Here is a 121,896-nt window from a genome sequence, read left to right on the forward strand (position 1 = left end):
TGCAACCTTCTCCCATCTGAGTCCCCCTTACCCCTCCCCCCATCTGAGAACCCTCACCCTGCAACCTTCTCCCATCCGAGTCCCCCTTACCCCCTCCCCCATCTGAGAACCCCCACCCTGCAACCTTCTCCCATCTGTCCCCCTTACCCCCTTCCCCCAACTGAGAACCCCCATCCCACACCCTTCTCCCATCTGAGTCCCCCTTACCCCCTCCCCCCAACTGAGAACCCCCATCCAACACCCTTCTCCCATCTGAGTCCCCCCCCGACCCGACCCACCTACCAACTCCTGCTGCACCCACTAATAGCCTATTACCTCAGAGGAGGGCGGGACTTAATGCGGGAAGAGCCTATTACCTCAGAGGAGGGCGGGACTTAATGCGGGAAGGCCGGCCCAACGACATGCAGGAGATTTTTACTAGCAGGGCAGACGCGAGGCGCTGCCTGCTACTCGGCGCTTCTCAAATTTTTTTCAGAACAGCGATCGATCGTCGGGGGGGGGGGGGAGCGGCGGGCAGGGCGACCCCAGGCGCGCCGCGCGGGGGCCCCTTGAGTACGGGGCCCTATGCAGCCGCCTCGGTCGCCTCGCCCTAAGACCGGCCCTGTCTGTGTGGGCCTCTGTACAGCTGTGTGACTTAAAGGTCCCCACTGTTTCCTTTAAACCTGGGGTTGGGGGGCTCAGCACACAAGGTAAGGGAGCTATGCTCCTGGGAGCTTTTTCTGAAGTCCACTGCAGTGCCCCTAGGGTGCCCGGTTGGTGTCCTGGCATGTGAGGAGGAGCAGTGCACTATGAATGCTGGTTCCTCCCATGACCAAATGGCTTGGATTTGGTCGTTTCTGAGATGGGCATCCTCGGTTTCCATTATTGCCGAAAATCGGGGACGACCATCTCTAAGGTCGACCTAAGTGTTGAGATTTGGGCGTCCCCGACCGGATTATCGAAACGAAAGATGGCCGCCCATCTTGTTTTGATAATACGGTTTTCCCTGCCCCTTCGCGGGGATGTCCTACGAGGACGCCCTCAGGAAAACTTGGGCGCCCTGTTCGATTATGCCCCTCTTTGTGTCATCGACAAATTTAATTACCTCACTAGTTATTCCCATCCCTAGATCATGTTAAAAAGCCGCGGTCCCAGCATAGACCCCTAGGGAGCCCCACTATCTACCCTTCTCCATTGGAAATACTGACCATTTAAACCTATTCTCTGTTATCCTTTAGATTGTAAGCTCTTTGAGCAGGGACTGTCCTTCTATGTTAAATTGTACAGCGCTGCGTAACCCTAGTAGCACTTCAGAAATGTTAAGTAGTAGTAGTAGTAGTTATCTCTTTTAACCAGTTTTGAATCCACAATAAGACACTACCTCCTATCCCATGACTTTCTACATGTCTCAGGAGTCTTTCATAAGGTACATTGTCAAACACCTTATGAAAATCCAGAATCACAATATCAACCGACTGGGCCGCTGAGGGGGGAGCAAGATTCCCCCAGGCCTGGCCTCCAAGGGGGCCTGGCGCCAGGGTCTGTCTCTCTTCTACTCCTGATGGGACGCAGGTGATCACATTAATGCAATCACCCGGGTCCTGACAGGAGCAGGAGATAGGCGCCAGGCCCCCCTTAGAGGCTGGGGAGGAGCAGACACAAGAGTGGTGTAGCCACAGGTGGGCCTGGGTGGGCCAGGGCCCACCCACTTAGGGCTCAGGCCCACCCAACAGTAGCACATGTTTGGTGGTAGCTGGTGGGGATCCCAAGCTCTGCCTACTGAAGACTTCCCCCTGATGGTAACAAAAACGCTACTCTCCATGATACTGGCACCTGCACATTCTCAGTTTTTAGCGCATGCTTGCTACAGACTGCCAAGGTGGAAAGAAGTGTTATCCCACCAGCTGAGATATTTTTTTTGGTGGTGGGGGAGGGGGGAGAACCCTTGGTGCCCACCCACTTCTTGGCTAGACCCACCCAAAATCTGTTGTCTGGCTATGCCTCTGAGACACAGGATTCCAAATTGGGTTTGACTTTGGGGCCTCTAATTTGGCTGGAGGGGGTCCTCAAGCCCTGCGAGCAGAAGCCTTCCTCCAGTGCAGTTCTCTGCCACATTGCCTGCTTCCCCTCACATCGCGCTTGCTCGGTTTTGATGAAATTGAGCATGCGCGACGTGAAGGAAAGCAGCCTCAGGGCAGACAATGTGGCTGAGGATAGCGCTGGAGAAAGGCTTTTTCTGGTGGGGCTTGGGGACTCCCACCAGTCAAAGTATGTGGAGTTGCGGGGGGGGGGGGGGGGCAGGGAGGCGGGGCAAAATGTGCCCCCCACACACACTTTGGGCTTTGGCCCCCCAATTTTTGAAGTCTGGCTATGCAGTGTCTTACGTGGGGGCAGCAGCAACAGTCCTGCCCGGGGGGGGGGGGGGGGATAGCAGCACTAGTCCTGCCCCAACTCAGTCTCTCGGCTCCCTGCTGCCAGCAGCAAGACTAAAGTGCCACTCAGCAAAAACAGAGTGGCAAAAATGCTGCTGCTGCAGCTGCCAACTCTGGACTGGGGCGGCTCTGTCAGAGGGCCAGCGATTGGCACCAGTGCTGGGGGACAGACAGCTAAGCTCAGGCTCCCTCCCAAGATGGCACTTCGTGAATCGTGGCAGCCACATGCTGAGGTCTTAGGTTGCACGCCAGCACAACCTCGCATGTGTGGGCCACAGGGGCAGGCATCACTGTCTTGATCTGGAAGCAACTGAGCCGACCTCAGATAGAGCCGGAAGACAGACAGGTACAGCCAGAGTAAAACAGCTGCTGCACCCAATGCCCTCAGCACAGTCAGCATCAGCAAACAGATGCCTAAAAATCAGGCACCTGACTGGCCATTAGACTTGGAGGGGCCTGGGTCCCTGAGGCCCCCTGCAGCTATGCCTCTGCTCTTAACTTAGCAATGAATGGTCAGGAAGCAGTGTCTGGTGCCTAAAAGGGTGCTCCTAATTGGCCAGGACTCAGAGCAGAAGATTGTTTGTCTGACTCCACCAAGTGCATGCTGCACACCAACTGCTGCGCTGGAGTATGTGCAAAAGCAAGGTTAGAGCCAAAGGAACATTGCGTGGGGAGAGGGGATCCATGCCCATTTATGAGACTGAGCATGGTGAGACATGCCGGGGCTGCAAGGCCCCTGGAAGTGCAAATCCTGTGCAACCACCCCTGTTGCCCCTGCCTAAGACTGGCCCTGCCTGCCATTCTAGGTGAGCCCAGACTTAACATGGGTGAGCCTTTCCAAACTCTCCTCCTCTTTGTCCTGCATCTGTCTCCCTCCTCTCCATCCATGGTCCAGCAAATCCCCCTTTCTCAACCCCCCCCCCCCCTTCCATGTTCTACCTCAGAACTACATAGTAACATAGTAGATGACGGCAGATAAATACCTGTACAGTCCATCTAGTCTGCCCAACAAGGTAAACTCATTACACATAGTATGTGATACTTCACATGTATACCTTACCTTACCTTGATTTGTCCTTGCCATTTTCAGGGTACAGACCGTAGAAGTCTGCCCAGCACTAGCTTTGCTTCCCAATTACCGGTGCTGCCACCCAATCTCCACTAAGCTTCTGTGGATCCATTCCTTCTAAATAGGATTCCTTTGTGTTTATCCCACACATTTTTTAATTCCATTACTGTTTTCATCTCCACCACCACCACCAGCAGCACACTCCAAGCATCCACCACCCTCATTGTGAAAAAATACTTCCTAACATTATTCCTGAGTCTGCCTTCAGCGTGCCTGTGAAAAAGGCCTCTCTTTTTTTGCCGAAAATGGATGTGCGGCAAAATCAAAATTGTCACGTGTCCATTTTGGGTCCGAGACCTTACTGCCAGCCATTGACCTAGCAGTAAAGAATCTGGGCGGTAATGACCTACCCATGTCAAATGCCACTTGGCGCGCTTCCGTTACGCGCAGCCAAAAATAAAAAAATATTTTTCAGATGCGGGTATCGGATGTGCGCCAAAAATGAAATTACCGCAAGAGCCACGCAGTAGGCAGTAACTCCATTTTGGTGCGTGTTGGGCGCACGTAGACGCTTACGCAGCTTAGTAAAAGGGTCCCAAATTATTTAAAGGGAGGTTTCTTACTTTTTCTCATGCATGTTTGAAGTATTGATGAGTATACAGAGGATACTGATAGCAAACGGGAACAATATACTACTGTTACAATTCGACATGTCAAGCGCATTTGATATGGTTGACTATGGAATTTTACTACACATCCTCGAATACTTCGGCATCGGATGCAACGTTCTCAACTGGTTTAAGGGGTTCCTAACTACACGCTCTTATCTAGTGACATCAAATTCGGCTACATCAGCTACATGGCCACCCGAATGTGGTGTTCCACAGGGATCCCCTCTCTCACTGACCATATTCAACCTAATGATGACACCCTTGGCCAGACTATTATCGAATCAGAACTTGAACCCACACATATATGCTGATGATGTAACGATCTTTATCAGGCTCCCTCCCAAGATGGCACTTCGTGAATCGTGGCAGCCACATGCTGAGGTCCTAGGTTGCACGCCAGCACAACCTCGCAAACAAGATCTAAGGGAAATCTCCAACGAAATCAAGCATAGCCTACACATTATGAACTCCTGGGCAGACGCATTTCAGCTGAAACGTAACGCAGAAAAAATCCAATGTCTTGTACTTACTTTGCAATACAATAAGAATAAATTCACCACCATCAACACACCTAACCTAAACCTACCAGTTTCGGACACCCTAAAAATTCTTGGAGTCACCATTGATCGACACCTAACACTTGAGAATCATACTACAAACATAACCAAGAAGATGTTTCACTCAATGTGGAAACTAAAAATAATCAAACCGTTTTTTCCAAGGTCCGTCTTCCGCAATCTGGTACAATCACTAGTACTCAGTCATCTGGACTATTGTAATTCACTATACGCTGGTTGCAAAGAGCAAATACTTAAAAAACTCCAGACAGCCCAGAACACAGCAGCCAGATTAATATTCGGCAAATCAAAATATGAATGCGTGACACCACTACGAGAAAAACTACACTGGCTCCCACTTAAAGAACGCATAACGTTCAAACTTTGTACCTTAGTCCACAAGATCATCCATGGAGATGCCCCAGCTTACATGTCAGACCTAATAGAACTACCACACAGGAACGCAATAAAATCTTCTCGCACATTCCTCAATCTTCACCCTCCCAATTGTAAAGGTCTGAAATACAAATTGTTGCATGCATCTACCTTTTCCTATATGAGTACACAGCTATGGAACGCACTACCACGCAACCTGAAAACAGCCAATGAACTGGCCAATTTCCGCAAACTACTAAAAACTTATCTCTTTGAGAAGATATATCACAAAGATCAACATGTGTAACTGCACAATCTTTAATATACATAAGAATGTCTTATAACATCTTTTGCTGTAATACAACCATGTACTTACCACCATGTAACCCAAACCCTCTATAAACCAAATGTATATTCTTTTCTATTTCCAATATTCACGATGAATTGTAAGCCACATTTAGCCTGCAAAGAGGTGAGATAATGTGAGATACAAATGCAATAAATAAAATACAACTTCCTTTTTACTCATTTTCTGATCTGATGAAGAAGGGTTACCTTTGAAAGCTAATCAAAAAATGTATTAAGTTAGTCCAATAAAAAAGGTATCATCTTATTTTCTTTTCTATGTATTATTTTCTTTTATTTCTATTACCTTTTTACTCAGAAAGAGGTAGAAGTCCTATTTATATTCTCCTAACACTTGCCTTAGAAAACAGCCCTCATTATGCACACTTGGAGTATTTTTTTACTGTATAATGACAGCTGTACAGCCTACATAACAAAAAGCGTGTGTGTACACTGAAGTGGGAGCATTGTTAATTACGCATCATTTACTGTGTTATAATATATTATCTCAGGGGGAAGGGAAATGAATGCGAATTCTGCATCTTTGTCCCTCCTTCTAATTTTTCTAGATAATGTACCAATGCTTTTCTGTACAGACAGAGCTTGCCTATGCAGGGTAACTCATGCTTCTCTCTCTGCACCAGGCTTTTGCATAATGCATTGGGTGACACCAACGGTCCCTTTAAAGCATCTCTGGTGTGTTACATGAGCCCCGTGGAGTCAGTTGGGGTTGTCAGGGAGCTGAGGAGAGGAGGGGGAGCTGTTGGTTATTCAAAGCTGCCACTGGCAAGGAAAGACAAACCAGTCCCGAACGGAGTATAAAAATCCTCTTGATGCCGTTAACGGTGTGCTAGGATTGCTAAGACCAAGCATTTCTGCAGAGCTATCACAGAAATGGATGTGATCACTTACTCTGTGCAGTTGTTGGAAACTTACCTTCCAAGGAGACCTTTCTTGCAGCCTCTGTGGGACCATCTGCGTTTACATTACTCTACAGCCCTGAGGTCTCCCCTCTTTCCAGTAGTCCTTACTGTTTCTGCCTACATCCTTTTCTGCATTCCATACCTGATCTTCAATCTGATGGGAAGGAGATGGCCTTTCATCCACAAGTATAAAATTCAGCAGAACAGGAATCCCACCACTGATATGATCCTGCATTGTCTTGTGGTCACCCTTACCAACCACCTGTTCTTCATCTTTCCTGCTGCGGTGGCTCAGTGGTACTGGAGACCACCCATTCCTCTCCCTGAGGAACCCCCAAGTGTATCAGAAGTGGTTGCAGGGGTGACAGGCTGCCTACTATTATTTGATTTCCAATATTTCATCTGGCATATGATTCACCACAAGAATAGGTGGCTTTACAAGACTTTCCATGCCATCCATCATGACTACATGGCTCCTTTCTCTTTGGCTACCCAGTGCCTTGGGGGATGGGAACTGATTACAGTAGGGTTTTGGACTACAGCAAACCCCATCATTCTAAAGTGTCATCTTCTGACCACGTGGATTTTCATGGTGTTTCACGTGTACGTATCAGTGGAAGATCACTGTGGTTATGACTTTCCGTGGTCAACATCACGCCTCATCCCATTTGGGATCTTTGGTGGTACTGTAAAACATGATGTGCACCATCAGAAACCCATGAGCAACTATGCCCCTCATTTCACCCACTGGGACAAAATCTTTGGAACTCATGCTGATTTCTGTCCCTCTAAGGGCTACCTGGAGCCCATTACTCCCAATGAAACCTGCCGTGCCAGCAAACACATGGACGCTTTGTATGATGAGAGCGTACCTCCAATACTACGAACAGCAGAGGAGAAGAATGAATAAAGGACAGTCTAAAGAAATATTCTCTTCTCTCTAAGAAATGAATACAGAAAGCTGCAGTTATCACATGGAAATAGTGTTACTCTAGTAACAATAATAGAGATGAAGTTGATGGAGCTTTACTTGAACAATTTGTGTTGGTATCGCTGTTAGGCGCAAATTTTCTCATTATACCGTGTCTGTAAAGTTTCTAATTTTCATGGTTATTTGGGAACATTGTGCACTTACTCCGTCGATGCACATTTCTACAGGGCCAAATGAATCATATGAGCCCTGTGGCAAATAATGCACATTGATAGCATTTGCACACACTGTTAGTAAATGCTCTCCTTTATGCTTTTGTGCACATCTCCCAAAACTTTGCACAGGGATTGCAATATATAGTGCACATTGTGTATCAGGTCAATTTGACTTGCATTATAATGTGCACACATCAGTAAGGGGAAATGATACTATATCATCATGTGCACATATGTAACAAGGGCACTGGTACTGTACTGAGTGTACAAATCAGATAGCTAGACAAGTTCCATATTGTTCTGCAGTGTGTTTACTGTATCACAGATACAAACTTTTGTTGAATTAGATTCTTCACATGCCATAAGGTGTATTAGAACCATATTATAGTGTACAGATGGGGGGTGATCACATCAGAAAGACATACTAATAACAGAATATGGGTGATGCACAGTGCTTGTATGCTATATTTTTTGGTTGCAGCTGTCTACTAGTACTGCCTTATATTACAAACATGGTGGAATCCTTTCGTATCATTTTGCAGATAGGCTGTGGATTTAGTGCAGATGTTTTGCTGTTACAGTGAAGTCCATTAGATTGATTTGAGATCTAGTGGTATCCAGTGGTGCAAAAAGACTGTAACATTCTGTTTTGGTGTTTGTTTGGGGGTTTTTTTGTGTGCATATTTTCATTGCATATTATCATTAGTATTTTTAAATGCACATATTAAACAACAGATTAAAAAATATTGCCAAAATATTGGAGTCTATTATTGGAATGATATGGAGAATGGTATCACCTGCATTTCATTGCTTATTCATTGATATAATTAACCCTATATAGGGGTTGATATATTCAAAGTGATTTAACCGGGCAGGAAGTCTCCTATGCGGGGCTATCCAGGGATATTCAGCGTTAATTAACCAGACAGTGCCACTGAGTATCCCCTTTAAGGGCCTACACCGAAACCAGCTATGTTGTGGGCAGTCCAGGGGTGGTATCAGCACTTATGTGGTTAAAAGCCTTATCTGGATAAGGTAACCAGGCAAATTGGACCACGTAAAACACAGCCCTGTCTTTTCTGGTTTCACTTATCCAGTTAAGAGCTGCACATTGGCCTTTACTGGATAAGTGTTGGCCATCTGGACATACCCAGATAGTCAATGTCGGTGCCCGGAAATAGTCTGGCAATGAATATCCAGGCCTAAAGCCGGCAGCAGCTAAAAAATTGCTCACTACTGCCAGATGAATATTTACCTCATAATGTATAAACAAATGCACTTAGGCATTCCGCGGTAGTTTGGGCAGCAGCGTTCTGCTTGCCAGCAACGTAGCAAGGGCGGGGCGGTGGGGGAGGTCTGCCCCAGCTGCACGCCACTGGAGGGGTGCAGAGAGCAGCCGCATGCCTGTCAGCTCTGCTGTTCCCATGCTCCCTCTGCCCCGGAACAAGTTACTTCCTGTTCCGGGGCAGAGGGAGCAGGGAGCCAGCGGAGCTGAGAGCTGCGCGGCTGCTCCCAGCAGCTAAGAATGCACCCGGGGGGGGGGGGGGTGTCATTGCGCCAGGGGGGGTGTCTTGCTGCACCCGGAGGGGGGGGGTGCGCATCGGCAGTCCGTCCCAGGTGGCAGCTGACCTAGGTACACCACTGCAGCTCGCTACTCTCACAGTAAAAAGAGAGTAGGCATGCCTGCGCTTATCAGGTAGTGCAGGCACATTACCGCACACTATGCAATTATCGCAAGAGTAGCACGGAAGCCTCCTAAATAGGTGGCGGTAAGGGCTCCCAATTGTAATGGCCATGTGCAAATGGGGAAATTAGCACGTAGCCATAAAAAAAAAAACGATTGCAGACATTTTTCTGCCACACTAGAAAGTGGCTGGAGCGCATGGCAAACCCACTCTCTAGAGCACCATAGTAAAAGGACCCCTTGGTGTAATAATGAAAGTCAGAGCACTGTTCATCCAGGGCAAAATATTAGAAGTGAATCTTTAGGATGCAAATGTTTATTTATTTATTACATTTGTATCCCACATTTTCCCACCTTATTTGCAGGTTCAATGTGGCTTACATAGTGCCATAAAGGCTTCCAACCACTATTTTATTTACGGGTATACAAAAAAAACTTCAGTTAAGTGACACAATTAGTTTCTGCCTGTATTCACAGAAGGAACATGCAAAATAAAACAACAAGACTTTTCTCACTAGAATTTTAATAAAATTATTCACCAACTTGAAAAGCTCAGGCATCCTTTTACAAAGGCATGCTGAAAAATGGCTTGCGGTAGTGTAGGCGCGGGTTTTGGGTGCACGCTAATCTGTTTTTCAGCACGCCTGTGAAAAAGGCCTTTTTTGCCAAAAATGGACGTGCATCAAAATCAAAATTGCCGCACGTCCATTTTGAGTCTGAGATCTTACCGCCAGCCATTGACCTAGCGGTAAGGAATCTGGGCACTTATGACCTACATGCGTCAAATGCCACTTGGCGTGCGTCTGTTACACGTGTCTGAAAATAAAAAATATTTTTCAGATGTGCATATCAGACGTGCCAAAAATGAAATTACTGCAAGAGCCACGCAGTAGTCGGGCGGTGACTCCATTTTGGCGCATGTTAGGAGCGCGTAGATGCTTACGCGGCTTAGTAAAAGGGCCCCTCAATGAATTATGTTAGCAGGAGGGTTATCAACTTTCTCCATGTTATTCGTACCGGTTGAGCCCATTTTGTTTTAACTCCCATTCAGCCCTGGATTAACCATTAAGCAAAATAAGCACGGGCTTGGGGCACCACAGAGTTTTTTTCCCCTAGCTCTCATGCCCTTAACTCTTTCACTGCCGCCTGCCACTCCCATTATCCAACATGAATTTCAGTGTTTTTCTGATCATTATAAACTACACTTATTGAGTCTTAGGGTCCTGTTTACAAAGGCGCACTAGCGTCCTTTAATGCATGCTAAAAATTAGCTCACACTAACTGTGTAGGTGCCAATAGGAATATTGTGGGTATGCGCTAATATTAGTGAGCGCTAATGAACAGTAGTGCGCCTTTGTAAACAGGGTCCTTAATGTCTTGTCAGTTAAGCAATGGAAGCACTGAGGAGCACATTGTTGTGCTGTGCTTAGGGCATCAGTTGGCTTAATCCGGCCCTGCTCCCATGACAACTATATACTTATAGGGGTTGATATTGAAAAGGCTGTTGTCTTGTTAAACCCCACTGAGCTAGTTGGCTACTGATATTTACCAATATTTAACTGAATAATGTAGTGGAATTTCTCCACTAACCAGCCAATCCCTAATACCCAATAGCTAGGTTGGGAATGGAACTTAAATGGTTAGTGGTGGTATTCAGCCATTAAGGGGCCCTTTTACAAAGCAGCAGTAGGGCTACCACACATGTAGTGTGGTAGCCAAATTGACACTACCACCTGGTTAACATGCCCACCTGGTGGTAATGTCAAATTTTTCTACTTTGTACTGTGGGGGCAATAATCAGCAGCATGGCCACATTGGCATGCACTACATATATTTATTTAGATTTTGCTCACACCTTTTTCAGTAGTAGCTCAAGGTGAATTACATTCAGGTACTCTGGATATTTCTCTGTCCCAGGAGTGCTCACAATCTAAGTTTGTACCTGAGACAATGGAGGGTTAAGTGACTTGCCCAAGATCACAAGGAGCAGCAGTGGGATTTGATCCGGCCACCTCGGGATTACAAGACTGGTGCTCTAACCACTAGGCCACTTTTCCACTAGATGAGTAGTGCACTAGGTCAATGGATGTCAGTAAAGGGCTCAGGCGGTAAATAATCACATGCTACCTTTAATTCTAGCATATGGCCATTTACTGCCCTCATTGAAAATGCCTTTTTCCCCAGCCACGGTAAAAAATAGCCCAGCGCGCACCAAAAACACACACCCACACTACCACAGGCCACTTTTTACCATGGTTTAATAAAAGGACCCCTAAGTTAGGATAGACAAAAGAAAGACTGTCTGAACTTTGGGCTCCTTCTACAAAGCCACACTAGCAATTCTTATGTGGCAAATGTGATGAAACCCATTTAATTCCCATGGGCTTTGTCACATTTGCCACAAGGGAATTGCTAGGGCAGCTTTGTGAAAGGAGTCCTTTATGCGCCAAGTTAATTGGACACTGGTCTGAATATTGGCTGATGCCCATTTAACTTCCAGGTCAGCTCCAATACCCAGATATTGAATGCCATGGGCAATACATGTCCCAGCAATGAATATATAGTATTAGGTCAGCCTATGGCTGGAAGCAGCTTATAAGACTAAAAGCCCATAGATACAACATGAAGAGTTCTGGTAGCCTTAACCTATAAGATATGATCTAATACAGGTCTTGTCTTTAGCCTTCTTTTGGTTTTTTTAAGGCATTGATATTCATTGATCTGTGGGATGAATAAGCCACACTGAGGACCTGGAAGAGTTACATGTGGTTCTTAAGTCATAGTGAATATATTTGGCCTACAGAACTCTTTCTTGAGAGTTGAAATTTAAAGCTTTGTCCCGGAAAAGCAATTAAAAAAATTCACAACTAATTGTAGTAGTCTATTGGCAATAACAAATTTTTCATTGTATCTTTTACATTATTTTCTTTTTTCCTTATCTGTTCTCCCTTCTTTGTAACCTCTCACTCTCTCTTTGTGTCTCTTTGTGAGAATCTTCACAACAAAACTCTTACCCTAATGAGTAAACGATATGCCAAGACAGCCTGCCAAGAGCGAGAAAGTGCCCTGGGGTAACCTCAAGTAACACAGGGTAACCTCTATTCTTCCTCTGATTTTCTAGCCTAGAAATCTGTGGTTGTGGTGTTATGTGCAGTAAAGCTCCAACAGGCAGCACCTCCAGTAGCCGTACAAAATCCCAAACCCTTCTGATGGCAGCCTGGCATTTGACTGCCAACACCTGCTCAATGTATCCTAGCAACCAAGACAAAATGATGAACGGCACATGAAATCTTAATCAATTACTTTTCAGTTTTGTTTTCAAAATGAACAGGTTTCATTTTGGTTAAGACACTCACAGTGTTGGTTTTTCCTTTGGTTGTTTATTCATGCCAGGGAAAAAAGCCTTTCAACTCAGAAATGCAGGCATTGTTGGTCGGGGTAGGAAGTTACTGTACCAGCCACTAATAAAGCAGAGAGCTTTTGTTCATTTTCTTTAATTACAGTATAATTACAGTACAATTAAGAAAACACAAAAGGAACATTTTATTTTAAAAAAATGTTCAAAAACGAATCAATCTAGAACTAATGATTTGTGAAATCCCAATGTGTAGTTCTCCCAGCTAGTGTTCTGAGGTTTTTTTTTAAAGCAATTGTAATCAGTCAAAGGAATTGCGATGCATGGATAGGTTGTTTTTAGTATCTCAATAGATTCGCACGGGCCCGTGAACCACCCCGTTTCCTGGTGGAGTACTTGCCAGTGGCATTGTCACAGGTGGTCCTGGGTGGGCAGAGGCCCACCCAGCAGTGGCACACCCTTATTATATAGCCCAGTGTCCAGTGGCGACCAAAAAAGCAAACAGGATGCTAGGAATTATTAGGAAAGAGATGGTAAATAAGACCAAGAATATTATAATGCCTCTGTATTGCTCCATGGTGCGACCTCGCCTTGAGTATTGCTTTCAGTTCTAGTTGCTGTATTTCAAAAAAGATATAGCAGAATTAGAAAAGATTCAAAGAAGAATGACCAAAATGATAAAGGGGATGAAACTTCTCTCATATGAGGAAAGGCTAAAGAGGTTAGGGCTCTTCAGCTTGGAAAAGAGATGACTGAGGGGGATATGATTGAGTACAAAATCCTGAGTGGTATAGAACGAATAGAAGTGAATCGAATTTTTACTCTTTCAAGAAGTACATAGACTACAGGACACTCAAGTTACATGGAAATACTTTTAAAACAAATAGGAGGAAATATTTTTTTCACTCAATGAATAGTTAAGCTCTGGAACTCTTTGCTGGAGGATGTAGTTGTAATGGTATCAGTTTATTACTGAAATATGTAGCATATTTGCTGGATTATATATACACCAATATATTTGTGCAGCTTTTACACTGCAGCAGAGAAAATAGTCTCATTCCAAGGGAACTTCTGATAGCAGGGATAGTTAAGTACAAACACTTAACAAACACAAAAGAGCTTCCTCTGCCCTCCCACCTAACAAAAGATTGACTAAGGTGGACACCTGAATAAAACAAAAGAACTCAGAGGAAGCATAAACAGGACATTTGCTTGTCAAAGGTATACCTGCCCCTCCCATCAGCTTTCAGACATGTGCAGAAAGGAAGGACTTATAATGTGGTCATGTGAACAGACTACATTAACCATAATGCCTTGCAAAATATCCAGGACATGCACACACCATGCTTCTCTGCTAACATTATAAAAGGCCTGGAAACAGCCCAGCTCGCCCTCTTGGAACCTGCCTCCTCTTGGGACCTGCCTCCTCTTGGAACCTGCCTCCTCTTGGGACCTGCTGCTCTCTTTGGGGTCTGCTGATGCCTTGCTCCTGAAACATGTGCTCATCAATCAGCTGGACCACAGCATGCTTGTAACAAGGACTTGTAAGTTAACCTACCTGCTACTTTGTTCTATTTTATGCACAGATTACCTGTAAAGATCTCTTAAAACCTACCTCTCGAGTGCAAATGTATATTAAATCAACCTTTTTGAAGCTAAATACGGTCTCTTTGTGTTCTGATACTTAATTTATTTAATTTATTGCAATTATCACCTTTGGTGATTGGTGGAGAAATTAATATCCTAAAACTTATAAATACAGCACCTGCTCTTAAATTATAAACAGTGGCGAGTTGCTCTAGAGCTATTTTCCCCAAAATAAATCATTTCTTGTAACATAGTAACAGCGGTTAAATTATCTGGGTTTAAAAAAGGTTTGAACAAGTTCCTGGAGGAAACGTCCATAGTCTGCTATTGAGTAAAACTTTGTGGGATGCCGTGAAAATGATTATTGGTGGTAGCCTGATAATATGGGCATAGAGCATCCAAGCACAGGAAAGTTAGGGAGACCACAATAAGTAAGATACATCAAGATATTCAGGCATTGGAAAGGGAGAAGTAAGTTAACCCAATTGTTCTGCCCAGCAAAGGTTAGCAATTTTGAAGGGAAAATTGTTAGCACCGAATGCAGAGGACATCAATTTTGATTTAAGAAGGGTTAAGCAAATCTTCTTTCAACTGGGGAAGTGGGGGGGGGGGGGGGGGGTGTAAATCATGCTGTCTCTCTTTTGGCTTCTGAATTCCAAGCCCAGAAGCAGAGCATACAGTACAAATTAGGATGGTAGGGGAGAAATTGTTCACAGTTCTGAAGCAATAAGAACCTGTTTCGCACAGCTTTATAAAAAGCTATATATTAGCGAATCTGGCAGAGATGCAATAATGATGTCTTCTGTTCTCCTATCCTAATTGGGAGATGAGTGTAGAACTTTGCTTTAGGCAAGGGTAACAGAAATTGAAATTTTGGCAGCAATCATGAACTTAAAATTAGAAACATCCCCAAGTATTACAATAAATTTGCTGGGATCTTGGTATCTCCTATGGTCCAGTTGTTCAGTTCAGGAATAAAATTGATACCTGAGATGGGCAAAACCCCTTGTGCTTCTAGGTCATGTAGGCCCATATCAGTCTTAAATATAGATATAAAGATCCTAGTAAGGGTTCTAGCAACTTAACTTAACCATGTTCCCTCACTATGATCATTTTAAGCTTTCTAGAAGGCAAGTGGAAGACAATGTTAGAAGACTGCTTAATGTGATCTGATAGGTCCAGAAGTCATGCATGTCAGCATTGCTATTATCAATGAATGCAGAAAAAAGGTTTGATAGGGTGGAATGGAGGTTTATATTTAAGGTTCTTGAGAAGAGTGGGTTTTGCCAGAACTTCTTTAGATGGATAAGGGCTCTCTACGTCCAACCAAAAGCTAGGGTTTGAACCAACAAGGGGTATTCATGAGATGGATGTCCATATGCTGGAAACATACAGCATGAACATTCATTTTACAAACTGGAATGTCCAAACTATGAATGGGGGAAAACAAGGAATATGGGATGTCTCTGTGGCAGCATTCTTTCAAAATGGCCATAGAGATATCCATGCAGAGCAGAGGGGCAGCCTCAGTGGCGTAGCCACAGGTGGGCTTGGGTGGGCCAGGGCCCACCCATTTATGGCTCAGGCCCACCCAACAGTAGCATATGTTTAGTGGTAACTGGTTGGAATCCCAAGCTCCGCCAGCTGAAGATTTCCCCCTGATGGTAATGAAAATGCTACTCTCCACAACACTGGCACCTGCACATGCTCAGTTTTCAGTGCATGCCTGCTACCAAGGTGGAAAGAAGTGTTTTCCCACCAGCTGAGATCATTTTTTTTTCTTTGGGGGGGGGGGGGGGGGAGAACACTTGGTGCCCACCCAATTCTTGCCTAGGCCCACCCAAAATCTGTTGTCTGGCTACGCCCCTGGGCAGCCTAGTAATAGACTATGCACCAAGGGACTCACGTTCAAATCCCACTTTAACTCTTTGGTTTTGTAATTGTTAGCCCTCCAGGAACAACATAGCCTCGCACCAAGGGCTGACACAGCGATATCCCATTTGGCGTTCACCAAATCTATACCGATTCAGAGCTTCCAGCTCTTGCAATTGTATCCTGTATGCTCACCATTCACCAGTCTTTTTAAAGGCTTGATTTGGTTTGTTTGCTCTTCAATTTCACCTGCAAGTGATCTTCACATATAGACTCCTGAGGCAATCATTGTTTGCCAAAACACGGTGCCGTGTCTAGTCTTATCTACCATTAAAGAACATTTTTACACTTCTCGTCTCCTTGGTTTTTTGGCAGTGTCTTGTTGATCACGCTACTCTCCTGCTTCTGCACTACTCCCACCCAAAACATGCCCACACCCCTTGCTATTTGGATGTAGTCACGTATTTAAACATTTGTTTTGTATCTCCCCTGACCCTCCTTTCCTCTAGGGCAGGGGTTCCCAAACTTTTTCGGTTCATGGCACCCCCTCAGCCACATGGGTCTCTGCGGCACCCCCCCCCCCCGGCCACATGGGTCTCCGCACCCCCCACATGGGTCTCCTTTTCCCTGCAGCCCCCTCCTCTCACACCAGCACACATCTGCCTCCCTGCAGCTCCCTCCTCACACCAGCACACATATGCCCCCCTGCAGCCCCCTCCTCTCACACCACCACACCTCTGCCTTCCCTAAATCCAGCATCAATTACTACTTTCCTTTCTGCAGGTCCAGGATCGCCACCGCTTCCTTCTCCTTCCCCCGCCGCCACTGCAGTACTTGCAGCTTACATTTTTGGACCGTCCGCGATTCACAGGTACTTCAAGGACTTCCCAGTTTCCCGTGTACGGCCCTCTCTGATGCAACTTCCTGTTACAAGGGCCGGACACAGCAGAGGGAAGTCCCTGCAGTGCCTGTGTGAATTGTGGTTGGCCCGAAAATGTAAGCTGCAAGCACTGCAGCGGCGGCGGGTGAAGAAGCAGGAAGCGGCAGATGCCAGACCTGCGGGAGAGGAAAGTAGGAAGCGATGCGCCATGGCACCCCTAAGAGTTCGCTGCACACACCAGGGTACTGCGGAGCACAGTTTGGAAATGACTGCTCTAGGGTATACATATTCAGGTCTTCACGTATTGTCTCATGTGTCTTTTGGCTGAAACCCCATACCTTTTTTGTCACCTTCCTCTAAACTGTTTCTTTATGTTCTTATGGCCTCCAAAATTGAATGCAATACTCCAACTGGGGTCTCAGCAATGACCTTTTCAGGGGCATTAGCTCTGATACAGTGGTACGGCTGGTGTAAGGGTACTGGGCACCCTGGGCAAAACTTAAGTCTTATAGTCGCTTCAATTAATTTTCAGGCCACTAGTGTATCCCTCACCCCCCCCCCCCCCCCCCACACACACACACACAGACACCTGAGATTTTGTAGTTCAAATCAATCATTATGATTGGACCAACAGCACCAACCCTCCCAGAACAATCCTGCAAAAATACTTAATTGGATGTCATTCTTTAGTGGATAGTATGTTGGAGTCAGCAGGGATACACAGCTGATTTGCTTAGGGCATCTAGTACCCTTTCACTGGCCCTGGAAACAGAGCATCTCACTGGTATCAAAAGGGCGAGGAAGTGAGGAGCTGCATAGAAGAGATAGGAGGGAGACAGAGAAGGCGAGGATGCAAGAGCGTGGGCCTGTAAAGTAGGTTTACTGCAAGACAATGAGGTGCAATGCAAGTCACATACTGAATCCTGGCACTACAGCCTTAACTACAAAGAATTCAGATCATAAGCACAGAATAACAAGCAGAGGTATTGTCCCAATCTTTTCTATGAAACAGTAATGACTCAAACTATACAGCTAAAAAAATTATTTCCAACTCACTGCTTGCTTTAGATAAAATATGCTGCATTAAAAAGCAGTCTAGTTTCTCACAGCTCAGATCGGCTGTCTACTTCCTCTTTGTCTCTGAAACTGAAGTCTTTGCAGCTACTGAAGGAGCATTTCAAACTCAGTGAATGACCTCTATTTAGGATAGTGCCATTATTTCTTGCTGCTTGGTTTCAACTAAAAAAAAAAAGGAAGTAGTGAACAGCTTTAATTATTAGGGAACACCAAACAACCACAGTCTATCTCCAACCAGGAATTATTTCACTAAGGTGGAAATTCCTTTTATCCACAAATGCAGGTCATCATCTCGATGTTGTTTGAAAGAAAAGACTTTTTAATTTAATTACACATTTATATTCCACTTTTACACAACCAAATCAGGTTTCAGGTGCTTTGCAAACAGCTTGCTTCAAACAATAGATAAAGGCAGTGGCGTAGGAAGGGGGGGGGGCGGTGGGGCGGTCCGCCCCGGGTGCACGCCGCTGGGGGGTGTCGGCGCCTCGCTGGTTCCTTGCTCTCTCTGCCCCAGAACAGGTTACTTCCTGTTCCGGGGCAGAGAGAGCAAGGAACCAGCGAGGCGCCGACACCCCCCCAGCGGCGTGCTCTCGGCGGATTGGCCCTCCCACCCGCCCCTCACCGCCTTCCAGGTATGTTCTCGCGGGCGGGGCGGGGGGGGGGTGTTGCGCTACGGAGGGGGGAGGGTGCATCGCGCTGCACCCGGGGGGGGGGTGCGCAGCGGCAACCCGCCCCGGGTGTCAGCTGCCCTCGCGACGCCACTGGATAAAGGGCCTGATATTCAGACCACAGGAGTTAGCCAGGCTAACTCCCATAGTCGGCGCTCATCCCCGATATTCAATGTCAGGCTATTTCCGGTGACCGACATCGAATATTTGGTTTATTTACATGAGCGTAGTTTGACTGTTTCATTTGGGGGGGGGGGGGGAAGGATAGGGCGGGGCATATTAGCATATTCATTTGCACATTGTAAGGGGTCTGGGAGAAATCCAACTGAAAGAGTGCTGGGGCAGGGATTTGAGAAGGAGGTGTTCTTAAGGAAGAGAAAGTTTCACTCTCAGGTTCCCTAGTACACATGGGATTCGCCCCCTAGTGGCCAAGAGACCGGTTAGAATATTGCATAAGGGAAGGAACTACCATTCCCAGGATCCATCACGCCCTAGGCAAGACTACTACTGCTACTACTTAACATGCAAGACTGGCAGGAGTTGGAGGGCGGAGAAGATGATTGCAAACTAATCTCTGATCAGGGTGATGAGGAGCAGCTTGGGGAAACCTAGGGGGAGGAGGCTATGGAGTATGATAAAATGGAAGCAGCTGAGGGGCAGGGGGAGGAGTGTATGGAGACCTCAGCTCTAGCAGGGATCCCAAGGGGCAAAGTAAAAGGTTTTCTGTCTGCTACATTACCCAAACTGTTTAAGACCGGGGAGAGAAGACTGATGCAGTGGGGAAGAAGCGTGTGGAGGATGTTAGCCTAATGATTTGCCTACGGGATCAGAAGGGAGTGCTATGAAGGAGAATGTTACAGGGAAGAAATTAAATGAAATTATCCTATTGAATGACCTGAGACTGTGTGAGGAAATGTACTGATGGTGTAAAGCTAAGGGAACTGACAAACTGCTGAGAAGTGAAAGCAGTGTCAGAAGAAGCTAGACACTCATTATACCTTCCTAGCGATGTGAGCTGGACTATGTAAAGTAAAGGGGAATCAATGAGAGTTGTGAACTGTGTAACTAAAGACTTTCCAAAGGACCCTGTAGGGGTAGTAGAGAGGTTCCCTTACTTTGTTAAAGAACAAGAAACGGATACCTCACTGCAATATGCATGGGAGCGAGCTGGGCGGGAGGAGGAACATATTTTCCCTCGGTTCATTATTGAGCAAGGGTTATTGTTCAGGATAACTCACCTAGGTGCAGGAGAAGAGGTTCAGAAGCAGCTAGTTATTCCCTGGGGATTTCGAGAATTGATTATACGGCTGGCCCATGATCACCCCTTGGGGGGACACAAAGGGGTTCAGGGTACACTCACACAGATGCTGCATTGGTTTTACTGGCCGGGGGTGTACAAAGGGGTAGAGCAGTTTTGTAAGTCCTGTGGTCAGTGTCAGAAGGTGTCCGAGCATGTTCCTGCACGGGTTCCCTTATGCCCACTGCCACGTATAGGAACCCCAATAGCTCGTTTGGTTATGGACATGATTGGTCCCATTGTAAAATCCAAGCGAGGTTTCTCCTACATTCTTGTGGTAGTAGACATGGCTACTAGGTACCCCTGGGCTGTGCCTCTCCGGAATACCTCAGCAAAGGTTATTGCTTCTCACCTAATGCATATCTTTTGTGAGGTAGGTTTCCTAAGAGAGGTACTTACTGACAGGGGTACCAACTTCCTCTCACGCACACTAACACAAGTATGGGAGACATTTGGGATTCATCACCTCTGGACAGCAGCGTACCACCCTCAAACAAACGGCCTGGTTGAACAATTTAATAAAACCTTGAAGATGTTATTGAGAAAGGGGTTAGGGTTGCATCATGAGGAGTGGGACTTACTGATCCCGGTCGCACTTTATGTTTGTCGGGAGAGTGTGCAGGCCTCCTTGGGTGTCTCTCCATTTGAATTAATGTATGGGAGGGCGCCCCGGGGGGTGTTGGATATTCTCAGGGAGCAGTGGGTGCTTCCAGAGGAGCAGGATAGAGGGGTGGCCAACTATCTGGTGGATTTAAAGGACCGATTGCGGAGATTGAGTAGGTATGCTCAACAGCAATTGGAGAAGAGTCAAGCTTCTCAGAAGACATACTATGATAAGAGGAGTACAGAGAGGGGGTTCAGAGTGGGGGAGAAAGTATTGTTATTAGTGTCTGACTCTCCACATAAGTTCACTAGTAACTGGAGGGGTCCGGCTATTATAGAGAAACAGCTGGGGCCAGTAACATACACAGTTAAAAATGAGAAAGGTAGGGTGCAGACGTATCACATTAATGTCTTTAAATCATGGCAGGAGAGGACGGTATTGTGGAGTCAGGAGGTGGAGGAGTTGGGGGAGGATCTGCGGCCTCAGATCATGGAGTTGCTTCAAGCCAGGGAGCCTCAAATTGACACTAACCTTAGTGAAGTCCAGCTGCAAGAACTTCAGGAACTCTTGACGGGGTTCCAGGATGTACTGACCCCCCGTCCAGGGAAAACAGACCTTATAAAGCATGACATCATATCAGAACCCGGGAGGGTGGTGAAGCAGCGGCCTTACCGTCTCTCACCCCATAAGCGGCAGGAGGTAATTAGACAAGTTAAAGAAATGTTAACATTTGGAGTGATTGAGGAGTCGTTCAGTCCTTGGTCAAGTCCAGTGGTGCTAGTGCCAAAATCCGACGGTACCTGGCGGTTCTGCATTGATTTTAAGCAGGTCAATGCCTTATCAGTTCCAGATGCGTATCCTATGCCGAGAATAGATGAACTGCTGGATCAGTTAGGAACCGCTAGATATCTGTCAACACTGGACCTGACCAAGGGATACTGGCAAATTCCACTTACAGAGGAAGCCAGGCCTAAAACCACCTTTTCTACACCTTTAGGGTTGTATCAATTTAAGAGGATGCCTTTTGGACTCAATTCTGCGGCAGCATCGTGCCAGGGACTGCTGGATAGACTCCTACGCCCACATCAAGAATATGCAGCTGCATATCTTGATGATGTGGTGATTCACAGTGAAGATTGGCCGTCTCATATATTACGAGTTAGAGAGGTACTCCAGGCATTCCGGCGGGCAGGTCTGACCTTGAACCCACAGAAATGTCACTTTGGTCAGCGGAGGGTTAAATATTTGGGATACATGGTAGGGGACGGAGACATAACACCCCTGTGTGCCAAGGTCGAGAGCATTGAAAGTTTCCTGTGCCCAGTGAATAAGAAGGGGTTAAGAAGGTTCTTGGGGATAGTGGGGTATTATCGTAGGTTCATTCCTCATTTTGTCTTCCTAGTGACTCCTTTGACCGACAGGCTGAAGAGTACTGCCCCAAATACCCTTCAGTGGGACGAGGAAGGTAGAGAGGCCTTTATCAGATTAAGATTAATGCTATGTCAAGAACCAGTGCTAAGGGCAGTGGATTTCACCAAGCCTTTTATACTGCAGGTGGATGCCTCAGGAGTGGGGTTGGGGGCAGTGTTGTCTCAGGTACATGACAGGTACAAACATCCTCTCATGTATCTGAGCCGCAAGATATTGCCTCATGAAACGTGGTACTCCACGATAGAGCGGGAGTGCTTGGCCATAAAGTAGGCTATCCAGACATGCCATTTTTATTTGGATGGCCGCCCCTTTACTTTGATGACTGACCATGCCCCATTAAAATGGTTGGGGCACATGAAAAACAGCAACGCTCGTCTCACGCGTTGGTACCGAGCTCTGCAGCCCTACAGGTTCCGGGTAGAGCATAGGGCAGGGAGATTGCTAACTAATGCTGATGTTTTATCTCGGATTACTAGTGAGGAGGTGAAGGATCCTAGCAATCGCTTAAGCAGGGGGGTATGTAAGGGGTGTAGGAGAAATCCAACCGAAAGAGTGCTGGGGCAGGGATTTGAGAAGGAGGTGTTCTTAAGGAAGAGAAAGTTTCACTCTCAGGTTCCTAGTACACATGAGATTCGCCCCCTAGTGGCCAAGAGACCGGTTAGAATATTGCATAAGGGAAGGAACTACCATTCCCAGGATCCATCATGCCCTAGGCAAGACTGGCAGGAGTTGGAGGGCGGGGAAGATGATTGCAAAATGATCTCTGATCAGGGTGATGAAGAGCAGCTTGGGGAAACCTGGGGGGAGGAAGCTATGGAGTATAATAAAATGGAAGCAGCTGAGGGGCAGGGGGAGGAGTGTATGGAGACCTCAGCTCTAGCACGGATCCCAGGGGGTAAAGGTTTTCTGTCTGCTACAATATCCAAACTGTTTCAGACCGGGGAGAGAAGGCTGATGCAGTGGGGAAGAAGCTTGTGGAGGATGTTAGCCATAGGCGTCAGGTATAAGAGGCTTGGAGAGGCTAAGCCTCCCCCCTGCTGCAGCAGAATGGATCAGCTGTGGAGTCCAGCTGCTCTGAGGGGATTAAATTGTTGATTTACCTCCATCCTCACAGCAGGAGCTGCAGTAAAAGCCCTCTAGCAGTTGTAGAAATTGGTTCATGGTTTGTTTACCTTACTGCTGGGAAAGTAGGGGGGTTGGCTGGAGGTGTCCTGGGTTGCCAGGGAGATATTTAACAAGGATGACTTCCTGACCTGCACTGAGGACAGATAGCAGCAGAATGGATACTGGGCCAGCATGATCAGAAAAAGTCACCAGACAACAAAGGTAGAAAAGATCATTTTATTTTCATTATAGTGTTTGGAATATGTCCACTTTGAGAATCAGGTGCTCAACATTAAAAGTTTATATTTATTTACTTATTTATGGCATTTTATCCCACATTAAACATGAATTAGGGTGTTTTGTGGCTCTACATGAGAATTGTGATGATATGATCCTTTGTTTCATATTGTTGACGGTCTGCATTTTCCGTATGGGTGGTATAATGGTGTATTAGGTCTGTCCAGTGTAATATTTATGGTACAGTAAGGTTCTGAGTGTGTTTTTGGACAAAGGTGTGCATAGTGTTTTGCAGTTGAGCGATTGTGGTTGGAATATGCTTTGAGCAACCACTTTATTCTTTGACATATGATACATATCTAATATCTAAATTTAATAAAAGGTATTAATTGTGACTTTTATTTTTATTTATTTATTTTTTCTGCGTGTTATCAGACAATTATGGATTTAGGCCCCACCCCTAACCTCGCCCCCTTTAGCCTCCCCAAACAGTTGGGCCACCGATCGCCTATGATGTTAGCCTAATGATTTGCCTACGGGGTCAGAAGGAGAATGTTACAGGGAAGAAATGAAATTAAATTATCCTGAGACTATGTGATGAAATGTACTGATGGTGTAAAGCTAAGGGAACTGACAAACTGCTGAGAAGTGAAAGCAGTGTCAGAAGAAGCTAGACACTCATTATACCTTCCTAGCGAAGTGAGCTGGACTATGTAAAGAAAAGGGGAATCAATGAGAGTTGTGAACTGTGTAACTAAAGATTAAGCAAAATAAAACCCTTAACCTATAAGAAGCATTGGAGTTGCTGTGCCTTCTTGGTAAAAATCTGTGGTAAAGGTACTGAAGGGTAGCAGCCATTTAAGAAGAGTGCCGGAACCAGAGAGCGTGGAGTGAGGACAGCGCCATGGTGGAAGTATTCCAGTAACGTTGAATCCGGGGAAGCTAAGCGGTATTAGCCTGGGCCGGCCTGTGGAAGGGTGACCAGCTGACAACATATATTATATATATATGCAAATGAATATGCTAATATGGAGGAAGGAAGGAAGGAAGAGAGAAAGAACTGGCTTTTCTGGGAATAACCATAATGACTATGTATCACTTTGTTATGACCTAATCACCTTTTATCCAAATCAATACTAAATATTGTTACAAACACATTACTTTATTCAAATCAAACATAATCACTGGTTAATATTTCACAAACTACTTATACACTGACTGTGTTCTATTCCATCCCCCCGATACTCAATACAGTTCTTCAAATGTTCATGACCTATTAGAAATATCAGATGACTTATCTTATCTTCGTTCCAAACGACGAAATGTTAAATGTTCCATCATAGAGTTCATAAATGAGTATCAATCACTAATCCGTTGATAAATAGAAAAAAGAATCCAAAATAGAAGTTCACAACATCTTCAGATAAGATAACATCAGAAGATAAGATAAGTCATCTGATATTTCTAATAGGTCATGAACATTTGAAGAACTATATTGAGTATCAGGGGGGATGGAATAGAACACAGTCAGTGTATAAGTAGTTTGTGAAATATTAACCAGTGATTATGTTTGATTTGAATAAAGTAATGTGTTTGTAACAATATTTAGTATTGATTTGGATAAAAGGTGATTAGGTCATAACAAAGTGATAGATAACTAGATTGACCAATAATTAAAAACATTTAACCCGTGTTAGTTTATTAACATTATTAATGACTATGTATGAGATATTTCACACATATACAGTATGGTTATTCCCAAAAAAGCCAGCTCTTCCTTCCTTCCTTCCTTCCTTCCTTCCTTCTTACCCAGCACTCCCTTTTCCTCTCCAGTAGTATTTCCCCACCCCCTTTCCCATACCATGCCAGTGTAGACCTTAGAAATGCAGAAGCTCTATATGTAGATCCTTCAAGAGGTAGTGTGTCATGATTTCGGCTCCAAAACCCTTTCTGATGTTTTGGTGCCACCTCAGTAAGGCCAACACACAATCTCTCCACTGCAAAACACTATACACAAACTTGTGCAAAAACACGCTCATAACCTTACCAAACCATAACAGCACTAATTCCAAGGACAGGTCGAGCTACAACCTTATGCGTGGAAAGGCAGAACTGTAATTACACCAGGCTCTAAAACACCAATACACTACCTAGTGAAACAAAACAAAACAAAAAGGGCTGCAAATACTACATGTTAGCAGAATACTGCATCTTGATCACACATGAAAAACACATGACACAACAGATATGAAGGCAAAATATTGAACTGGAAAGTCAGACTCAGCATGCAGCAATACTAGAAAAATTGAAACTTACATGCAAAATATCACAGATGCAAATTTCCAAAAGCTGGCATATTCCAATTAATGAATTCTGAATAAAATACTTTTTTCTACCTTTGTTGTCTGAGTATTTAGTTTTTCTATTCGCTTTGGTCCCAGTGTTTTCTGTTTTATGCCGTGTCTTCTTTCCATTTTATATTTTTTTCACTCACCATGTCCACCATCCTCCTGTGTCCTTATGCGTCCTGTCTACCATCTGTAGCCCTGTCCCTATCCTTCCTCGAGTTTCAGTATCTGCCCTCAAAGTGTTCCGATCCAGCCCTTAAATTCAGCAGTTTTCCCTCCATCTATATCCAGCATTTCTCCTCACTCCCCTCCATCCATCCATGTGCATCTACTTCCTCTGTCTTCCCTCCCCTCCATCCATGTGCATCTCCTTCCTGACTTCCCTCCCCTCCACCCACCCATGTCCAGTAATTCTCCCCTGCCCTCTCCTCCATCCACCCATATCCAGCAAATTTCCTCTCCCCTGCCCCCTCCATTCATCCATCCATCTCCAGCAATTCTCCTCTCTTCCCTGCCCTCTCTTCCGTCCACCCATATCCAGCAAAATTCCTCTCTCCCAATATGAGCTTACCACATGCTAACCACTTCCTGCGCTGGGGAAAATAGGGCTGTAATTTTTAGCACAGCTGTAATTGGGCAGCACCGCTCGTTACCTGGTTACTGCCGGGTTAGCGTAGGAGCCCTTACTGCCACCTTGATAGGTGGCAGTAAGTGCTCCCCTTCGAATGGCCACATGGTAAAAGCAATCTTACCACATGGTCAAGGCTATTTTCAGCCTTTTTTACCCGCTGAGGTGAAAAGGGCTGCAGTACATAGCAAAAATGACCCCCACTGCTAGTGTAGGACCCTTTTTACCACAGCTTGGTAAAAGGACCTAATAGTTCCAGATTTAAACTACCAGGAGGGTAAAAGCTTGGGCTGTAACTAAAACCTATATTTTGAGATGAAAAATTTGAGAAGTTAGGAATCAGGTTCTTTCAGAGTGTATTCAGTGCCACTGAGGTTCATCAAAGGACAGATATATAGCACAGTATTGTGGTACACTATTGACCTGGGAAGTTTCCAAACTCACAGAATTGCACAAAACCTTTCAATCAATCGGGCCGGGCCCTATGTCAGACTGGAAATGTGTACTTCAGCGGTATTTCCAGTAGGTGGCAGCAGAGAATGTCCAGTCCATGATAAAGCGAAGTAAGTTTAAATAAGCATTTAGGTATAAATTTTCAATAAGGCACATCGTCGGCAATTTATACGTGAACATTTTAGCTTCTACAAACCAACCTAATTTTAAAACACAAACTGCCCACACATTTTGTGTCTGAAGATCAGGCTGTTAGGTGAATAAAAAGTACATGCATACTTTTAAATTGTTTCAAATAAAGGCAAAAAGTAGATGCATTAAGCTACATGTTAATATTCTATGCATTCAAATCTACGATCAAATTTTCCCTACTCACAATGCTTTTTTAATGTAGCTAAAATTATACACATATTGTTAGTTGGCTGAAAATCCACCGTTGCATTTAACCATAAGGTCTTTTTATTTATTTATTTTCCTGATTAAGCTTTTTTAAATGTTACCCTTTTTACCAGTCTGCTCATTGAAATGCCCTAGAAATTGTGTGAAAATAATTATTGCAAAAGCACTGAGATCCATTCTCTGTGAGGGAAAAAAAACTGCACAAGAATATTGGATTTAGTTCATTTATGGAGAAAATTATTCAAAACTACACATTGCTTGGAGACCCATGCAGTGCCTCTTTGAAAATTCAGGCCCAGCCAGTACTGAGGACTAAAGACATCACTGTAAATAAAGTGCATTATCTGCCAACGCCTCCTTTCCCGGGGGGGGGGGGGGGGGGGGGGGGGGAGAAGGAGAAGCGAGAGAAAATGATTTAATAAACATGGGAGGAAGGAGTGCAGGATAAGAAAGGGAGGGTAAAAGTTTTAAAATTCAGGCCTAGCCAGTATGGCTGCTGACTAAAGACAGCACTGTAAAGAATGTGCATTGTCTGCCAACACCTCCCTTAGAGAGGGTGAGAGATAAAAACAGATCACATACAAAAGAATGGTGGCATGAAATGATGGCAGATAGAAGCAGACGAAAAGAACAGAAGAACTAACATGGAAGAGGGAAATGGAAAGTCTTAGAAATAAAAGTAATTACAAAAAAAAAAAATTTAAAACATGAGGCACCAGAAAAAGCCAGAAGATGGAAGCAAAGAAGAGAACAGTATGAGGACTCATCTTTTATTTTCAATTTAGAAATCTGATTATATGATTTTGGAAAATGTTTAATTATCTTTACCAGTTTCCACAATATTTATTTTATGCCCACCAACATTTACAGCATGATACAACATAAAAACAGATAGCATATTAATTCCAAAAGTAATAATAAACATACAAATTATAACAATGTACACTGAATTTTAATATTTGGAATCCTGGCAGAATTCTCTTAATACTGCTGATTGAAGCTGATCTAACAACAGCAACAAAAAAATCTTCACCATTTCAAGACTGATCCTCCAGTGCCAAAGCATTCAAGTCTGATTTCCTTTCTTCTCTGTGGTAGTCAGTGGTATGCTGGTTTCTTTGCCTGACTGTAGTGTGAGCATGGTCTGGGTTGCCTTCTTGGTTGGAGTACAGGAGCCAGCATCTGAAGATCCCCAAAACATCACATCATCTGTGCATCCTGGCATAACATAAGGCATTGCATCACTGTTTTATGATAGGAATGGGATGTGATATACATCCTTTCTGTAGTTACAATCAAAGTGGGTTACATATTAGATGCAGGTATTTATTTTGTACCTGGGGCAATGGAGGATTAAGTGACGACCAGAGTCACAGTGAGCTGCAGTGGGAATCGAACCCAGTTCCCCAGGCCGCTGCACTAACCACTAGGCTACTCCACCACTCATGAAGGCATGTGACAAAGTACCCCTTTGTACACCTCTTAATGCATTCTGAAGACAGTGTTCGATTTTTTCTTTCAGGTGTGGATTCACGGAATAGTTTGTGGATTATAGTTGGTACTTTTAAAGTGAGAAATGTATTTGTTCTGTTAGCAGTGAATTGTGGTGTTCTGGGCTATGTTGGGTTGGCATGAGTAGTTGAGCACATTTAGGGACTGGTAGTACTTTTCATTCTTGAGGAAAGCTCTACTCCCATAGTGTAGGCAAGGGCAGCGGCGTACCGAAGGCGGGGCAGTGGGGTCGAGCCTCCCTGGGTGCAGGAAGCAGCCGTGTGGCTGTCGGCTCCACCGGTTCCCTGCTCCCTCTGATGATACTTCCTGTTGACAACCAAGCAGTTGCTCTCAGCACCCCAGGAGGTAAGAGCAATGCACCAGGGGAGGGGTTTTTTTTTTGAGGTGATGCGTCGGAGGAGACGATGCTGCATCCGGGGGATGACACTGAACCCAGGAGGGGGGGGGGGGGGGTGCAGCAGCGATCTGCCCCAGGTGGCAGCTGAACACCATTAGGCAAGGGGAAAATATAGAAGCGCAGATTGACAAGTTTAGGTACTGACCATCTGATATGCAAAACTATTTAACCAGCCAGGAGTGGCTCCTGGCTGGTGCATAGTGGCTAACCAGCTATATCACATGATATAACCAGATAGCTGTGAATATTCAGTGTTTAGCCAGCCAAGATTAGTGGCCAAATCAGGCCACCTAAATAGCAGGCATATCTTTGACCGCTATAAACTTAACCGGCCAGTGCTGAATATTGACTTGGCCGGTTAAATTTAAGCTGGCAAAAAAAAAAACACCGGTCACAGAAATGGCCTGACATTGAATACCCAGGCTCAACGCTGATTGCAGCACTTAGGGTTCCTTTTACACAGCCACGATAGTGATTTCCATGTGGCAAATACAACAACGCCCATAGGAATTAAATGGGCTTTATTGAATTTGTCACGCCCTGGGCTGACCATTGGCCGATGAGAGTTTTTAGTTGTCCTAGGTATTCAGCAAGGCAATCTCAGGCGACTGGGCAATTTTGTGTTGAGAAATTTCCTAGCTCCATTGTTGAGGAATATATATAGAGTGTGAGAACTGTTGGCGCAGGGTTTATATTGAGATTCTGTCTAATCCTGTATATAACCCAGGCTTCACTCCACTGTTTCCTCTAAGCTGAGCTGGAGCCCTCCACTGCACTGCTGCCAGTAGGGGGGGCAGGGCTTCAATATTGTGCATTCAATCTCTTGGAACAGGCAGGTTCCCTGGAGTCCTGCAGAGCTTGCCTGTCTCTCACTCTTGAAAATGTGATAGTGAAACAGCACCCCCTGCTGGAAGGTAGAGGATTCCCACTCAGCTTAAAGGGAATATAGAAGAGTTAGTTGAGTGGTGCTAGCATTTATAAAGATAACTAGCCGTTGAGCCCGTAAAAACGGGCTGGTATAGAGGTTTTCCTCCCCCCGCGGTCACCACCGCTCCCCTCCCCCCCGCGAAGTCGCCACCGCTCCCCCCCCCCTCGAAGCCGTCGCCGCCGCCACCCCTCCACCTGGTCCGGGCCCTCTCTTCACTTCTGAACTTACAGATCCATTCGCCGAACGCAGCAACGCACATCAGCTGAGCTGCCCCTTCCTTCTCTGCCTGTGTGTGTCCAGCCCTCGCTGACGTTACGTCACAGGAGGGCGGGGCCACAGGCAAAGAAGGAAGGGCTCACTGCAGCTCAGCTGATGTGCGTTGCTGCGTTCGGCGAATGGATCTGTAAGTTCAGAAGGGAAGAGAGGGCCCGGGCCGGGTGGAGGGGTGGCAGCGGCGACTCCGAGTGGGGGGGGAGCGGTAGCAACGTCGGCGGCGCAGTTTCCCTCTCTGTCCCGCCCCCCCGTCATCACGTATTGACGCGGGGGCGGGACAGAGAGGGAAGTCTCTACTGCGCATTTGCAGTGAGTACGGTCACTCGCCGTTTATATATATTGATTGTACTGTGCAGTTGATACTGGCTGGGAAAGAGGGAGTGTTTATATAAAGAAGATCCTTGAGATCTTTGCTTCTAGTATTTTTTATAGCCAGTTTAAAAGTGGAGGGGAGAGGGCTGTGATGTAGTGGTGGGCACAGTTTGTAGAAACATCACTTTGGATTGCACCCCTCCATTGCTAGGTTATACCCTTCCCCCCCTTTGCCACCCCAAATACTTCTGCTAGAGATGCTATGGGCCTTTTAGCTTTTCCATTCCGAACCCCACCCTGACAGATCATTCAGCCCCAGTAGGGTACTGGTGTTTCCCTCAATTTAAATAAGTAAAAATTGGTAGGGGGAGGGGAGCTAATTTTGAACACCTGCCTCAGGTGCAAAAAGGATGGTACCAGTTCTGCATCCTGAATCCTCACTTATTTCCTTCTTTATTTCACACTATTGGAGTTATTTTCATTTCTGGTTTTACCTTGTTATTCTACACTGCATTGTTTTTCCTTGTTAAGGATGTAAGATGGCATAAAGCAATGTTTCCCAAGTGGGTCCTGGAGTACCCCCTGCCAGTCAGGGTTTCAGGGTATCCATAAAAAATATGCATGAAAGATTTGCATATAATGGAGGCCATGTATGCAAACCAATTTCATGCAGTTTCATTGTGGAAATTCTGAAAACCAGGACCAACTTGGAAAACATAGGAATAATAAACCCTCAAATAAACTAAACACCGCTATCTTGAGCAACCATAGGTCAGGTTGATGGCTGCAGCATGCACGCAGTCTCCATGGCACCTCCTCCCCTTCTTGGGCTTCCATATTAAGGGAAAGAGGTAAGACCACATCATCACAAGGACTACTATAAGTACACAGTGGCTCAGTCTAAAAATTCAAGCACCTCTGTGACTGCTGCTCAGGATGTGCTTTCATTCAGTTTTGTTTTGCTACTGTATGCATGTACATTTTCCACATGCGCATTGATTTTACGAGTGAATGAAATTTAAAAAAAAATGAAAAATGGAAAAGTGTGATAAAATGTTAAATGGTGAAAATATTTCCCCTGTACTCTCCTAGTGCCTGTCCAGTATGTATCTGTGAAACTGAGCAGGTGTCTTAGCAGTGGTAAAGGCCTGGAAGGAGGCATCAGCTGCTAGGGAGGGGGAGGGGGTTGAGGGAGCAAGCCATACAAGGCAGCCACAAGCCTTGCCCCAACTCTGATTTTGTTTGTACTATTTGGACAAGCCCTGCTCTGAAGATCTGTAAATCAAAGGCTGCTGAAGGTGTTTGCTTAGTGTGGTACCTATCAGTAAGTATGCTACAATGTCAACACCCTTCTTTGAATTTGCCTGGTTTTCCTTTTGTCAGGTGGACTGTATTAAGAAATGTTTTCAGACCCATATGAGTCATATAAAGACAGAACAGATATTTCCTAACCTTTAAGAATGGCTATCCATGTTTTACTTAAACCTGGTAGGCAAAATTTTCAGTCAGGTTGGCAGGGCTGGATTTAGGCATAAACTAAACAAGCTACAGCTTAGGCCTCACAAAATTTCAGAATTTTTTGGACTTTTAGAATTTTATGTGGCTTTTTTAATGTGTAGAGTCGACATCCATAGTTGAAACAATAAAATTCACAAAATTTACTTTAAATACCTTGCTATTAAATAATCAAAAGGCATTTATATTTTTCAATTTTGCTGTGGCGACCCAAGGTACTGTTTTGGTATGCACCTTTGTGAGACCTTCTGGTGTAACTTTTTAACAAGGCACCTCCAAGCTTTATATAGCTTAGGGCCTTCACCAAGTCTAAATCTGGACCTGCAGGGTGGCCACCATTTAAGGAGGGCTGCTAAATATACATATAGATGGTGACTCCTCCAGTGACTAGCCATTTAATTTAGGCCTGCTGAATAGCTAAATTAATATTGCCATTAAATAGATAGTTGCCAGCTCCTCCTCCACCCCTCCCCAAATTCTGCCTTTTACTATCCAGAAGAAATTTGATGATTGGGTGAATTAATCTGGCTCAGTTTTACCAGGATAAAAGCTAAACATGTTCATATAAATTACTTCTGTGATTGTCACCTGAACTATTTCAATCAGAAGGTGGTCTTTTAGCTCCTACTCCTTTTCAACAAAATATTTTTTGTAATTATTGTGGTGTCCTCTCTGGGGTTCTTCTGGACAGCGCTGCCTCTGATCAGAGCCTTAAGGCAGAAACTCCCACAGATCTCTCTTCCTTACAATCAGAAGGTGGTCTTGTATCTCCTACTCTTTTTCAACAGAAGGTGCTAAGGAACCAGAACTCCCCCCACCCAAAAAAAGAAGTCTATAAGTAGGTTCTCTTTCGAGTGCTTCCTTGCACTCTCAAAGTCAAGCTTAAGGGCTCCCTTTTACTTCAGGGACGGGTGTGTGGTCCTAGAATATTCTTTCTGCCCCCTCTCCTCTATGCAAAAAATACAAATATGTTATCTCCCAGTTCACATCCTTCCTTTGTCCTCTCGAGAAGGAAGAATAAAACAGAAATAACCTTCATCAAAGACTGGGAGAAGCTTTATGTAAATTAGTTTATGTTCAACTACTATCTCCAACAAAATCAGTCCAGTTCCTCATCTCATGATTCTAGGCAGTCTTAACACAGTCTTTCAGCAGTTAAACTAATCTCCTCTGGGCTTTTCTCATACTTTTGCCTTAAGAGGAGGGCATGTCAGAAGTCCAAACATTTAAGGCAAAAAAAGAAACAAAACAAAAAAAAACCCAGCAAGCCCAGACACTTCCAAATGGAAAAGTTTGAGCCCCTTTTTAATAAGCCTAGGGCTCAAACTGCTGGCAGACCCCAAAACCCTTATCAGTCATAATTAAGTAGGCTTAAGCTTCATTGTGTTACCCTCCCCATTTCTGCCAAACATAAGAACAAAGGTAAATTATCTGAAACGTCAGCGGAAGGCTGTGTTGAAATCACCCATTGAGAATAAGTTGGCTTGAAGGCGACCAAAGCAGAGAAGGGTATTGGGACGACTTCCCTATGAGGAAAGGCTAAAGCGGCTAGGCTCTTCAGCTTGGAGAAAAGGCGGCTGAGGGGAGATATGATAGAGGTCTATAAAATAATGAGTGGCGTGGAACGGGTAGATGTGAAGCGTCTGTTTACGCTTTCCAAAGTTACTAGGACTAGGGGGCATGCGATGAAGCTACAATGTAGTAAATTTAAAACGAATCGTATAAATTTTTTCTTCACTCAACGTGTAATTAAACTCTGGAATTCATTGCCAGAGAATGTGGTAAAGGCAGTTAGCTTAGCGGAGTTTAAAAAAGGTTTGGATGACTTCCTAAAGAAAAAGTCCATAGATCATTATGAAATGGACTTGGGGAAAATCCACTATTTCTGGGATAAGCAGTTTAGAATGTTTTGTACTTTTTGGGGATCTTGCCAGGTATTTGTGACCTAGATTGGCCACTGTTGGAAACAGGATGCTGGGCTTGATGGACCTTTGGTCTTTCCCAGTAAAGCAATACTTATGTAGTTATGTAACCCCTGAAGTGGTCTGATACGGAATCAGGCCCATGGGGCAATGTCCAAGAAAGAGACCTTTGTGCCCATAACTTGAACCTATTCCCATATCCCTGGACCTGGTAGGGAAAATAGAACCTGACTTGGGTTGGCATCTGTTGCTGAGGAGCAAAAGGAAGAAAGGACTTCCCAAGCCTATATGGAACATCACTCCCTGGATAAGCCAAGATTTGTGCTGGAAACAACTGGCTTTTGGTGACATTGATTACCAATCTTAAGGACTGAAGAAGGGTAGACATCTTGAATTAAATTTGCAGAGTCTCTTGATAGAGAGAGATGCAAATCAGCCAGTCATGAGGTATGGATGAGCCTGCAATCCATCCTCGCAAAGGAAAGTTGCCACTACCACCATGACCTTGAAAAATGTCTTTGGTAATGTGGAAAGGCTGAATGACATGGCCATAACTTGTTAAGGTCCCTGTGCGGGAAGGAGCACTGGGAATATTAAAGTATGTTTCCTAAAGGTACAGGGAGGCTAGAAACTCTCCCTACCAGACTGAACGATTACACACTGCAAGGCTCCCATTGTGAAAAGTTGAACCATAAACACCCTAGACTCTTATGACGTCCAAACTCAGCTGGAAGGAAGCTCCCTGGTTGGAACTACAAAGCAAAGGGAACTTCCCATTCCCCCAATTGCAACTGGGGACAGACTCGACTGTGCCTAAAGGCAGAAACATTGGCAAGGTGGCAAGAACTGCCTGATAGCATTTGAGCTTGCATGTAGACTCCAAGAAAAATCTGTAGTGAAGTCCAGATTGTAACTGTGCGATAGAAAAACTAAGACACATTGAGCTGAGGTGATCTTGGTCCACTCCTCCTGAAACTCGTAGAGGAGTCCTGCCCAAGGAGTGAACTGAGACTCCATCAACAGGAGATGCAGCAGGCATAGGTAGACCTGGAGTTCAAACTGAGCTGATTCTACCAGCAGCCAGGTGGCTTGTCGTAGTGGAAGCGGAAACCCTGAAAGTGATTTTCCTGGTCCCACAAAACCTACGACAAAACCACGAGGATTAAAAATCATCCTTAGACTCATCCCCTGGCAATCTCCAACACTTGGGAGTCTCTCAGGTCTTTACCCGACTGCCCTGGATCTTCCCCAGTCTCAAGATTACTTCCAAAAGGCAGGTTGCCGAATGTGACTTGGAAGCCACATCAGTGGTCTGATGCCTAAGCCAGCACTAACTTCTTGCAGATAGGGACAAGAATTGGCTGGTGTGACTGTGTACTAGAACTGCTGTGCATTGGAGCTAACAAATGCGGCTGAGAACAAGAGACAGATGGCATAGCAGAATATGGCTGTTGCACCATTGCGCACTACAGATAAGCTACAGCAGCACCTCTAGAGCTCTGTGCTCACTCTCAGCTAGTTGCAACAACTATTAAACTACCTCTACACTGAAGCAGTTCCTGGACAACCTCATGAAATCTAGATGCCCCATACCATGAAAAGATGCCAAAAATGCCATAGAAGCAATTAGAGGTACCAGGTATGCTGCAGATACCGGGGTAGCTGGGGCTAGTATGCAAAGGTGTGGCCAGTATCAGTGTGCAAAAAGAGAGAGGAGGGTAATCTTTAGTACAGTAGTATAGTGATATCTGTTCCAGACATGCAAGAACTGCTTGGCCAGGCAAGCAGTAAGAGCAAATGAAATAAAATATGCCCCACTGGAAATATAGCTGAGTCCACAGTTTCTAATAGAATGGATAAACCAGCCTTGAACCTGTAACTTCAGGCAGAAAGGCCAGCCACCTTCCTGAATAAAACTAATTTGATGTAAACAGTGCACACAGATCAAATGCTACCAGGGCAGCACAGAGAGTGCAGGATTACCATGGAGACCAAGAGAAACCTGAGAGGCCTGCACTAGCCTCAAAATGTAACATTTCTCACAGAAACCTGGAGTCAACAGCCCTAAGCCTGACTAACAGTGTTGCCAGGTGGGCGGTTTTACCGCCCAATTGGGCGGTTTTCTGCGACCCGCCGCAGGAAATTTTTGCCCGCGGCGGGTTGCGGTTTTTTGGGCTGTTTTTGGCCTTCAGGGCGGTTTTTTCGGCCGCGGGGGGGCGGGGTTAGTGACGTTTTTGGGTGGGGTTAATGACGTTTTGGGCGGGGTTAGTGACGTGGGAGGCGGGGCCGATGACGGGGAGGCGGGGCCGATGACGTGGGAGGCGGGGCCGATGACGGGAAGGCGGGGCCGGTGACGTGGGAGGCGGGGCCGGTGACGGCGGGGGCGGGGTTGATGACGGCGGGGGCGGGGTTGATGACGGCGGGGGTGGGGGTGTCAGGGGCGGGGTTTGTGTTTGGGCGGGTTTTGGGCTGTTTTTTGGGCTCGATTGGGCTGGGAAAAAATTTTCCACCTGGCAACCCTGCTGACTAATTAAACGGCCATCTGTATTGCCATGCTCTGAGAAAGGGAAAGAGTGAAAAACCTTGAGTAGGATCCCTAATCTTGATCCATTTCTCCCCTCCATTAATTAATTAATTTTATTTTATTTATTTATTTGGATTTTGCTCACATCTTTTTCAGTAGTAGCTCAAGGTGAGTTACATTCAGGTACACTGGATATTTCTCTGTCCCAGGAGGGCTCACAATCTAAGTTCGCACCTGAGGCAATGGAGGGTTAAGTGACTTGCCCAAGATCACATCAATTAATGATGTACACACATCCTGAACCTCCTTGAGAAGGGTCCAGAAATATTCTTAGTGCAATTTTAAGAGGGTGCATCCAAACCATAAATCACCTAGTGAGGCACAGGTATGTCCACCAGAACACTTTCAGATAATCTAGTCAGTACTTTCCAAGCTGCAGCTTAAGGCTCTCGCTGCCACAGAACAGCCACACGGGTCTACTGGGCCTCCGACCTCGCCCTTGGGAAGCTGCGGGAGACTCAAAGCTGTGGGAGACCCAAGGACTCCCACAGAAGTCAGCAAACTGCCCCAGGCCTCCTTCTCAGAAGCCCTTAAATACCAAATATGAAGAAACTGGGAGCAATCCACCCCAGTTCCCCAGTCACGTCTTCTGAAAGGCCTGCACATAAAACTGCCAGAATCGCAGGCGAAACGGGCCCCAAGGGAGCGCATGCACAGCCAAGAAAACAGCCGCCCTGCAAAAACAAGCCGGGAAGGAGCACAATGCTTCAGCACAGGAAACGGCAGCAGCCCAGCAGCTTCCATACTGGGAGCCGCTTTCGCTCTCCCCCACCGGCACAGGTAGGGTAATGACTACTCACCCCCTTGGGAATCGCTGTTACATGCCAAGGCGGTCCTCACAACCCTCGGCTGGTACTGCAAACCAGCATCAGCTCACTGTGCTGGACAAATCAGACTGAGTTTTTTTTTTTTTTTTTTTAAACAGAGCTCAAATGGCTTTTTTTTTTTTTTTGGTAAGGCAGGAGAGGATGCCAGAGCAAAAGAAACCTCAGACTCTTTTTAAAGTCAGGAGAGTGAGAACACAAACCCCCCATCAGGCAGATAGGAGGGGGCGATGGAGAAGGGAGGGACCTGGCACCACCAGGTGTGCACCCAAGTCCCAGGACTGGGCCACCTCAGACCCGAGAAGCTCAACTAGACCCAGGGGACCAGGCCAGGAGACAATCAATCCAGAGCTGCAAAGTTATGACCAGCCACCTGCTAGATAGAGAGAATACAGAAGTTAAGGTGACTGCACATGACCACATATAGTAAACCGTTGACGTTCTCTCTATCTCCACCTGCTGGTAGAGGGACATAGCCCACAAGCCTCTGGATTGATCTGTGGGACGCATTGGAAACTGTTCACTAAAAAATAGTGGATCTCCACCAGGGGCAGTCTGACCATTGCAACAATAGGGCAGTGCCCGAGGGCTCACAGCAGTAGGTGGCTCACTCTCCCCTAGCTTAATTATTTTTGATAGGTGGTTAGGAGCCCATTCCCTTATTGGCCAAGGGCCAGAACACTCTCAGTCTGCTCCTGCTCCCCACCCTGTTATAGAATTTTCCCCCACCCCCACCAGTGCCTGTGGAGCCCCAACCTGAATCTGTAAGTACTGAGGTTGCAGAACATCAGAGCCATACTCTGCAGAAAAAGATTTCTGCTGGAGGTACTCAAATCCAGTTCTCGAGGTCCACAACCCAGCCTAGTTTTATGTATGAGATCTATTTGCATTCACTGCTTTCACTGCATGCAAATAGATCTCATACATAGTCATTGTGGAAATCCTGAAAACTAGGCTGGGTTGTGGACTTCCGAGGACTGGATTTGAAGACCCCTGCTTTAATGTTTTTTGGTTCCGAAGGGGTATGTGGAGTCAGACCTAGGCTGCCCCATGCAGCTGGTACTCCTCCCCCTGGGCTATTTTGAAAACTTGATGAGGTCATCTTATCTAGGAGGACTACTTCAAAGAGGAGGAATCATTGCTGCTGAAATTTCAGGGCCAGCTAGCAAATACAGTTTAACCCAACAACTAGTTCTCTGGTTTAAAAATTATACACACAAGTTTGATTGGAAGAAGGGGTGTTCTGAGGGCATGGCTACAAGTTAACTTATCTGGATAAGTAGGATGGCACAAATATCTATCCTTTCTTACCCAGATAACTAATCCAGTTGAGTGGTGAACTGGTTGACGGACAGACAGATGCCAGAGGGTGGTGGTTAATGGAATTCACTCGAATGAGGGAAAGGTGAGTAGTGGAGTGCCTCAGGGATCGGTGCTGGGGCCGATTCTGTTCAATATATTTGTGAGAGACATTGCCGAAGGGTTAGAAGGTAAAGTTTGCCTTTTTGCGGATGATACCAAGATTTGTAACAGAGTGGACACCCTGGAGGGAGTGGAAAACATGAAAAAGGATCTGCAGAAGCTAGAAGAATGGTCTAATGTTTGGCAATTAAAATTCAATGCGAAGAAATGCAAAGTGATGCACTTAGGGAGTAGAAATCCACAGGAGACGTATGTGTTAGGCAGTGAGAGTCTGATATGTACAGGTAGGGAGAGGGATCTTGGGGTGATAGTATCTGAGGATCTGAAGGCGACGAAACAGTGTGACAATGCGGTGGCTGTAGCTAGAAGGTTGCTAGGCTGTATAGAGAGAGGTGTGACCAGCAGAAGAAAGGAGGTGTTGATGCCCCTGTACAAGTCGTTGGTGAGGCCCCACCTGGAGTATTGTGTTCAGTTTTGGAGGCCGTATCTTGCTAAGGATGTAAAAAGAATTGAAGCGGTGCAAAGCAAAGCTACAAAACTTATATGCGATTTGCGTTACAAGATGTGTGAGGAGAGACTTGCTGACCTGAACATGTATACCTTAGAGGAAAGGAGAAACAGGGTTGATATGATACAGATGTTCAAATATTTGAAAGGTATTAATCTGCAAACGAACCTTTTCCGGAGATGGGAAGGTGGTAGAACTAGAGGACATGAAATGAGGTTGAAGGGGGGCACACTCAAGAAAAATGTCAGGAAGTATTTTTTCATGGAGAGAGTGGTGAATACTTGGAATGCCCTCCTGAGGGAGGTGGTGGAGATGAAAATGGTAATGCAATTCAAAAATACATGGGATAAACATAAAGGAATCCTGTTCAGAAGAAATGGATCCTCAAAAGCTTAGCAGAGATTTGGTGGCAGCACCGGTGGTTAGGAGGTGAGGCTAGTGGTTGGAAGGCAGGGCTAGGGCTGGGCAGACTTCTACGGTCTGTGCCCTAAAAATGGCAGATACAAATCAAGGACAGGTATACATATAAAGTAGCACATATTAGTTTATCTTGTTGGGCAGACTGGATGGACCGTACAGGTCTTTTTCTGCCATCACCTACTGTGTTACTACGTTACTATCCTGCTTATAATCGAACGAAAAAAACGCCCAAGAGTCGACCTAAATCGGGAGATGGACGTTAATCTCACAAAAACGAGTAAATCCATATAATCGAAAGCAATGTTTCAGTGCGTCCGTGTCGCTCGTACGTGGACGTAAAAATGTCCAAATAAGAGGCGTGTCGGGGGCGTGTTAGGGGCGGTGATACGACGTGGACGGGTACAACGTATAACGAATAGCGAAATGGCTCTGGTTGAGCGGGAAGATGGGCGTAATATGATGGACCCGAAATAAAAGCGACCAGAGCAAGGGGGAAATCGTCTTTAGACCCATTAGCGTTTGTGTGTAGTTGGAGAGTGGCGATATTGTTGGTGGAAGAGCTGAAGTGGTGGTTGCAGAGAGAAAGCCGAGCGTGTTGAGTACCTGTGACGGTCGTCTGTGTGCCCTGCCTCTTTTTGTGTCTTACCCTTTCACCGTTCCTTACTCCTACTCCTTTGCTCCATCGCCCCCTTCCCCTCCCCCTATCCCTCCCCATTCACTCTTCCCACGTGTATACTCTATTCCCTGACCTCCGTTTGTCTCTGTGTGCCTGTACTGTTTGGCGAGTGAGTGGCCAGAGGGCGTGGTGGCTGGAAGTGACAGATCTGTGTGTGTTGCTGTTTGTTTGACTACTAGTCCTAATACTTGCACTGGTGGTGGGGATATGGATGCACTTAATGCACTTGTGGCATGCATGCTACACGAAGAGGCCACCCACCGCAGGAGGTATTCACGGCCCCGAGTGTTTAGGCCCCGCACCACCTTCCTACAACTCACTGACCAGCAGTGTCTAACAAGGTTCAGGTTTGATAGGGCCACTATTCGTCAGCTGTGCGAGCAGCTGACACCCCTCCTTCAGCCCCAGACACGTAGGAATAACCCCATCCCTGCCCACCTCAAAATCACTTCCGCTCTCTCTGTCCTGGCCACTGGCAGTTTTCAATCCGTATTAGCTGCTAACACAGGCCTCACCCAGGCTTCTATTTCACACTGTCTCACCCAGTTCCTGGATGCCTTCATGACTCACACCTCACACTACATCACTTTCCCCACCCCCCCCAGGCCCTGCACAACAACATGGCCGCCTTCTATGCTGTTGCTAGATTCCCCTCGGTCATCGGTGTGATAGATTGCACACACGTAGCCCTCAGACCCCCCCGGGCACACGAAGCCACCTACAGAAATAGGAAGGCATTTCATTCTATGAACATGCAAGTTGTATGTGATGCCCAGGGGGAGATATTAGACGTGTGTGCCAGGTACCCCGGCTCCAGCCACGATGCCTACATCCTACAGCACTCGGGCATCTTCCGCAGGTTCGAGCGAGGGGAGTTCATTGGTGGATGGCTACTATGTAAGTGCAACATGCATGTACCACCCATACTAGACTTCCTCCACTGGCCAACCCTCCGCCCTGGCTTCCTCCACCACAACCCACTATCCAAATCCCCCCGCCCCCCCTGTACCTGCTCCAAGCGATACACACTCATCTATCTCATTCTGCTTTTCTGCAAAGGTGACCGAGGCTACCCGCAGAGGACATGGCTTATGACCCCCCTGATCCACCCACAACCAGGGCCAGAAGAAACCTACAACAGGAAACATCGCAGCACCCGGGGGATCATTGAGCGCACCTTTGGTTTATTGAAAAACCGCTTCCGCTGTCTGGACCGGTCTGGAGGAGAGCTGCTCTACAGTCCAGAAAAGGTGGCCAAGATCTTTGTGGCGTGCTGTATGTTACACAATTTGGCCCAGCGCAGAGGACAGCCTCTCCCAGAGGAGCCACAGCCACCACCAGAAGAGGCCCCAGATGAGCTGGAAGAGGAGCCCCCTCCACCCCCAGCCCACAGAGCAGAGCTCAATGCCTACCAGCTTGGCGTAAGAGCAAGACAAAGACTCATTGAAACAAGTTTTAGGTGAATGTAAGTGAACATTTATTTTGTACATACAGTGCATATGTGTTTGGTCAACCCCACCACCACCACCACCACCACCCCCCTCCCACACCCACCCCCTCCCACCAACCCTCACCCTACAGCATGTCCCATCATTTTCCCCTTCCCTTCCCCCGTCCCCTCCTACCCCTCCCACGCCCTTCCTTTGCAGCTGGTGCTGCATGGGAAGTCTCTTCTGAGCTGCTGCTCCCAGTGTCCTCCTCCCTATCCCCACGGCAGCCTGCGGCTTCGGCTGCACCGTGGAAATCGGGCCACCTTCTTGCTTCTAGTGGTCTGGCCACAGGACCCAGAATGGGAGCAGATTGCGCGGGTGCTGCAGGAGTGGGTGCGGAGGCTGAGGAGCGCAATGCCCACCTCTTAGCTGGTGGTTGCTGGTGGTCAGTGGAGGAAGATGTTGATGGCAGGGGCTGCTCCAGCAGCACGGGGGCTGGAGTAGGCGCGGTGCCCTGAGGGCGCAGGTGTTGGATGCTCTGCTCCAGCCGTCTCAGTTGCTGGAGCACCTCCTGGTGGCCTTCACGGTGCGCCTGGAGGAGTTCCTGGTGTGCTCGCTGCTGTGCCTCCAGTGCTTGGCGCTGCAGCTCCAGTTTCTGCTGGCGGTACTCCTCCAAGCGCACGTTGTGGCGGAGTAGCTCCGTGGCCAGCCGCAGGAGTTGCCTCCTTTGGCCAGATGGCCTCTGGCGGGGAGCTGGGCCCTCCTCCTCCTCAACAAAGTCCTCCGGTGCTGGAGGTGCGGCCTCTGCTGGTGCAGGTGGTGGTGGTGGTGGCAGAGGCTGGACAGCTGGTGCAGGTGGTGGTGGTTGTGGCAGAGGCTGGACAGCTGGTGCAGGTGGTGGTGGTGGTGGTGGTGGCAGAGGCTGGACAGCTGGTGGTGGTAGAGGCTGGACAGCTGGTGCAGGTGGTGGTGGACGCGGAGGATGCACAGCTGGTGCAGGTGGTGGTGGCTGGACTGCTGGTGCTGCAGGCTGTGGAGGTTGAGGCTGGACGGATGGTGTAGGGCGTTGGCCTTGCAGGCCACTAGGGCCAGCCTCCTCTGAGTCTTCACCTGTATAGCACAAGAGTGAGGAATAGTGTTGGTGCAAATAACCCACTTTTGTCTTTCAGCATTCATATACATTGGTATGTCCCCCAACCTGATGACCCAGCAAAGAGATGGTGAGGAGGAATGGAATTGACACGGGTACGAAAGAGAGAGGCCCGCAGGCAGCTGGGTAGAGGTGGTGGATGAGCAGCCAAGAGAAGGACACCACTCACAACGTTGTGCTCAAGCTGTTAGTTGTATAATTGTTAAATTGAACAACATTGCAGCATGTGTTGTGTTACTACTGACTTGCTAAACTGCATAGAACTGCTTTATGACCCCCATTACAGGCTCCTTCAGTTGAATGCATGTGGCCCACACTCAGTAGAGCACAGAGGTCACAGGAGGAACTAGGCACAGTTTGGTAATGGGAAAATAGGAGGGAGTAGTAGGGAAGGACGGCCCCCAGAGTTCTGCCACAGTAGTAACCTACACACACCCATAGGAGCCAACTGGAAAGTAGTATTGGGGGTGCTAAGCCCAGTGACCAACACTCCTCCCTGCACAGCTACATGATCTTTCCTCAATATTGGGGGTGCTCACACACACACACAGCACCCACCCTGTCTGCTTGCTCCTATAACACACATGACCACTACCACTACTCAAATAGAGCTTACAATTAATTCTATACATATGGGCACACAGGACAAGTAAGAGGAAACCCAATGACAACGGTAGGGATAGGGAGTAAGAGTAGACAGCTAGTGAGTAGGGGTTACCAGGTCACAACAGCATCATAAAGGTGGCCTGTTAATATACATAAAGACAGCCAGAGATACTCCCCCCCCCCCACCTATCTCCCTCCCTCCTCCTGCCCCCCACTCCTCACCTCCCTCCCCCTGACCCCAACTTCTATAACACAAGTGTACTGCAGCACAACAGATACCCCAACTGCATAATGAAACACCTACCTGAGTCCTCAGCCTGGCCCGAGGTGTCCATGGAGCCAATCCCGTGGATGCCCTCCTGGGGTAGGAGGGAGTACACCATCAGCTCCATGGGTGTAAGGTTGGCAGTGTCATTGCCTGGGGGATTGGCCCCTGCCTTCCTCCGAACATCCCTCCTCAGCTTCCGCCACTTCCTCTTGCAGTCCTCCACGTCTCTCCCAGCATGGAAGACAGCATTCAGGCTGTCCCGTACTGCCTCCCATTCCCGCTGCTTTACTGTTGCTGCCAGCCTCTGCCCTGTGGGAGCAAACAGACTCCGGTGCCGCTGTACAATTTCTTGCACCAGGAGCTCCACCTCTGCCTCGAGAAAATTACCCTTCCGGGTCGGCGGCATGCGTGGTGGCATTGTACCAATGGGGTTTTCGAAAATACGGAGTGGGCGTTTATATAGGCGCCAAGAACGCCCATTGAGACGGGGGAATAGGCGTTTCTGATTTGGGCGCTACTTTTTCAATTATACACATAATTCCTAAGCGTGCCCAGCTGAGATAGCGATTAGGAACACATGCTTTCGATTATGAGTAGATAAGTATGGGCGTCTCCACCTGCCTTCCCTTTCTTCATAGCCATTTTACCTGCCATTTCCTGCACTTAGACCTTGCCCGATGTTCGTAATAATCAGTTACAGGGTTTTACCCTCACTTATATGAAGGTATGTGTTTAGCAATGTATGCTTGGGTACACCTGTGTATTTAGGGGGGGGGGGGGAATTATTGTTGGCCCTCAGCCACCACGCCTTCCGTTTCCTGTCTTCCACATCCCCTGATGCTCCCTTTCTTTCTCCCATTCTCTCTGCCTAGTTGTAGCAGGCAGTGTGTGGGGGCCACGAATTTAGTACAGTCGGCCCAAATCAAACACCCCTCGGTGAGGGTCATTTCAATCAGGGAGATGTGCAGCTAATGTTCCAGAAGATAAAAGGCGCACTACACAGTCTTGAAACAGACGTTCATGGTAAGCTGTCATTTGTCTGCCACCTCTTCTCTTTGTGCTCATAGTCAAGGAGTGTGCATTCACTGTATGTACAGTGGGGGAAATAAGTATTTGATCCCTTGCTGATTTTGTAAGTGTGCCCACTGACAAAGACATGAGCAGCCCATAATTGAAGGGTAGGTTATTGGTAACAGTGAGAGATAGCACATCACAAATTAAATCCGGAAAATCACATTGTGGAAAGTATATGAATTTATTTGCATTCTGCAGAGGGAAATAAGTATTTGATCCCTCTGGCAAACAAGACCTAATACTTGGTGGCAAAACCCTTGTTGGCAAGCACAGCGGTCAGACGTCTTCTGTAGTTGATGATGAGGTTTGCACACATGTCAGGAGGAATTTTGGTCCACTCCTCTTTGCAGATCATCTCTAAATCATTAAGAGTTCTGGGCTGTCGCTTGGCAACTCGCAGCTTCAGCTCCCTCCATAAGTTTTCAATGGGATTAAGGTCTGGTGACTGGCTAGGCCACTCCATGACCCTAATGTGCTTCTTCCTGAGCCACTCCTTTGTTGCCTTGGCTGTATGTTTTGGGTCATTGTCGTGCTGGAAGACCCAGCCACGACCCATTTTTAAGGCCCTGGCGGAGGGAAGGAGGTTGTCACTCAGAATTGTACGGTACATGGCCCCATCCATTCTCCCATTGATGCGGTGAAGTAGTCCTGTGCCCTTAGCAGAGAAACACCCCCAAAACATAACATTTCCACCTCCATGCTTGACAGTGGGGACGGTGTTCTTTGGGTCATAGGCAGCATTTCTCTTCCTCCAAACACGGCGAGTTGAGTTCATGCCAAAGAGCTCAATTTTTGTCTCATCTGACCACAGCACCTTCTCCCAATCACTCTCGGCATCATCCAGGTGTTCACTGGCAAACTTCAGACGGGCCGTCACATGTGCCTTCCGGAGCAGGGGGACCTTGCGGGCACTGCAGGATTGCAATCCGTTATGTCGTAATGTGTTACCAATGGTTTTCGTGGTGACAGTGGTCCCAGCTGCCTTGAGATCATTGACAAGTTCCCCCCTTGTAGTTGTAGGCTGATTTCTAACCTTCCTCATGATCAAGGATACCCCACGAGGTGAGATTTTGCGTGGAGCCCCAGATCTTTGTCGATTGACAGTCATTTTGTACTTCTTCCATTTTCTTACTATGGCACCAACAGTTGTCTCCTTCTCGCCCAGCGTCTTACTGATGGTTTTGTAGCCCATTCCAGCCTTGTGCAGGTGTATGATCTTGTCCCTGACATCCTTAGACAGCTCCTTGCTCTTGGCCATTTTGTAGAGGTTAGAGTCTGACTGATTCACTGAGTCTGTGGACAGGTGTCTTTCATACAGGTGACCATTGCCGACAGCTGTCTGTCATGCAGGTAACGAGTTGATTTGGAGCATCTACCTGGTCTGTAGGGGCCAGATCTCTTACTGGTTGGTGGGGGATCAAATACTTATTTCCCTCTGCAGAATGCAAATAAATTCATATACTTTCCACAATGTGATTTTCCGGATTTAATTTGTGATGTGCTATCTCTCACTGTTACCAATAACCTACCCTTCAATTATGGGCTGCTCATGTCTTTGTCAGTGGGCACACTTACAAAATCAGCAAGGGATCAAATACTTATTTCCCCCACTGTATGTAGTCTGGAGTCAGATGTTAGGTAGCTCTCTTTTCACCAGGTTCCTGTGCACTGTACTGTGGGGTTGGCAGGTCCTCAGTGGTGTGGGCCAGCTGTTGGAGGTGCTGTATTGGTTCCCGGTAGCTTCCATCTTCCTTGTTTATGTGGTGTACCCCAGTCCCCATTTATGAAGTGGCCACCCATTCTCAAGGTCCATAGGCGGGGGAGGGGAGAATGATTAATGCAATGGATGTGTATAGCACATTATGGAACACCTTCCTAAATTGCTCCATAGGTAGTAGGGTAGGGAACATGCACATTACATTGTTTTTAATCGGTAGCCTGGACAAAATGATCGAGGTGGCTACAGGTAGTGCCACTGAGGCCTATGACGTGGTGGTGAGGGAGAGGGGTGTGTGTACAGGTACCAACCCAAAGTAACTGGTGGTGGCTAAAACCTGTTGGCTGCTGTGGCCTAGTGGTTAGCGCACGAGCCTTATAATCATAAGGTTGCTGGTTCAAATCCCACCTAAGGCAAGTCACTTCAGAGACAAAGTTTGACACAAACCCAGAATACTTGAATGTAACCCACCTTGATCGACTACTGGAGAAAGTATCATCACAGCTGCAAATAATGAGCACCATTTTTATTTGTGCCCTTCCCTAACACAAGTATTACATTGCAACTGTGATGAAGTAACCATCCATCTATTGGGTTTCCCATTGTTTCCCTTTTGCTCCTCAGCATTATATACCATAGCTGATGTATTCAATGTGAAAATATGAGCCAGCTGTTTGTAGGTCCTTCTTGGGCCCCCCCCCCCCCCCCCCCACCAATGTGGCTTGTGGGTACGGATATGTGTCCATCAGACAGCAAACACTGTGTATGTGGTACCTGGAGTTATGTGGAAGTGTGTACCTGGCAGATCACACCTGGTACACTATTAATCTCTTATTGATGGCACTCTGTATTGTGGGTCAGTATGGTGGAGGGGAGGGAGGAAGGGAGAGAGAGATGCTGGCTGGCCATTTTTATTCATGAACACAAATATCCATCCAGCCTCCCCGGCCCAACCCCCCTGCACATATGGCCATGCAGGTTGGAATGAACAGGTGGCGTTCTGTCTGGCCAACATTCTCAGACATACATCACCTTCTCATTCACACAGCACATTTAATGCTATGCATATTGCTGCCTCCTTCCTCTCAACTCAACAGCACCATTTGGTGATATGTAATGCACAAGGGAGACAAACACACACACACACCCTGATAGTTATATTATAACAGAAACATTTATTTCCCCCCCACCCCCACCCCTACAAAATAAGCCCCAACAATGCCCTCCTCCCCCCCACAACTCCCCACACACCCCAACAATTCCCTCCCCCACCCCCCACAGAACCCCCAACATTTCCCTCCCCCCACACACACAACCCCAACATTTCCCTCCCCCCACACACACAACCCCAACAGGCCCCCCCTATTTAAATTAAGGGCGGCCACGCCCTCTTAGTAAGGCCCTCTGTAGCAGGGCAATGAGCAGCCCCAGCAGTACCCTTAGTGGGCCCTGGAGCTGCTCATTGCCCTGCCGTAGGGCTGTCACCTCCTGCAGCAGCTGGTGCTGGCCAACTATAAGTTGCTGCTGGCCAACTATAAGTTGCTGCTGGCCATCTACCAGCTGCTGCAGGAGGCGCACCACAGTGGCAGGCCCAAAGGCTGGAGGTGGGCCAGGGGACACGGAAGAAGATGGCCCAGGGGATGGAGGTGGGCCAGGGGACACGGAAGCTGGCCCAGGGGATGGAGGTGGGCCAGGGGACACGGAAGCTGGCCCAGGGGATGGAGGTGGGCCAGGCGATGGCGCTGCAGGTGGGGAGGGGTCCTCATGAATGTCCTCCTCATCTATGATGAGGACTCCCTCCTCCGAGTCCTCCGAGTCCTCCTGGTGGGCCGCCTCCTGGCCTGGCTGCTGCTCCTCCTCCTCCTCCTCCTGGTGCCCCTTCTCCTGCTCCTCCTCCTCCTGCTCCTCCTGCTCCTCCTCCTCCTCCTGCTCCTCCTCCTCCTCCTCCTGGAGGTGGTGGCCCTCCTCATCTTGGCGGTCAGCTTCCTGCTGGTGGAGCCCTGTGTATGTAAAAGGAGTGTGATTGAGATCAGTGCATACACCATGGCTTGCATAGTGCAGTAGCTGGGTGGCGTGAGGCACGGGATGGGGCAGGGTGGGGTAAGGCGTAGCCTATGCCCATGGGGAATGAGCTGCATCAGATGACATGAAACAGAACCCTGGACCCTCCTCTGACACACACCACGCAGGACATGTTGCCATACCAAATTCATTGCTGACCAGCATGTTTGCATTGTGAGATGCAACGAGGGGTTGATGGGCAGTTGTTGTAGGAGTTATTGGGGGGGGGGGGGCAGTGGGAAGGGTGTTGAGCACAATTCTTTTATGTGATTTAGGCCATAACATGCAGTAAAAGTAGGGCCTCAGGCAGCTGTACCAGGACACAGTAATCAGCCACCACAATAAGGGGAATAGTAAAGTGTGGCATATCATCTCATTCATCTCGGGGGGATGGTCGGACGTTGCAAGCACGCTCATGGGAGAACCCCTGCAACCTGCATCCTTGATCTGGGACAGATATGGTATTACTAGGTGGCTATTAGGCACATGGGAAGTGATATTGTACAACACATTTGCTTTATTCATGAAATGTATGTAGTAATCTGTACAGGTGTCCTGTTTTTGAATACTTACGGCGAGCCCTGAGGTGCCTTCGCACCGCCCGGATGACGTCGGGCCTCTCCCGCCTCACCCTGCGGAACCGCCTCCGCAGGGACTCTAGGTCCCGGTGGACTCCAAAGCGTCTGTAAGATATAAGTTTGTAGAGCAGGGGTCAGGGGTGTTGGTCCTTTTTGTCCTCTGCACACATTCATTTGCTATTCACATACCAGAGAGAGAGGGTCTACAGTGTTGGGGGGGGGGGCACCTCCATTGGTAGTGAATCATAGGAGCCACCTTTTTACCATTTTGGGGGGTAGAACACCCAGTGGAGATGACCCCTCCCTCCATACATATTTGATATTGGGGGTGGGGTGGTGAAGCACCCACAGCAGCCACCGAGTTGGTTCCTATGCAGATGATGCCAGAGAGGTGGGCATGAGGCCAGACAGTACCGTTTGTATACATTATAATGTATGCTTGTTAAACTACTTTATATGTGTTATCATGACCATGTTATAAAGTATGGTATAGGTTTCATTGGTCTCATGCTTCCACTATTCGGAGGCGTTGTAACCCACTGGCTGCAAAGAGGGGTTGGAAAATGTGGCCTTCACATAACTAACGAAATTTTCACATAACACTAATAGCATAGTCACGATACTAACCTAACGAAATACATTCTTGTAGGGATGTGGGAATGGTGGTCGTTTCAATAACATACAAATTATTAGTGATTGTGCATATTCCTATATTACTCATGATCCTTGCATGGACACTCCAGTTACTGCTGGTAACATTGATGACGGAGCTGTTATATGTGTAGGTACAGGAGGGGAGGGGGGTTGGGCCATAACCTTACCTTTCTAGCCTTTCCCGGATACGGGACCAGGCTCGCATGGCCTGCAGCCTGGGGGGCAGGTGGTGGTGTTGGATGAAAAGGCGATGCCGGTGCCTTAGGCAGAGCCGGACAAGCAGCAGGCTCTCCTCTTCTCCAAAATTTGGCTCCCTGCGTTGTGCCATTTTTCCACGTGTTGGAAAAGAAGTGCCTTATATAGACGACCTTGCGTGAGGGACGTCGTTTCATGCACAGCTCCATATATGGATGACCATTCCATATATGACCCCTATCAGCACGTGGACGCCCTCGTAAGCATAGACGTCTTTGACGTGCACATGCCTGCAGGAGTGTGAAACGTGCCTTATATAGATGAGTATGACGCACCCCACCCGACCCTTTTCACATATACACAATATGCATTTACTGCATGTTCAGTAGGTGTACAGTGCATGCAGATCCGGACATTCAGATGGGCACATATGATGAAAGTATGGGTGGAGCAGCATGATATGTCTGTAGTTGACACATATATGCGTTCCTCATATATTTCCGTACCCGGATGGCCTGAACAACATGTACTGTACTTGCGATACACCTTTGTACATTATTTTACACACCACGTGATTTGGTCATTTGCACCTGCAATAATCGACCATCTTAGGGCGCCCAATTTAGTCACGCTCATGCGCTCGTCATTTGATTGTTTTCTTACAGGGATAATCGATTATCGAAAAACGCCCACACTATTTTTCCATTATACAGGTCTATTTTTGGACGTTTTCGTAAGAACGTCCTAATTTGTACTTGGACGATCTTTCCATTATGCCCCTCTATGAGTATGGCTGGGTATTCAGTGATTCTATTTTACCTGATAAGATGACTGAAAATCTTTTTAGAGTTAAGAGGATCAAAGTGATTAATATCAGCATTCATTTTCTACAATCCACCTCTCATGGACATAAAAAGAAATCCAACTGGATGACATGCTGGTCATGGATGCCACTTTATTTATTTATTTGTTACATTTGTACCCCACATTTTCCCACCTATTTGCAGGCTCAATGTGGCTTACATAGTACCGTAGAGGCATTTGCCAATTCGGTTGATAACAAATACAAGGTTATATTGTGGTCAAATGAGGTAGGTGTGAATTAGGGTCGAAGGGAATGAAGATTGTAAATAGTCCATTACGATCACTGGTTGTGCTGTGTTGCTGGGTGTGGGGATTTACGTCGGATCAATGGGATAGGCCTTTTTGAAGAGGTTGGTTTTTAGTGATTTCCTGAAGTGTAGGTGGTCATGGATTGTTTTCACTGCTTTTGGGAGTCCATTCCATAGTTGTGCGCTTATGTAGGAGAAGCTGGATGCGTAAGTTGTTTTGTATTTAAGTCCTTTGCAATTTGGGTAATGTAGGTTTAGGTGTGATTGTGATGATCCGATTCTGTTTCTGTTTATTAATGTATTCACATCATTTGATATACTGCTTGGGGCTAATCACAACAGTTTACAATATGTTGGTTTGAAAAAGACCACAAAGTCGCCAGCCATGTAAAATAGCGAGTGTCAGTAAATAACAGACTAGTTAAAATTGACAATAAAGATACACCGAATCACAGGTTACAATATATAGATATAAATCTAGGAAACATTATAATTGGGTCATACAATTAAAACAATAGGGTTGGAGTTATTCGGAACTACCGATCTCTTCTATTTCTCCAAAGGCTTTCCAGAAGAAAAAAAGTGTTAAGATTTTATTTATTTATTTTTATTTATTTGTTGCATTTGTATCCCACCTTATCCCACCTCTTTGCAGGCTCAAAGTGGCTTACAATACATCGTGAGTAGTGGAAGAATGTTAGTAATATAGACATTTGGTATTGCATGATCTTGGTAAGCATGATGATAGAAACAGAGTAATAGTATAGAAGCAGATATTAATAAACAATTCTGAAATTAAATAGGCGAGTTGTGCATATTCACATAGGTTGATCTTTTTGATATGCTCTATCAAAGAGATGGGTCTTCAGTAATATGCGGAAGTTCGTTCTTTCTTGGGTCGATTTCAAGCTACGCGGCAGTGCATTCCATAACTGTGTGCTCAGGTAGGTGAAGTTTGATGCATGTATTAGTTTGTATTTCATTCCTTTGCAACTAGGGCAGATCAAGGAATGTGCGGGATGATCTTTTGGCATTCCTAGGTGGTAGGTCTATTAGGTCTGACATGTAAGCTGGTGCGTCTTCATGGATAATTTTATGAACTAGTGAACATATCTTGAACGTGATGCGTTCCTCATTTCAAAAACTCCAGTTGATTTTCCAATCTTAAATAATGAGGGAGGGTATTCCATAGAGCTGGTGTTAAGAAGCAGAAAGCAGAATTCTCTGGTAATATCTAGGCATACTCTGGGCAACGCAAGAATAGCAAGTCTATTTTGATTTTGGACCTGAGGGCCTGTGGTGGATGTGGTGGATGTTTAGTAGAACACCTTATGTGTGAGAAGTAATAATTTATGTTTTATACGATGTGCACAGGGCAGCCAGTGAGCTTCTTTCAAGAGTTCATTAGCATGGAATCCCAGTAAAAGAGAAGTTCCATCCACCATGCTAAATGAAAACAACTGATTGTTCTCTATTGCCATCTGGGCAATTATTTTTTTTAATTGATCTCCTTGTAACGAGCATGATAATACAAAAAATAATTCTCCCTGTGGTAATTTTCTCATGTTATGTTGGTGCTGTGCTCCCTTCAAAACGTTTCTGCATCAGGGGGAGGGAGGGGGAATAGCTAATGTCCTACTTACCATTGATTTAAATATGCTGTGTACTGATGGTCACTGTCCTGCCTATTTTCGAAGGAGAAGGGCGGCCATCTTCCGACACAAATTGGGAGATGGCTGGCCTTCTCCTAAGGCCAGCCAAATCGGTATAATCGAAAGCCGATTTTGGCTGGCTTCAACTGCTTTCCGTTGCAGGGCTGGCCAAAGTTCAAGGGGGCATGTTAGCAGTGTACCGAAGGCGGGACAGGGGCGTGCTTAAGAAATGTCTGGCCTCGGCCGATAATGGAAAAAAGAAGGCCGGCCCTGACGAGCATTTGGCCGACTTTACTTAGTCCCTTTTTGTTCACGACCAAGCCTTGAAAAGGTGCCTGAACTGACCAGATGACCACTGGAGGGAATTGGGGATCACCTCCCCTTACTCCCCCAGTGGTCACCAACCCCCTCCCACCCAAAAAAAATATATAAATTTTTTTTTTTTGCCAGCCTCTATGCCAGCCTCAAATGTCATACCCAGCTCCATCACAGCAGTATGCAGGTCCCTGGAGCAGTTTTTAGTGTGTACTGCCCACCCCCCGTACCTGTTACACTTGTGGTGGTAAATGGGATCCCTCCAAAACCCACCTGAAACCCACTGTACCCACATCTAGGTGCCCCCCGTTACCCTTTAAGGGCTATGGTAGTGGTGTACAGTTGTGGGGAGTGGGTTTTGGGGGGGGTTTGTGGGGGCTCAGCACACAAGGTAAGGGAGCTATGCACCTGGGAGCAATTTGTGAAGTCCACTGTAGTGCCCCCTAGGGTGTCGGGTTGGTGTCCTGGCATGTGAGGGGGACCAGTGCATTACAAATGCTGGCTCCTCCCACGATCAAATGGCTTGGATTTGGCCGGCATTGAGATGGCCGTCATTAGTTTCTATTATCGGCGAAAACCAATGGCGGCCATCTCTAAGGGCGGCCCAAATGTTGAGATTTGGCCGGCCCCAACCGTATTATCGAAACGAAAGATGGCCGGCCATCTTGTTTCGATAAAGGTCGGGTACGCCGCTTTACGGGGCCGTCATTAGAGATGGCTGCCCTTATAGGTGGGCGCTCCCATTTGATTATGCCCCTCCACGTGAGCTAACTCTTGCGCCTGGCTCATTCCTACATTGTAGTCCTGCTTACACCTCATGGTAAACGCATGCTGCTACCCATGGTAGTTTTCTGAATCACCCCCCCCCCCCTCACCACCACCACCACCACCAAGTGCATAGCTTCCATGAAGTTTTCACAAGGGTGGCAGAGGCTGTTCTGCCACATAGATGGTACAATTACCCTATGGTTCTTCAACCATGGAGTAAAACAAGAGAAAAACAAGGAACACAGGAATCATGTATGTGACTCTAAGTATGCAAATAAAACTCACCAGGTAACAAGATAAAATTCCCAGTTAGCACAAATACAGAAAACTTCTCTTCCTGACCCAGTGTAAGCATTTTTATTGGAAACGGATGCATTTGGCACTGCAGCAAGAGTCATTATATCACAACATAGAGGACCATAGAAACTACTCCATCTGTGTAGATTCTATTCCAGAAAATAATCTCTGGCTGAAGGTAGATATATACTATCTGAGAGAATTATAAACAATCAAAATAGCATTTGAGCTTTGGGGGAGCCTGACAGAGTATCACCTCCACAATGCACTAACTCATCTGCTGAACCCTTTTGCTCTGCTGAGAAGATTGCATCTCATAGTCTGCCATGTCTTTCATACATTCTCCCAAAGCTGTATGGGGAGGCACTTCCTCCTTTACTCAGAAAGCCAAGCTCACTTGTTTGACCAGCAGAAGTGCTATTTGTACATACCATCTCTTATATTCAAGGATCTCTAATTGTTGAAATGAGGTCTCATCCCCAAGTAGTAGAATAGCTCCACTCAACTGTCCAACTGTGTTTCTTATTGTGATGCTCGTTGATGACTAATAAAGATATATATATTTTAAAGCAGCATTTGAAGAATGGTGACATCTCCTGGGAGGGGCACAGCTGCTAGTCCAAGTCTTCACAAGTCATAAAGGTCTAGAATACTTAAAAAAAAAGCACATCCCAACCCTACACAAGTCTGATGATTCTTGTTTCTCTCCCACTTTGATTTCATCTTTTTGACTGAGTCCACGGAATAATAAAGCTGAGGTCATGTTCAAGAATTAATTGACTACAGCATTTACCCTGACTTTAGTCTTCCATCATGGTAATTTTGCACTCAGTTGTGCCTATCTGCAAGCTGTTTATATTTTCACTGCAGAGTATCTTGCACAGCTTCAAAATTAGAAATTTGTGGGTCAATATTCAAAGCAATTTAAACGTCCAGGAGATGCTCCTGGTTGGTTAAATCACTTGTGTGGATATCAGCACTAACCACTAAAGATGTAGCCAGCTATTTTGTGGGTGGTCCAGGGGTGGAGTTGGCACTTATGAGGTTAAGTGCTTATATTCAGCACTTAACTGCTTAAGGGGATCTTTTTCTAAAGATTAGTGCATGTTATCTGCAGAAGGTCCCATAAGAATAAAATAGGTCCTGTTGCAGATAACATGCACTAATCTTTAGTAAAAGACCCCCCTAAGTTGGGGGCAGGAACAAGATGGCATCAAGGACAGATGCCTGAAAGGCGCACTTTGGTTCCTGGGCCAAGGGGCAGCGCTGCTGCACCTGGTGATTCTCGATAGGGAAGCGGAAAGGAGTTACCCACGTTCAGAAGCCTCCACCTGTGGGAGCTCAGAAGTGCTCAATGTAGCCCATTTTACCTGCTTTACTCTCCTCTTTCGTTGGAGCAGCTGTCCCTTCTTCAGAGGGTGAGCCTGATGCTGCAATGAACCTCAATGCCAACCAGGTCTCGAGCCCGGAACAGTGGCTGGCTCCATATGTCCCAGAAATTCTAAAGCTTGGAGGGCAGGTGCTATGCTATGCGGTCTGGAGCAGGGCGCCACCTTAGCGAGTGGAGGTGTGGTTGGTTTGGACTGTTGGAGCACAAGTTCCAGTTGCAATGGGGGCTGTAGCCCAGGCTTCAGTGGTACCATCTTCCGGAGTACAGACCTTTTTGTTTGGGGAGTTACAAAAACCAGTCATTGTGGATATGGAAGCCTTATGGGTTGCAATCAAGACTATGGACAATTCACTTAAGACCTTATTCCTTGGAATGAGGACAGATATTGAAGCTGTGCAAACCAGGGTTCAAGTGCATGAAGAGTTGGTACAAAAGCAGGTAGAGTGGCCTAATGGTTAGTGTAGCAGGTTGCAGAGCAGTGGAACTGGGTTTGATTCTCACTGCTGCCTAATGGTCAGCAGTGGGTTGAGAAGATCCTGGGGAACCAGGTTCAATTTCCTCTGCAGCTCCATGTGACCCTGGGCAAGTCACTTATCCCCCTGTTACCCCAGGTACAACAGTAATACAATGTACTACCTAAACTGTGAGCCCAATAGGAACAGGCCCATGAAGCTGTAAACTGCTTAGGTCTAAGTGGTATATAAATACTCAAATGAAATGAAAAGCATGAAGAACTTTTCAGTTTCCAGGACCAGAAATTAAAAGAAGTGTGATCTTTGGAACTTTCTTTGATAAAGGAATGGGAAGTGTTACAGCATAAGACAGAAAAACAATTTAAGGTTTTTGAACTTCCCACGATCTCCAGTTATTGCTCTGGTGGAGACAGTCCATAAGTACTTTAGAGAGATATTTTGTGTTCCAGCTGAAAATATACCACTCATTGTAAGAGTCCAGTATTTTGCTCTAGGAGGAACTGTGGGGCTTCTACACCAACAGGAGAGGCTGGGGTATCTCCTGATTCCTTGAAATTGTCAGTGTTCTGGAAAGTTCTTTTGAGGTTGTCACCGGAAGATCAACACTCTTAGTGACCTTTGCCTTGGAGTATGATAGGAATTACATTTTGTGTCTTTACTTCTGCCACCTACATGAGCATTTTTTTTGGATTTGTGATTTGTATATTTTCTGATTTGTCTCAGATAATGCAAAGGCTCAGGAAAGATTTCTTGGCCTTTTGGCCATGAATTCTGGATCTGGGCACTACCCTTATAATTAAATTTCCTGCTAAATGTTGTTTAACTTTTCATGGTAAAAATGATCTATTTTTGATCTAAAACAATTGAAAGAACTTCTGAGGGCTAGAGAATTGGAAGGGATGGGGGCTGGATCCCATAATTAGCATGTACTGGCAGTAGGGATGTGTTAGGGAATCAACAAGACAGAGGGATAAAGCTATCTTCCTTTTTTTTTAATTTCCTGAAGGCCCTGCACCAATATTGTGGACTAAGGTCTTCTTTTACTAAGCCACACTGGTGATTCCCCCAGTGTGGCAAATGAGAGGAAGCCCATTCAATTCCTATTTAGGGCTTCTTTGACTAAACTGTGCTAGCTATTCCTGCACAGTAAATGAGAGGAAGCCCATTCAATTCCTATGGGCTTCCTCTCATTTACTGTGCAGGAATAGCTAGCACAGTTTAGTCAAAGAAGCCCTAAATGATTAACGCAGTAGTCCTGGAGGCACCCCAGCCAGTCAGGTTTTCAGGATACCCACAATAAATATTCATGAGAGATATTTGCATGCACTACCTCCCACTGCATGCAAATCTATCTCATGAATTGTGGATATACTGAAAACCTGACTGGCTGGGGTGCCTCCAGGACCAGATTTAGGAACCACTGGATTATAATGTTAATTTCCTAATTGTTGCTTTATCTTATATTGCCTTTTTCTGTATTCAAGTTGTTTGCTTGAAATGTATGTGATAAACATTCGTAAATTTAAAAAAATAAAAAAGACCCCCTAACTTAAGCAGTCAAATTGGACAGCATAAAACTCAGACCTGTCTTTATCCGGTTTCACTTATGTGGTTAAGTGCTGAATATCACACTTAACTACGTAAGAGATAGCTGGCCACACAAACCTGGATATTGAATGCCAGTGCCCGGACATGGCTCAGCATTAAATATCAGGGCACAAAGCTGGCAGCAGCTAAAAAAAAAAAAGCACTCACCGCCGCTGGCCAAATATTTACCCCTTTATTTATACAGTTTAAAATAACCAGTGTATCTACTCTTTAAATCCTTTTTATATTTCGTATCCAGCATCATCATGCAGTCAACCTGTACAACCTACAGTAATTCCCTATTTTTTATCAGATTTTGTATCTTGCATCCAAGAAGTACAATGGCCTTTTGTGGTTCAGAAAACGAATCACAGCTTAATTTAAACCCAGTTCCAACAGTGCTGTCTTTTTAATTACTAGATATCACTGTAGGAGCAGCTCTTGGTTTTATGTTCTGTGCCTACTACAAACCCTGAGAAAAGATGAATGACATCGCAGGTATCTTGAATAAACCACTTTTATTGAATGATTACATCCACACAAGTAATGAACTTGACAACAATACAGCCATACTAAAATGCCAAACTGGGGCTGTGGAGTGGAGATGAGCTGGGTGAGACAGGAAGTAAGAGGTCAAGGGCAAGGGATAACTGAGGGAGAAAAGGAATAAGGGACCATGATATGAATTGAGGCAACAGGAGGTAGGGCTGTTTGGGGGAAGAGTAAAACCGAGAGAAAATTTTGCAGCAAAACCCTAATCATGATGTAATTGTAAGCCACATTGAGACTGCAAAGAGGTGGGAAAATGTGGGATACAAATGCAATAAATAAATAAAATAAATTTTCCATCTCTTGAATAAGCTGTTTTCTATCTTTTAGAGAAAAAGTGTTACTCAAAGGCAGCTGTCATTTATTTGTTCTTATATCCCACATTATCCAAAAATTAACGTCAGTTCAATGTGGCTTACAATAAATAAATAAATACATACAATACAATACAATACATTGAATTTTGCAACAAAACAAAACAACAACCCAATTACTTGTTTTGCACAGGAATTCCCCAATTTTATTCACACAAGGCAGCAAAACAAGGTAGTACCTGCGCCCAATGAAAAATAAGCATTGAGAAAAGTCACAATTTCACAAACGCCACTTCAGCTTAACTATCCCATAGTGCCTTCCTGGGGACCTACAGCATTTCCTTTCCGCCAGTACCAAGAGGCTGCGTCTTTCGTTAGTCACGTGAGACTGTCCTGTGGTTGGAAATGGAATCAGGGAGGTGGATTTAGGGCACCTCAGCATGTGAGGAGGGCGATCTGTTTTCAGATTACGTCACTCTCGCGCGAGCCGAGGGGAGGCTGTACAGCTGGTCGTCGCGCTGGAGCGTGAGATCTACTGAAGTTGTTGTGTCAGCTGTAGTGCTCAGGGATTAAAACGCGGCCATTGTGACGTTGGCGTTAAGGGGCTGCCTGAGGCTATTGTGAGTCGGGACGTTAAAGGAAGAGTGGGAGATCATCACCGTCACTTGGAGACCGTACGCGCTGCCGCTCTAGTTCTGCAGTGAGGGATGGGGCAATGCGGAATCACCTCCTCCAAAACTGTCCTTGTGTTTCTCAACCTCATTTTCTGGGTGAGTCGGGGGGGGGGGGGGGGGGGGAGGACGGTGAAAAGAAAGCCTGGGTAACGGTGGGGGGGAGGGCGGTGTACGAAGAAGGACGAGAGAGAGGCCTAGAGACGGGTGGGGGGAGGAGAGAGCGCCAAGCTGTTGGAGTGGGGGGAGGGGTAGTGGTTGGGGGAGGATGGAAAGCTTAGTTGGGAAGGTTTTGTGAACAGATCCCGGGCAAGAAGGTCGCTGTGTGAAGAGCCTGGGAGAGTTCGAGGTCCTGGTTTAAAAATGTGAGATTGGGGCTTCAGTTATAGCAGCTCCGGGTGTCGGCTATGCTTACTATAATAACATTAGAAAATATGCATTGCTAGACAAGGTGCTGAATGCATGAAACAGCTTCATAGCTGTGGGGTGGTGAAGGCAAAAAATAAATTCTTAAGAAGTATTTAATGTGGTGGTGTCCTGGGCGGAACAGCCGCAGTAGTCTGTCACCTTTTAGCTCCTTGTACGTAGTTCCTCAGTGGAACATTATGCTTTTGTTGTTTTCTATTTGGCGTTCTCCGTTTTTATATATTACTTTATAGATTATTGGTGTTTTTAAATACTAAAACAGCGTATTGTTGTATAAGGTATACTGCACATATAATTGTGGAAGGTGAGCTTATAGAATTGCTGATTGAAACTGTATATATATATATATATATATATATAAGTAGGGATCTTACTATGAGCTCATTAATCACCAAGCAACCAAAATATGCTGAGCATGGTTTATATTTATTTAGATTTTGCTCCTTTTTCAGTAGTAGCTCAAGGTGTGAGTTACATTCAGGTACTCTGGATATTTCTCTGTCCCAGGAGGGCTCACAATCTAAGTTTGTACCTGAGGCAATGGAGGGTTAAGTGACTTACCCAAGATCACAAGGAGCAGCAGTGGGGATTTGAACCGGCCACCTCTGGATTGCAAGACCGGTGCTCTAACCACTATAAAACGTTCTAACCTTGTGAATGTTACTCATGGGGAAACTGCAAAAAAAAAAAAAAAATTGAAGACTTGCATGAATAATATTTAGATATTTTGCATAAGTCACTTGTAACTTTCTTGTGTACCATCCCATCACCTGACTTCTCCTCCTCTTGCTTGAAATCCCTCACTCCCTTCTTTTCTCTATTCAGGACCTCTCCCCTTATAGCTCCTGCTGAAGTCACAGTTCTTTCTCCTCACTCCCCCCCTCCCCAATTCTTTATCCCTTTTGACTACCAGGAAGATGTTTTTTTTTCTCCCAACAGTTGACTTCTCCCACACGTTTTCTCCTACCTTGCCTTCTTTTTCCCTGCCCCATAGACACATACCCACTTCATCTTTTCTTTCTGTCCTCACCCTTGTGTACACTGTCAGGCTTTCAGCACACCTGCCTGCCTAGTCTGTCTTCCCTCCCTGCTTCATCTAGCAAGAGGAGGAGATGGTGAATGGATGCACATCAAGCCACATCCAGTTCTGTTCACTGTAATATTTGTATTGTGCCAACAAGTTCTTGCTGGAGTTTATAAGATGCAACTTATCCAGGTGCACTTGGAAATTTTTTTGACACCCAAAACGATGGGAAATATGTCTGTGTCTTTCTGCCACGTTTTCTTGGTCTTGTATTGCATTTTCTGGTACTTGAGGATCTTCTCTTTCTATCTTTCTCACCCCCCCCCCCCCATTCACCAAGGTTGTATGGAGACCCATGTGCTTCAGATAAGAGGAGGAGTATATGACCCAGTGTGCACCATATGCAGCCACAAACCACAGGGAGAGAGGCTGTGCCATATGAACTTGATCTTACCACAACATCACCCTGTGTTTGTTCACACTGGAGCCTGCAAAGGCCTCTCCGGTACTATGTAAGCCACATTGAGCCTACAAATAGGTGGGAAAATGTGGGATACAAATGTAACAAATAAATACAGGCCAGCTGCCAGTGTTTTCACAGAATTCTGCATAGCAAATGCATAATTCTGCAACACCAAATTTGTGCAGAATTCTTCCAAACGTAGTATATATATTTTGACCTGGAGGAACATTTTTGGAGAGAGAACTAAGCATTGTGTTGGCTTGGAAAGAATAAAAGGAAACAAAGGGCCCTGTTCACTGTAATACTAGAGACACCCAGAGTATGAAAAGACACCATTAGATGTCTCTGCCAACAGATGTCTAAGATGGGATTTTACAGTTTAACTGTAGGGTGCCATTGTCCCCTGGTAACATATATTGCTATAGTTTTCAGCCACTAGTTGGTAGTATGCAGAGCAACCATTAAGAAAATACACTACTATTCCATTGTAGAATTTAAAACAAAGAAAATGAAATATTCATTAGAATGAGAGGGGGTAGGGACACATCTCATGAACTGAGAACAGCCACGCTACTTGTTAATCAAAGCCCTATAAACACTGAGTTGATTTTTCTTTGTATCCTAAAAAAATAAGTCCTATATAATAAACTAGTAAAAAAGGCCCGTTTCTGACAGAAATGAAACAGGGCGCTAGCAAGGTTTTCCTCGGAGTGTGTATGTTTGAGAGAGTGTATGTGAGAGTGACTGTGTGTGAGACAGAGAGTGAATATGCAAATGTGTGTGTGTGAGAATGAGTGTGTGCAAGTACGTATGTGAGAGACAGTGTGAGAGAGAGTGTGTGTTTCACACAGATACAGTGTGTGCGAGAGAGAGTGTGTGTGAGACACAGCCTCTCTGTGAGACTGAGTGTATGAGACCAAAAGAGTGTGAGTGACTGTGTGACACACAGAGTGAATGTGATAGTGTGAGACAGCGTGTGAGAGTGAGAGAAAGACATTGACTGTGAGAGAGAGTGTGTGTGTGACAGATACCCCCCCCCCCCCTATGGTGTCAGGCCCCCCCCTCTCTCTCTGGTGTCTGAGCAGCGTTACTGTGCAGGACGCTGTGCTTCAAGGAACTGACCAATCCTATTTAATAGAATGCACCTCCAACATTCTGAAGCCAAGAAACCTTGTGTGGTTGGTCACTTCTGATTGTGACGAACCCGGAAGTACGTGATGTCAATTCAGGAGATGGATACAGAGAGCAGGAATGCCTCAGCCATGCAGTCAGCTTCAGAATGTTGGAGATGCGTTTTATTATATAGGATAATACATTGTGAATTTAGATGTGTATATGTGTGCGTTTTCCTAACTAAACACCTAAGAATTCCAGTGGTTGATTTTCAGTGCTGTTAAATGTGTATATTTTTGGTACTGTTTCGCAGTAGTTCTATTTTTGGGTTTCAGTTTACTGTTTTTTTTTTTTTTAAAGTTTACCTCATTTACTGTATTTATGTTTGTTCTTGGTTATTTTACTATTATGCTGTTAACAAAATTGTAAGTTTTATGTTAAACTGTGCTTGCTGTACACCGCCTTGGGCGAATCTCTTCATAAAAGCAGTTAATAAATCCCAATAAAGAAATAAGAATAGAAGCTGTAGTTCTCAGTAATGCAGAACCAGTGCAATGGTATTGAGCACCTTAAGTGAATGCTCAGCCTTACCTGTGTCAGAACAAGTCTGTAAAATGCATATTTGGACATCATAAATATCAAATTCATACACAAAAGCAAGTTCCTAGGTAAGAGCTTCTTTTACAAATCCGCTCTAGCGATTTCCTTGTGGGAAATGAGAGCAAGTCTTAGAGTGGAGGAGTGGCCTAGTGGTTAGGGTGGTGGACTTTGGTCCTGGAGAACTGTGGAACTGAGTTCAATTCCCACTTCAGGCACAGGCAGCTCCTTGTGACTCTGGGCAAGTCACTTAACCCTCCATTGCCCCATGTAAGCCGCATTGAGCCTGCCATGAGTGGGAAAGTGCGGGGTACAAATGTAAAAAAAAAAAAAAGTCCATAGGAATTGAATGGAATTATTGCTAGGTGGTTTAAAAGAACCCCTAAGTGAGATATTCAGGTGCCCACCCTCCCAGCAGGCAAAAGTATGCAGTAGGGTTTTTTGTTTGTTTGTTTTGCCCCCACCCCCCCCCCCCCCCCCCCCCCCGTTTGTGTGGGTCTTAGAATCTGTTTTACTTGGACTGCAGTTTTGAATTCTATGTTTAGAAATCAGGATGTGAAAAACTAGAGGTCTGAAGACTTCTACAAGGTACTATATTTGGTGTTCTATTTAAGTAGTGTGGGGAGGGGGGAGTGTAGGAGCACTTCAAGGAGATGCTACCAGTTAGTGAATGAACAGCAAAATCTTCAAAAACACACAGACAAAAATTGTTTTCAAAGCACATGTGAGTGAAGCATTAAATACTTTTCAAATTCCAGATATTACCTTCCCTTTTCCTTCTTCTCTCTTAAGGGGTGTATATTCTGATGAACTTTTTTTTTTTTCATGTTTTGGCACTATCATTCTCCAAACTGTCATTAATCCAAAGTCTTGGACCATTATATAAAGAGTAGTTGTATTAATTGAACTCATCAGTCTGAGCCAGTTTTAAGGCTGTTAATTCAGATGACATGTAAACTTGTCGGAGAACCACTTTTAGACCACAGACTGGGATGTTCGCTCATTTCTAGAAAAGCAGCAGTAACATAAGCTACATATTTCTGTAACTATGTGATAAATCTCACCCCTCACCCTTGTCCACCATTTCCCCTCCCCCCTTTTTTTTGTGGGGGTTAGGGAGGTATCTCAGCTTATATTCATGTTTTACCGTATTCAGAAATGCATGTGATTTCCCCCACCCCCCTGTTATGAGAGTTTTATGCAGGTGAATATTTGGCTTAAGAATGATTCATATTGGGGGCAAGCTTTGCCTGTCCCAGCAATGGGAGTGATGTTGGAGTCTAGGTTATTCTGTAACAAGCATCAGCAGTTTTGCAAGGTAATGTGTTATCATTTAAGGCTGGTTTGACATCTGCACTCCTATTTGTCAGTCAGATTTGCTTACAGTGGTCCATAAGTAGGCTGGGCTACTGTAATGCAATATACACAAGTATCCCTCAGAAGGTATTGAATAGCTTTTAGCTAGTACAAAACACTGGGCCCTGTTTACTAAGTAGAGCTGTATGCGTTCTAACTTATTAGTGTGCACTAAAGACACCCATAGGAATATATGGGTGTCTCTAACAGCGTGGCTTAGTAAATGGGGCCCACTGTGGCTTGGTTGGTTGGGCTTGAATCCTTGGCCATTGGTATGCCCCCTATTCTACAAACTCCAATGGTTACTGGTGGCATTTCACATTTTAAGGCTACCTGTGGCTTGGCACTAGCTTATTCAGTGCATATACTGTCCTGCACAACCATTGAATTCTGTGCATGGTCAGCAGCATTTCTGAAAATTCCTAGAATTGTCTGCTAGGCTGGAATCAGCTAGACATAAGGTGTGGTGTTTGTGGACTCGCGTTCTGGAATGCCTTAACTAATTCAATGAGGAAGTTTTTCTGATGTTCAATTTCAAAAGAAGGTTAAGGCATGACCTTTTGCAGCTGCACTTTAATAATGCATCGGATTGTGTTGATTTTGAAGGAGTAGTGTCTTGTAATATGTTGCCTTTTCTATTTTGTGCATGGTTTTATATTATACTTGATTAAGTGCATATAATAATTCATTGTACAAGTGAACACCATTACCATAGCACTTATGGCTGAAGGGGGGCACCTAGATGTGGGTACAGTGGGTTTTGGGGGCGGTTTGGAGCGCTTCCATTTACCAGCACAAGTGTAACAGGTAGGGGGGGATGGGCCTGGGTCCACCTGGCTGAAGTCCACTGCACCCACTAACAACTGCTCCAGGGATCTGCATACTGCTGTGATGGAGCTGGGTATGATATTTGAGGCTGGCATACAGGCTGGAAAAAAAAGTTTTTAAAGTTATTTTTTTTTTGGTGGGAGGGGTTAGTGACCACTGGGGGAGTCAGGGGAGGTAATCCCCGATTCCCTCCGGTGGTCATCTGGGCAGTTGGGGCACTTTTTGGGGACTTGTTCATGAAAAAAAAGGGTAAAAAAAAAGTGACCCAAATTCTCGCTTCTGGCGCCCTTCTTTTTTCCATTATCGGCCGAGCGCGCCCATCTCTCCTTGGCCGATAAACACGCCCCCAGTCCTGCCTTCACCACGCCTCTGACACGTCCCCGTCAACTTTGTCCGTTCCCGCGACAGACTGCAGTTGGAGGTGCCCAAAATCAGCTTTCGATTATACCGATATGGGCGCCTTTCTCTTTCGAAAATAAGCCTGATTGTATCAAAGTGAGAGTATTTCTAAAACAGATTAGTTTTGAACATGAAGCATGTCCTTCATGTTGTGTATATGATATGTATTTACATAGCAGTCATCAAGCTGGGCATAAACTACCCTCTCCACTTTAGATAACAAAAGATCTATGCAAAGCTGGTCTATAACTTGTCATGTTTATGGTAGAATATTTTTTCTTTTTAAAATTTTCTGTATAGCATGCTTCTAAGAATCTATTGATCCTTAAGGCTTCTTTTACAAAGCCAGGCTAGCGATTTCATTTACTACTAGTAAAAAAAGGCCCGTTTCTGGAGCCAATGAAACGGGCGCTAGAAGGCTTTCCTCTGGCCCCCCCACCCAATGCACCTTCGTTGTTAGTGACGCCATTGTGCTGCCGTGGTTGCTGTCGATGTGTGACTCTGGCCCCCCCACCCAACGCACCTTCGTTGTCAGTGACACCATAGCGCCGCCCTGGCCGCCGTCGATGTGAGTGAATTGCTCCGCCCTCAACGTCATAACGTTTGACGCGAGGGCGGGGCCCCGAGATTGTGTTTTTCGTGGCTTCAGAGCTTCGAACTTACGAACCTTGGCTTCAGTGACGTCAGACAATAGAAAGTTGAGGGTGAGTTTTATATATTTAGATGGGCTTCCTGTCACTTGCCACACAATCACTAGCATGGCTTTGTAAAAGAAACCTTTAATTTCTAAAATTTTTCTGTGACTTTAATGGGTCATAAAGTAAAACTGATGGGTCTGGTTTCTGCGTGCACTTTATCTGGGGCTTCAATCTCTTGAAGATTCCCCAATATCCAAATAAAAATTGAGTGAAATGAATGGATGAAGCCCATACTGCTGTGAGCGCATTCGTCATTTTTTTTTTTAATAAGTATGCTTCATCAGTTCTCTTTGCCTTTTCTTTTCTCTGTTCAGAGATGCAAGTTCTTTGTCAAATGGCAGAAGTTAGTTCAAATGTCTTACACAGAGAACACTTCTAACAATTTTCTGTGGTAATTGAAATTGCAAAGGATGAGACTTGTAAGTGGTTGACTATCCAGCTTATAATCGAACGAGAAAAACGCCCAAGTTCCGACCTAAATCGGGAGATGGGCGTTTATCTCACAAAAACGAATAACGCGGTATAATCAAAAGCCGAATTTGGGTCGCTTTCAACTGCACTCCGTCGCGGATGCGGACAAAGTGGACGGGGGCGTGTCGAAGGCGTGTCGAAGGCGGAACTGGGGCGTGGTTATCACCCGAACAGAGATGGGCGCCCTTCGCCGATAATGGATGCGTTTGTAGCTAGAATTTAGGGCACTTTTCCTGGACCCTGTTTTTCACGAATAAGGCCCCAAAAAGTGCCCTAAATGACCAGATGACCACTGGAGGGAATCGGGGATGACCTCCCCTGACTCCCCCAGTGGTCACTAACCCCCTCCCACCACAAAAAAATGATGTTTCACAACTTTTTATTTTCACCCTCAAATGTCATACCCTCCTCCCAGGCAGCAGTATGCAGGTCCCTGGAGCAGTTGTTAGGGGGTGCAGTGGACGTCAGGCAGGTGGACCCAGGCCCATCCCCCTACCTGTTACAATTGTGCTGCTTAATGCTTATTAGTCGTCCAACCCCCCCAAACCCACTGTACCCACATGTAGGTGCCCCCCTTCACCCCTTAGGGCTATAGTAATGGTGTAGACTTGTGGGCAGTGGGTTTTGAGGGGGATTTGGGGGGGCTCAACACACAATGGAAGGGTGCTATGCACCTGGGAGCTCTTTTACCTGTTTTTTTGTTTTTGTAAAAGTGCCCCCTAGGGTGCCCGGTTGGTGTCCTGGCATGTGAGGGGGACCAGTGCACTACGAATCCTGGCCCCTCCCACGAACAAATGCCTTGGAGTTATTCGTTTTTGAGCTGGGCGCTTTCATTCTCCGTTATCGCTGAAAAGCAAAAACGCCCAGCTCACACATTGGCGAATAAAACATGGGCGTCTATTTTTTTCGTAAATACAGTTTGGTCCGCCCCTTCACGGACCCGTTCTCGGAGATTAACGCCCATGGAGATAGGCGTTTCTGTTCCATTATGCCCCTCCACGGGTTCCTGCTGAGAAAGGGAATAGTCTGATAGGCTGTTGTAAAAAGAATCACTTCTGTCAGTGTTAAGAATAAATGCCTAAGTAATTGAAGAAGCAATATCCCACCAGCCCTGTTATCAGGATGATCACTGCAATCAGCTAGAAAATCTGTTCCATAAAACGATGCAAAGATACTGGTAGGTTGCAGTGCCTTTCTCTCTCTCTCTTTTTTTTTTTTTTCTTTTTTCTTTTTGCAAAACCAAGTTTAAGGCAGGTTATTTTCCCTTTCCTAGAGGGCTTGTAGTATAATTTTTAGATATGAGGTAACAGAAGGTTAAGAGGGTTGCCCAGAGTCATAAGGAACACTGGTTAGAAAAGTAGAATAGGATTTGAACTCTGGCTTTTGTGGTTCAGTCCACTGCAGCCACAAAAACCATGTGCCTGATCAGCATCTAATTGTGCTTGGAAGCTCAAAAGGCCAAGAAGAAACTGTGGCAAAATATACTGTAAAGAAATCATGTATAAAGGGTCAAAATCTGCCTATTTTATCTAGAGGAAAAATAACTTCCCATAAAACAAAGGGAATATAACCTTTTTTTTTTTGGGGGGGGGGGGGGGGGGGGGGAGAGGAGACAGCTTGAAAACAGTTTGAAGATGGATTGGATCAGACCAGGGATTCTAGAGAAATAAAGATCCCTCCTTAAAAAAAAAAAAAAGGCACAGTGAATTGCTGTGGGTAAGGAGTTCAATGCCTGCAGCATAGAAACACTGATACATTTGAAACAGTTTGACTAGAAGAGTAGAGGGACAGTTCCCTAACATAAACCCATTTCCTTGTTATGTTCACTCTTAGAGGCAGATGCACTAAACGTTTTTCATCGTTAAATGAGCCCTCGGGGAAGAATTTCCGATCCTTTCCATGCACTTAAGCCTATTTTCCGACGACAGTAGCAGCTAACGAAAACGGAATGGAGATGAGCAATTAGTGTGAAAACCCCATTGAAACGACATGCACTAACCTTTTCCGATTGCCTTTACGCAGGAAAAAGGCAGGAAAACTAACGAGAGGTCTGGACCTCTCGTTAGGACAGCTCTGTGCCAGGAAAAAGTGTTAAGTGAAAAAATAAACAAACTTTGAGCCAATCCCAGCGCATTAGCAGAGCTAAAAGCGCTGTGATTGGTCCAAAGGACCTCAGAAAACACATAAAAAAATAAAACTAAAAAAGGATCGGGAGGGGGCAAGGGCGCTCATCAGGAGCGTCCTGTACGGACGGCCTTGCCCCCCCCCCCCCCGCCGCTGCTCCCCACTTTCCGCCGCTCCCCCCACCCCGAAAAAGCAAAATTGTAGCAGCCCCTGCCCCCCTCCCTTCCTCACTACTCTCAGCTCCGCCTCCCGACATCCTCCGTCTGTGCCCCGCCCCCTTTGGGGGTCGTCGCCGCCATTCCCCTTCTCCATCGGGCCCCCCTCCCTCTTACCGGGCCCGTGCAGCGCCTCTCTCCTCTGTCCGAAGGCGCTGCACGGGCAAGAAGAACGCTGAATCAGCTGATGCCTGCCTTCGCGATAGAGCGTCTTTCTCCTCCTGGGCCCGCCCCTGTCTGACGTAAGTAACTGACGTCAGACAGGGGCGGGCGCAGCAGGAGAAAGACGTGCCATCGCGAAGGCAGGCATCAGCTGATTCAGCGTTCTTGCCCGTGCAGCGCCTTCGGACAGAGGAGAGAGGCGCTGCACGGGCCCGGTAAGAGGGAGGGGGGCCCGATGGAGAAGGGGAATGGCGGCGACGACCCCCAAAGGGGGCGGGGCACAGACGGAGGATGTCGGGAGGCGGAGCTGAGGGTAGTGAGGAAGGGAGGGGGGCAGGGGCTGCTACAATTTTGCTTTTTCGGGGTGGGGGGAGGGGCGGAAAGTGGGGAGCAGCGGCGGGGGGGGGGGGGCAAGGCCGTCCGTACAGGACGCTCCTGATGAGCGCCCTTGCCCCCTCCCGATCCTTTTTTTAGTTTTATTTTTTTATGTGTCAATTCAATTTGCCATGTGCTTGTGATTTGACTGTTTGTGGCATGCGCAGAGCAGCTAACATAACGCTTGGCTGCTCTGCGCATGATTTGGGGGCCGATTAACGATGTGTATTGTGATTCTTTGATACATTCTACGTTTCAATACCGATTCCAGCATGTGTGACTTTTTTTTTTGGTGCATTTTTCGTTATTTTAAAATCGTTAGGGACTTTAACGATTTAGATTTTTTTACGTTTGGTTGCTGCATCTGCCTCTAAATCGTTAAAGTCCCTAACGATTTTAAAATAACGAAAAATGCACCAAAAAAAAAAGTCACACATGCTGGAATCGGTATTGAAACGTAGAATGTATCAAAGAATCACAATACACATCGTTAATCGGCCCCCAAATCATGCGCAGAGCAGCCAAGCGTTATGTTAGCTGCTCTGCGCATGCCACAAACAGTCAAATCACAAGCACATGGCAAATTGAATTGACACATAAAAAAATAAAACTAAAAAAAGGATCGGGAGGGGGCAAGGGCGCTCATCAGGAGCGTCCTGTACGGACGGCCTTGCCCCCCCCCCCCCCGCCGCTGCTCCCCACTTTCCGCCGCTCCCCCCACCCCGAAAAAGCAAAATTGTAGCAGCCCCTGCCCCCCTCCCTTCCTCACTACTCTCAGCTCCGCCTCCCGACATCCTCCGTCTGTGCCCCGCCCCCTTTGGGGGTCGTCGCCGCCATTCCCCTTCTCCATCGGGCCCCCCTCCCTCTTACCGGGCCCGTGCAGCGCCTCTCTCCTCTGTCCGAAGGCGCTGCACGGGCAAGAAGAACGCTGAATCAGCTGATGCCTGCCTTCGCGATAGAGCGTCTTTCTCCTCCTGGGCCCGCCCCTGTCTGACGTCAGTAACTGACGTCAGACAGGGGCGGGCGCAGCAGGAGAAAGACGTGCCATCGCGAAGGCAGGCATCAGCTGATTCAGCGTTCTTCTTGCCCGTGCAGCGCCTTCGGACAGAGGAGAGAGGCGCTGCACGGGCCCGGTAAGAGGGAGGGGGGCCCGATGGAGAAGGGGAATGGCGGCGACGACCCCCAAAGGGGGCGGGGCACAGACGGAGGATGTCGGGAGGCGGAGCTGAGAGTAGTGAGGAAGGGAGGGGGGCAGGGGCTGCTACAATTTTGCTTTTTCGGGGTGGGGGGAGCGGCGGAAAGTGGGGAGCAGCGGCGGGGGGGGGGGGCAAGGCCGTCCGTACAGGACGCTCCTGATGAGCGCCCTTGCCCCCTCCCGATACTTTTTTTAGTTTTATTTTTTTATGTGTTTTCTGAGGTCCTTTGGACCAATCACAGCGCTTTTAGCTCTGCTAATGCGCTGGGATTGGCTCAAAGTTTGTTTATTTTTTCACTTAACACTTTTTCCTGGCACAGAGCTGTCCTAACGAGAGGTCCAGACCTCTCGTTAGTTTTCCTGCCTTTTTCCTGCGTAAAGGCAATCGGAAAAGGTTAGTGCATGTCGTTTCAATGGGGTTTTCACACTAATTGCTCATCTCCATTCCGTTTTCGTTAGCTGCTACTGTCGTCGGAAAATAGGCTTAAGTGCATGGAAAGGATCGGAAATTCTTCCCCGAGGGCTCATTTAACGATGAAAAACGTTTAGTGCATCTGCCTCTTAGATTTTTTTACGTTTGGTTGCTGCATCTGCCTCTTAGTGACTCGGGCTGATGCACAAAACTTTACCATGGGTTTTACTAATTGAAAAATGCTCAAATGATTTCAGCGTTTAATTTGTGCAGAAACATTACCTCAGACTGCATTAAAATGCATGGTAATGTGGTCATTTTTGGTATTCCGTAGCCGTGCTTAAAAAATATTATTGGGCACGTGTGTGGGGAAACCTTTATTTTTTTTTCCATGAGGTCCAAGGCAGTGTAGAAGGGTTGGTTGAAAAGACTGGGTGCCTAGCGGCACCCCTTCCATTACTTTACTTCCTACTATTCCAGGACGTGTGGATGAGTCATGTCCATCGAACAGCAGGTGGAGATAAAGTAGCCCTGTACTACCAGCCCAGTTTGTCAGTAGCTTCTATCTCCAGCAGATGGATGGACAGACTACCACTGTCTCTCTGGTTCTAAGGCTCCTGGTCCCAAGTTGAGCATGGTGGGCAGTTGTAGAGTTGACATACCTGGTGGTGCTGGATCCCTGTTGTGCCTTCTGCTTAGGGTGTCCTGCACTTTCTCCCCCCCCCCCCCCCCCCCCCCCCCCCCCCACATCTATTCTTCTCTTTCTCTGTGTGGGAGCTTGTTCAGCGGCCAAATTAAAACAAAACAAAACTGCAGGCTGGTTGTTGTGTTGTGCCCTGCCGGTGCTGGGGAGTGGCTGTGGCTCTTGGAACATGGATTCGTGCCGTGAGTCCCCCCTGGTGTGTTGAGCCTTGGGGTGCTGCGCATCGGTGTTTCTAAAAAAAAAAAAAAATCACAACTACTTTTCAAGTAATCTGTGAGTAGTGCAGTGCACTGCGAGCTTCCCTGAGCAGCTAATAACATTGGTCATGGCAGACCACGCAGAGGATGTAAAATGCTGTTTGTCTTGTGGGGGTTGATGCTCCTCGGGCCACTGCATGATGTGCGGGCCGGTGGTCCCATGTAGAGGGGAGGCATGGGGCTCACGTCTGCAGGGCGTCCTCTGCCACAGCATCTGGAATCTTCAGGCTCCAGGTCTCCAGTGCAGCGTCGTGGTGCCTCGCCGGTGTGTGCAGAGATGGGGGTGTCCCCTCTGGCTCCTAAGAGATCTCGGACAGAGCTTGCGGATTATCCTGTGGAGATTTGGTCTCGGGTTTCTCTTCAGTTGGTGGTTGAGTCTCTGTTTGGTGGGGCCCTCACAGATGGAACCTTTGACAGTCATCTCTCTCTCCTTCAGTCTGTTCAAAATTCTGCTGCATGACTTATATTCCACCAGTGTTGCTATGCTCATATTATTTTATTTTATTTATTTATTGCATTTGTATCCCACATTTTCCCACCTCTTTGCAGGCTCAATGTGGCTTACAATACATTGTGAATAACGGAAATGTGTTAGAAAATACACATTTAGTATTACAGTAGGTTCTTGGGCAACATGATATTGAAGACACATTATAATAGTATAACAAGCAGATTTTGTAATACAGTTCTGAATATATATGTATGTTATATATATTCACATTTGTTAATTTAACTTTCCTCAAGTCACTTCATTGGCTCCCTATCCATTTCTGCATACAGTTCAAACTCCTCTTCCCTAGTGCCTGCAGTAGATGAATCCAGGAACTGGTGGGTTATGTCTGCCTACCTGCAGGTGGAGATAGAGATCAACAAGACTGAATGCAGTGATACCAGATGGCCAGCCCCTGCATCAGTTAGTATCTGTATCTCCAGCAGGTGGTGGACGGCTTCTCCTCAGCTCCTGGTTCAGGGTCCCTGAGGGTGCTCCTGGGCCGGGTGGCCAGTTGAGTGAGGGGGTGTTTGGCTATGGGTGCCAGCTTTGGAGGCATACTTTGGTTGCTGGGTCCCTGCCTCACCCCATTTTTCCTTTCTCCTAGGCTGAATTTGGGCTAGACTGCTCGGACTCTTCCTCCTCGCAAAAAAAATAATAAATATTGTGCAGTTTTCTGTCTGAACTCTGCCTTGTTCAGAGAGCCAGAGATCAGTGGCTGTGGTAAGTGCTTGCTACTTTCCCCGGGCAGTCCGACTTGAGGGAATGGCAATGGAGACTGTTGTTCCTGATGTGGGAAATGACGTTCTGTGTCCAGTTTGTGCAGCGTGATGTGTGCTGTATCTAGCGGGGGAGATGGTTCTCTTGCTTCATCTGGTATGCTTTCCTGTGCTGAACCACATGGTGTGCGCACCATATTTTTTCTGGCGCCGCTGAGGCAGCTCCTGCTGCAGTTTCAATTCTGGCTTCTTCCCCTCTTGACTGTGAAGTAGCTGGGGGGGGGAGGGGGGTCTGGGGCAACTGCTGGGCCTGGATTTTGGATGGTGGCAGTGCTGACAGGCTCAGTGGACTTTTTTTTTCTCCCAAGTTTGTCCTCCTTATGCACCAGGCCTATGTCTTTAAGCGAGCTCCATCTCTTGTGGCTCCTGGGATCCCCAGTGGGGATTGGGGTCTGCTGGCATCTCAGAGACTTGGTAGAAAGAGGACAATCAATGGGAAACTGTGTTAACAGTACAAATTGTATCGCAATGATAGAGGGGTTCAAATTGGAGGGGGGGTTGTGCTATATGTTAAAGACAATTGAGTCAAACATTCCACATGACAGAGAGCAGCGTGGAATCATTATGGATTCCACGCGTGAAGGGAAGGAGTATTCTTGTAGGACTGTACTACCATCTGCTTGGACAGAACGAACAGACAGATGAAGAAATGTTTAGAGAGATTAGGAAAGCTGGCAAATTGGGCAATGCCATAATAATGGGTGATTTCAATTCCCTTGATATTGACTGGATAAATGTTACATCAGGGAGTGCCAGGGAGATAAAATTTCTAGATGTAATAAATGACTGCTTCTTGGAGCAGCTGGTCCAGGAACTGACGCGAGGGGCTGCCATTTTGGATCTGGCCCTTGGTGGTGTGCAGGACACAGTGCAAGAGGTGGTGGTGTTAGGTCCCCTGGGAAACAGTGATCATAACATGATTAAGTTTGAGCTACTATCTGGGATGAACCTGCAAAAGAAATCTACTGTAGCTGTATTTAATTTTCGAAAGGACGACTATAATAAAATGAGAAAAATGGTTATAAAGAAACTGTTCAAAAAGATCCACAGTCAAGTGGAGAACTTGAACGCCCCACAGGAGAACACAGGTATAGAAGAAAGTGGGATGTTTGACCACGGAAATACAAAACCTGGAGAGATGGATCTTAAAAACACTTTGTTTATTGATGAAAAAAGACTCGACACAACCGTTGTGTTTCGGCCATTAGGCCTGCATCAGGAATCTCACTCAATGGAGACCGTCTGGTAAAACACGCAAAAATGTATGTGGCGAGGTGTTCCGTGTGGTGAAACTAAAAGGATCGGCTGCAAAGGTTAAGACAATCGTGCGTGGATGTTATTTAAAAATGCCATCTTGGAAGCCCAGTCCAGATGCATTCCACGTATTTGCAAAGGTGGAAAGAAGAGAAAACGTCAGTCAGCGTGGTTAAAAGTTGAAGTAAAAGAAGCATTCACAGCCAAAAGATTGTCCTTCAAAGAATGGAAAAGGACCCAAACGAAGAAGAAAAGAAGCAACATAAGCATTGGCAAGTCAGATGCAAAGCATTAATAAAGAAGGCTAAAAGAGAATATGAAGAGAAACTTGCCGCAAAGGCTAAAACTCACAGTAACAACTTTTTCAGATACATCAGAAGCAGAAAGCCTGTGAGGGAATCCGCGGGACCGTTAGATCACGAAGGAGCAAAAGGGGCGTTCAGGAAGGACAAGGCCATAGCAGAGAAACTGAATGAATTCTTTGCTTCAGTCTTTACGGAAGAAGATGTAAGAAGAGATCTGCCTTTACCGGAAATGGTTTTCAAGGGTAATGATGCGGCGTAATTGAAAGAAATATCGGTGAACCTGGAAGATATACTGAGCCAAATTGACAAGTGTAGTATATCACCTGGACCGTATGGTATACATCCCAAGGTACTCAAAGAACTCAAGCATGACGTGATCTGCTGTTAGTAATATGTAACCTGTCGTTAAAATCGTCCGTAGTGGAGTGGAGGAGTGGCCTAGTGGTTAGGGTGGTGGACTTTGGTCCTGGGGAACTGAGGAACTGAGTTCGATTCCCGGCACAGGCAGCTCTTTGTGACTCTGGGCAAGTCACTTAACCCTCCATTGCCTGCCACATTGAGCCTGCCATGAGTGGGAAAGTGCGGGGTACAAATGTAACAAAAAAAAAAAAGATTGGAGGGTGGGCAATGTGACGCCAATTTTTCTTTTTTTAAAGGGGTTCTGGGGATGATCTGGGAAATTAATAGACTGGTAAGCATGATATCGGTTCCGGGCAAAGTAGTGGAAACTATTATAAAGAATAAAATTATAGAACACATAGACAAACATGGTTTAGTGGGACAGTCAGCATAGGTTCATCCAAGGGAAGTCTTGCCTCACCAACTTGCTGGTGCCAACCAAAATAGCATCCACCTCTCCTCTAACCTGGACCAATCATAGGTGCTGCATATGTGCTGGAAGCTTGCAAATCGTCCTTGCCATTCCTCTTCTCAGTAACTTATTTTCATAACAGGATATACCAGGTATCTGAGTTGCCTTAGCAACATGAGACCCCATTAGAGCATGTGACCAGCCAGAAATTCCTACATGTGGCTGATAGGAAAAGAGAGATGGGGGATGGGAAATAGTGCAGTACACCTGAAATAAATCTTTATAGCTTATAGCTAAACATTATGGGATAGGAGGCAAGGTTCAGGAGTGGATTAGGAATTGGTTATTGGACAGAAAACAGGGAGTAGGGTTAAACGGTCATTTCTCTCAATGGAGGAGAGTGGAGTGCTGCAGCGATCTGTACTGGGACCGGTACTATTTAACACATTTGTAAATGATATGGAAATCGGAACAACGGGTGAGGTAATCATATTTGCAGACGATACAAAACTATTCAAGGTTGTTAAATCAATTGCAGACTGTGTAATATTGCAGGAAGACATTAGGAAATTGGAAGTGGGCATCCAAATGGCAGATGAAAATTAATGTGGACAAATGCAAGCTGATGCACATTGGAAAGAATAATCCGAATCAGTTACCTGATGCTAGGGTCCACCTTGGGGGTCAGCTCTCAAGAAAAAGATCTGGGTGTCATTGTAGATAGTACTCTGAAATCTTCTGCTCAGTGTGTGGCGGCGACCAAAAAAGCAAACAGGATGCTAGGAATTATTAGGAATGGGATGGTAAGTAAGACCGAAAATACTATAGTGCCCTTGTATCGCGCCATGGTGTGCTCGCACCTTGTGTATTGCATTCAGTTCTGGTCACCGTATCTACAAAAAGATATAGTGGAATTTAGAAAAGGTTAAAAAAAAGAGTGGTGATAAAGGGGACGGAACTCCTCTCATATGAGGAAAGGCTAAAGAGGTAGGGCTCTTCAGCTTGGAAAAGAGATGGATGAGGGGAGTTATGATTGAAGTCTACAAAATCCTGAGTGGTGTAGAATGAGTAGAAGTAAATGTATCTTTTTTTTTTGTTTTTTTTTTTTTTTTTAAACTCGTTCCAGATGTACAAAGACTAGGAGACACTTGAAGTTATATGGAAATACTTTAAAAACACATTGAGCCTGCAAATAGGTGGGAAAATATGGGGTGCAAATGCAACAAATAAACAGGAGGAAATAATTTTTCACTCAACGGATAATTGAGCTCTGGAACTCTTTGCCGGAAGATGTGGTAACGGTGGTTAGTGTATCTGGGTTAAAAAAAAAAGGTTTGGACAAATTCCTGGAGGAAAAGTCCATAGTCTGCTATTGAGACAGACATGAGAAGCAACTGCGTGTCCTGGGATTTGTAGTATGGAGTGTTGCTACGATTTGGGTTTCTGCCAGGTACTTGTGACCTAGCATGGCCACTGTTTGGATACTGGGCTAGATGGACCATTGGTCTGACCCAGTATGGCTCTCTTATGTTCTTACACCCTAGAGGAGAGGAGGAACGTGGAAGATGATACAGATGTTTAAATATTTGAAAGATATTAATATAGAAACAAATATTTTCCAGAGAAATGAAGTGGTAAAACTAGAGAACATGAATTGAGGTTACAGGTTGGTAGACTTAGGAGTAATGTCAGAAAATCCTTTTTATGGAGAGGGTGGTGAATGCCTGGAATGACCTCCCAAGGGAGGTGGTAGAAAGAAATAAAAACCGGTGGAATTCAGAAAGGCATGGGATGAACAAAGAAGCACCACTTCACATGCAAACACATGTGCAACCCTTTAAAGATTTGTTTTTTATATCATTTATTTTCTTTGTTCATCCCATGCCTTTCTGAATTCCACCGCAGTTTTTATTTCTACCACCTCGGGAGGTCATTCCAGGCATCCACCACCCATATGTGTTTGAATGTGAAGTGGTGCTTAGATGGCAACTCTGGCTGCATCGACTAAGGCCAGGTGCTGGACTTGGTTGCAAGTCCTGCTTGTGGCGTTGTGGTTTAGGGTGGGTTAGAGAGAGCTTCAACAGGAACTCCAGTGGTTTGGAATGTGAGGACAGTGTCAGGCAGACTTTTACAATCTCCCCCCCCCCCCACCCCCCTGCAAATGACAGGATGGATTTGGATAGGCTAGAGTGGGCTCAGACAGCAACTCCACTAGTTGGAACATAAGGACAGAGCCAGACGGATTTCTATGTTCTATGTCCCAGAAACACCAAAGAAAGACCATGATCAAGTAAATAATTTTGCATTCATTGTTGATTTAAATCTTGAATTGATAATGAATGTGACTGTTGGGCAGACTGGATGGACCATTGAGGTCTTTATGTGCTGTCACTTACTATGTTACTATATAAAGAGATTATAGTTATTTGGTTTCATGTTCACCAACTCAAGGGGCTGTTTGGTCCTTCCCCTCTCCAGGTCACATGCAGAGAGGTTGGGAAAAAAAAATCCCACAATCTATACTGAAAATGTTTTCCTCACTTGTTCATTTTGAGAGTTTTTTTTTTTTTTTAGAAAGTTCTAAAACAGCTTCCAGGTGGGTAGATGCAACATCTCTATTGTTGACTAGATGAGGGAAAAGGTATGTGTTGAAATCTTAATCTCATCTCATTCTTTTACTGTACATGACCAATCATGTTGCAAACTAGCAGAAGGGGTATCTATTTAAAATTTGTCCAAGTTCTTCAATTATTTGTATTTTTTGCATATGAGAAATTTTATAGTGCCAAAAAAATGATATGAATTATAGAATTAGACCTGTTTATCACATTTTATTTATGGCCAGTTGAATTTTTACAACAAATTTACAAGTTGCTCAAAGATTCTCTGGTTAGTGACTAGAAAGAAAACACCCCCCCAAAATAAAAAAAAAAACCTCGTTCCACCTCCAACTTTGTAGCATTGTAAATATGTGTAAAAAAAAAAAAAAAGAAGCAGCAAAGTACATATGCCTCTGCCCTGTACCCTCTTTGCCTCATATGCCTCCTCTTGCCATTTATTCACCTGAACCCCAAGTCTTCAGCAGAAATTATATGTGACTTTTGTCCTAGCTGTGTGCACCACTTACTGCTCACAGGTATCCCCTAGTGACTACAAGAAACTCAGCTTGGGCAAGCAGAGAACTATTGCCAAGGCTTCTAAGATGTGTGATGAAAAAGGCTTCTTTATTGAAATGAAAAACTACAGAAAGTACTTTAATGACTCGTTTATAAATGTGACAGCCAGAAGCAGACCTGCATGTATCCTGATCTGTCACCTTAATAGACAAGACATCTGACTCTGATTATAAAGATCAGCCGATATCTTTCAGTAGTAATAGAGCCAGTTTTGTCTTGTGAGGAACATTCAGAGAATGGCAAAGTCTTTATAGGCTTGATAAGTGTATGGAATTACAATTGAGGATGTCAAGGTCAAGTTACAGCTAAGTAATCTAATGAGAAGAGGGACAATGAATACTTTGTTTATTCCCATCTCGTGTTGCAGAAGATCAGCCTGAGGTAGACTAACTTGTATGTGTATATAAACTTTTATGCAAAACTAGAAAAAAAAAAGGCCCATTTCTGACAAAAATGAAACGGGCACTAGCAAGGTTTTCCTTGGAGTGTGTATGTTTGAGAGAGTGTGTGTGAGAGTGAGTCTGTGAGAGAGAGAGAGTGAATGTTCAAGTGTGTGTATGATAGAGAGAGAGAGAGTGAGACTGGGTGCGAGTGTGTGAGAATGAGAGTGCCCGCCATGGTCGTCACCTCCCTCCAAGTGTTCTTCCCGCTGCGCTACGGGCGCCTGATGAGCTGGCGGCGGGTGCGGCTCCTGATCACCGCAGCCTGGCTGCTGCCGCCTGCCCTGCTCTTTCCCATCGCCATCCCCGGCGGCGCCGTGATCCACATCTACTTGCTGCTGCTGATGGCGCTCATCTTCTTCCCTTGCTCGTCCATCGTCACCGTGACCAATGGGCGCCTTTTTTCGCGGTGACAGCCTGTGTTACGGAGCCTAGCAGACCAACTCCGAAGAAGTCACGGACACAGGCAGCAAGACGCATAGAACGTTGGAGGTGAGAATTATTATATAGGATGTGTTGGGTAGGTACTCTGGTTTAATTGTCTCGAGTCCCAGATTGGAACAGTGGTTTCTAATTGACTGAAAGATGTGGTGTGTGGTTTTGTTTTTACAACTAACGTCTTCTTATCTCATCTCTTTTGTTAAAGAAAATAAAAATGTTTTTACACACACACATGCATGCACATTCATTTCTATTCTACCTTTACCCAGCTGATTACATCAATTTGTAGTATTGTATATCATGTCCCTACATTTTTCTTGATTGAAAATAGTTTCAGAACCTTGTTCTCAAGGGTACTGCAGAAGTGCAATCTTGCAGGTTGGCAAAGCATGTGGAGCAAGGCTTGTATCTTTTTTTTGACTCGTTGGAAGAGAGAGGAGGGGGTAGCAGCTTTGTTCATAAGGTTTGAGTTGCTTTGTTTCTCTGTATCTAAATCTCTATGCTGTAGAACAATGTTTCCGAAGTTGGTCTTGGAGTACCCCTTGCCAGTCAGGTGTTCAGGATATCCACAGTGGCAGTGTATGCAAATCAATCTCATGCATATTCATTGTGGATAAACTGAAAACTTGACTGGCAAGGGGGTACTCAGGACCGAAGTGGGAAACACTGTTGTAGAAGGAACAGCTTCTCCCATAGAAATGCATTGGGGCCCCTCTTTTTAGGTAGCCTATTTCTCTGGAACCTCCAGTCCAATCTGGTCCATGTTCACGGTTCAGTTCTCTCTCCTCCCCCATGCCAAATTTGGTCCTGTTCATTAAATTTTCAGACAGCTGTTTTGCTGCTAGGCAGACAGTTTCATGTTTCCACTAAGGTGTCAATGTCTAAACAAATTTTCTATAAATAAGTTGAAGATACTCTTAATTATGCATGCAAGTGAAAACAGTAACAAGCAAGGAGAAACTTGATTTGGGAAACAGTATTTCTAGTTTAATTTCAAAATTCAATTCTGTTGACTCAGTTGATTACTGTTAAAATGAGTGATTACAAAACCTTGACTGGTAGGTTGGATGTTTGACACTGTTTGAATAAAATAAATTTGCCTCACCCCTCCCCCACACATGCATGCACACACTCTTATTTACCTGCTATGCAGTTTGGATGATTATGGTGGCAGAGAAGATTTAAAAGAAAGCTCCACCCCAGTTCATTTCTCTATAGTTAACAGTACTCCTGCGGTATGCCTGGTAAAGTAGGGGCCCTTTTACTAAGGTGCAGTACGCTTAATGTAGGCCTACCATGGAATGTGCCAAGGCATCCCACTGTAGTAGTCTGCTTAGCATGTGCTAATCCTGCACTGAAAGTGTATTTTTTTTATTTTTCAGCAAGGGAGGTGTGCCCATGGGCAGAGAGTAGGCGTGCCTGTGTTAATTGGTTTGCATGGGAGCCCTTACCGCATCCTAAATAGGTGGCGGTAATGGCCATGCCCCCAAAAATGGCTGTTTTATTGGTATGCTAAAGGTGGCCGCAATGTGTAGGGAAACCTTTTAGTGTGCCTTAGTAAAGGCCCCCTTACTGCCTAATCTTTTTCCAAGGCTTCCATTATATTCTCAGATACTCTTTGGCAGCATGTTCTTCTGCTGTGTTTTTTTTTTATTTGCATGAAGTCTTTATTGAACATTAATACAGAACAGTAGACCCTTAGGTCAAAGCATCAGTACATAAATACAAATATGTCAAGTCACACAAAAGTCACCTAATGCACTCAAATCTCTCTACTACTTATAACATCCTAAAGTCAACCTCGATTTACTTCATTAGGTTTTTAGATTTTTGTTACTTATGAAATACCCCCACCCCACCCCATCCCCCCCCCCATCTTGCCAACCCCCAGAGGATCTCTTCTGCTGTTTTAACTTCAAAAACCTGTCCTCCTGTGAGTGAATAGATTGCTATTATGAACAACCTCTTCTGTGTGTTCTGAACTTAAAGGTGGGGGGGTTGGAGTATGTTAGGTTCATTAGTTTTTAGTGCTCTGGTTATCTGGGCATCTAAAAAGAAAGTGCCAATCAGGGCTGTGGAGTTGATAAAGATGTGCTGACTGATTCCAGCTTCAAAATAAACAATTTCATCATTATAATATATGGTAATTTTTAGATCAGGGCAAAAATATATATTGAAGTGTAAAATGATAAAGTGCTAGTAAACATAAGTTACTTACTGGTACTTTAGATCCAGAGGGCAAAATTTAAAACCTAATATAAGTAGGAGTCGCAGTTGAAAAATAGAAGTCAAGTCAGAGGTTTGGTGTACCTTCTGTACAGCCCTGGTGCCAACCAAAATAGCATGTAATTGTTCTAACTCAATAGCCTTTACAGTTTTTTCAGAAGTTCTCTTAGGTTAAGTTTCATATTAACTAAGGTGAGGCTAAGCAAATGGTGTGAGGCTTCAATTTGTATTGATTTGCAGAGGAATTTTGATAACAGTTCTTATTGCAAGGTGACAAATACATGACTGACAGCTCTTGCTAGAAAATTCTGGGTTTGATATTACAGTTGAGCTTTGCAAATCTAAATTGGGTTTTTTTGTATTTAAAAATCCCGAGTATTACGAGTGATGGCTTTTGGCTGTTTGCCTTTATTTATAGATACCCAGGGGCTTCTCCCTGCTTAGCCTCTCCCCTAAACAGAGCTACAAACACTGGTGCTTGCTATAATCTAACAGTGAAATCCTGGTTAACTGGTCTCTGAGCAACAGCTGTGAGTCGTCGTCTCTCCCCCTCCCCCAGCCTCTCAGGGCTGTCTCAGCCTACCCAGCCAGCCCATAGATCAGGAGACCTGATTGGGGGGGGGGGGGGGGTGTCACTAACTTAAATGCACATATGCGCACATAATATTAAAATGAATGGTAACGAGGCCATTCGGTATTCTTCTGCAATGCACAGGAGTAAACCAGCCACTTTTTTTTTTTTTTAAAGTGTATACAATATGAAAAATTCACCATTAGGTCTGTGCACTGCAGAAGGGTTAGTTGAGAGGATTTGCTGCCAATTTTCTTTCCCTGCAACCATATATATCTTCAGTTATTAAAAGACACAACGGAAATCTCTTTACACAGCTGTTAACAGCAGTTTCACTGCATATGTTCTGCACTTAAATATTAGCCTCCAAATATGTATGTGCAAGACATGTTTTGTGCATGGCCTCACAAAATTCTGGTTCATGTGCAAATATGTGCTGGCACTGTCTTTTATAGATATGCACACAATGAAAGCGAGGAGCAGCCACAGGAGGTGGAGGAACCCTCAATTCCTACGTCAAAGTAGTGCAGCAGAAAAGGAGTAGGGTGGTCTGGTCTTTGCAATAACCCAGGGAGACGTATAAAAATTAAGTCTTTATTAAGGAGCATCAAATGACTCGACACAGCAGCTGTGTTTCGGCCCCTTGCGCCTGCCTCAGGAGTCTTAGGATGTTCCAAAGGTTTAAAAATGAATGAAAGTAAATTTTATGTGATCAGGTTATTGGATGTCACAATCCTGTACCAGAATGAACCACCAGAAAACGAAGGGAGAAATTCATCAAAGCATTATGGCTTTTAACCTGATCACATAAGAAAGATTTGCTTTCATTCATTTTTAAACCTTTGGAACATCCTAAGACTCGGAACACAGCTGCTGTGTCGAGTCATTTGATGCTCCTTAATAAAGACAATTTTTATACGTCTCCTTGGGTTATTGCAAACGCAAGACCATCCTACTCCTTTTTTGTATGCATACAATGAAGCCATTTTTTCATCGTGGTCCTGTGTCCAGCAGGCTTTCTCTGATTAGCATGCATGTTCTGCGTGCTTTGAATTAGCATCTCAATAGCTTACTGCATTACTGCAGGATATTGACTCACTAATCTCATGGTAAACCACGCAGCTTTCTGCATCGACTCCATTAGCAATTTAACTCGTTACTTAACAATGAACCATCATCATATTACATTTTAATGGCAAATTGCCCCACCTTCTCTTTCCCCCATCAATTTTCAAAGTAGTCTGCATTGGGACAAAATTATTGGGTAACTTTCATTGGCTTGTCATTAAGGGTGTCCTCCATTATTTTGGTGGTGTACTCTTTCCTCTCCCCACACTCCCATTGAAAATAACAAGTGGAGTTGAAAAATGTGTGCAGACTATATACATTTCTTTTATCAGAGGGGTGTGTGAAGTTTGAGAGAGATGGGAGGAGCACTACATCTAAATGTGAGATAAAGTACTTAGCTGCATAGAGAGGGTTTTATTAAATTGCCTATTAAAATTTTTTCCTTTTAAATTGTTCTACCAAGTAAATGGCTGTGAACATTTTTGTCCTCTGAATGCAACAGTAGTTAAGTTTCACTCATGCTTTTTAGTCAAATTTTATATATCTAAATGTAATTGTCTTTAAGAATAAATGGACGCAAAAGTGTCTTTTTTTTGTTTTGTTGTTTTTTTTTTGTTTCCAACCAAACAGAAATTTGAAGAGTATACAAAAGGAGTTAAAATGTCCTGGGGCAAAATAACATTGTGAGAACTCCTGGTATGTGTGGAAAAAACAGTAAAAAGATATGGTTTTGAAAACAGACCAGATCAGACAATGGCTTTTATTTATTAGATTTTGCTCACACCTTTTTCAGTAGTAGCTCAAGATGAGTTGCATTCAGGTACACTGGGTGTTTTTCTGTCCCTGGGGGGCTCACAATCTAAGTTTGTACCTGAGGCAATGGAGGGTTAAGTGACTTGCCCAAGGTCACAAGGATCAGCAGTGGGATTTGAACCAGCCACCGCTGGATCTCAAGACCAGTGCTCTAACCACTAGGCCACTATAGAGTGGTTATATAGAAATTCCTCTTCTTCCCCCCCCCCCCCCCCCCCCGGCAAAGAAAAAAGTCCCAATGCACAAGTTCAACTTTTGTAGTGCAGAATTGTAGATACAGTGATGCAGTAGTTGGGGAATTGCTACTTTGAAACTTGTGCTCTTGCTTACTCGCTTGTTTCCATCCTCTTTAACTAGCCCCCACCCCACAAACTGCCAGTTCTAGCTGCAGCATACAAACACTGATTTAGTACAGTCCAGTCCATTTAAGTCAGAAGCATCAGTCTGGGGGTCCAGAACTGCATGGTGTGCATTTATTTGAGAGAGAAAACAGTGCAGCAGGCATCACGCTTGAGGCCCTTCAAAGTCTGTTTCTGCTTCTCTACTGCAGGCCAGCATTTGAATCTTCAGCACTGTCTGTCTCTCACTTAACGATGGCAAAGCTGCAGCATCATGTTGAGCAAAAAACGTAGTTCATCTGCTTATCAAATTTCTTTATGGGCTGCTCCTTGAATGCTGTCTTTGACCAAAGGTATAAAGAACAGTCTGAGAAGGATTTGTCCTCATCTTCATAAACACCAGTGGTGGTTCATGATGCTGAACTGCACTGTGCTCCGATGTTGCCATGTGTTTTCAAGATCCTCTTGTTAGGACGATATGACCGAGTTCACAGAATCGAAACTCTGTTTCTGGTGGTTCTCCCCAACATCTATGGCAGCATTCCAGGAGCAGCTCACGGAGGTTTGATACGTGCCTGGACCACTTCTTTGCACAACACCATGCTGCAGCTTTGTCATTGTCTATGCTGGAAGAGATCTAGCCAGTTGTAAAGCCTCTTGCACTGCCTGCAGAATAGAAACAGAAAACCAAGATATCAAAGGGCCTTGGCATTGATATATCTGCTGCACGGCTGTCTATCCTTTGCATTGGGGAAGGAAGCTTCACAGAAACATCACAGAGATCCTATGTCGCAACACCTTCATCTAAGGCTATTTGTTAGAGACGGGTAGAACAGGTAGTTCTACCAGAGGAACTTATGTATTGATTTTTATACAGGAAATGGGTGATGCCATTCCATTTAAGTTGGAGATGAATCCAGGACCAAGACTGGGCACCCTAGAATTTCATGATCTGCCCATAGAAGCTGTTATAGTACCTATTCACAGAATCCTTGAGATAGAAATGGGGAAAGCCACTGCTTGTCCCCGGGACAAGCACTGTGGATTGAAATTCCATGTGTAAAGGGGAAAAGGATGGTGATAGGATTGTACTACCTGGCCAGAATAAACAGACGGATGCAGAAATGTTAAAGGAAATTAGGGACGCAAACAAACTGGGCAACACAATAATGGGTGCTTTCAATTACCCCGATATTGACTGGGTAAATGTAACATTGGGGCACGCTAGGTAGGTAAAATTCCTTGATGAAATCAAGGACTGCTTTATGGAGCAGCTGGTACAGGAGCCAATGAGAAAAGGAAAAATTCTAGACCTAGTCCTTAGTGGAGCGCATGATCTGGTGTGGGAGGTAACGGTGCTGGGGCTGCTTGATAAAAGTGATCATAATATGATCGGGTTTGATATTAGCTTTGAAGTAAGTATACATAGGAAATCAAATACTTTAGCGTTTAACTTAAAAAAAGGAGACTATGATAAAATGAGAAGAACGGTGAAAAAAAACTTAGAGGAGCGACTGCGAGGGTAAAAAATTTACATCAGGCGTGGATGCTGTTCAGAAACACCATCCTGGAAGCCCAGGCCAAATATATTCCGCGTATTAAAAAAGGAGGACGGAAGACCAAACGACAGCCGGCATGGTTAAAATGTGAGGTGAAGGAAGCTATTGGAGCTAAAAGAAAATCCTTCAGAAAATGGAAGAAGGAACTGACTGAAAATAATAAGAAACAGCATAAGGAATGTCAAGTCAAATGCAAAGCGCTGATAAGGAAGGCTAAGAGAGACTTCGAAAAAAAGATTGCATTGGAGTCAAAAACACATAAATGTAAAATTTTTTAGGTATATTAAAAGCAGGAAGCCGGCAAAAGAATCGGTTGGACCGCTAGATGACCGAGGAGTAAAAGGGGCGATCAGGGAAGACAAAGCCGTAGCGGAGAGGTTAAATGAATTCTTTGCTTTGGTCTTCACCGAGGAAGATTTGGGTGGGATACCGGTGCCGGAAATGGTATTCGAAGCTGACTAGTCGGAGAAACTTAATGAATTCTCTGTAAACCTGGAGGATGTAATGGGCAGTTCTACAAACTGAGGAGTAGCAAATCTTCTGGACCGGATGGTATTCATCCCAGAGTACTAATAGAACTGAAAAATGAGCTTGCAATAGCTATTGTTAGTAATATGTAATTCATCCTTAAAATCGAGCGTGGTACTGGAAGATTGGAGGGTGGCCAATTTAACACCGAGAGATCTGGGAAATTACAGACCGGTGAGTCTGATGTTGGTGCCGGGCAAAATGGTAGAGACTATTATTAAGACCAAAATTACAGAGCACATTCAAAAGCATGGATTAATGAGACAAAGTCAACATGGACTTGGTGAAGGGAAATCTTGCCTCATGGATTTAGTGAAGGGGAATCTTGCCTCACCAATCTAGTGCATTTCTTTGAAGGGGTGAGCCTGCTTGATATTGTGTATCTGGATTTTCAGAAGGCATTTGACAAAGTACCTCATGAAAGACTCCAGAGGAAATTGGAGAGTCATGGGATAGGAGGTAGTGTTCTATTGTGGATTAAAATTGGTTAAAAGATAGAAAACAAGAGAGTAAGGTTAAATGGTCAGTATTCGCAATGGAGAAGAGTAGTTAGTGGGTTTCCCCAGGGGTCTGTGCTGGGACCGCTGCTTTTTATTTATAAATGATCTAGAGATGGGAGTAACTAGTGAGGTAATTAAATTTGCTGATGACACAAAGTTATTTGAAGTCGTTAAATCGCGGGATGAAGCTACAATGTAGTAAATTTAAAACGAATCTGAGAAAATTTTTCTTCACTCAATGTGGAATTTGTTGCCAGAGAATGTGGTAAAGGCAGTTAGCTTAGCGGAGTTTTAAAAAGGTTTTGGACGGCTTCCTAAAGGAAAAATCCGTAGACCATTATTATATGGACTTGGGGGAAAATCCACTATTTCTGGGATAAGCAGTATAAAATGTTTTGTAGTTTTTTGGGACCTTGCCAGGTATTTGTAACCTAGACTTTGATCTTTCCCAGTATGGCAATACTTATGGATCAGTAGCATGAATCTTGCTACTGTTGGGATTCTGTCTGGCAGTTGTGGCCAAGGCCACTGCTAGAAGCAGGATACTGGACTAGGTGGACCATTGGTTTGACCCAGTATGGCTATTTTTATGTACAGATGAAAATATGGGAGACCTGTTTTCTTTTTACTTATCAAAAGGAATATTCTCTCCAAGAATTCAAAAGGCTCGAAGGTCTGAGAAGAAGAAAGAACAGCTTCCATACTATTTTATGATGGCCAAATCTGCTCTCAAAAAGGCCAAAAGTTCAAGATACATTCTTTTGTCACTGGGAAAAGAGGCTTGGACACTGGAGTCTTTTGGGAGGAAGATGTTTGGGTAGCTGCGCCCTTCAGTTCCTGCATAGCTTCTTACCAGTTTTTCATGGGTATATAATAGGTGAAACATTGTGCACAGTGTTAGTGTTTGCAGACTCTTTCTCTCAGAAGGCTAAGAACTCCTTTCATTTGTGAAATAAGAACCTACAATTGAAGGGGTTATGTCCAAGACTTAAGTCTATATTTGTTATATTGAACTTGGAAATAAGCCCTTCAGTTGATTATGGTTGTTTAGTGCCCAGTGATTTATAGCTCCAGGCCTCAAACCTGAAATGGTATGCAGAAAAGGCTTGCTGAGCCATGCTTTGGAGAGAATCTCTTTGGGGATATTGTTCCAGCAACAGTGATACCCCTAAGACAGTCTCTATGCTGCCTTCTGACCCAGCCTCCTTTTCTATCAGGTATTGGCATGGGGAGAGGGGCAAGGAAGTATAAGCATCCTCTTCCCTCCAGTTCTTCCCAAATGAGGCAGGATTGTTATGCTCATCCTAGAGAGCAGAGGACCTAAGAGGCCAAACCAGGGATGGAATTTTGACTGCCTCCACAAAAACATAAGTGTCCAGCATTCATACCAAAGCAAGTCCACTTTACTATTTATGCAATAACCCCAATAACATTTTCTCAGTCTCCTGGATTTCATTGGAAGAGTCTTGTTGGTCCCTTTCCAAGTCCTTTTTTTTTTTTTTTTTTTGAGTAGTGAGCTTTTCTTGTAAGTTCACACAGATAGACTCTGTAATGAGGTGTATTGTCTATCTTGACTGTTAGCTGCCCTGAATGGTCATTGAACTGCTAAAATGGTCAGTAGTCTTTATCATAAGTGTGTGGGGACAGTCTTGAAGATCTCAATATACTTTGGAAGAAAGGCAAGAGAGGGGAGATATGACATTTAAATACTTACATGGCATAAATGCACTGTAGGCAAGCCTTTCAATTGAAGGGAAGCTCTAGAACGAGGGAGCGTAGGATGAAGGTGAAAGGGGGTAGACACAAAGTGTATCTGAATTCAAGAAAGCTTGGAGCGAGTGCATAGGATCTCGTAGATGGCATAGATGGGCAAGCTAGATAAGCTATTTGGTCTTTTATTTGCCTTCATTTGTCTGTTTCTATGACTTCACAACTAGGCACCTTGCATTTTCTTGCCCATCTTTAATTTACACTTTTTGAATTGCATTTCCTTTTGATTTTTAAAGCGCTAACTTGTTGGAGAGAAACCATCTTTTTGTGATTCCAGGAGGTAAGGTATTGTAATGCAGTTTCTAATAAGTAATACAAAATTATATATTCTTCCCTTCCAATAGGCAGCAGCTGGTATTCTGTGTTATGTGGGTGCCTATGTCTTCATCACATATGACGACTATGATCACTTCTTTGAAGATGTTTACACACTCATTCCAGCAGTTGTCATCATCGCTGTGGGAACTCTTCTCTTCATTATTGGGCTGATTGGTTGCTGTGCGACAATCCGAGAAAGCCGGTGTGGACTTGCCACCGTAAGTTTTAAGTAGCATTGCCATAAACAAGCCAGTTGGCTGTTTCAGGTTTACAGTCAGTCTTGGGTGGCTTTTGTAGCCTGACTTTAAATGACTTATCAGGCATATTTTCAAAGCACTTAGCCTTACAAAGTTCCATAGGTTAATATGTAACTGTGTAAGTCTAAGTGCTTTGAAAATATGCCTCTAAATAATTTTAATTTTTTTATATTAATAGTAAGAATTGCATGTAAGCTTAAAAAAATAGTTATGATTTTTTTTTTCATTTTGCACGATTTTCTTTTTTAAACTTATTTGTGCTTCTTGATGCTGCACCACAAGTTCAACCAGGCTAACTTCAACACTATAGTGACTCAGAATCCCTAAAACAAGCCAGTTACTACTTAGACTCTGAAGTCATCTTGAAGAATTAGCACGGGTTAGAAAAGTGGTACCAGCTTGAGTTAACACATCATTTACTGACTTTTAGGCTCATGAGTGAAAGGTCTTGCCTGCCAAAGAGCCTTACTGAAAGAACCTACCTGTCTTGTCCACCAATATCTTCAGAAGATCATATAAGAACATACATAATTCAAAATAGCATAAAATTCATCAGAACAGATAACATGATTCCTGTGGCTTTGGTATTTGTCCTAATATTTGAGGCATTAATATGTTGGGAAAGCCCTACTAAGTTAAGTAGCAAGCATACTGGCAAACTGTGTGGCAGTCAAGTCATTCCATGATAATAGGTAGAAAAGTCTGCACATTCTACCAGCACTGAAGATATTTACTAGTTTGTGCAAAGACCTATGAAAGCAGCAAGGTCTTGAGATGTTGTTTAAATGCTAAGGTGTCCAAAAGGAGCCTCAACTTTCTTTTGGGAGTTTACTGCATAGATATGGACCAGTAATAGAAAAGATAGACTCTTGGGCTCTGTAAGATGAATTTTCCTAGTTCAGCATGATTCACCTTTAGACCTTTTAGCATAAAAGTATTAAGTTTTTGTAGAATTGTCTTGTAAATAACCAATTTCACCAATGGAGTTGGCCTCAAGGCAGTCACCAGTGAGCCTGCAAAGTGGTGGGAAAATGTGGGATACAAATGCTACAAATAAATAAAAACTAAGGCCATGGTGAACATATGTGATTGGTGCAATCTGTGGTTGCTGATTAGCAAAATTTCCCCAAACTACTTGCTTCTGCAAGTCTTTTTGCATCAGTTTGTAAGTTGAGGTCGATGAAATGGCTTATACTTTCTTGTAACTCAATATAGGGATTTTGAAACTTGAAATATTATCAAAATACAAAAACATTTGAAACTAAAAAGCTAATTTTGTGTCACCCCTCCTGATCCTCTGGCGTAAAGAGCAGCAGTGGATTTTTACACTTAAAACAACAGAACCATATGGTTTAAACAGAAGTATCGAATGGAATGCTTACTTCTGATTGACAGCTGGAGTATGCGTGATGCAGTTTGATGTCCTTCGTTATTGGTGGCGTCTTTTTTTTTTTTTTTTTTTTTTTGATTGGCTTGTTGGTAGCGCTGGGGATTTAAATCTCTTTGCATACAAGCCTCTGTCAACGCCATATTTGATGTCAGATAACATTGAGAGTGTGTGACTCATTTCAGGAGCAGTTTCTTTCCTGAAGCAGCCAACATATGGGCGAAACAAGGCGCTCTTGTTGAAGGAAATGGGCGCTCTAGATGGAAGAATGAATTCCTTGGACCGGTGGTGTAGAGGCGTGATGAAATATATGGACTAATGAGTGGCAAATTCCCTCCAATGGAAAATTAATGGTTGGCTAGCGTTGGCTTGTGGTGGTTTGAATCATAACTTGATCTGCAACTGTAACTTTAACCTCTACTGTAACCACATCTTGATCTGCAATTTGCATCGCAACTATAAGTATCAGCACTTTCATTTTTTTGCTTTTTGTTTATCAAATTGAGGGGGCTGGCTCTTAGTGAAGGGTTTTTGTGTGTTCCAGGTCTTCCGTACCAGTGTCATTTTTACAGGGTCTTCATAGTTGGGTAGTTTTACTTTGGGGTCGCGCTTCTTTTGCACATACAGGTTTTGTGTCATTTCCTTCCTGTCCTTCTGTCTGGGTAAAAGGTTTTTTAAACCATCTGTTTTTCTGTGTGTTAGAGTTTTTTTCGGATGTTTTTTTTTCCTTTTGTTCTTCGATAAGGACCAGTGATAGTACCTCACTCCCTGATTGGATAGGGGGGTTTGAATACTCTTAAGTACTTCCCCCTCTTGGGAGGCGTTTGAGGTTCCACTTGTTAAAAAATTCCTTAAAGATTTAAGGGGTTTAAATCTGAGGGTTTCAGGCGGGGTGACACAAAATTAGCTTTTTAGTTTCAAACTTTTTTTATATTTTGATTTTATACCTTCTTGTTTCATATGCCGGTCAGGTTACTACTACCTGATGGGCTTGTAAACACTGAAACCAATGGAACCTTGCACTTATGACGCTTTTTTCAAACATGTGTGGGATTCAAACATGCGTGGGATAAACATAAAGGAATCCTGTTCAGAAGGAATGGATCCTCAGGAGCTTAGCCGAGATTGGGTGGCTGAGCCGGTGGTGGGAGGCGGGGCTGGTGGTTCGGAGGCGGGGATAGAGCTGGGCAGACTTATACGGTCTGTGCCAGGGCTGGTGGTTGGGAGGTGGGGAAAATGCTGGGCAGACTTATACGGTCTGTGCCAGAGCTGGTGGTGGGAGGCGGGGCTGGTGGTTGGGAGGTGGGGATAGTGCTGGGCAGACTTGTACGGTCTGTGCCCTGAAGAGGACAGGTACAAATCAAGGTAGGGTATACACAAAAAGTAGCACATATGAGTTTATCTTGTTGGGCAGACTGGATGGACCGTGCAGGTCTTTTTCTGCCGTCATCTACACAGTGTCCCATTGATTGTCCTCTTTCCCCCAAGTCTCTGAGATGCCTGTTGTATCTGCCTCATCATTTAGTGCTATATATTCTGACTATCCCATATTATTTTTCAGGCTTCTAGCTTTTGTATACAGGCTCTTCAAATTGTGTTTTTTCCTTTGATCTACAAGCTGCTTAGAAGTTGAAGGGGATAATGCGCATCCTTTATCCTGCTCTCTCATTAAGCACACCTGGCTTACTTTAAGCATTGTTGAAACATCTCTACTGGGATTCCTTAAATGTCCTGTTTCAATAGTATCCTTCAAGGATACTGTACACCGACCCGTGTGCTTCTGGGCAACTGTCAGCTTTCCCCCTTCCCCCCCTCCCCATTCTAGTTTAAAAGCTGCTGTATCTCCTTTTTAAAAGTTAGTGCCAGCAGTCTGGTTCCATCCCGGTTAAGGTGGAGCCCATCTTTTCGGAACAGTCTCCCCCTTTCCCAGAATGTTGCCCTGTTCCTAACAAATCTAAATCCCTCAGTCCTGCACGTGGAATGGGGAGCATTTCTGAAAATGCGAACCTGGAGGATCTGGACTTCAGCCTTCTACCTAAGAGCCTAAGGGGTCCTTCTACAAAAGCATTCTGAAAAATGGCTTGCGGTAGTATAGGTTTTGGGTGCATGCTGATCCATTTTTTTAGCATGCCTGTACAAAAGGCCTTAAAAAAAAATTTTTGTCAGTGACATGCGGTAAAATGAAAATTGCCACGCATCCATTTTGGGTCTGAGACCTTACCGCCAGCCATTGACCTAGCAGTAAAGACTTGTGTGGTAACCGAGCGGGAATGACCTACGCGTGCCGAATGCCACTTGGCGCATGTCCATTGTGCGCATCCGAAAATAAATATTTCTCAGACGCCCGCCAAAAATGAAATTACCGCAAGAGCCACGTGGTAGTCGGGTGGTAACTCCATTTTGGCATGTGTAGACGTTTACGCGGCTTAGTAAAAGGACCCCTAAATTTGGCTTCCAGAACCTCCCTCTCAGTACCCGCTAGAAGCTATCTGTTAATGCTGTGGTACAAAGTTCAAGTTTTAAAACTAGGGGGAAAAGAGATGGAGATTAGTTAAACTAAACAGTTCCTCCTTTAAACCCCCATCTTTAAGTTCCCAAAGAACAAAGCAAATAATGTTCACTTACCAGAAAAATGTCCTCCTTCTCTCAGAACTTCTCAGAAAGAAAGTTCAGTGGGACCTTTCCTCTTTGTATAGTTTAGAATCTAAGGGGACTGCTTCAAACAGTAATCTATATTTGCATATAGATTACCAGACTCTAACGACTTCAACATAACCTACAATAAATGGTCCTCAGTCCCATGGTCGGAGCACTATAAACCGCCTGACACCTTAAACTGGAGGGCGAAAAAGACATCCTAACTAACTGAGACAAAGCAAGCAAGGAGTTACTAGACATAATAGCTCCCCTGAAACGCAAGGAGAAACCCACACGCAGACCAGCTCTCTGGCTAAATCAAGAAGTACTTGAGGTGAAAACATGCTGGAAACTGGAAAGAAAATGGAGAAAATCCAACTCGGTAGAAAATAAAATCCAATGGAAGAATGCAGCACAGACTTACAAGAACTTTGTGAAGCAGTCCAAAGAAAAATACTATGACAACCACATAGAAACAGATCAACACAGCATCAAACTTTTGTTTGGTCTGGTGAAAAGCCTTCCTGACACCCAAAACACAATATCCTCCAATGAAGAACAGCCCTCAGCAACTGAACTAGCCCGCTATTTTGAGAGTAAAGTAGCAAAGATCAGACAATCTGTACCCACAACGGGACTACATCACATCAAATTCCTAGATGATATAATAATATGGCAAAACTCGCCCACATAAGACATTAGCCACAAGTTGCTGAAAAAAATCCACTAAATCTCACAGCCAACTCAATACCTGTTCTACCTGTATCATGAGAGAAGCCTCATGATACTTCTGACAAATCACATAACAAAACTACTACAAGAGGGTCTCTTTCCTAGAGGCAAAGGTAGTATCATTCTGACCCCCCCATACTCGAGAACAATTTGGGCAAAAAAGATGACCCTGTGAAAACTATAGACCAGTAGCATCCATCCCTCTGCTAGTCAAGATCATTGAAGGGCTAGTATTGCATCAGTGAGGCGAGGAAAGAAGTGAGCCTGGGCCAAAAGGTCTTACTCCTACAAATCAGTCTATCCAGTGCCTTCGATGTGGTACACCATGACATCCACCAAAGTTTCTCATTAAATGAATCCTGTTATCCACTGGACAATAACATAAAAATTCTAGGCATCACCATTGATCAATATCTCGCTTTTGATTAACACACCATACAGACAACAAAAAAGATATTCAGCAAACTTTGTCGGCTAAAAAGAATCGGAAACCTATTATCAACAAATTCCTTCAAACTAGTGGTACAATCACTAATGTTTAGACTACTGCAATGGCCTGTATGCAGGCTGCAAAGAACAAAGCCTGAAAAAACTCCATACAACCCAAAACACAGCAGCAAGATTAATCCACAGAGCTAAAAAACACCAAAGGGCCTCCCCTTTACTATGCACCCTACACTGGCTACCAGTAAGAGCCAGACTATACTTTTAGTTCGTTACACTTGTATTCGCCATTCTACATGGGTCAGTACCAGCCTACATGTACAATCTTATCAACCTACCTCTGAAGAACGCCATACAAGGTGCCAGAATCCTTGACCTTCTTCCCACTAACTGTAAAGGAGTAACATACAAGTCCATATTAGCATAGGGTTTCCCTTTCTGGCAACCAAACTATGGAACTCTCTAACTGGCATAAGACGGATGCCTGACTATTTGTTTCCGCAAACATCTGAAGGCCCACTTTTTCACCAAATTTCTGAGAGTATAGATAATCTCGAATCCATCTACTACTGTCATATTCCTCCTCTCCTTTTTCTATGACTTCAAAATCTTCCAGAACATATCCCGACCATCATCTGTATGTACACCCCCTCGCCTTCTCAACCTCTATGCAATGTTCCTTAGTTCTGTTTAAGCAACAAAGCTACACAAGTACTAATAAATTGAAATCATTCATTCTAGTAAGGTAATCATCTAGGAATTCTAAACAGAAGAAATAGAAACAGTAGAAATGCTTATAAATTATTCTGACTACCTGAATACTCAAAACCACCAGAAAAAGGAAAGGAGATGGGGAGAAAGGAAAACATTTTATAATTCAGATACTCAAACAAAGCAATACAGCAAAAAGCAGCAGAACAATCTATAGCAGGTTCAAAATCTCCACTGAATAACTTGCTAGAATATCAACCCAGCTGACTAGACATATTCTAGACTGATAGAGATGGGGGATCAAACTTTTCTTGTGAAATGTCTTGAAATGTGATAGTGGTCTGTAAATTTATAACAGAAATGCTCTACGTTGATCTGGGTTTCTCTAGAGAAGCTTGGATATACTCCGACATCTTGTCCTAGAAAAGATAATCCTTTATTGCGGGAAAAAAATGAAGAGCTCTATTTTTATCTGCCTCTAAGGCATAAGTCACTATCAAAGTAGATCTAATAATTGGGAAAATGTTGAAGACTCCAAAATTTCATTAAAATTTTAAAATTATCAGTACCATATTGGGTACTTCACTGTCAGCCTCATGGTCAGGCACTCCAAGCCTAGCTACAGGTACATAGATAATGAACCTCAGTAAGTACCAGAAACACTTATCGGGGTGCTTCAACATTTGTTTGAAATATTTTCAACACGTCCAAAGGCGACATCATAGAAAAATTAGTAAAACTTATAAATAGCATGTTACAAGATCTAATTAAAGTACTTTTTATAGAGTAGCCTACTCCCAGAGCTCTTTAGCTGGCAGCTGCTCCAGCTTCTCATCTCTCTGATGCTGCATTGTCCAACTCTGTACTGTGCTCAAGCAGACCATGCAACTGTTTGTTCCTTTTCTGGTGGGTCTGTGAGGCCAGCCCCTGCCCGTGAAAGGAGAAAGGTAAAATCATGGAGAAATTTTGTCTACATTTTGCATTGCACAGCTGCACGGGATTTTCAAAAGAGTAAGGTCATCTCTAAGTTTATTCTAATTTGATATACTGCCCGAGACCTTTTTTAGGTTGGTTTTATAATTAAAATATATAAAAATTAGGAAAAGAAAAAGTGCAGTGGTGAGACAAGGAAGAAAGAGAATTGTAGGGGAGAGAGAGGGACTATACACTTGCATGTTTAGTTGGTAAAGATGCGCTCTTCTGTTTTGGATAATAACCTGTCCCTTTTTTGACTTTCAGTTTGTTATCATCTTGCTCCTGGTTTTTATTACTGAAGTGGTTGTGGTCGTCTTAGGATACGTTTACAGAGCAAAGGTAACTTTTTAAACAATTTTGTCACAACAGATTTAAGATAATTTACTAGCATTAATCATCTCATGCTTCCTATCTGCAGTGCTTATGGTAAGAATACAAAATATTCAAGCATGATTTTTCAGCCCACCACCTTGATAAGAGGGGAGGGGGGACACCTGTTTCCTGCAGCTTTTTCATTTACTTGTTGAAACCATCTATTCTAGATGAGAGATTTTGGTATCCTTAAACAGTATCTCCCAACAATCTTTGCTTTGATAGTGGAGTTCATTTTGTCCTACCATATCAAATTAAGTAGCTACCATTTTAAAATCTAAGGCCTACATTGTTAATTTGTTTAAATTGCTATTTAGCTCACACTACTGCATTGGTAGTCGAGATGAGTTACATTCAGGTACAGTAGCCGGCTCATTTTCAAAAGAGAAGGGTGCCCATCTTCTGACACAAATCAGGAGATGGGCGGCTTTCTCTCAGGGCCAGCCAAATCGACATAATCGAAAGCCGATTTTGGCCGCCCTCAACTTTCTGTTGCGGAGCCGGCGAAAGTTCAAGGAGGCGTGTCGGCAGTGTACCGAAGGCTGGACGGGGGCGTGGTTAAGAGATGGCCGGCCTCGGCCGATAATGGAAACAAGAAGGGCTTCCCTGACGAGCATTTGGCCGACTTTACTTGGTCCATTTTTTTTTCACGACCAAGCCTCAAAAAGGTGCCCCAACTGACCAGATGACCACCGGAGGGAATGGGGGATGACCTCCCCTTGCTCCCCCAGTGTTCAACAACCCCCTCACACCCAAAAAAAAAAAAAAAATTAAAATTTTTTTGCCAGCCTCAAATGTCATACCCAGCTCCATGACGGCAGTATGCAGGTCCCTGGAGCAGTTTTTAGTGGGTGCAGTGCACTTCAGGCAGGCGGATCCAGGCCCATCCCCCCCACCTGTTACACTTGTGGTGGTAAATGTGGGCCCTCCAAAACCCACTGTACCCACATGTAGGTGCTCCCCTTCATCCCTAAGGGCTATGGTAGTGGTGTACAGTTGTGGGTAGTGGGATTTGGGGGGCTCAGCACCCAAGGTAAGTGAGCTATGCAGCTCGGAGCAATTTGTGATATCCACTGCAGTGCCCCCTAGGGTGCCCAGTGGGTATCTTGGCATGTCAGGGGGACCAGTGCACTACGAATGCTGGCTCCTCCCATGACCAAATGCCTTGGATTTGGTCGTTTTTGAGATGGGTGCCCTCAGTTCCCATTACAGGCGAAAACCGAGGGCAGCCACCTCTAAGGTCGGCCTAAATGTTGGGATTTGGGCGGTCCCGGACCGTATTATCGAAACGAAAGATGGGCGCCCATCTTGTTTCATAATACGGTTGGCTCCGCCCGTTCTCGGGGCCATCCCCGGAGATGGGCGCCCCCATTTGATTATGCCCCTCTAAGAGTCTTCCCTGTCCCCATAGGACTTAGTTTGACTTTGTACCTGAAGCAATGGAGGGTTGAGTGACTTGCCCAAGGCTACAAGGAGTGATGGTGGGATTCAGACCCTGGCTTCTCCGATTCCAGCCTGTTGCTGTAACCACTAGGCAGCTACTCCACCCAAATTAACAGGTTTCTTGCCAGTGTTTAGATGTAAACATTTTTGTTCCATTGTTAAATCTATAATGCACAAGCCAGCCTTGAACCTATGATCTTTAGGTTAGAAAGCAGCCATCTTCCAGAAGTTATTCTGCCTCTTGAGAGCCTGCTGTAACTAGACCATACATGTTCTTGGAGGACCAGTGTTTTCTACTTGTACTTTAGCCTGTTAGCACAGTTGCAGCCCATGTATTAGTTTCTATGACAATTCCTCTTTGCAAACTGGAAAAATCCGAGATTAAGTTGGCAGCAATCTGACTGCCATGCTTTGGATCCAAATGCTCCTGGAAATTTTATTTTCCTCCCTACTGATATTGGGTAACTGGTGGAGAAAGCAATCTTGTCCCAATTCAACACCTGTTTAGAGAGGGCAGTCATATTACTAGAACCTTTCCAATGTGGTTTTTGTAAGGTTCTGTAACGTTTACTCCTTTCACAGGAAGTGACAAGCTTGAGTTCCCTCCTGACAATATTTCCCCCCATTCAGGAAAATGTAGTGGAAACTCCACTAGGCAGCTCCTCCCTTTTAACAGGAGGTGACCATATAGCATTCCCTCCTTTTCATCAGGAGATGCTAGGAAACCTGAACTGTTCCACAAGAAAATAATCCATAGGAAAATTCTCTTTCAAGTGTTTTATTTCTCTTTCAAAGTCAATCTGCAAAGCTCCCCTTTAACTCAGGATGAATAATCATAAGACGTCTGTTACTTCATCAATATCTTCCCTCTCAAGCTGTCCCCGGTAACAAGTCACAGCTCTGTTACTGTCCTTGCACCGCCTGGCGCTGTGTCTGGAGAATACCACTTGACAAACAGGCTCACAGGATATGCAAATTAACCACTCAGAAGACAAATCTTCTCTCATGGGCTATGCTTTTTTAATTACTCTGAAAAAGTAGTCTTCTTGCACCACTCTTGAATTGAGCCCTCCACTGGGGAACGTGTGGGTCAGATTCAATACTCTGTAGCCGACTTCCCCAATATATGCAAATTAACTATCCTAAATGCAAATCCACTCCAGTTAGCTGCTAACCACTCTGTAGGGGTTACTCTTCTAGTGCTGGCTGTTGTGCTGCTATTGTACTGGGAATTAAAAGCACTGAATGTGCATTACATGATATATGCAGGGATGACATTTGGGTTTGTTTGTTTTTTTTTTTGTTCATATAAAGCATGAGCTGCAGATTTGAAACTTAGGAATCCTTTTGCACTCTAACTTTCAAACCAGAAATTCGGGTGCTAATTTTTTTAAAATTGTCGCCTGAGCAAATTGAAACCTGATTCCAAGGCTCCTCTAGTTTTCAGAATGTCACACTTTCTTCCTATAGAATCACGGGTAAAGCTGTGTTTGGGTTTGTTTGTTTTTTAATGATCTCTACTGAACATATATTCTAATCTTTGCTATGTAAGCTTAGGAGAAGCAGTTTCCAATTTTATAGCTCCGATTTGTCTTTCCCAAATTATGGAACCATTGCCAGCCTGGTTAATTTGTTTTGTGTTAAATTTGTTTTGTAGTATAATGAAAAATTAGATATAATAGGTATCTCTGAGATCTGGTGGAAGGAGGATAACCAGTGGGACACTGTCATATCAGGGTACAAATTATATCGTACTGATAGGGTGGATCGAATTGATGGAGGGGTAGCATTGTATGTTAAGGAGGGCCTTCAGTCAAATAGATTGAAAATTCTGCAGGAAACAAAACACATCTTAGAATCCCTATGGATTAAAATTTCATGTGTAAAAGGGAAAAGGATAGTGATAGGAAGTATACCACTGTCTGCCTGGTCAGGATGAACAGACGGATGTAGAAATGTTATCAGAAATTAAGGAGACTAACAAACTGGGGAACACAATGGGTGATTTCAATTATCCCAATATTGAGTGGGTAAATGTACCTACTATACATGTACCTCGTTGTAAAACAATATCACTTTGTATTCATTCATACCATGTATTTGTTCAGACCGGAAATAGCTAACGCCGTTAACGGTTATATGTAAGCCACATTGAGCCTGCAAAAAGGTGGGAAAATGTGGGATACAAATATAACAAATAAATAACAGGGCATGCTAGGAAGGTAAAATTCGTTGACGAAATCAAGGACTGCTTTATGGAGCAGATGGTACAGGAGCCAACAAGAGAAGGAAAAATTCTAGACATAGTCCTTAGTGGAGCACATGATCTGGTGCGTGAGGCAGTGGTGCTGGGGCCACTTGATAAGTGATCATAGTATGATCTAATTTAATATCGGCTTTGGAGTAAGTACACATAGGAAATCCAATACCTTAGCATTTAACTTTCAAAAAGGAGACTATGATAAAATAAGAAGGTGAAAAAAACACGAGTAGCTACGAAGGTCAAAAATTTATATCAGGCATGGATGCTGTTCAAAAATACTATCCTGGAAGCTCAGGCCAAATATATTCCGTGTATTAAAGGAGGAAGGATGGCAAAACGACAGCTAGCATGGTTAAAAAGTGAGGTGAAGGAAGCTATTAGAGCTAAAAGAAAATCCTTCAGAAAATGGAAGAAGGATCCAACTGAAAATAATAAGAAACAGCATAAGGGATGTCAACTCAAATGCAAAGCGCTGATAAGGAAGGCAATGGGCTTTGAAAAAAAGATTGCATTGGAGGCAAAAACACATAATAAAATTTTTTTTAGGTATATTAAAAACAAGAAGCCTGCAAAAGAATCAGTTGGACCGCTAGATAACTGAGGGGTAAAAGGGGCAATCAAGGAAGACCAAGCCATAGCAGAGAGATTAAATTAGTTCTTTGCTTCGGTCTTCACCGAGGAAGATTTGGGAGATATACCAGTGCCAGAAATGGTATTCAAAGCTGATGAGAGAAACTGAATTAAATCTCTATAAACCTGGAGGATGTAATAGCGCAGTTTGACAAACAAGAGTAGCAAATCTCCTAGACTGGATGGTATTCATCCCAGAGTACTGATAGAATGGAAAAATGAACTTGCAGAACTATTGTTAGTAATATGTAATTTATCTTTAAAATCAAGCATGGTTCCGGAAGATTGGAGGGTGGCCAATGTAACGCCAATTTATAAAAAAGGTTCCAGAGGAGGTCTGGGAAATTATAAACCAGTGAGCCCTGATATCTGTGCCATGCAAAATGGTAGCAACTGTAAAGAACAAAATTACAGAGCATATTCAAAAGCATGAATTAATGAGACAAATCCAACATGGATTTAGTGAAGGGAAATCTTGCCTCGCCAATCTATTGCTTTTCTTTAAAGGGGTGAACAAACGTATGGGTAAAGATGAGCTGGTTGATTTTGTATATCTGGATTTTCAAAAGGTGTTTGACAAAGTACCTCATGAAAGACTGCAAAGGAAATTAGAGAGTCATGGGATAGGAGGTAGTATCCTGTTGTGTATTAAAAACTGGTTAAAAAATAGAAAACAGAGAGTAGGGTTAAATGGTCAGTATTCTCAATGGAGAAGGGTAGAAAGTGGGGTTCCCCAGGGATGTGCGCTGGAACCGCTGATTCATAATATATTTATAAATGATCTAGAGATGGGAGTAAATAGTGAGGTAATTAAATTTGCTGACGACACAAAGTTATTCAAAGTTATTAAATCACAAGAGGACCTTATGAGACTGGGCGTCTAAATGGCAGATGACGTTTAATGTGAGCAAGTGCAAAGTGTGCATGTGGGAAAGAGGAACCCGAATTATAGCTACATAATGCAAGGTTCCACATTAGGAGTCGCCGACCAGGAAAGGGATCTAGGCGGCATCGTCGATGATATGTTGAAACCCTCTGCTCAGTGTGCTGCGGCAGCTAAGAAAGCAAATAGGTGGTATTAGGAAAAGAATGGAAAACAAAAATGAGGATGTTATAATGCCTTTGTTTCGCTTCATGGTGCGACCGCACCTCGATTATTGTGTTCAGTTCTGGTCACCGCATCTTCCAAAAGATATAGTGGAATTAGAAAAGGTACAGAGAAGAGTGACAAATGATAAAGAGGGTGGGACGGCTTCCCTATGAGGGAAGTGGGGAAGGGAAATGGGACTTGATATACCGCCTTTCTGAGGTTTTTGCAACTACATTCAAAGCGGTTTACATACTCTTTCCAAAAATACAAGGACTAGGGGGCACACAATATAGCTACAAAGTAAAAAAAAAATTTAAAACGAATCAGAGAAAATATTTCTTTACTCAATGTGTAATTACTCTGGAATTTGTTGCCAGAGAATGTAGTAAAAGCAGCTTAGCAGGGTTTAAAAAAGGTTTGGGTGGCTTTCTAAAGGAAAAGTCCATAGACCATCCTTAAAATGGACTTGGGGACAATCCACTGCTTATTTCCTGAATAAGCAGCATAAAATATTTTGTCTTTTTTTGGGATCTTGCTAGGTACTTGGGACCTGGATTGGCCAGGATGCTGGGCTTGATGGACCTTCAGTCTGTCCCACTATAGCAAGATTTAACTTTTGTAGTCTGCCTTGGATTTAGGTGGAATATAAATAAAACATAACCATCTCAACAGGTCTGTTTGAGACTGCATCTTAATTAGTTCTTGAGCCCATTGCTATAAAAGGATATTGAAGTGAAGGGTTAGGGAAGATTTCAGGGAGTGCCACTAAAATAGCTTGCACGGTAATGTAGAAAAACTTAAGGTCATCTTTGATTTCCTTGTTTTCTAGAGAATACATGAATGTTTCTAGCAGGTATCACTATGTTAGTATTTATGCAGCATGAGAAAATCAGATAAGTCATTGTATGGAGTGAGATTAAGTGTGAGAGAATACTTTTTTTTCTGAGAGGGCGTTGAATGCCTGGAACTGATTTCCAGCAGAGGTTTTAGAAGTCAACAATGAGATTAAGCACGTTGGACAGGCACAACATCTCACTGGTATGAGAATGACTGACTGAAGAACCAAATGGTCCTTTTTGTTTATTTTCTCTATTTCCATTCCCTTCACAGTTGAGTAAGATCCACTACTGTCTGTGGATGCTATATAAAATGTCTGTGATTTTTATGATGAGGGCCTAAGTCATAAATATTAATTCTTGGGACACAACTTTGATTTATCAAATTGGATATTCTACTTCATGGCAATAACCCAAAATGAGATTACAGTACAGAACCTTTAAGATGGTATTATGGGGGGGATTTCTCCAATAATATACTAGTTTTTGTCAGCTTAAAGTTGCAAGATTTTTTTTTCTGTAATTTAATGCTTATGGTATATGGGATTTCTCCACCCCCCAAAAGTGTGGCTTATATTAATAAACAAGGCTTTCCATTATGTAATTGGGTTGGAAATCAGAAGGATATAGTGACATGTGGTGCTTTAACTTTTTTTCTTGAAGCTGCCTCACCTTGGCTTCTAAAGTACTGGCATGAAGGAATTCCTCTTCTGAAACTTGAGCCTTGTCATAAAAAGCAATTAGCAAAGTAGTTTCGATTTGGTTTCCCTTTTAATACTTTGCTCATGCTCAAACTGACTGCAATCAAGTAAATTAACCCTTTATTTTCTCCTGCCACAGATTTTTGTTGCACTTTGTGTGGAAAATGTTACTTGAGAGGAGTACATTTTTTATGGAAGTAATCTGAGATGGGTTACTGAAGGGAGCTCAATTCAACTGTACAATTCTGAGATGTGTTAATATGGGAATATCTGTTCTGTAATTCCCCCATAAGAATATAAAGGGTACTTGGTTTATGCAACAGTTCCCCTGATTGTACATTACTGTGAGGCTCATTTTCAAAACAAAGTCCAAAAAAAAGACCCAAAGCAGTAGATGGATGTTTTTCTTGTAAAAACGTCCAAATAGCTATTTTCAAAACACATTTTTAAGACATTTTTCAATGCAGCTTGTGTGCAGCTTGTCCAGATCACAAGGGGCGTGTTTTTGGAATGGCCAAATTCCGCCCCAGCTTGGCCGTTTTTCTGCCATAATGGAACAAAATAAACATCTGGGGCCAAATGTTGGACATCTTCATCTGGATCTGTTTTCAATAACCTGTTGTAAAAAGGTACCCTAAATGACCACTGGAGGGATTAAGGAATGACATTCCCTTAATACCCCAGTGGTCACCCCTTTCACCTCCATGCCCCCCTCCCCTCCACACCCCCCCTCCCAAAGATGTGAAAGAAACTGTACATTCCAGCCTCTGACATCTTCAGATGTTATGGCCAGTACTTTTAGAGCAGCAAGCAGGTCCCTGCCTAGTAGTCATTGCAGTGCACTGTAGAGAAGGGAACCCAGGCCCATATCCCACCCTTACACTTGTGGTGGAAAGTGTGAGCCCTCCAAAACCCATGGAAAACCTACTGTACTCGCATAGGTGACACCTGCAGACATAAAGGCTATTGTGGTGTACAGTTGAGTACAATAGGTTTTTGGTGGGTTTTGGAGGGCTCACCATATAATATAAGGGGGTAACGGTGAGATGTGTACCTGGGACCTTTTAGGTGAAGTCCACTGCAGCAACTACTAGAGTGCCCTACTCTGCTGGGATGTCTGTGGTGCCAGTCTACTAAGAATGCTGCCTCCCCCCCCCTCCCCCCCCAGAAATGGTCACAAAAGAAAAATGCACTGTGCACAAAATGTCTAAAAACATCTAGGAAATGGCCATTTTCGAAACGGACGTTTTTCAGGTTTGAAAAGGCTATGTTCACCACTTGATTTTTGGATGTCTTCAGCAAAACTTCCAAAGTTGGATTTAAGATGTCATATCGAAAATGCCCTTCCACGTGTAACTCATTTTCCTCTGTAGAGTTCAACTCGTATATAGTGAGCAATTAAAGGTGTCACTTTTTTTTTTCCTAGGTAGAGGACGAAGTTGATAGAACCATTACTAGAGTTTATGATGAGTATAATGGCACATACCCTGATGCAGCCAGTCGTGCTATTGACTATGTGCAGAGGCAGGTGAGCTTCACAGTCATCCTTGCCTTTCCTCTCCTTCTTCTTGCTTTTAAAGTCCTCTTAACTTTGTAGACATTTGTAACTTAGTAGTTGTTTGTAAGTTCCCTCATTGACAGAGCTTGAATGATGCTCTTTACTATTACTACTTCAACTACTACTACTTTATCATTTCTATAGCGCTTCTAAACATACACAGCGCTATACACTTGAGCATGAAGAGACAAACCAAGCGTCTCCAACTTTGTTTGGTGGGATCAATTCTCAGTCTTTAATGCCCACATTTCTTCTGCTTAGCACCTGAGTGCAAGCCCTCAAAAAATGCTTATCTAGGGATGTTCAGGAATCTGTGCTGTTTTGTTGCCACTTAGAGATTGTCCAGCCATCCTTGCAGTACAGCCTGGCACTTCTCTTCAGAGACAGCATTTTGCTGGTCTTACTGCGCAAGCATTGCCACATTTACTAACCATTCATATCCTATATGTGTGTAATTAGCGATAGGTCTCCTGATCATCCCCAACCCTATCGGGGTGTAAGTGGGGACATTGGGAGAGCTCTAGGCACAGATTTGCACTATTCAATGTGAGAAATTTTGTGCAAGTAAATTACCCCCATACATAGTGAAAACTAAATGTATGTGACTAGTTTTTTGTTCCCCAACCAGGTTGCACACCCCTGGAATACCTATTTTGATACAGTTAAAGTGTCCCTGTGTTGTGAAATAACATGAGTGCTTTGTGCAGTTATATTGCCTCTGCAAAAAAAAACACGTGTTTTTCAGTGCTAAATGGTCCTTATAGAGTGTTTTGAGTTCTGTAACTTTGGTCACTCTTATTTTGCAGTTGCACTGTTGTGGGATTCACAACTATTCAGACTGGGTAAAAACACGTTGGTACACTGAAGCAAAGAATAATAGTGTGCCCTTGAGCTGCTGTCGAGCCAGCATCAATAACTGTACTGGCAGCATCAGCCGTCCCACAGATCTTTACTCTGAGGTGAGGGCCAGGTATTCATTTTACTAGTCTGTATATAAAATCAGTTATTGCTCTTTATACCTTATGCTATGTACAGCAGCAATAGAAAAATAATTTTTTCACTGATTTTTCACAAAAATTTCTGAAAGTGAATGTTTCTTTGGGTTCCCTTTATTTCCTTTTTAGTGACTGTTAGAAAAATATTGGCAGTTTTAATACAACTTACTGGGAACTATACTTGCACATTTTCCTGTACACTTATTCACAGATTCATAAAGTGTTCCTATATGTGTGTATTTAACTGCCTTCTAATGATCTCCCTTTTTGTTCATATGTTTGCCTTATGTTAAGCTCTCATTTTAAAAGGGAGAGAAAAAACCCTATTACCAACTTACCACGTCCGTTGTTTCTCTTCACTTTCAATATTTTGCCTCCCTATTGGGGTTTCTCTGTCTCTGATCTTGCTTCAGAGCTGACTTTTGGATTTGTCTTTCAATATGCATATCTCTTCTAGTAATCTCTGTGCATAACCTGATTCATCCTTTTGTTACTTATTTTAAAAGTGGTAATACAGATTAAATAATATTGAAAGTTAACTAACTATACGTGTGTGTGTTATACTACGGGACCCATTTTCAAAGCACTTAGACTTACAAAGTTTCATAGATTACTATCCCGACATGGCCGGCGATTTCGAAAAAGTGGTGAAATCGGTATAATCGAAAGCTGCTTTTTTGACAGCATCGCCACTTCCCATCGCCTCGCCGGTGAAGTTCAAGGGGGCGTGTCGCCGGCTAAGCAAAGGCGGGACATGGGCGTGGCTACCAGATGGCCGGCTTTCGCAGATAATGGGGGGAAAAAAGTGGCATTTAGCAGTATTTCGCCGGGTTTACTTGGTCCTTTTATTTTCACGACCAAGTCTCAAAAAGGGGCCCCAACTGACCAGATGACCACTGGAGGGAATGGGGGATGACCTCCCCATACTCCCCCAGTGGTCACCAACCCCCTCCCATACTCCAAAAATAAAACTAACAACCTTTTTTTTACCACCTGTATGCCAGCCTCAAATGCCGTACCCACCTCCATGACAGCAGAATGTGTTGTATCGTCTGACAGGCTTTCTCTGGTTGTGATGTGACTCTTGGGTGAGTGTGACACCTTTTCTGTTAGGTGCACTGCAGAGTCACATCAGCAATGCATTGTGGTGGGTGTAGGGTACTGGACTGTACTCCCATGGTGCTTCCCCCCCTGCTAAGTGGGTCAGAGTGTGCAGTGGTTTGTTTCTGGTAGTCCATGAGGTAGTGGCCATTTTTGTAAGCCAGTTTTAGATCCCTTTCATGTGTTACCCACGTTAGAGAACTTATTACCTTGAATGTGGCTGAAAGAGGGCAGTGTACACCATTTTGCCAGCTCTGACCTACTGCTAATCTCAGTACCAGGGAGACTCTTTGCCAGTGGAGCACAACCTCTGATCTGCAGTTAATTGTGAGTAAACGTGCTTATTCAAATAAAGGACTTTTTCAAAGAGATTAGTCTTCAGGTGTCAACTGGTGTGCCAAGGTTATACAGCAGCAAGAAGTCCTAAAGGCCTGAGTGAATGCAGGTCCCTGGAGCATTTTTAGTGGGTACCGCAGTACACTTAAGGCAGGCGGACCCAGGCCCATCCCCCCTACCTGTAACACTTGTGCTGGTATTGGAAGCCCTCCAAAACCCACTGTACCCACATGTAGTTGCCCCCTTCACCCCTAAGAGCTACGGTAGTGGTGTACATTTGTGGGTAGTGAGTTTGGGGGGGGGGGGGGGGGCTTAGCACCCAAAGTAAGGGAGCTATGCATGTGGGAGGTTTTTCTGAAGTCCACTGCACTGACCCCTATGGTGCCCAGTTGGTGTCCTGGCATGTGAGGGGGACCAGTGCACTACAAATGCTGGCTCCTCCCACGACCAAATGCCTTGGTTGTTGCCGGGGTGGAGATGGCCATCATTTTTTTCCATTATCGCTGAAAATCAAAACCGGTCATCTCAAACCTGGCGAAATCCAAGGCATTTGGCCGGGCTAAACCGTATTATCGGAAAAAAAGATGGCCGGCCATCTTTTTCGATAATACGGTTCCGGCCAGCTGTACTGGCGCAGACAACATAGATCGCCGGCGATGTTCGATTATGCCCCTGTATGTAACTTTGTATGTCTAAGTGTTTTGAAAATACACCTCTGTGTGCTAAAATGTAATAGGTTTCTCTTGTGTTTTAACTGCAAATTAGCGCCCCCCCCCCCCCCCCCCCCAGTGTCTTTCACTTCATTTCCTAGCAAATTTCAGTATAGATGTAGCTATTTATTTGTATTGATTATGGTTGTCTTTTTTTTTTTCAGGGTTGTGAAGCTCTGGTTGTGAAAAAGCTGCAGGAGATAATGATGTATGTTATCTGGGCAGCACTGGCATTTGCTGCTATTCAGGTGAGATTTAGTTTTGTCAGGCCTTGACAACTTATTTGAATTTAGGAGCCAGTGACTAAGACCCTCTTTGTTTCCACCAAAGTTTAAGAGCAGGGTAGGAGACGTTCCCTCTAGGGTTTCTTTTTTTTTTTTTCTTCCCCATTCTCTTTAAGTGAAAAAAAAAATCTTAGTAAACCAAGCTCTTAATATATATGAATTCAGGCTATTGTTTGTCCTCCGCCAATACAGCCAACTTTTAGAATGGCTACCATATCATTTCAAAGTAGACGGAAGCAAAACGAGTACCATTGCTATGATAGGACAGGTAGACATTAGGAGCAAAATAGGAAGAAAAAGATCTATAGGAGAATTGAGCCATACAGGCATAAACTGAGGTTAATATGTATGCGACTCTAGTCTATTTAAAATAAGTAATGGACTTCAAACCAAACAGTAGTAAACTAATCTCACTCTAGTATACAACCAGTGTGTGTCAGGGGAAAGTCTCATACTGTCACAGGGACATTAATGTAATGTAATTTTCACCTGCAATATGAGTGAAGCCCTTTTTGTGACTGTTGTAGACAAAACCCCCTGCTTCTGAATGTGTTGCTTATTAAAGCATGTTCTCTGAAACTGTCAGTGTCCAAATATTTTTTTAAACAGTTTTTCAATTTTTTTTTTTTTTTTTTACATAATCACACTGAAAATGGTAGGCATCACATATTTAGAATCTGTCAACTCACCGGACCCCTGAGGTTAGGCAGAGACAGGAGGCGACACTGGCTGCTAGCAAAGGTCCCTGCTCTCCAGGGTTGTAACATAACTAAGATCTGCATATGCATTTTTGTTTCTTTGTTATAAAGGGTGCTGCTTTCTTGCAGTAATCAATGAGTGTGGTGGTTGAGCACTTCCCCAGAACTATTTTCTGTGAACTTAAGTAGATTTAGTGACCTAAGAACACATGCTAGAACTCTAAAACAGAATTAGCAAAGAAAAGCACCAATCATTTGTGTTCTTAGGGCAGTGTCTCCAAATTGTCTCATTGCATTCATGCCTCGACAGTAATGTACCTCATTTCTAAGCCCCAGGGTGTGTGGAATATGCTTGTAGTTGTGCCATAGAGCTTCCCTGTTACCACATGTGGGTTCAAAAAGAGCTCGTCCTGTGCAGTTTCTTTTCTTCTCTGAACCTTGTGATGCTGTTTAGCCTGATGGTACAGTCTTTTATTTGCATTTACTGCTAGAGGATTATACTGTTAGTTCCATTGGATCTGTCATTTAGAGGCCTGTTTACTAAATGCAGTAAGTTTATTTTGCACTTGCCAGGCTTTAACAGTAAAACCTAATGTGCATTAAGCACAAGGGATATGCTGTAACTGTTGGGGGGCACTTCCAGCATGTTCCTTGCAGTTACAGCGTACAAGTGTTCTCTACCATTTGTATTCGCAGTTAGCATGTATACACAAAGTGCTCCCCGTTGAGCAGGTGGTAAATTCACCCAAGCTAACTGCACAAATGATAGAATACAGTAAGTATCGTGTATTAACTGCAGTGTACAGTCTGTGCCCATAAACTGCTCAATTCCTGCTTTTTTTTAATGTGGCATGTGGTTAGTGTGGGATATTTTACATGCAGCAGCAGTTACTATGGGTCTGCGTTAACAGCACAGGATCTCTCACCTTAGTCTATCTTCACTGGCTCCCAATCGAAGTCAGGATTCTGTTTAAATTTTCCTGTTTACTGTTCCTGAATATTTGCTGTACCATTTTGAATTTCCAAGCTCTTCTAGAAGTAGAAGAACATTGAATTTGTTCCCCTTTTGTTCCTCCCTCTGCTAAAGGTGTAAAGAGGTTGAAAATCTGTGATATGCTCCTTTCTTACTGGGCCCCTAAAATTTGACATCTGTTGGTGAATGTGTTTTGTGTTGTAATGCCTTGGCTTTCAATAAAGAAAAATACATTTTAACAAAAAAATCCAGAAAGTTTAAAAAGAAAAGTAAAAGCAACAGATACTGTAGGATGGCACAGATATGTTGCAGTACAAAAAGAAATGCATACAGAAAAGCTAGGAAATACAGTGCCTGTGGCTAAAACTTTTTTTTTTTTTTTAAATATACAGTGTTGAGTAGCTCAAGGCTTTTTTTTTTTTTTTTTTTAAGCAAAACTAATCTAGTCAATTGTACATGGCTCATTGTGAACTGCACAGTTAAAGGGATATAGAAAGTCAGGGATGAACATGCATGCGTATGCATGGTAAAGATATACATACAAAACAATTTCTCAAACAGAAAAGGCTTTCATGAGAAGCAACATGTAACTTTGCATTACTGTTAATGCAATGCCAATCATAGCTCTGTTTACATTCTTAAGCTCTTCTTAAATTACACTGGATCATTTTGTATATCTAGGTGATATCTAGGCAATATCCTTGATTCGGAAAGCAAAAAGGGCTGGAGAAGCAGGTTTGGGGAGGGGGGGAGGGTGCAAACAAAAGGTCTGGAGAAGCGAGTAGGGGGAAGGGTGCAAACATGCCAAAGTGGAATACCAAGTGTTAAAAATTAACCATGCTCAGTTTCACTTAAGCATGCAGGACATCGGGAGGATGAGAGAGCAGGGCAGGGAATGCGGCAGCGCCGGAGACCGATGCTGGACAAGGCTTCTGCTGGCGGGGGTTGAGGACCTCAGCCAGCAAAACCAGGGGCCCAGACAAGATTTGGGGGCCCAGGCCCCCGTGCCCCCACCTAGCTACGCCACTGATTCTTTCTAACCTCTTTTGGTTTGGAAAAATGTTTTCTATATTAACTAAAAAGTTGAAATGAGAAGTGAAACTGGAACACAGTTCATTCAGAAACAAGTGTGTATACATTGGCAGAGCTTCAAAGCATCACCAGTGGCAAACAAAAATACCTAATCTACAAATAAGTTGGCACCAAAACAAGAAATGGTGGATTTGTGCCATCTATCTCATGTGACCTAGCTTTTTCCCCTTCTACATTCCAAGAAGTAAAAGGAATTCTAGCAACAGACAAATGGAGGACTGGGAGACGAGTACTAGAAAAGAGAAAAGTGAGGCACTGTTCCCTCTAAGCTGAGCTGGAGTCCTCCAACTGCATAATAGAATGTCATCCACATAAAAGTAGACTGAGAGTCTAAAACATTGAATGAGGGCAACAAGAGGGCTCAAAAAGAGATTAAAGAGAAGGGGGGAGAGTATTGAATCTTGAGAGAACCCCCCCCCCCCCCCCCCCCCCCCCCCGATGCAGATCCTTTTTGTTAATAAACAGTATTGGAAAACATAGCCTGGAATGAGCAATGGGATAAAAAAGAAATGATCCAAGTTAAGACTGTGTACCAGAAATCCCAAGAGAAGATAAAACATGCAAGTAGAAGTGATTAACCAGATCAAAAGCTGCAGAGAGGTCCAAAGCGATAGGTAAGACAGTTTTATGTTGATCAAAGTGAGAATGGAGCTCACTAAACAATCATAATGGTTTCTGTACTGTAATGTGCTCTGAATTCTGATTGTCTTGGGTGAAGGGACAATATTTTTTCTGAAAAAGAAGTAAGCTGACTGCAATTTTTTTAGGTAAACAGAACAAAAAGGAGACTGACCAATAAAGTGCCAACTAAGGGATATTTATTAAAATTATCCAAATCAACTAAAAAACATACAGTCCATAAGGATCTATAAATAATCTATTAACAATTGATTTCAAGACTTTTAGTTAGCATAATATTCCATATCCACACACTAAAATGTTATCATATAGCTGATTTTTATTTGCATTGCTATACTAAAATTTGGATAAAGTAGGTTTATATTAAATGGGGATGCATTTTGGTACTGTCCTTCAATTGAAATTGCATTGTTACACGTATCTTCTTTAAAGACCTTTGTTAGGTCTTCCTAGACAAACCAAAATAATAGGCAAGAAAGTGTGATTATATGGGTGTGCTCATTTAAAAAACCAAATTGTCAACAGAAAATTGTCTGTATGTTGACCCACAAGCCTTCTGTGACACCTGGTAAAAAGTTCCAGAGTATGACGAATTTCTCATATGTCTGTGACCCCTCTTAAATTCGCAGAAGATGCTATTGTGCTGTGCAGTTTTATAGGACTAGAGATAACCTGCTGTAAGCTAGAGGGCAGGTGGTTCATTGTTACTTAAGCTTTATATGAATAGTCTGTAACATCTTCTGTTAGAGCGAGGGGCTTAAAATACAGTTCCACCAACCACTTCCTGAAATAAGCTTGGTGTCATTACTTCTAGTGAACAAGAAAATATATAAAGAGCATCCTCAATTTATTCCTTTTTTACATGTACATGTATATGTAGTATTTAAAGGTTGGAACACCTAAGAAGATTGGCAGCTGAATATTGTACAGTGGTAATTACACACAGTGTTTGAATATGCTCCTCCCTGGTAACTTTTTATAGCTGGTGTTCCATTTCCAAGAAATGTTTTGATATACCAGCTCCTTTGTTCAATTTCATTCTTTGTCGATCTTCACACATGCTTCCATGCTTCTAGAAATATGAGACACACGTGGTAGCCTTTCATACCTAAAAAGCATACACATGTTTCCAGTATTCCATATTAATGGTCTCTGGGTAAAGCATTTAGACCTTAATTCCCATACCGACAAGTTCAGTCCTTGTGAGTACTTAGCAAATGAGGTTTTTAGATGCTGTATAAGATTTACACTACATGCAATGCATTCATCCATTGAGAATATTCTTGCTCATATTCAGATTGGCAAAATAATTTCCCCTTTCCCAAACACAAGATCAGTTACTCAAAGCTAGATGTCCCCAATAGTGTCACTGAGCTGACTCAGCATCCTAGCAGGGTTAAATTTAATGCACAGGCAAGTTGGAGTCATACCTAAGACCCAAAGTCACTACAACTTGTAGACTTGATGTATGTTCTTCAGTTGCCAAACTCTTATCAGATGTGGAACTTGAAAACAGAGTAGGAATGCCATACAGCAGTTTTGAGGCTAACTAGCAACTGGTGAGACCTTTTAAATCAATGGTGTAACTGCTGGTAGTTAACTACTTAACTGTGGGCCCGATGCAGAAAGCTACCACAGGTTACAGCGTGCCCTTACTAAGCAGTTCTCTTGCTCGTTCATGGCCGCTAAATGTTAAAGGGTTTCTGTGCTGAGGTTTACTTCCATGGTAGACTTCAGCACATAGCATATTTTAAAATACATGCTGAAGAGTTGTTCAGCTACCCCGCAGCAGTGCAGGGCTGTGCACTGATGTCTACCATGGGAGCGCAATGACAAACCTACCATCAGGTCTGAGTCTGGTGTAGAACCTATGAAGTTGACATCAAGCCCCATCTTTCATCTCTGCCCAGTAGATAGTGACCAAACCTGGTTCCCTCCATCCTTTACATACCCCCCCCACCCCCCCCCGGGTCAACTTTTAAAAATAATTCCCTGGTGGCACACCACGACCTCCCCCTGAAATGGAAGTAATGTGTGAATGGGAGGGATACATTGTACAAATGTATGTTTGACTCTGGCCCTGTGAAAGGTTCTAATGCACAGTACCAAATTTAGCTAAACATTCACAGGCTACCTTAGGTAGTAGAAATCAGCAGATATGGTTCATTTGGTGGTATGTGCAGACAGGATTTTGTGAGCAGGTTATGCAATTTCAAATAGAAAAGATCTTGTATTAAGAACAAAACCTGTTGACATTTTTTTAACCAGTCCTCTAATACCAAGGAGCCAAGATAAGCATAAAGGAATCCTGTGCCAAAGGAATGGATCCTCAGGAGCTTAGTCAAGATCGGGAGGCGGGGCTGGCGGTTGGGAGGCAGGGATAGTGCTGGGCAGACTTATACAGTCTGTGCCAGAGCCGGTGGTGGGAAGCGGGACTGGTGGTTGGGAGGCGGGGATAGTGCTGGACAGACTTGTACGGTCTGTGCCAGAGCCGGTGGTTGGGAGGCGGGGATAGTGCTGGGCAGACTTATACGGTCTGTGCCCTGAAGAGCACAAGTACAAATCAAAGTAGGGTATACACAAAAAGTAGCAAATATGAGTTATCTTGTTGGGCAGACTGGATGGACCGTGCAGGTCTTTTTCTGCCGTCATCTACTATGTTACTATGCATAGGGAGAGTTGGTTCCATTGTAACCAGCTGGTTGTCACTCTATGTGGAATAGAAAAAAATGTTTTCACTTTTGTGTGGCAAAAAACTTTTTATGTGGGTTATTTTTTTTTGATAGGACATCAAGTCCGAATAGAGCCATCAGCTCATAATGTTCAAAATGGATGTACTACTAGATGTACCCAGGGTTGTATACTAAACATGTGAGACAGTCCCTGCTCGACAGAGCTTAGAATCTAATCTAGACAGACAAACAGGACAAATAAAGGACTAGGGAATTATATGGTAGGAATGATGAAAACAGACATGGGTACTGAACCTGTATTTTCCAACAAATATGTCAGGATTTCTCATTTGAAAATATTTGAGTTGGGCATCTGTGTGCTGAGGATGTCCAGCATGAACAGCCATTTTTCAAATGAACGTCCAACACATGAACAGCAAAAAAGCATGGACAAGCACATCTGTCTGGCATCATTCTTAGAAGAATGGCCACACCGATGTCCCTGCAGAGCAGAGGGGTAGCCTAGTGGGCATGCAGTGGACTTTTTAACTCATTTTTTAATTTTGTAATTGTGAGTGCTCTAGAAACAGAAAAATGCCTACTGTACCTGAATGTACACCACTTCAATTGTCTTCAGGCTTGCAGATCGCTTATATTTAGGTACAGTAGCTATTTTTCTGTTTCTGGAGGGCTCACAAGAGTTATGGTGGGATTGCTTTACAGTCCACTGCACTAACCTCTAGGATACTCCTCAGATTTGCTTCCTGATTTGCTAAGAATGCCCATAGTACCTGAAGCTGTCATGGACCTGGTATCCCCTTTCAGTTCCTCTTTCGGAGGGGAACAGCAACCACTTGGGGATTAAGGAGGTGTCATGTCTTCATCCCTCCAGTGGTCAGCTGCTCAGTCAATGTACCTTTTTGTACCCTGGATGTGACTGAAACAGACCTGACTTGGATGTCCTTTTTAGACATTTCTTCCTGTTGAGCTATCACTGTTGGACGTCCTGCTTTTGGGCCCTCTCTAGTCCCACCCGCAACACGACCCCTTACTATGTGGACATACTGCAGTATAGGATGTCCCTTTTTCTGCCTTTCCAAAATTGGGATTTGAATGTTGTATATTTTGAGACATCCATATGCTTGAAAAATAAGGTCCTTAGTGTATCCTGTTTCGTATGATTAAAAGAAACTTTACTCTTATTATAGGTAAGTTATTTTAGTTATACTGTATGATTTTTATGCCCCACTAAACCTGGAGGAGCGCATCAAAGCATATTTTAGCCACAATTGTATCAAATAAGCTACTTGCAGCTCCTAAACTTGGTGGTGCTTCAGGTGTTCTCAAGTTAAAACCTCTTTTTGATCACTCAACTGACTTTTCACTGTTAGTGTTTCAAAACAGTTGGCCCCCTAACTGGCCAATCCCATCAGCATGACCTTGTTAAGAGATGTCTCTCTGAAGATAAGCTTTATTGATCTTTAAAAATAGCATTGTAAGTTACATAGCTCAAACATAATTTATTAAGAAGCTGTTTACTCTCCCTTTAACCTTGGTCTGTTTATTCCAACAGTTCATAATATGAAATTTAAGATATTTGTCTACCTCTTCTCATTTAGCTTGTAATTCATGTAACCTATGGATGTGACATGGGTATGGTACATGTTACATTGCTGACAAAGTATATTAATGACACCATTCTCTTCCAGAAGCATTAAGTGTATTCAGCCTGTTTTCCCTGTATAAAGTTTTTTTCTTTTCTTTTTATTTCTGTAGCTGTTAGGCATGCTGTGTGCCTGTATAGTGCTTTGTAGAAGGAGTCGGGATCCAGTTTATGAACTTCTCATCACTGGAGGAACATATGCCTAGAAGACAACTGAAGATATGAGCTTTGTAATCTCTTTTATTGGAATGTGATGTGAAGGGTATATCCACCTACTTTACTAGCTTTCCTGTCTATCTAGACTGAGGTAAAGCATGCCTTGCCCAAATCTGGACTGTTGTAAAATGTTCACTGGTGATGGGCAAAGTAGTTGGGGGCTTTGTTTGCATCATTGTAACTGGCTATTGTTTTGCCCAGAGCTAGACAAGGCATAGGTCTTAACTCCACTACACAATACTTTTTAAATTACAGAAGATTTTGAAATTGGTGGTTTAACATACAAATTAGTATGCTCCTGAATTACTAGAATGTTAGATTTAAGCATTAACAGCCTAGTTTGTATGGGATTTTAAGACGTTCTCACTGACTTTGTTTTGCTTTTGTCAGACCTGAATTTACACTTCCCCTCACCAGTATCTCTTTGTAAAAAGACAAATACAGTGCAGACCAGTTTTGAGAATACATTGTACAAAAGAAAAATGAATCAAAATAATTGAAAATGGTGACGATGCGTTTGTCTCTTGATCACCTCAGACATCAAAGATCCAATCTTCCAAATGTTTTAATATTCAGAATTCAGGAGGGTGTATTTTTTTCCAACAGTAAAATGTTTGTATTCTTGTTATCCTAGGTCTCCTTGTTTCTGTTTAGAACTTTCATTGGTTTAAATAAGCTGTTTCATAGCAGACTTTAAAATTTTGATTTGGAGATAATGTAGCCATGTAGTACGGCAAAATAAGTATGTGAAAGTGAATGCAATTGTAAATAGTGTACCTGATTTAAATAAACCTCTGTACATCCACCCTAAAAGCAAGTGTGGGCTTAATCATTTTTTCTAAAATAAATTCTAACTCGATGAGTTACCATGGAAATTCACATATCTGCTTTGGTGTCCATATTTGCCATGGATCTGCTACTTGAGCTTTAAACCCCTGTGGAGAGTGGATGAGGAAGGGTAGTGTATATTTTCAGAATATCAGTACATAAGTATTGCCATACTGGGAAAGACCAAAGGTCTATCAAGTCCAGCATCCTGTTTCCAACAGTGGCCAATCCAGATCACAAATACCTGGCAAGATCCCAAAAAAGTACAAAACATTTTATACTGCTTATCCCAGAAATAGTGGATTTTCCCTAAGTCCATTTAATAACGGTCTATGGACTTTTCCTTTAGGAAGCCGTCCAAACCTTTTTTAAACTCCGCTAAGCTAACCGCCTTTACCACATTCTCTGGCAATGAATTCCAGAGTTTAATTACATGTTGAGTGAAGAAACATTTTCTCCGATTCATTTTAAATTTACTACATTGTAGCTTCATTGCATGCCCCCTAGTCCTAGTATTTTTGGAAAGCGTGAACAGACGCTTCACATCTACCCGTTCAACTCCACTCATTATTTTATAGACCTCTATCATATCTCCCCTCAGCCGCCTTTTCTCCAAGCTGAAGAGCCCTAGCCGCTTTAGCCTTTCCTCATAGGGAAGTTGTCCCATCCCCTTTATCATTTTCGTCGCCCTTCTCTGCACCTTTTCTAATTCCACTATATCTTCTTATGAGGTACGGCAACCAGAATTGAACACAATATTCGAGGTGCGGTCGCACCATGGAGCGATACAAAGGCATTATAACGTCCTCATTTTTGTTTTCCATTCCTTTCCTAATATTACCTAACATTCTATTTGCTTTCTTAGCCACAGCAGCACACTGAGCAGAAGGTTTCAACGTATTACCAACGACGACACCTAGATCCCTTTCTTGGTCCGTGACTCCTAACATGGAACCTTGCATGACGTAGCTATAATTTGGTTTCCTCTTTCCCACATGCATCACTTTGCACTTGCTCACATTAAACGTCATCTGCCATTTAGACGCCCAGTCTCGTAAGGTCCTCTTGTAATTTTTCATAATCCTCCTGCGATTTAACCACTTTGAATAACTTTGTGTCATCAGCAAATTTAATTACCTCACTAGTTACTCCCATCTCTAGGTCATTTATAAATATGTTAAAAAGCAGTGGTCCCAGCACAGACTGCTGGGGAACCCATCTACCCTTCTCCATTGGGAATACTGACCATTTAACCCTACTCTCCTGTTTTCTATCTTTTAACCAGTTTTTAATCCACAATAGAACACTACCTCCTATCCCATGACTCTCCAATTTCCTCAGGAGTCTTTCATGAGGTACTTTGTCAAATGCCTTCTGAAAATCCAGATACACAATATCAACTGGCTCACCTTTATCCACATATTTGTTCACCCTTTCAAAGAAATGTAGTAGATTGGTGAGGCAAGATTTCCTTTCACTAAGTCCATGTTGACTTTGTCTTATTAATCCATGCTTTTGAATATGCTCTGTAATTTTGTTCTTAATAATAGTCTCTACCATTTTGCCCGGCACCGACGTCAGACTCACCGGTCGCCCACTGAGCCCGCAACCGACAGCGCAGAGTCCAAGTCAGACTTAGGAGCAGGGGGCCAAAACAACATGGCGGCGGGGTGTTTTCACCTGAGGGTTGGGACGAGCTCCTCTTTGCCTTCTGTGATTTACTCATTGCAAATAAAGTCAGAAGGCGAATGCTCACATAATCTGCCCAAACAGCTTCAGGTAGGCGATGATGAAAGGCGATATCTAATGGAGTGAAGGGGAGCATAGCAATCAGGCTGCCATCCAGCCGGGGTAACGTCATTTCCTCCCTCACTAGCATTTTTAAGTACAATAGGAAGCTTGTTTAGCTGGGGAACAGGATATGCTGTGAAACTAGAAACTTCCATAAATAGCAATAGTCATCCATCATCCAACCCCTGGCATAAGTTAAAAAGGGTTGGTGAGAGTGGTGATCCTTGTGGTACTTCACATTCAGGTTTCCATGGTTTTGACATTTTTGAGTTTGAAATCACTTGATAAGTTCTTGCTGTTAAGCCTTTAAACCATCTTAGTACGTTTCCTCCAATCCCAAAGTAGTCTAGGATATTCGGGAGTATTTGGTGGCTGACCATGTCGAACGTGCTGGACATATCAAATTGTAGGAGTAGCACATTGTTTCCAGTTGCAATTAGTTGTTTAAATTTGGTTATGAGAGTGGTTAACACTGTTTCAGTGCTATGGTTAGATCGAAATCCTGACTGTGATTCATGTAGTATTGTGAATTTGTTTAGGTAATTGGTGAGGAGTTTGGTTTCCATACTTTCCATTAGTTTTACTATCAGGGGGATGAATGCTACTGGTCGATAGTTGGTTGTGTCATTTAGTTTTTTAGTCTTTGGGTATGGGTGTAAGTAATATATTTCCTTTATCCTTGGGGAAAAGTCCGTGTTGTAGCATGTAGTTCAGGTGTGACGTAAGGTCTGTTATGAAGTGTTTGGGGGCGAAGCTTATTAGGCTACTGGGGCACATATCCAGTTTGGAGTGGGTTTTGGAGATTTTGTTGAGTGCTTGAGTGATGGTATCTTCGGTTAGTAGGTCGAAGTCATTCCAGGTTCGGTCTGCTGGGTATTCACCAGGAGTAGGGTCCAGGCAATCCATAACTTTTTCGTGATCCTTGGTATTGAGTGGTAATGTGGTTCAAAGTTTTATAGTTTTCTCATTGAAGTATTTGGCAAGTTGGTCTGCCAATGGGGTGTCTGTGCTGGCTGTGGTAACCGGTGTGATGTCTATTAGTTTATTCACGAGTTGGTAGAGTTTATGTGCGTCTTTGTAGTCTGGTCCTATTTTGGTTTTGTAGTATGCTCTTTTGCTTTGTCTTATTGTATGTTTGTATTTTCTTTGCATTTGTTTCCAAGCTTTGAGTGTATGTTCATTTTTTTATTTTTATTTATTTTTTATATAAAGACTAGCCGTTAAGCCCGTAAAAACGGGCGGGTATTGGAATGTTTTTTTCCCCAAGGCCCCCCTCCCGTTGCAGCTGCAAAGCCCCTGCCATCCTCCTTCCCTGCCAGCTCCAAGGCCCCCTCTGTCCCTCCCTCCCAGCTCCAAGTCTCCAGTCCTCCCCCCTTCCCAGCTGCAAGGCCCCCTGCCCTCCCTCCCTCCCAGTTCCAAGGCCCCAGGCCCTCCCCCCCAGCTCCCAAGGCCCCCTTCCCTCCCTCCCAGTTCCAAGGCCCCCTGCTCTCCCTCACAACTGTAAGGGGCCCCATTCCCTCACAACTGTAAGGGCCCCCCTGCCCTCCCTCCCAGCTCCAAGGCTCCAGTCCTCCCCCCTTCCCAGCTGCAAGGCCCCCTGCCTGCCCGCCCTCCCTCCCTCCCAGTTCCAAGGCCCCAGGCCCTCCCCCCCAGTTCCCAAGGCCCCCTTCCCTCCCGCCCTCCCAGTTCCAAGGCCCCCTGCTCTCCCTCACAACTGTAACAGCCCCCCTGCCCTCCAGCTCCAAGGCTCCAGTCCTCCCCCCTTCCCAGCTGCAAGGCCCCCCGCCCTCCCTCCCTCCCAGTTCCCAGGCCCCCCCAGCTCCCAAGGCCCCCTTCCCTCCCTCTCTCCCAGTTCCAAGGCCCCCTGCTCTCCCTCACAACTGTAAGGGCCCCCCTGCCCTCCCTCCCAGCTCCAAGGCTCCAGTCCTCCCCCCTTCCCAGCTGCAAGGACCCCGCCCTCCCTCCCTCCCAGTTCCAAGGCCCCAGGCCCCCCCCCAGCTCCCAAGGCCCCCTTCCCTCCCTCCCAGCTCCAAGGCCCCCCTCCTGAGACGTCCCATGTCCCCTCCCCCCCCAAGGTAGCCGCTACCGCCCCCCCCCCATGCCGGAGTCGCCACCACCCCCCCCCCCCCTTCACCCGGCCCGGGCCCTCTCTTCGTTATTCAACTTACAGCAGCGCCGAAACAGCAGCAAGCAGCAGCTCCCGTTGGCCTTCCTTCACTGCCTGTGCCTCGCCCTCGTGTGACGTCACGTCGGCGAGGGCGGGGCACAGGCAGTGAAGGAAGGCCAACAGGAGCTGCTGCTGTTTCGGCGCTGCTGTAAGTTGAATAACGAAGAGAGGGCCCGGGCCGGGTGAAGGGGTGGCGGCGGCGACTCCGAGTGGGG

At 44.5% G+C, this 121,896-nt stretch overlaps 2 protein-coding genes across 2 annotated transcripts; both read left to right on the top strand.

Moving 5' to 3' along the window:
• The first annotated feature begins 6,322 nt into the window (after positions 1-6,322).
• Positions 6,323-7,261, top strand: LOC115461554 (cholesterol 25-hydroxylase-like protein 1, member 2). The gene has a single exon (XM_030191452.1). The coding sequence runs from the start codon at positions 6,323-6,325 to the stop codon at positions 7,259-7,261; it is 939 nt and encodes a 312-aa protein (XP_030047312.1).
• Positions 7,262-59,013: 51,752 nt separating this feature from the next.
• On the top strand, positions 59,014-117,708 carry TSPAN3 (tetraspanin 3). The gene is made up of 7 exons (XM_030187292.1): positions 59,014-59,374; positions 89,507-89,698; positions 96,888-96,962; positions 105,385-105,486; positions 106,323-106,475; positions 108,823-108,906; positions 116,793-117,708. Exons 1-7 carry the CDS (start codon positions 59,312-59,314, stop codon positions 116,883-116,885), a joined length of 762 nt encoding a protein of 253 aa, XP_030043152.1. The 5' UTR covers positions 59,014-59,311; the 3' UTR covers positions 116,886-117,708.
• The last annotated feature ends 4,188 nt before the right edge of the window (positions 117,709-121,896 follow it).

The sequence above is a fragment of the Microcaecilia unicolor genome, chromosome 1 (genome assembly GCF_901765095.1).
Source record: "Microcaecilia unicolor chromosome 1, aMicUni1.1, whole genome shotgun sequence".
In the NCBI taxonomy this organism is placed as follows: Eukaryota; Metazoa; Chordata; class Amphibia; order Gymnophiona; family Siphonopidae; genus Microcaecilia; species Microcaecilia unicolor.

Excerpts from the sequence above, each read along its gene's own strand:
- LOC115461554 (XM_030191452.1), top strand. The coding sequence starts at position 6,323 with ATGGATGTGATCACTTACTCTGTGCAGTTGTTGGAAACTTACCTTCCA.
- TSPAN3 (XM_030187292.1), top strand. The coding sequence starts at position 59,312 with ATGGGGCAATGCGGAATCACCTCCTCCAAAACTGTCCTTGTGTTTCTC. Across the intron at positions 96,963-105,384 it reads GATACGTTTACAGAGCAAAG|GTAGAGGACGAAGTTGATAG; the intron begins GTAACTTTTTAA and ends TTTTTTTCCTAG. Across the intron at positions 106,476-108,822 it reads CCACAGATCTTTACTCTGAG|GGTTGTGAAGCTCTGGTTGT; the intron begins GTGAGGGCCAGG and ends TTTTTTTTTCAG.